Genomic DNA, 120,470 nt, shown 5'->3' on the forward strand with positions numbered 1-120,470 from the left:
GTCACTTGACCCCCATTGCCTAGCCCTTACCACTCTTCTGCCTTGGAGCCAATACACAGTATTGACTCCAAGACGGAAGGTAAGGGTTTTAAAAAAAAAATAAAAAAAAGAAAAAAAAAGAAAATGGAGCAAGTTGATGAGTTAGAATTTTAACCTCACTCCTGTAACTCCAAAACCATTGCTTCAAATACATATTAGATCAATTAACAACTCATGATAACTCATAAGCTCCTTAAAAAAAAACTACTGGTAATCAATTTTATTAGATTACTTTTTCCAAACACCCCGAGAAAATAAGGGACTTCAAATTTTGATAGGGATAAATAGGGTGTAGATGGAGATAGAAGAGTCTGGGAGGGAGGGCTCTTTCGTGGTAGTGCCATCTTGGATAGATTATCTCCACTGGGAGTTTTCAGCAGGCAGAAGGCAAGGTAAGGATTCCTGGGGTGGGAAGCAGGAAGAGCATCTCAAGAAGCCCAAAAACAATATACACATACCTTGTAATTGCTAGAATGCTGGTTGTAATAGCTACTTTTGGGTTCCATCTTTGGTCTTTCCATAGAGTACAAATGCCCATATTATAAAGTCAAGTTGCCTCAACTTATAAAAAATTAGAGAAGCACAAGTGAATTCCTAGGACCATGGATACATTTTAAAATATTTAGGTTGATCATTTTAGCTCTAGAAGACATATTTGGTAATACATCACCATTCTTTTGGTAGAAAGGTAGTGGACACTGGCTGTAGTGTTCCACATGCTGCCAGATATGGTCAACTGTATTGACTGGTTTTGCTTAAATATATTTCTTTGTTAAAATGAAAGTCTCTGAAATATGGGAGAATATCAGTAAATAACTATTGTGAAAAAAAAAAAAGGCTCTAATACATTTTTTTAAATATGAGTGGAGGGTTCCAGGGTAGGCAATTCAGTAGTACAATGGATAGAGCTCTGGACCTGGAGCCTTAGGAAAACTGTCTCAGTTTCCTTATCTATAACATTAGTATAATAATAGCACCTAACTTACAGGTTTATTGTGAGAATAAAATGAAATAGCATTTGTAAAGTGATTATAAACTTTAAAACACTATATAAATAAATGTTAGCTAGAGGAAGCCTCTTATTCTCCTACTGAACTCCACCAGACCTAGCCAACCCCATTGAAGAAAGATGACAAAAAGCCTTTGGAGCTAAGCTCCAAAAAGTTTGCCTGTTCCCATCTCTCCCTCCCTCATGCTTTTCCCTAGGCTTCCTTCTTTGCTTTAAAGCTCAATGCCTATTGTGTACAGGTCATTATATTAGTCTCATGCCTGGAATATCCTCTTCTCCTCCCCTGAACCTGATAGAATCCCTCTCTTCCTTCAAAGCTCAGCTCAGTATCACTTTCTACTAGAAGTCTTTCCTGATCTCCCATTCTACTCTTCCAAATGACCTTGTATTTAACTAGTTGGTTTTTATTTCTCTTTATATGTACTCTCTCTCTCTTTCTCTCTGTCTCTCTCTGTCTCTCTCTTTCTCTTTCTCTCTGTCTCCCTCTGTCTCTTTATCTCTCTCTCTGTGTCTTTGTCTCTGTCTCTCTCTGTGTGTCTTTGGCTCTGTCTCTCTCTCTGTCTCTCTCTGTCTGTGTCTCTCTCTGTCTCTCTCTGTCTGTGTCTCTCTCTGTGTCTCTGTGTCTCTGTCTCTGTCTCTGTCTCTGTCTCTCTCTCTCTCTCTCTCTCTCTCTCTCTATATATATATATATATATATATATATATGCTTTTAGCCTGAGACATAGTAGGCACTTATGACTGATGATACAGGTTTTAATTAATGTACAATTCCTGGCTCTTACAAACTAGTGGGGGGGGGGGGAGAGATACAATCCAGATACAAATAAAAATCATATACCATGGCATGTGACAAGCACATTAGAAATGTGGGAAACCATGAGATCCATTGATGCTATCCAAGAGTTGAATATTGTCATCAACAATGCGAATTTCAGAAGGCTTGTGGAGAAGGTAACCTCCAAACCAGCTTTAAAAGAAGGGTAGGAATAGAATAAACAAAGAGATAATCTGGGAAGGTATCCCAGGCAGGATAGACATATATAGCAATGCTCCTACACAAGTCACAAGACTACAAATAAATTCAGCAATAATTAAATTTAATAACAATTAAAATAAATAATTTATAAAAGTGAGATCAAGAAGAAAATTAACAAAACGCCCCAGTCTCCCAAACCCATGCCAGTACACTTTAAATTCTTGAAATAAAACCAACCATATCACATTCCTCATTATGTGTACAACACAGTAAAACTATTAATTCAAAAAGCAAGAGAGAAGGAGGGGGAGGGGGAAACACAGTCTTTGAATTAACCAGGTTTAGATTACCTATATTTTTTTAATTAAAGAAGAATAGAGAGCCTCATCATAGGGGACATATCAATTGCTGTAGACGAAGCAATGCTTAGATTAAAGGAACTGGATCATAGTATCAGAGATTTGTAACCAGAATGGACCTTAGATATCTATAAAATACTTGAGTGTTATTATTATCCCCATTTTACAGATTAGGAAACTTGGGCAAACAGGTGAAGGGATGCTTGTTGACCCAAGATGGAGTCCTTTTGTGAGAGCTTTAAATGAGTTACATTTTTTAAGGTCAGCTATCAAATCCTCATAGCTATTATATCAATGTCAAGCAGAAAACAATATTTTGTGTTCTTATTAAAGGAAATATGATGTAGCATTCTAGGATTAGCCTTGCCTCTCCCACATATTAGATTTATCCTCAGAGAAAGTCACCTAAGCTTTCATTGCCATAGGCAACTATTTAAGACTGTAAATTACATTTACAATACACATCCTCTTTGGTAGAAGGAACTCCCACTCTGTGGCAATTTTCCCACAGCAATGACATCCCAAGTCTATAACAAAATTATTTGTCAGCTCAGATAAGTCCCTGGTCTTGGGCTAGCCATCTAATATAAGGCAATTGCCTCACCCTGGAGATAAAAAATTATGCCTCACCCACAGGAGTCACTTGGTTGTTCTCATGGTTCTGGATGCATCCCAGTTCCTTCACCATCCCCATTTATCCTGGCCTTGACACTGCCATTCCAAATTACATCATCATGAAGTATGTTGGTCTAATATTAAGATTTTGAGGATAAATCCTCTTAAAATCTTTTTGTCTTTTTTCTACAAATCCTAAAAGTGTAAAAATGCAGAACAAATGATGAGAGCTACAATCATTTTTCTTCATGCCTGGTGCCAAATCTTGTACAGCTTAATTCTGTGGTTTAGCCATGCTCATTATCTTCACATGAAAATGATGTTGTGGCCATGTGCTCTCATTTGAAATCTTACTGAATATTTATATCATAATTCTGCATCTCCTCCTTCATATTTCAAGGACATTGGTTCACCCTGTTCATTAAAACAGTAAAAAACCACTGAGCTAAGATTAAATTAGCTACACAAAAATAACACCTCCCAAAATATTTGAGTGTAAGTATTGAGTACTTACTGAATGTCAAAAGGTTCCATCCCATTTAAGGATATAGTTAACCAGGAAAAATTTACCATCATTATTTAATAGATAAGTCCAAAGGGTGAGAGGACACAAGGAACATAAAGATGAATTCATTTCCCCATGCTATTCAAAATGAGTGGCAGAGTCTGGGTCCCAGAGGAGTCTATGGTCACCCTTTTCCAGAACTTATTTAGGAGTTATAGAAAACTCTAATATGCTTAAGGTATCAACCGTACCCTGTTCTCATTAGAAATGTCTGCTGAAACTCTGCAGCAAATTGATATGGCAAATTTATAATTGCACCTTCCTCATTTTGAGTTGGCCCCTCTGGTAAATTTTTAGAAATCATACCTTTTGCTACCACCCCATGCCCCTTGACCCCCTACCCCAAATAGTGACATAACAGCTGCCATAGCAGACCATTTGCCTGAAAATCTAAGCCCAAGCCCCACCTGCTCTATGCCTTCAACCAGAGAGCAGGTCCCACTATTCATCCAGGACATCTACAGCATATTGTCTCATGATACAAGAAGGGTAAGTGTTGGTATTTTTGTTCTGTCATTTCAGTCATATCCAACTCTTTGTGACTCCCTTGGGGTTTTCTTGGCCAAGATACTGGAGTGGTTTACCATTTGCAAATAGGGTTAAGTGACTTGCCCAGACCACATAGTACCTGAGGATGGATTTGAACTCAAGAAGAGTAGTCTTCCTGACTCTAGGTCTAGTGCTCTATCCACTCTACTACCTAAAGGTAAGAGTGGCTACACACAACTCTTTCACTGACTGAATTAATTTATCTTGTGCTAAACATGCAGGCATATGCTGATAAATGTTGAATAACCAGCTCTCTGGGACTGGGATAAGGAGGGAAGGGATGGGGATAAGGGAAATATATTTAGGAAACACTTTTGAATTTAATTCACATTGTTAAAATTTTCTCCATCATTTTCTTAAATATTGGACAATCAATCCAACAGTAAATCAAACCCTAATTTTTTTTTTTTTATTTGAGGCATGGTGAAAATTCAACAATTAGCCCTTGCAACCTGGTTTGAACTAGTTCCAGCACAACCCTATTCCTTGCCTGAGTACCAAAAAAAAATGTAATTTGTCCCAGCTTCATGGCATTCACCAGAATTCAGCCTTAAATTTGTACGGCACAGGTAACTACGCAGTTGTTCATCTCTGCCTTGTAGAAACTTTGTCCTCCCTCAGTGATCATCTCAGATGTTTCCTCCTTGGTGAAGCCTTCCTGTTTCCTCCCAGTTACTAGTACTCTCTCCCTTCTCAGTTTACCTGCTTATTTTTAAGTAGGCTAGAGAGAGAAAGAGGAATGGCTGCCAATGATGGGGAGTCGGGGATATAGACCAGGAAATGAGTAACTCACAGATGTTTCATGCTTTAATCTTCTACTTGCAAGCTTGGGTTACATTTCAAGTCTTTGTGGGTCTAATTCTGTTCCCTGTACACTGTGCCTAATGCCCATTCTCTGCTTATACAGCTGTCAAAACCCTTCAGTGGCATTGTGGTACATCAGAACGGGCATTAGCTTTAGGGTGAGAAGACCTGGGTACAAAGCCTCTGACATATGACTTTAGACAAGGAAATAACCTTCCCAGGTTTCAGTTTCCTTGGCTGTTAAAAATGAGACACTGGTTTTAGATGACCTCTTAAGTGTTTTTATGATCTTAAATATGAAACAAATAATGAGGCTAGAAGGAACATTATGGATATTTCCATAGGAAGAGCTAAGAATAATTCTCAGTAGGAGGAAGTCCTAAGCTGGAATGAAATAAAAGCTTATATTCAGGGTTCAACAGGACCTAAGAAACTTTGGAACCCATCTAATTCAATCCTTTCATTTTAGAGAGGATAAATGGTTTGTCTTAGGACATACAAGTAGCAAATAGCAGAGCCAGGATTTAAACCCAGGTCTTTAGACTCTAAATAATCAATCTATGTATTACAATCTCTTCAACATCCCTCTTCCAGGTCCTTCTTTATTTTTCCTATATACCAAGTCTTATAGTTCTTCACACAACCCAGTACCCAATTCCATCTAATAATGACCTTTTTGTTGTTACTCAATTGTGCCCAACTCTTCATGATCCAGTGGACCATAGCACACCAATACTATCCATAGGATTTTAATGACAAAGAGAATGGAGTGATGTGCCATTTTCATGTCCAGTGGATTAAGGCAAATAGAGGTTAAGTGATTTACCAGAGTCACACAGCTAGCAAGTGTCTGAGGCCAGATATGAACTTGGGTCTTCCTGACTCCCCCCGGTTCAGCCCTCTATCCACTGAGCTACCTGATTGCTTCAATAATGACCTTACTAGATAGCAATGAAGGTCCCATATTTTCTAATCCTCTGAAAGTTATGTATCATGTATCCATTCCTTTAATGCCTTAATTTTTTCACCCAACAACTAGCATTTATTAAGCAATCTCTGTACTAGATATAGAGGATACAAAGGCAAAAATTAAAATCTCTACTCAGAAGTTTATAGTCTATCCATGGAGACAAGTTCCTAAAGAAATATGTATAGAATACATAGAAAATAAATACATGACAAAAAATTGGGGGCAGTGGAGGAAGCATTACCTGCTGGGCAGATCGGGAAAGCCTTTATGCCAAATGAAGTACAAGAGTAGATTTGATAGAAATGAGGGATTATAAAAGACAGAAGTAAGGGTGGACTGTCTCTAGGAATGGAGGATAGATTGAAAGGCTCACCTGATCAATTAACTCACTAAGGTTTTAAAGGTAAAAAAGCATTCATGATTCAGTAGTGATTCAAGGGGTATGAAATAGAGAGGAGACCTTAGAGGTCTTCTTGTCCAACCCTCTTATTCCGTAAATTAGAAAATGGAGACATGTGGAAATTAAGAGACTTGTCTGAGGTTATTATTAAAAACAAGACTCACCTCCATTCTGACAGATTTTTCTCCTCTCTTTAGGAGTGTGGTTTGGTAGCAGAAAGAGTATTGGAATGGACATCAGACTGGAAGCCCAGATATGATGATAACTAAAGAGATGTGACTAGGAGCAAAGCTTTGAACTGCTCTGAGAATCACCTTTCTCATTTCCAGAATGGGAACAGTAAAAATTGTAACACCTACTTCAAAGAGTGATTTTTTAAAAAATTAGTTTATAAACCATAAAGGATCATAGAACTAGATTTCAGTATTTACCATTGTTAGTATCTATTCTAACACTAGTTGTGTGACTCTGGGCAAGTCATTTAACCTCTGTTAGCCTCAGTTTATTCATCTGCAAAATGAGTAAATAGCACCTTTCTCCTAGGGTTGATATGAGGACCAAAAGAAAAAATATATCTATATAGTATTTTGGCAACCTTAAAGTGTCATAAAAATGCTATCTACTATTATTATGGAAAGCAAAAAGTCACTAAATTGTGTATACCCTTTGACTTTTAACATTTTTAGCACTATTAGGTTTAAAGACCCATGGGATTAAAGAGAAGAAAAGATCAAATTGCAAAAATATTCATAGCAGCTCTTTTTGTAATGTTAAGATTAAAATTCTCTGGAGAACGTATCTTAATTCATAATTATTTATTAAGTGAAAGTGGGTTAGAGAAAGAAAAGACACATAATCATATGGCTGGTGTTATAATTAATTGTGGTTGGATTCTGAATATATAATATATGTGGTCACCAGGGATTTAATTTCTAAATCCCAAAATGAATTACTAAAGTAAATGGAATTTATGGTAGTTTATTTACAATATTTACAATAGAAGGAAGATATTAAGGAATGAGGGAGAGAGAGAAAAAAACTGGCTTCTTTTGATATTAGTTAGAAATTCCCCAGCCAGGGGAAGAGAAAAGCAGGGTCACTAAGTAAGCCTTTCACTCACCAATGGTGACAGTCTAAATGGAAAGAAGTCTGGGTGTCTGTCTTCTGGTCTCCTCAAGTGTCTGTCTCCAGTAGTTCCTGGGAGTCCAACTCTTGAATCGAATATATATCTTCTTCTGGCTTTTTGTCAACTTTTTAAAGAATCTTTTTCTCTTGTGTCACCTCCCCTAAATTTCATGTCTACCAATCACAGTAGAGGGTTTTCTCCAGGACTGCCCACTCTTTAGTTCTCACTTTCTTTGGTTAGATTATATCTTTTTGGGTTACTTAACACCTTTTTTTGGTATGTTCACCTTTTGTAGTTACTTAACACCTTTTTGTGGTTAAAATGGGTAGATGTACTTAAAATACTGAGTTATCATCTAAAAATCATTTAGATTAAAATCTAAAAATAGATTGTGGATTAAAATTCTAGCTTTACTATAAAGGAAGAGCTAAGTGCCTTCATTGTTACAATCTGGAGATTACAATTTTATCTTTACAATACAGGAAGAGCTAAGTATCTTCATTGTTATAATCAGGAGACAGCTAAATCCCATCTTCACACTGGTCACCTCAGTAATCTGAGTGCTGCCCATTGAATGTCCCATTCACTCCTGCTGAGTGAGCTGATTCCCAGATCCAAGACTTATATCCTCGGTGATATCACTTTTAGGGGGTCTCTCTGGTTGGCCAGACTTGACCTCAATTTGGGTCAGAGACCAGTCTTCCATATGCCAGGAGTCATGTGAGATGAGAGGCAAGTATCTTCCAAACACCAGGGAGTCAGAGGCTTCTCCTTATACAGATAAACCTCAGACCTCATTCCAACCCAATCAAAGGGTAGAGGTATGATCAAAATGGATTTTCAAGACTTCCTTTTAGAAAGGAAAAAAGAAAAAGGGGTATAGATTCATCTTAAATTCATGTGATAGTGGCAAAGAATAAGGAACTAAGGTAGAAATCATCATCGGCGATTGGCTGTACAAATTATAGTCCATGAATATCTTGTACTATAAGAAATGACAAATGGGACTATTTCAGAGAAACTTGAGAAGACTTGTATGAACTGAAGAAGTGAGAAGAGACTAGGGAACAATTTATAACTTTGAAAAACAAGAATTCTGGTCAATACAATCAATGACAACCATAATTCCAGAGGACCAATGCTGAAACATATAGCCTAACTCCTAACAAAGAACAGAGAGGTGATGCATTTCTCATATAAATAAATGTGTATGTGTATACATATATCTATGCATATACACATATATTTATTATATAAATATCTATATATAAATACATATAAACTTACATATATAAGAATTAAAAGGGTCAGGTTAATATGCTTAATAGGGTCCCTTCCAACTCTGACATCCTGATCTTTTTTTTTGGTTCATTCAGTTACATATTTCATACAATACCATGTAACTTCCTTTAAAAGAAATACTATTCATTCATAGAATTTTCCCCTCTGATAAGTACCAGAATAGAAATTATATTAGACAATATTAAAAGAATTATTCCCATTATTAGTATTCTTCTACCTTATCAGTCTAAATCATGCCTACTATTAAAGTAGCAAAGTTGGGTAGGGAAAGAGGGAAAATTGCATTTATTTATCTCATTATGTGGTTTTCTGTGCTAAATCCTTAAGAAACACTTAAGTAAGTAATTATGTATAAATATATACATATATATATACAAGTATTATAACATAAAACTTATATGCACATATGGCCTTCTTTGTGAAATTTTATTTTTATATATTTATTACCAGGGTTGTTTTTCTTTGTTTTAATGGGGGAGAGAAGAGGGTTGGAGAAATAGAAAACCAATTTGTGATCATTAAAAAAAAAAACAAATCTCTAAAAGCTAGGGAAGTACTCTAAAAATATAAAGTACAGTAGTATTATTATCTCATCTATTTTAGACAGAAGTCCTATTCCTTCCTAGTAGATTTACTTGTTCCAAGCAAAGCTTTAAAAGCCCCTTTTCTCCTTTTCACTTTATCTCGTGCAGTCCTTCAGTCTTGCTGAACCATTCTTATAAGCTCTTGCCACCATTTTCAATCCACCCTTAGTTACTCACCCCTCCTTCCATCTTTTGTGCATGTCCTAACAAAATGCAAATTCATCAAAAGACTCTTTGTGTGGTCACATTGAGTCTTTAGATATCATCCCATTTCTAGCTTGCTTTGTAATTATATATTTAGAACACCTTTTATTAAGGGCTTCCTATCCCTCTTTAGTCCCTTCTCAAGGTCATACAATTCTTTTCTTTGAACTTATTGAAATATGCTTTCCTGAAGACCTTCCTTAATGTTAAGCCTGACTGACTACCCTTACCTTCTTTCCTCTTATGAATTCCAAAAATAAAAGCATGATCCTCCTCTCCCAATATTTCTATAACTTCCACATAATCAAATACTTTATCCTTAGTGGTCAAAAATAAATCCATAAGGGCAATGATTCTCAGGGTTTTTCCAATATTCTGGAAACTTGCTTGTTAGCAAGTCAAGAATTAATCAGACAACTATGCCCAAAAGGCACTAAAAGACTGCCTGCCCTTTGATCCAGCCATAGCACTACTAAGTTTGTACCCCAAAGAGATAATAAGGGAAAAGACTTGTACAAGAATATTCATAGCTGCGCTCTGTGGTGGCAAAAAATTGGAAAAGGATGGGATGCCCTTCAATTGGGGAACGGCTGAACAAATTGTGGTATATGTTGGTGATGGAATATTATTGTGCTCAAAGGAATAATAAAGTGGAGGAATTCCATGGAGACTGGAACAACCTCTAGGAGTTGACGTAGAGTGAAAGGAGGAGAACCAGGAAAACATTGTACACAGAGACTGATACACTGTGGTATAATCGAATGTAATGGACTTCTCCATTAGTGCCATTGCAGTGACCCTGAACAACCTGGAGGGATCTATGAGAAAGAACACTATCCACATTCAGAGAAAAAATTGTGGGAGTGAAAACACAGAAGAGAAACAACTGCTTGATTACATGGGTCAAGGGGATTATGATTGGGGATATAGCCTCTGAATGAACATCCTAGTGCAAACATCAACAACATGGAAATAGGTTTTGATCAAGGACACGTGTAAAACCCAGTGGAATTGAGCATTATGGGAAGGGGTAGGAGGAGGGGAAGGAAAGACTATGATTCTTGTAACCAAGGAAAAATGTTCTAAATTGACTAATTAAATAAAATTTTCACAAAAAAAGGATTACTCAGACTTCTGTCTTGATCACAATGAAATTTCTAACATGCCTAAATTTTGCTACAATTATTAAGTCTTGTTTCTATGACAACTTCCCTCTAATATAAATTAGTGAAGATGAATATAAGTATAACCTGCAGCCCAGAATCCCAAGGTTTGGGTTTATATGGCTAACTCTTGGAGAACAATCTTTCTAAAATCATGTCTTTGGGGTTCATTTTGCTCCCACCAACATTTCCTTCTGAGAAAAAATAACTTGAATCTAACTCATGTTTTAAATCTACAAAGATGTGGGTAAAAGAGTTCCCATACATTCTATGTAACAAACCATAGCAAGTACAAGATCATTTTTAGATCACCCCAGAGAAAATGTCAGAAACATCTAACAGACTCATCGAGGCCCATAAACAGTGAATATAATCCTTTTCCTCTCCAGTGAGTCCCACTTTCCCTCCAAAGTCCTACACTCAAGTTGCCATTTAATAGTTTGGAACACTCACAAGAGAAATTAATTTACAATTGCTAAAGCTGTAACCCTTCAGTATTCTGATGAGTCCCACTTTCACCCCAGAAATGGGTTCCTCCAACCTCATAGTATTATACTTAATGTTTAGATTACATACCGAAGGCAAACTGACCTATGCAATCTCCTTTCTATTGGATCTATACTACCTACGAGGGTCACAGGAGAAACAAAAGATAAAGTCTAGGTATTTGTATTTTGCTTTGTATTTTGGCTGAGTCCCATAATAGTCCTCCATTTTCAAAAACCACATTCATAATCATCATCGTTCTCAAGAGATTGAGACTGCCTTTATTCTTCTCTCCAAGACTCTTCTACCCAGGCACCTCTATCCTTTTTTCTCAAGAAGAGAGGTTTTTAATCTAGGGTTCATCTCAAGTGGTTAATAGGTAGATTTCTAAGAAGTCCATAAACATGGATTGGAAAGGGTATATTTTTCTCACCATAATTGATTTATTTTGTAAATATATGTATGTTACATTTTTTAAAAGTATCAATAGACTTCACCAGAGCCAGAGTCCATAATATACACATACATATACAGCAGATTAAGAGCCCTGGTCCTCAAACTCTCCAGGAATTTACTAATGATCCAAAAAACTCCTATGCAAAAAAATGACTGTCTTCTCACCCAAGAATGAAGCCTACTTGTTGGCCACCTGGTAATGTTTATTTTATTATTATGTTTGCATTCCTTTTAAAATGAAAAAAAAAAAAACATCCTGACCAAAGCCTGTCCTGGATGATATAAATATACTAGATGGTAGTAGTCTAATAAAAATGTTTGTTGTTCAATTGCTTCAGTTGGGTCCTACTCTTTGTGTCCTCATTTTGGGGTTTTCTTAGCAAAAATATTAAAGTAGTTTGCCATTTCCTTCTCCAGTTCATTTTACAGATGAGGAAACAAACAAGATTAAGAGACTTTCCCAGGATCACACGGCTGGTGTAAAAGTTAAAATTAAATCTCAATAATAATATTATATTTTAAGAGATTTATTAATGATCATTAGAAATCAAGGAATAAAAGAAGATACAAAATAAAGACCACGTGCCCATGGCTGGTTAGCCTTTTTTTTAGTCAACCCCACTCACCACCATCAATGCTGATTCTACATCAGAGAGAGTGAGCTTCCAAAGCCCACTCCCTTTATCCTCTGTCTACAAGAAGTACATAATGACAGGGAAGTCAGTGGGCTCTTGGGATATGTGGTTCTTTTTTGGGTAACAGATTTTCAATCATACACTGATAAGTGTCTGAGGCCAGATTTGAGCTCAGATCTTCCTGATGCTAGGCTCAGTGCTCTATCCATTGTACCACCTAATTGGAAAATGTGAATGTACCCAGAATTATTTGGTTATATTTTCCCTAAAAGTGACTATCAGGAGCAGAAATGAATAGAAGACAGCATGGTTAGTAATTACAGGACTTAGATGCAAAAATGGAAGTCAAAATCCTCAGTTCAGCCTGTCTCTGACAATCAATGTCAGTTATTATTATGTGAAATAAGGTATATTTTGATGGGCTTCACAGACTTAGGGAGAGAACAGAAAGTTTTCAGGTGCTCAGTGGATGAGAGTGTTTAGGAAAGAAACTGAATGGAGAATGTGATATGGGATTAAGTAGGCATGCAGCTTCCTGAATGGCAGGTCTTAATATGTTGACACTTCCTAGATTAGAAGGGAGTTCCAGAGAAGAACAACAAAGATAGGAATGAACTCAAGAGCTATGGAAATTTCACTGTGTGGTTCTATTGTCCTTTTTCCACATTGTGGTTCCTATTCTCTACCAAAGTTGATGATAGGGATGGAAATGGAAATTTAGAAGGGCAACCAGAGGAAGGGATGAGCTAGTTAGTATCTCATCAAATCTTAGACCTTTCATCTGGCTAGTGTTTATATCTCAGCATCAGAATAGACCTGGGGAGAGGAAAGCTCTTCCTAAAACCAATAAACCATGGAAATGGATAGGAGTTAAAATGTCCTCTTTGGGTAATGGGGGGAGAGGGGGTAGACAGTGGAGCAGAAAGTTGGAACAACTGAAATTCTCCAGAGGTGGTATTTCTTAATTTTGAAATAACTTATCATGTGACCAGTCAAGACATCCTAATTGTGGTCTAAAGATTCTCTAAAGACCCTGAAAACTCCTAGCTCAAGTATCTATATGCATTTTGAGGAGCTCATTATTCACCTCCTCCTTTGAACATCCCAATGGGAGATCTAATTAGTAAATCTAATTAGGCATCCTTAATTAGGAGGTGAACAGGAAAAATAATCATTGTAAAATTGTCCTTTTAGCCAGAAACTGTGAAAAGAACACATTCCTAAGAACAAAAAGGATGCAAAATTCTGTAGATGGTGCCTGTCATCCACAGAAAAACATTCTCTAATATATAGGAACTGATTTGGACCTTTCTAGTATAGTGTCCTGATATAAGAATGAATACAGAATAGGAAAAATAAATATAAATTTCTCACAAAATTCAGGGTTAGTTAGCAACAGAAAACCATTATCTGTTTCCCTGGAGACAGGAAGGGACAACCCATATAAAGATAGATAGAGAAGTCCTCTGGGTGGAATTCAGAAATCACAGAGAAGAGACTAAACATGTCTCTACTAACATTTAGGATCTCTCTATAAAAACAAAATATTCACCTATATAGAAGTCAGTTGTCTGCCCAGTGGGCCTATCTATTAAATGACCAAGAACATTTTGTTCTGTTTGATATAACATGACATATAAATAAAGCAACAGAGACAGTCAACATCATGGACTGAAAAGAGTACCAATTTGAGAGTCACTAGATCTGAGTGTGAATTGTGGATCTGCCACTTGCCTTAGGAAAGTCACTGTACCTTTTGAGATCTAGTTTGCTTCATATACAAATGGAAAACTTCAAAGAGAATGGTCCATAAAACATCCTTCAGTTTTAAAGTTCTAAGATTATCTTTTTAATAAGTTTATGAATAGATTTTGTTTTCAAATAATACTAATAACAATAACAAATATTTATATAGAGTTTATCCATGTTTCAGAAACTATGCTAAACACTATAATTATTTCATTTGATCCTCAAAATAATCCTGAGAGTTGTTATAATTGTCTTCATTTTACAGATGAGGAAACTGAGGCAAACAGATTAAGTGATTTACTCAAGATCACACAGTTAGTCACTGAGACTGGATTTGAACTCAAGTTTTCCTAGGCCAAGCCTTGATCCACTTAGCTGCCTCCATATAATGCTTTTTACTCCCTTGTATTCGACGCTTCCCCCTCTCCTAGAGTCATCTCTCATAATAAATAATTTCTGAAGGAAAAAAGAAAAAAAGAACTTTTTAATTCTCATAGACTCACTTAGCTGGCTCTACAAAAACTTTATGGCAATAATCTACAAGTACACCAATATAAACCTTGTGGAAGGTTTGATAAGGGAATAAGCAGACTTTTTCAAATTATATTCTATATGAAACCACATTTTTATAGTCACCCAATTGGCTGAGAGATTTAGAGACTTCAAGATTCCATTGGGATTACAGTTTGTCGATTATCAAAAATATTTTATTTCATAGAGCACTATATTCCTAATGAAATCTATTGGAAAGTATGTACTATCCCAGATACCATATCATTTTCTTGTCTCAACTTAAAAATTGGCTTTTGTTTTCACAAACTGCTCTAGTATTGTATCCATGATCAACAGATGAAAGATAATAGAATAGAGAATATATGCTGCCACACTAAATCCAAAATTCAGGACTTCCTGAATATAGTGTGGAGGAGATAATTTACAATGCATGCAAAGGACATCATCTCTCAGTCAAAATGAAGATTCCATTTGGAATGTGATTGGGGGACAGTTGGAGTCAATGAACTGGGCTGAACTGGGCTTTTGGCTTTTGACTTCTGGCTGAGGTGGAGAAAGAAGGAAGCTAGTTATATCTCTGAGACTTGAATTAATCAAAGTTGGAGGTGATCTGGCCAATTGGAAAGAAGAAGAAAGACAGTTGTCCTCATATCTCTCTGACTGACTGTTTCACAAGAGTAACAGGATTGCCATTTCTCCCAATATTCTCCTAACACTCATTTTAGAGAATAGGGAAACCCTATCCCTCTTACCTTATCCTCCATCCTTTCCTGTCTTATCCAATAAACCCTTACATGAGTTAAAGAAGAAAGTATTTTCTCTAAAGCATCATAGTTCACACTGAGTGAAACTGAAGAAAGGGGGAGTGGGGAAACTGAAAGGCTTCTGAAAAGGGGAGGAAGGAAGATTGAAAGGGGGAGGAAGGAAGACATAAAGGGAGGAGGGTAGGCAAACTTGATCCATTAGTTATTTAGTATCAATCAAATATACCCTCAAATTATCTATCTATTACAACAGACTCTTTTGACAATTCTAGGAGTTTAGAAATTTTGGTTTTTTGTACCCCCAGACTTCAAGATTTGTCCTCTTAATATCAGAGGTGGTGTTAGCTCATTACTTCTTACACCGATCCTGCATTTGCACTAGGATAAGAACAAAATAACTTGCGTCATGAAGCAACGTACTCACGAGAAAAATCAAAGACGTTTCCTTGTACTATGTTTTATCAAAACTATTTGCCTCAAGATTAGAAAGATAAATCAAAAGAAGAAACTTCTAGTAAGTGGTCCTTTGTTTATGGATATTCTTTCTGTGTGGCCAGGGTAGAATTACTTGGATTAAAGTACTCATACTTGTTTCTGGGTCCCAAATAGGAATAAATGCCCAAATTTTCTATGGGCATTTTATGTGACTTTCCTCCCCAAATAGTGTTCACCTAGGTGGTTTGGGGGTTCTTTTGGCGTTCTGTGTCATGTCAGTTTCTTTGCAATGTTTTTACAATTTGCAGGTGCATTCTTTATACTACTATGACCATATTATTGTAATGTAATGCAAATTATAATGTAATACTGGCTTAATTATCAAATTCACACAGTATGCGTGAGAAGTTATCTAATAAAAATGTTTGTAGTGTATCAAAATAAAAAAAAAGGCCTGGCCTCCTTTAAAGATGATTCTTAAAAAAATGCTAGGCACATTTCATATAAGATGGTACAAATCTTCTTGAAAAAAAAGGCAAATAAACATTTGATAATCCTTTAGGAATCCCAAGCCAGGCATAAAGCAGTGAGGTATTTGGTCATCAGAAATGTTTTCCAGTCTCATGGAAGATGTCCAGCAAATAGTCAAAAACATTTATTAAGCACCCACTATGTACCAGGCATTGTGCTAATCTTTAGGTATTAAAATAATACCTTTTTATTATATTATTTGTTATTAGGCATTATCATAATAATAAATAATTTTTAAAAGACAGACCTTGCTCTGAAGGATCCACAGTCTAATGGGAAAGATGACCCTTTGGTTTTATTGATATAGGGAATGTCCAATTATATCAACAAAAGAGAACCTACAAGATACACATAGTCCATTAACCTTCCCCAAAACATGTATTCACCCTGGTTGGTGGAAATTGGGCTGGCTACCTTAAACAACACCATGGAAGTCTATACTTGATTCAGATGGGCAAAGACTGGTAAGCTAATAGAGACCAGAAAAGAAATTAACAGTTGATTTTAATCTAACTTTTCCTTTATTTCCCCCAAAACTGAATAAATTACTGTTTGAACTCAGTAACTTAAAGAAAAGGGTTTCTAGGCACTAAAACTCAAAACTGCCCCTCTCCTGTTGTAGGAAGTCTAGGTGAGAAAAAAGGAGTCTGACTTTTGACAGATTTCTCTCAGGGGCAGTTTTTATTTGATATGCTAACAAATTCCCCCCTGAATATACCTTTATGTTCAAGAGTATAATTAATATCTATGCAGAGGAGTATTTTTGGAGCTGAGGGGGGTGGGGAAAGAGTGGGTGGAAGGACAGCTGGTGCTGGTGTGATGTGGCAGGTATCTCTCTTTGTTGCTATGTGGACAGCTCTCTGGGCACTCAGATCTCACAGGAAATGGGAACTATACTAAATAGCAGATCTAAATGTACTTTTTAAGCCCTGTTTGTGACTACTGTATTTCTTGGAACCCAGTGTTCTTCTAGATTCTCACCCCACCCACACTCCTATTTGACTGCATAAAACAATTCTTTCAGTCTTTGCCCTGGGCATACATTAGGCAATCAAACTCCTACAGCCAAGGAAAAACTGTGGCAAAAAGAGAGGGAGGAGAGGGAGAGAGGGAGAGAGAGAGAGAGAGAGAGAGAGAGAGAGAGAGAGAGAGAGAGAGAGAGAGAGAGAGAGAGAGAGAGAGAGAGAGAGAGAGAGAGAGAGAATAGAACAAACAAAAGAGGTGAACTCCCAAGAATGTCACTTGTGTGACTGGTCAAACAATGATGGCACAGCAGAGATTTTTTCCTCAGGACATCAACATCTAACCAATCTCCCAACTAAAAAATGTTCAATTTTGAGGAGTATAGATGTCTGTCTTTGCTTTGCCAATGAAACAGGCTATGATAAAGCTCTTCAATAGGATTTAGTTTTCAATTTACAGAGTCATTAAATATTTTGGAGGGCAACTATTTTGATTAGTATGTTTCAAAAAATCCTATTTCCAGAAAGCTGTACAATTGTCTGGAGCTCAATCTGTCAGTAAGTGAAACCTTAGTTACTTCATTCTTATTAGGGAAATGGAGTTAGGGGCAGACAGAATGACAGCTGGCTCATTTCTTGCTTCCCCATGAATATCCAGTTTAAAATAGTATTAGCATAACTGGCATTGGCCCTAGCTTTCAGAGTGATGGGTCTACCTAGCAGTGATCCTAATTGGATAAACATATAGAATATTTCCATAATAGCATAGTATTAGACCAAGTCTTACAAGATTTCCTGAAGTATTATGGTTGAAAGAGTGCTGGAAAGGAAATAAGACAAATCTGATTATATTTCCAGCTCCATTACTTTCTGTTTTGGGGACTCCAAGCAAGTTTTTAAATCTCTTTGTTTCTGTTTCCCCATCTGGAAAATAATATCAGCCTGCCTACCCCGCTCTGTGCCTATTCTTTTCACAGGTAGGTATGAAAATCAGTAAGTATGTATGAAGGTGAATTTTGTGAGGGTGAAGACTGGACTAAATGACACCAGAGTCCTTTTGGGAAGTGCCCAAGTTCTCTATAGCCCATGCCACTCAATGGCTACCTGCCTTTGAAACCAGGCTGGGTCTGTGGTTTCTGAAAGGCTAAAGCTGGCTTTCAGCTTTGTGCAAGAAAAGGCCTAGAGCACCCCTCAAAAGTACAGAGACAGGGCTTTGGAGATACCTGGAGTTGTGCCTGGGACGCCAGAGCATCCTCCTCCATGGAGCTTCCTCCATTTACTGAGCTATTCCCTAGGATATCATCAGGATGCTGCTTCCCCTTTTTGTCTGCACCCTTCAGAGACTACCTTTGAAATCAATGATTAAGCATTTACTGTTTGCTTTTTAAACTTAGCACTGAGTGAAGTAGGGGATAGAGCATAGAGTCAGGAAGACTCAAGTCCAAATCTGGTCTGACCCTAGCTGTGTGACCCTGGGCAAGTCACTTAACCCTGTTTGCCTCAATTTGCTCCTCTATAAATACACTTGAGAAGGAAATGGCAAATCACCCCAGTATCTTTGCTGAGAAAACTCCAGATGGGGTCAGGGTCATAAAGAGTCAAGTATAACTGAACAAAAACCTGTAGGACTTTGAACAAATCACTTCTTTTTAGGTCTGTTTTTTCATCTATAAAATTAAGTAGATTGGATTAGTTGACCTGTAAAATCCTTTCTGCCTCTAAATGTATGATCCCTATCCATTGCAAGTTTTTGTTTTTCATTTTCTCTTAGAACTGGTGGACCTAGCCTGCTAAAACTGGCAATTACAATACTATATTATTAAATCAAAACAATTCCAGAGGAATTTCAACCATACACATGCACACCATTGGCCTTTTCTCTGTTTTAGCAGCTTGGTCTTTATCCAAGACAGATAACCTTGAAAGTTTCTTCCAGCTTTATATCCATGATTTATATGAGACCCTGGAAATAAGCAAACTTTGCTCCCATTCTCCTTCAAATGCCTCATCCTTTCATTAGATTTTCTTTCTTTTTTTTTTCAAAAACAATTTTTATTGATATCATGTGTTCTACAACATTTAAATTTTCCCCTGCATCTCTCCTTTTCTCTTCTTCCAGGGAGCCATCCTATTAAACAAAAATTCTTAAAAGAAAAAGAGAAAGAGGAGAAAAAAATAAGCAAGCAAAGCTAATCACTACATCCCAAAAGAAAAGAATCCATATCTAATGTTCCACTCTCATGGACCTACCACCTCTGCATAGAGTAGGAAGAAGTTTATAAAGCATTTCCAGTCAAGTTCAGAGAGAATTTGGAGTAAGGGAGGAAGAAGAGAGGAGCCACAGTCTCCTCACCAACTTCCTTGACCAGAAGAGGACCTTATGAACTTTAGACAATCAGGTCTAGGATTTTTCCTGGGTATCCTAACAGTATCTTTGAATCAGAAGTGATTAATGGTAATGCCCATCTATAGTGGGAGTCAATATAAGGCAGATCCCAACTCCAGAATAGTTCAGGTGTTTAGACTAAGATCTGGTCCCTTGATCTTCAAAGCCAGCAAGCATCTCTACTACTGTTCTATTAGGAATAATACACTACGTTACGGCACCAATAGAAATTATGTTTGATATCCCCCAAAATAATTTTAAGGGTTCATTTGATCCAGTTATTAGGCAACTTTAATAACTTTATACCTACGTATTGACTAGGAGGTATGAAATGGTTGTATGGTTTTCTCAAAGTGATCCAGCAAATCAGAAGAGATGCTTAGGTTAGAATTCAGAAGCCCTGAGATTCCATTAGCAATACTTGTCAACCTCTGATATCATCTGACAGTTACATTTTCCATTCCAAACTGTTCATTTGTCTTTACCAATCTACTTCTGTCCTCTTTTCTTAAGAGTTCTTAATCTCTCATGATCCATAAGTCCTAAGAGAATCCTACTAGAACCCTATTATAAGATAAGAAAACCTCAGGTATAAATCTCGGCATCTAGAAAAACTAGAGAGCAAGAAGAATGAACTCTTAATATCTAATTATAACCATTCCAGCAGCATTTGAGACCACAATATAGCCTTCCTCAAATATAGAGACAGAAACTAGAATTGAAGCTTTCAGAGGAAGAAGAATGAAAGGAAATGGAAAAAATTTCCAGACTGTTCCTCCAAGCAGATTGGGTCCCACCCAATATTTCTTTGTGTAAGTCTGGGTGATGTGGGAAGGGGGATGACGAGGGTAGCAGAGAGGAAACTGCCAAATGCTCAAACCTTATGCCGGGGAAATCGGTTGGTCTTTAAAATAACTAGTATTTGAAGAGGGGGGAAAAAAACTTCTTTTGAAGATATAGTCCAAGTTTTTCAAATTCAAAAAGCAGCTGAGTACACAAAGTACACTATTTTGATAACTTAAACAGCCAGCACAGTCCACAGTATGTGCTACACAGAATAAAGTGGATACCTTTCAAAATTCCTTTGATTCCAGGGAAAATTCCTGGTCAAAGTGCTTTAACACTCCATTGGACTTGTTGGACAAAAGTGAAAGTATCAAGTGATTAGATTACAATGGGGAACGATTTTTGAAAACTTCACCAGTCCCAAAACAATACTGGGGGAAGGGTGGGCTCATTCCACTGCTAACAATGAAGAGAAAGCAAGGACAAAAATGGTTTGATTCAAAACAAGCACCTTCCCGCTGGGGTCCAGCCCATCCTCTTCTGATTGCTCTAGATCCAGCTGTAAAGAAGTTATCAGAATGGCAGATTTGGGGAAATATGAGAAGTTAATTGATTTAAGAAACCTGCTGAGCTGAATTGGACTCCTGGAAGGCTCGCCACTGCAAAGAAAGCTGGACCTGCAAACCTTCAAACAACATTCATCTCTGTCCTGTCTTAGCACAACATTAATCCTTTAATGATGGTGGCCATATACATTTTCATTCATTTCCTACAGGAGCAGCCCCTAAATTACCTTACCTAGACAGCTCTGAGATGGAAACTAAATGAAAGGGACCCATTCCCAGGAAGTAGTCCACCTGATAAAAGCTCACTTTTCTTTTCTTTTCTGTTTGGGTCCTGGATTTCACTGACTTAGAGAATTGCTATTAAAGAAACTCTCCCAAGAGATACTCGTGTATGCCTGCCTATTCTATAACTTAAGGTATTAGAGAATTGTCTGAGACATAAAGAGGTACGAGATTTGCCAAGAGTCCTAGAGCTAGAGATTTTGAACCTAGGTCTTTCTGATTCTAACTCTGTACACTTGGCTCCATATTGCAACATCTTTCATATAACTATTCATTAAAGTTGTCTAGATGAGGCTCTCTGCCACTATGTGACAAGTCAAGTGGTTTAACCATTCAGCACTAGCAAACAATTCTCTTAAGACTAAATAACAGGAGCCAGCTAGGAGGCTTAGTGGATTGAGAGTTGGGTCTAGAGATGGGAGGTTGTTGGTTCAAATCTGACCTCAGACATTTCCTAGCTGTGTGACCCTGGGCAAGTCACTTAACCCCCCATTGCCTAGCCCTTACCACTCTTCTGCCTTGGAGCCAATACACAGTAATGATTCTAGTGTGGAAGGTAAAGGTTTTGGTTTGTTTTTTTTTTTAATAAAAATAAAAGATTAAATTATAGCAGTAGTTAGGTACAAAGTAGATGGTGCTCCAGACCTGGAATAAGGAGCATCTGGGTTCAAATCTGTCCTCAGGAATTTCCCAGCTGTGTAACTCTGAACAAATCACTTAAGCCCAATTGCCTAACCATTATAGCTTTTGTCTTAGAATTGATACTGAGAGACAGTTTTTTTTTTAAAAAGACTAAATTATAACCAAATGGACAATCTATATTTAATAGGAGTTTCCATAGTAGGAGATCCCTTGCCAAAAATAATCCTTCCTAGCCTCACATTACTGAGCCTATACTTGCATTATATCATAGTATAAATTGAAAAATAAGAAAATGAAATAGTTCTGACTGTGTATATATATATATGCATTGTCAATAATATCAATCAATAAACATTCATTATGTATCTACTGTGTACAAGGTACTACACTGGGATACAAAAAGAAGCATTCAAATAAGGGAGATGACATGCAGGCAAATGTATATATAAATTTTGTTTAGTATTCATATTATTATTTTCTTTTTATTATTTTATTAATTATATTAATTCTCTTTGTAAATAGAAAAAAATCAAAAGACAGAATGAACAAAAATTAGATTGGGAAAGACTTTCTGTAAAAAATGGGATTTTAGTTGGGGCTTAAAGAAAGTCAGAGAAGTCAGTAGGTAGATTTGTATTATTTACTTGGTATTTTCCCCTACAAAACTAGCAAGTTAATTTGAAATGACTAGTTGCTTAAGCATCCTGAAGACAGTCCAGTGTTTGTTTTGATCTTCAAAAAACATTCCACATGGTTGACACCATACACTGGAAAAAAACTAGAGAAAATTAACAAAAGCCTTTTACTTCAATTGTCTCATTTGATCTTGACAGGAGCCCTGCAGAATAAGTACTAGAGGTATTATTGTCTTCATTTTATAGATGAGGAAAATGAAATTCAAGATAAGTTAAGGAACTTGCCCAGAGTCACACAGACAGTAAATGTTAGAGTTATAATTCAAACCCAAAATTTGCCTGACTCCAAGCCCAGTGCTCTTATTATATAATATTACAAATGCTTCCTGGTACTAGTAGACCTTTATGGCTTTTTTTTCATTTTTGTTCAGAGACTTTAAACCATTGTAAGAGAAAATGCAATTTTAAACAAGTTCCCAAAAAGGGTGATTATAGACTACTTCCAATCTTATTTTCAAACTATCTTTTTTTGTTTTTTAGTTCAAATCTGTGATTTCATCCTTACTGTATTTCCCAGTAAGAAGACTCCCTTGGCCAACAAGAATTAACTTGTCCAGAGTTCCATAACCAATATATGTCAGAGATAAGGCATGACCCAAAGTGTTCTGACTCTGAGGCCAGTCTACTACCTAACACACTACACTTTGTATAATTGAAAATCTGTTACCCTAAAAAAAGAACTACATATCCCAAGAGCCCACTGACTTCCTGTCATTACGTACTTCCTGTAGGCAGAGAATAAAGGGAGTGGGCTTTGAGGCTCCTCCTCTCTCTTTGGCCATGATACAGCAATCATCAGTGATGATAGTGAGTGGGGATTTTGAGAAATGGCTAACCAGTCATGGGTCTGTGGTTTTTATTTTGTATCCTCTTTATTCCTCGATTTCTAATGAACATTTAATAAACCTCCTAAAATAAAATATTTTTATTATTTTAAATCTAATTTTAAATTTTACAACTTGCCTCTTATTAAACTAATTATAAACTATTACTTAGTAATCACATACAATGATTTGACTAGACCCTTTAATTACATCACGTTAAAAAAATAAAAAATAAATACATCATGTTTAGCAAGAACTAAAAGGGACCCTGGAATCCCTGTAGTTCAACACCTTCATTTTACATAGGAGGAAAATGAAGCCCAGTGAAACTGTCATCCCATGTCACAAGTGGGAATTGAACCCACATTTCTGACCCAAAGTTCTTTCCATGATCAGAAAAAGCTGCAGGCCACAATCTAAACACTGCAAATTAGTACCCAGACATGTCAAGTGTCCATGATTTAATCAATATGAGGGATTCTTCCACCAACATAGACTGAGACTCTCTCAACAACTTATTCTACTTTGGCTCAACTGGTCCAATGAACTGGTCCTCCCATGACAAATCAGGAGGCTGACAATAAGGCTCTCTACTCATTGCCTTCTCAGCTTGTTTGGGCTTGCCAGAGCTTGCACTTAACTGGCATGGCCTTAGAGAACCCAATCACCTTTACCCCACAATGACGCATCAGGCTAAGACCTGGGTCAAGTTTTATTTGGAGCATGGTAGATTTTATTCATTTATTGAAGCAGACTTTAGTAGGGTGGGAAGCTTTAGTTATGAATAAATAATGCATATTAAATTTCATTGCCAAAACATGCTTCCATAAAATGCTGAGCATGGTGGAACCTCTGAATTTGAATTTTCTCTCTACCTCTTCCTTCCATAGTTCATGAAGTTGTTTTCTTTTTTATTCTACTTTTATTTTCTAGATATTAACCATCCTTTTGTGATTTTGGGCAAGTAATTTAAGTTTCCCTAAGCCTTTCCTGGATGAGTTTGAATACCTATAATGACTTACAATGCATATTTAAAATATAAAAAGTACTTCCCTCACAAGAAACAAGGTAGATAATGCAATTATTGTCACCTTCATGTTAGAGGTACAAAAACTAAGTTTCTGCACATAGTCAAAGTCCTAGTAACAATCAGAGCCAATATCTACAAGCAATTAACATACATGAAAACATCCATATCTTGATATTGGAATGGTTTGGGGTTCCCAGCAGGCAGGTAGATGGCTCAGGAGACAAAACCTTGTGCTAAAGTCAGAAAGAGAGGAATTCATATCCAGCCTCAGACATTTACTAGATGGTGACTCTGGGTAAGTGGCTTAACCAGCCTGCCTCGGATTCCTAACTATAAAATGGCACTAATAATAGCACTTACCTCCCTGGATTTTTGTGGGTATCAAATTAGAATATTTGTTAAAGCATTTAGCACAATGCTTGGCACATAGTAAGAACTTAATAAATTCTTGCTCCTTTTCTACTCTCTCCCCTTCCCCATTAAAAAAAATATTTATACCATTGGAAAGCAAGCTCTGGAAAGAGTTATTGAGCTAAAAAGTCTCTGAAGTATGGGCCCAGTGAGAAATTGTATAAATTCTATATGAGGACCAGCCTTAGTGAAGGGCAGAACAGTTACTCAACAGTGAAGGCCACAAAATAATGAATTTTTTTATCACAGCAATATGCAAAGACTGTCTACTAAATCCATAAAAGGATTTCCTACGTGTATTAGAAGAGGATGTATCTGGATCGATGGGGATATGATTGGGAATGTAGACTCTAAGCAATTGTCCTAATTCAAATATTAATAATATGGAAATAGGTATTGATCAATGACACATGCAAAATCCAGTGAAATTGTTCATTGGCTATGGGAAGGAGGTTGGAAGAGGGGAGGGAAAGAACATGAATCATGTAACCATGGAAATATATTCTAAATTAATTAATTTTTTCAAATCACAAAAAGAGCTCTACATTTAATAAAATAAAAGAATATCTCTTAATATCTCTTTAAAAAGAAAAAAGAAGAGGATGTATCCACAAGATTACACATCTTTGAAGTATAAAGGGAAAACATAGTAGAGTACCTGATACTAGTGAGTAAATTGTAGATTTCTCAACACTGGCAAATTTCTAGTGTTAATGCTTATTAATCCAACCAAAAAAAAAAAACCCATGGAGTTCTAGATTGGATGTTATTGGTTTCTAGACAATAGATGAAAGGGAAGAAAAAAAACAAGATACATTTCCTTTTACCACTACATTTCCATCCACCATTCACATCATGAAAATCTCTGAGATGTGTTGACTACAAAAATATAAATGGAGAGAACAAGTAAAATGAAATGGAATATAATTTAATTATGGCCAAGTCTGGCCACAGAAAACAGCTGAGAAAATATACCTCCCTTCCACTCTTTGTAAGACTAGAGGCATGGATTGATAAACATACATACATACACACATACACATATGCTGATTTGTTGGTTTGTGAAAATGCTTTTTTTTTTCATCTTTGTTATTAGGGATGATCCACTAGGTAGAATATGGGAGATATTTTTTAAATGAAGCTGATATTTTAAAAAGAAAATATAGCAATAAAAATATTATGGCAGGGGTGGGGGGAAGTATGATGTGAAGATCATTGGAATGGAACTTAACAAGATCTAGATTCCACTCCATTATTCACCAATAAGTAGTTCTTTAATTTGAAGAAATAAATTATCTATGGGTCTCAGTTTCCTCACCTCTCTAAAGACAAAGCTAGAACAAATTCTTTCCAAGATACCTTCCAGATCTAAAATACTATGAAATGCTTGAAGATCTCTGGTCAAGAAGAATCAGAGGTCCAGTGGAACCATCTGAAATGGACTCACAAGATTATATAGTTTAATTTTCAATGTGAGCATTTACACCTTGGAAATGGCAACTGTTACAAATCAGAGCTTGATGTATTGTTTTGTTGGTTGTCTAAACTTAAGAGATGAAGATAATGTTATTAATGTAAATCAAGCCTTTTTAAAAACCCTTACTTTCTGTCTTAATATCGGTTATTTTGACCTCCTGGATATCCTTTTCCTAATTTGTCAAATTAAAAGTTTGAAAAAGATGGTCAATCAAAAAAAATGCTATGAAACTTTATAGTCATAATTCAATCATAGTATTGTATCACATGCAAATGTAGGATAAAGGGAAAAACTATTATTCAAAGTCCTAAGCCATTATGGATAATGTTCTATATGATATGCTAAAGTGAATGGAACAGATTTGAAAGTGATTTACATTTTTATATTCAAAGTGGGAGTCCCATAAAGATTAACTATAATTATGATAACATCTGAGGCCCAGGCAAAAAGCAAAGGAAATAATAATTTATAAATTTTATGCTATTCTTATAGAAAAGTTGCAGAGGTATAGTCAAAATGATAGTATAATTATCCATTAATGATTCATTGTCAAGGATGTCTCTAGTTAAATGCCACAGGGATCTATGCATGGCTAATCCTATTCTGTTTAACTTTTTTATCATTGTTTTAGAAAAAATAAAAGTAGTAGCTACCCTACACATAGTACTTTAAGGTTCAAAGAGTTTTAAATATGTTATCTCACTTGGTAAACAAAGGCATAGATTGCATGTTTAATAAATTTGCAGTTGGAGGTTTCTAGCACAGAACCTCAGGATTCTAAGACGTTGGGTCAAATAGAATAAAAAGGAATTTAATAAAGATAAATGAAAAGTCTTGCCCTTAGTTCAAAAAATCAGCTTCAAAAGTACAAAATTGGGAAGATATGTCTAGAAAAGGTTGTCTGAAAACAGCTTGCAAATTTAATGGGTTGTGAGTAAATGTCTATAGTTCTTTGAAAAAATATGCATGATTAACATTCTCTTTATCACTTTTTAAAGTCTAGATAATCAAAAAAGCACAAAACCAAGCCCTAATTTGTAGCTTTTGCTGATCTCTGAGGTGTAAATGCTCACACTGAAAATTTAACAATGAGCTCCCACTAAACAGTTCTGACTCCAATGCTCTCATGCCTGCAAGCTCAATTTTTAAAAGCTAATTCAACCTTGGACTTCAATAAGAGATTCATATTATCCAAGACTAAGGACTGTCCTTGATAGTTTGAGTGGAACACAGCATTTGTATCAGTGGAAATTTTGTACCTTTGAAGTACATTTTCCCAGAATTCCTTTAGTATTTCCCAGAATTCCTCTCTCTCTACCACTTTTTTTTGTGTAGTCACATTTTGTATATAAATTTCCATAACTCCACCCATTCTCTCTCTTCTCTCGCCACTGACTTTGGCTGAATTAGTGCCCTTTTTACTCTAGCTTTTTATTTTAGTTATTTTAATAAATCTTATCAAATATAATACTTGAAATATTTTGGATATGAATTTTAAAATCTATACACTCTTAGTTGTTGTTCAGATGAGCGCTTTATACTGTGCCACCAAGATATTTGTCTCTGTTTCCTCATCTATAAAATGGGCTGAAGGAGTAGCTAAATGGAGGGGTAGATAGAGCCTGGAGTCAGGAAGACTCCTCTTCCTCAGTTCAAATCTTGTCTCAGGCACTTACTAGCTATGCCACCCTGTGCAAGTTGCTATACCCTGTTTGCCTCCATTTTCCCATCTGCAAAATGAGCTAGAGAGGAAAATGGCAAACCACTCCAGTATATCTGCCAAGAAAATCCAAATGAGGTCATGAAGAATTGGGCATGACTGAACAACAACATTAAACAACACTAACAGTAAGTTCTTAATATTTTCTAATCAGGGCAATCAACACAAGCATTTATTAAGTGCTTATTAATAGAAAGACAAAAATGAGAAAAACAAGTTGCCCCTAAAGAGCTTACATTTTCCTTGATGGGGGAAACAACATTTAAACAAAATTAAGACCAAGGTAATTTTTGTCTGTGTTAGTAATGGTGAAGAGATATGGGCTTGAGTGCTATGGCAAGGCAACTAATTAAATCCACAGGTTGAAGATGAGAAAGAGTAGAGAATGAGTAAAGCTTGAAGTTGAGTAGGTGGAAGGGGAAAAATATCCTCAATAGAGGAGAGCTGTGTTTAAAAGGGAGAAAAATTTGTTCCTTCTTGGACTCATTAACTTGGAAATATTAATTGACCATCCAGATGAACTTGTCTAGCACACAACTGGTAATTCAAAATTAGAGCTAAGAAAGAGAATAAGATTGGATATGTAGATTTGGAATTCATCTGCATAGAGAAAATAATTGAGCCCATGGGCCCTAAACAGAATACAGAGAAAAGGGCCCAAATATGAAATGAGCTGCCATATTTCTCTTCATGGATGTCAAGACCAAGCAAAAGTTGGATGGTCCTTTGTCAAGCATGTTGTAAATGTGAGCATTCTCAGGAATGATTATATTAGAAGACCTCTAAAATCCCTTACAATTCTGAGATTATGTAAACTATAGAACATGGGGGGAAATGTTTACTAAAATCCACCAGAATCTCAAAGTTGGAGGATACCTTCCATCTCTGATCCTTATGATATCAGCATCTAGGTGGTCCAGCTCATACCTAAGCAAGAATCTCCTTTCCAACAAAGAGCCATCCTGGACTCAAGTTGAAAACGGGGAGGGAGAGGAGAACCCATTAACTAGCTCCAGATAAATAGAATTAGGAAGACCCAAGTTCAAAAATAACCTCAGATATTTAACAGTTGTGTGACCCTGGGGAAGTCACTTAGCCACTGTGATAACAACAGTACTATTCCCAGGGTTGTTGTAAGATTAAAATAAGGTAATATTTGCCAGGTACATAGTAAATCATTTTCATCCTCATCATTACATTCCAGAGTTGTTGTGAGAATCAAATGACATAATACTTGTAAAATGCTTTGCACAGTGCCTGACACATAGTAGGCATTAAAAAATTGCCTATTTCCTTTTTCCATTATTAATTCCCTCTATTTGCAGTAGCTCCTATTTTCCACATTCTATTTCCCTTAAAACTAGATCTACATCAATCAATACTCCTATTCTTCTGCAGCCATTCAGCCTCTACCTTTGACATATCAACCTCCTCCTCTACCTATGTTATAAGACTCTAGATAGTTTCTAAGAGGAGTGATCACATTTGAAAGGGAACTGTTTTCCCCAGGAAGAAGTCCAGCCCAGGCATTGGGTATCAGCCCATCTGTTCCTGGCAGTAATTATTCAGATCTGAGTCAGACATTGTCAGTAGCAGACCTCTAATATTTTATTTGAGCCAAGATTTAGAGATAAGGAAATTCAACATTTTTGCAGGGATTTTTAAAAAGTAAAAGGGCATCCCCAAAATAATCAAATTAAACCTAACACTGCTGACCAACCTACTCCAGAATTCCTTCTTTCCTAATCTCTAAACACAAATAGCTTGTCATTTCAAAAACATTTCACCTCTGTCCAATACAAAGGGAAGCAAAAATTCCAAATGGAACAAATAATCTTAGCACGGTGCCTGGCACATAGTAAGACCTTAATAAATGTTTGTTGATTTGACTTGAATAACAAGAATTATTGTCCTTTTCACCTTGTACACTGATCCTGGGTATCGTTGAACCAAACATATAATGATGAGGTAGATAATTAGGGTTTACTTCACCTAAAAGTAATTAAGGAGGTGTAGGAAAATGAAAACAGATGTAAGCCTACTTTAAAGTTCTCAGGCTCTACTTTAACCCAAGAGAGTTTCAGCACACCTACTTTATTTTCTTTTCCTTAGAGAGAAAGGATTCTGACTGGAGACAGTTGTAAACTTTCTCAATCACCTTCTGGAAGCTCATCCCTTTGTCATGCATGACTGGAGTGGTTCAAATGGAAACTATCCCTAGAGCTGAGAATGTCCCTCTTGAGGTAGTTTCGGGATAGAAATAGAACTCTGTAAAATCTGAAAAATAGTCAGACTTGGCCCCAGAAGTTCAACCCACACTGAACAATGATGAGAAACCAGCTCCTGAATAGTGTCCCACTAACTCCTCAGACTTCTCTCAGTGACTCAGACCAAGGTTCATACCAACCATCTAAAAACAAAATAAAACAACAACAACAAAACTACTTCAAAGTGACCATCCTAATAGAATGTTCTGAGTTATTAGCACATACACTACAACAAGGTACTGGATGAGTTTCTTTCAAACCCCATCTCTGATGCTAACAACTGGTATGACCCTAGACAAGTCCCTTTATCCCTTTGGTCCTCAGTTTTCTCCCCCATAAATGAAGGAGGGGTTCTGAGATCCCTTCAGCCCTAACTCTATGCTCACTGAAGCAATGTTCAAATCCTTCCTCTCAGATCAGTTTGTGTGACCCTGAGCCACTTAAATGCTATTATTAGCATATCCATTTTACAGATGAGCAAATCAAGTCCAAGAAAAGTTAAGTGCCTCGCTCAGGATCACACCGCTAGGAAAAGCCTGGGAGAGTCTTCAGGATTCTGGGAGCACCCTCCATTCACTCATTCAAGGACAACCTTAGGGAGAAAGGACAGGTTTCTGCAAACTGCATTAATATGGGGAACCCCCCCCCCAGTAGGGTGTATGGAAGAGAAAATGCTTCAACAAGCTTCTGTGTGCCATTCTAGGGAGGAAAAAAATCAGTGGTTGGGTAAGGAATAGTTAATAAGAAATGTGCCTCTCTCACTGCACATTACAACAAAGGGCTGGCAGCTCCCTGAAGGAAAAGGGCTTGTGTTCTGCCGTTCAAACTTGTCAGTCAACTCGTGCCAGCACCCCGTGCGTCTGCCTCCCCAGCACACCCTCATTACATGTGTCTGTCTGGCCCCGCTCTGTTCATCTGCTCAGAGACGCTCCTGACAACTCGGGATTTGTCCCCCTTTTTCTCTTGCAGTGGAATTAAGAGGCGATCCATTACAGCTAATTCTCTGGCAGCCTCCCCCCTTACTGCCACCACCACACCCCATCAGAGGAGGAGGAGGAGGAGGGGGAAGAGCAGAAGAGGAAGGGGGGCTTCTTGCTTTATGGTAGCCTCACATTCATTCCCTTTACGGTTTCCCCAACCTCGACCTCTAGAATGGAAGAGACTGAACTGGTGAAGGAGAGACTCCAGGCCATTACAGTAAGTGCTTTCAGTTAGAACTCGTTACGCGATCGCTTAGAGGAAAAGCGAGAAAACTGTCGTGGCTTTGCCCTAAGTGCCGACCTGGGGGGAAGGAGATGATCAGAACTGTCAGAGGTAACTGGCTGACAGTTGGGGGCTCTGTCCGGGCTCTCTCTCTCTCTCTCACTCCTGCTATCCTGGAGCTTCAGGACCCACAGGCACAGGATAAAAGGGGGCTCCCCCCAATTCTGACATGGGTTGTGCCTTTAAGTAAATGTTTTTAAAGCAGGTTGCTTAGCTATCATTTTTCTCCTTCCAGGTTAAAAAAATATATATGTATTCCCTTCCTAAACTATGTTTCAAGGGCATTGGGTCAAAAAAATTCTACAATTAGGAGATTTCATTAGACAACTAATAGAGGGTGTGTGTTGGGGGGAGGGAAAGAGTCATAATTTTTTTTAAATTTTAAATGAAACAAAAATACACAGGAGACCTGTAGATTCTACAATTAGGAAAGTTCTTTAGGCAACTAATAGAGGGGGAAGAAAAAGAGAGAGACAGAGACACAGAGAATGTAGGAGGGAGTCAAAATAATTTTAATTTTAAATGAAATAAAAATACATAGGAGACCTGTAGATTCCACAATTAGGAAAGTCCTTTAGATAACTAATGGGGAGTTTGTGTGTGTGTATGTCTGTGGGGTGGGGTCTTGGGATGAGGAGAGAGAGAGAGAGAGAGAGAGAGAGAGAGAGAGAGAGAGAGAGAGAGAGAGAGAGAGAGAGAGGAAGTTAATTTTAAATGAAACAAAAATATACAGGAGTTCTGTAGATTCTACAATTAGGAAAGTTCTTTAGAAAACTAATAGGGTGTGGGATGGGGGTAGAGAGACAGAGACAGAGATAAAGACACAGAATGTAGGAGGGAGCCAAAATAATTTTAATTTTAAATGAAATAAAAATACACAAGAGAATTGTAAGTTCTACAATTAGGAAAGTTCTTTAGACAACTAATAGGGATGGGTATGTGTGGTTTGTATGTATCTGTATGTGTGTAGGGGAGGAAGTCAAAAAATTTTTCATTTTAAATGAAACAAATACACAAGTGATCTGTAGATTCTACAGTTGGGAAATTTCTTTAGACTAAAGGATATGGGTGTATATCAAAAAAATTTAATTTTTAATGAAACAAATACACAGGAGACTTGTAACTTTTTCTTCTCTGATATAATAGACTTTGGAGAAAACCCTATGAATTTAACACCAATTTTACCATCCCATATGCCTGGCATTAAACAAGAGAAAAGGAAAGTTAAAAAAAAATGTATCAAGTGAATTCCAAGCTATCAGTTTCCAGTAGTGGCTGGAAGTTGAATAAGAATTCTAATAAAGGAATGCAAGTCCATGCAATGGATTTTGGAAAATATTTTCATTATTACCAGGAAAGAAATGAGTTTGCATTTTAAATTTTATTTTTAAGGAAGGGTCATCCCAAGAAGTGTGACCCTTAAGTGAGTCAACTTAATTTAGTTTATTAAACTTTACATTTGGCACTAATCTTGGGAAAACGCAGAGGAATCATTTATCATTAGCTACAGTCTATTATTTAATAAGGAGGTGTATGGAGGGTGGGGTGAGGGAAGAATGAGAATTGTATCCCAAATGCTTTAGTGATTCAGTTTGCTGAAATTAGCTATTAAAAAAAGTGTACATTTTTAAAAGATATTAATGCTAAGCACCTCCTGAGGAGAAGAATACTTTCTTTTGGTCTCTGAGTTTCCATTTGGATATTCAGATTCTTAAGTTAGTTCTAATTTAAGATTTTCATTAAGTGGTTACAATAAACTAAGCCACCCTTGAGAGTATGCTATGAATTCAAATTGTTAAAGCAACAGGACTCCATAGACCAGGTTAACATATTCCAATTAGACAATACTTCTTATTTGATTTGGTAGTGGCTATTGGTTGCATACATTGGTCATTTACCTCTCTTCAGAAATGCTCTTTGGAATTTGGGTTGTTTAGTTTTGCTTTGGTGGAGTTTTGTTATTGTTTTGTCTTGTTTGAAACTAGTGACAGTTTCAGCTGTCCCATTTTAAGGGACTCAGCTTTGCTCCTGTTGTTTTTGGCCCAAGTCTCATGGATTTCAACTGCTAACTAAAGGTTATTTCATTCACCCTTGTTTGATTTGGGGGGTGGGGGGCAAGCAGGGGGAGGACACAAACCTCCTCTTTTCCCAAGGTTTCTTTCTCTTATTCTGATTAAATCTTTTATCTACTGAAATAGACAGGCATCTCTTTTATTTAACTTTTTTTTTTAGCTAAAGCTTACTCAAACCTAGATTTGCTCCATTGGCTTCTACTGCACTTCACATTGTAAAGTGCCAATCTTAAAAACTATAACTTGAAACACAATAATTCAGGAAAAGGGAGAAGAGATTAGAAGTTTCTAGTGGAACATTAAGTGTGAAACTAGAAAAAAAGAAGCATACTACCTGAAGAACAAAGAAGAAAGTTAAATAGGTAACTGAATATACAGATGATATATTAGTCAGATGGTTTAGGGGAGGTACTGAACATATTTTTAGGATATCAGTCCACTAGTTTGACTCTATCCCTTCAGAGAGTACTTAGCTCATGCCCAACGTACAATCTATAGGTAATTCTGTATGTCTTGGAAAGATTGTGTTGATCTTAATTGTAAGACAAACATGGTGTTCTCCCATAAGTCACCCACACTACCAGTAAGGATGGGACTGAGTCATATTGGTCACCCTCAACCTTCAAATGCCCCTCATTCAATTCCTTCTCCACCCCCAAGAAAGATGGCGGCAGTAATGTATCCATCATGCATCCAATATCCATATCTCTCCTCATCCCCATGGGAGAAAGACCTACTTAACTCCATTCCTTTCTCTTTCCAAGTAATAACCTCAGCTTTTGCCCAACCCCATAAAGGAAATAAAATCATAGATTTAGAACTATAAGAGGCCTCTGAGCTTACTAATTCCAACTCCCCTCATCTTCCAGGTGAGACCTGGAAGTCCAGAAAGGTTAAATGACTTACTGGCAAAAGTGTCTGATAGAAGATTTGAACCCAGGTCTTCAGAACCCAAGCCCTGTATTCTATTCATTATTCTATAAAGCCTCTCAAAAGAGAACAAATAGGAGATAGGTATCACCATTTGATGAATAGACCTCAATTTCCTCATCAGGAAATTAGGTGATTGATATCTAAAGTACTTTCCAGTTCTAAATTCCACAATACCTTGCTTTGTATGGTACAGTGCCACAGGTTACAAGAATCTTTTTTGAAACTCCAAGCCTGACCATAACTGAATAGAAAAATAATATGAATTTTGAAGAGTTTATCCTTGTTTTCCTTTTCTAGAATCCTCCTTCCTATCCTCTATGATACTTATTAGATTACAGGGCAATTTGACCATTTGGAACATAAATATAAACATCTTAATTTAGCACATACATACAATCTCTGTTACACCGCACATTCATATTCAAATCATTGTATTAAAACCTGTTCTTCCTGTTATTGGCAAGAAACAAACTTGATTATTGTTCTACTTGGTTTAGAAAAATCTGAAATATCACAATTTTCATCACAAAAAAAAATTCTGGAAGGACTCTTGCCAGTGAATACAGTTAACTTCTAATCACTTGGATCCCCAAAGCTATCCTTGATTATGTCATTGAACAATGGCACTAAATTATTGTAATATAATAAGCTTCTCTTTGCTTTGGATAAGGTTAAAATGAAGGTAAACTTAATTTTATGTAAAGTTACCCAAAGAATCAATGAGAACAAAGAGCATTGGAAAGAATGCTGTTCTGAAGTCACAGTGGGCATATTTTAAGACAATGCTTAGCTTTTTAAAGATAAGACATAGATTCAAGTACTGTATGGCTTAAGAACAGTGGGTTTGAATTCAAAACTTGAAATTGAATTCCAGATCTATCACTTAATATCTGTATACCTTGAACAAGCCACTTAATCCCTCAGAGCCTCATTTTCTACATCAGTGAGCTTCTGTTCACATTTTCCCAACCAAAACATGAAGACTGAACTAAGCCTCTAAAATTCTTGCCAACTGAAAAAAAAAATCTATTAATTCTTAATAATTCATTCTCTAATTAAGCAAACCCATGGCAAAGTTGCTTTTAAAATGGAAATTCCTAAGAGGTGGGGGATCTATTTTAATGAACTTTACATAAAACTAGCAATGTTTTAAAGGGGAGAATTTAACATAATCAGTAATTTATATGTTCTTGCCTTAGCTATCCACTCCATGGATTAACTCCAGACATTTTCTGAATTAACTGGAATATGATTTCCCACTGCATTGAGCTCTGTTAAAACTATTAAACAGGAAGAAAAACTCTTAAGGATGCTTCATGTTAATATTAGCCTTTACAAGTGAAAGATTACATGCCATTTTACAAGAAGGGAAAGAAAATAGTCAGAATATGTCATTTCCATTTCATCACTGTTTAAAAAGATGACTAGGGGGCAACAGGGTGACTCAGTGGATTGAGAGCCAGGCCCAGAGATGGGAGTCCTGGGTTCACACTTCCCAGCTGTGTGACCCTGGGCAAGTCACTTAACCCCCATTGCCTAGCCCTTACTACTCTTCTGCCTTGGAACCAATATTTATTTATCTTGATTCCAAGAAGGTAAATTATTTTAGTGGTTTTTGAGATAGTGTTTGTGAAATACTTTGAAAACAAAGTGGCATGTAGCCGTTCAGTGATTATTACAAGGTTTCCCAGGACCACAGCTTCATCCTATAAAGTGGAAGTGTTGTGTCCACCAGTGATGGTTTCTCCAGTAGAGTTACTCTCTAAAAGCCAGTATGGTCCAAGATAGAGAACAGTGAAAAGGATCAGATGGATTCCTCTTAGAAATACTAACCTTCCCTTAGGATGAGTGGGAATTCAGAAGTTCCAGCTCTTGATGTTCCTCTCTACAATGAGCACATTGTTTTAGGACAGTCACCATAGTGACATTAGGAAATACAGTTATTAACAAAAACGGGAAAGTTCAAAGCTGGGAGACGCCCAGGCTTTAAACTGGCTAGAGATCACAGACGCAACACCTTTTTGGAGTGAACTCAGGAAGGAGTCAGGAGCCTGGAGTCAACTTGGGGAGACAAGAGGGTCCAGCTGGCTAGGACAAGGAAAACAGACAACTGATGCTTCTGTTCTCATTTCTCTGTACCTTTTAATCCCAGAGATATGTGTGGTCAAAGCTGAAAATAGTAGAAGGGTGGAAATGACTAGAAGGAAGGATAGCAAGGAGGATAGCAAGCCTTTCCTCTCCCATCATCATTTGGATCACATACTTCCTAGCTGTGTGACCCTGGGCAAGTCACTTACCTCATTTGCCTAGCCCTTACCCTTCCAGTTTAGAGTTGCTACTAAAGAAAGTTTTTTTTTAAAGAATACATTGGTGACTTTAATTAAATAAAATTTAGAATAAATAAATTATATTCTCAGATTTTTTCCTTTAAATATTTTCTTCATATGAACTACTAATTAAGTTATTTATCCAAAGTATTTATCCAGGTATTTATTATGAACTCAGCATTTAATGCTGCAGGCAGAATTTCTTAATCTGGGGTCCATAAATTATTTTCAATTATTTTTATAATTATTTCAACACACGGATTCAATATATATAATTGGTTTCCTTTATAATTCTATATTTTTAATTTCATGCACTTAACATTCTACAAAGGGGTCCACCAGCATTGTCAGATTTCCAAAGAGGTCCATGACACAAATAAGTTAAGACTTCTTGCTTTATTTAAAGTGATTCAGTAATGCCCTTTATCTTCTGACCAAACTGGTCTACTTGCTCTTCCCAGAGCGTGACATTCCTATTCTCATGCTAGAAATATTTTCACTCCTCACCTTTACTCTTGTAATCTCTTGCTTTCTTCAAGGTACAGTATAAGTTCTCTCTCTTCCATAGTTTTTCTGATAGTTCCAATTGTTAGGACTTCCTCCATATTTCTTTGTGTATATTCTATATTTACTATTTATATCCATGTTGTTCTCCTTCCACTCACTGCTACATTCTAACCTACATGACAGCAGGAAAAGGACTAAGGAACTGGGAATAGACCTATAATTTAAATTTAATATAAGGAACTCGTAGAACAGGAAACTCCCTCTACCAATACAGGTCAACCCTTTCTCTATTAATTTAGTCTTTTAAAATTAACTCCTTATTGATATCTTATTTTTATATCATCATGGTTTTCAAAGTATCTCTACCCCTTCCTCCTCCAGAGAGTCATCTCATATGACAAATAATATTTTTAAAGTTAAAAAGAAAGAAAGAAAAGAGGAAAATCAACACAAGCAATCAATGCATTAAAAAAGTCTGAAAACATGTATAATATGCAACACCCATGGCCCTTCCCACCTTGAAAAAGGATGAGCTAGAGAATCTTCTCATATCTCCTCATCTGAGTCACAGCACACTTTTATAATTTCATTACCTTCACTTTTGATTTTGGAGCTTGTGGTTATTCTTTTCATTTACACTGTTGTAGTCATTTTCTTTGTTGTTTTCTTTACTCTCTTTATTATACTCTGCATCAGTTCAAGCAAGTCTTTTCTGTACTTCTCTTTATTATCTCTATTCATTACCTTCAACATTTCTTACAGCACAGTAGTATTCCATTACATTTTTGTCTAGCACAATTTGTTTAGTTATTCCCCAATTGAAGGTATGTGCTTTGTTTCTAAATCCTTGTTCTCACAAAGTAATATACTATAAATGTCACTACTATATTTTTATTTATATAGCCAAGTAATAAAGTCTAATTCAAAGGGTTTAGACATTTTAGTCACTTTATTTTTATAATTATAAGTGGCTTTCCAAAATGTTAATATCATTTCATATCTCTACCAACAATGTATTAGTGTACCTATCATTCTATAATTTCTCCAACGTTAACTATTGTCACTTTTTTGTCATCTTTGCCAATTTGTAAGGTATGAGATAAAAACTCTGGTACCACTTGTAATCTAAAGATTTGCCTAAAGCATCGAGAGGCTAAGTAATTTTGCCCAGGTGTACACCGTCAATATATATCAGAAGCAGGACTTAAACTCTGGTTTTCCTAACTTTAAGATTGGCTCATTATTTACCATGCAATATATGCTTACTCTTGAAAATTACAACTTTCTCTTCTGTCATTGGAACCTTAGTTTGTTTTAGAGCATCCATTTATAACTGAACACAGTGCCAGGCAAATAATGGCACTAAATAAATGCTTATTGATTTGAATCAATTTTAATATAGTCCTTGTTCTGAAGAAACTTACATTCTGAATTGGGAGACTGAACTAACACTCAAAGAATCAAAACCCTAAAAATCATACAGACCAAAGTTCTCAATTTACAAATAAGTAAACTAAGATCCAGAGAGATAAAGTGATTTGTCCATGTTTAGGCAGCTAACAGGTGGCAGAGATAGGTGTTGAACCCAGGTCTTCTGATCCTAAGCCCTGTGAACTTTATACTATATCTTATTTTAAAACAAAATATAATTAGCTAATAAAATATATAGAAGCCCTAAGAGCTCTAGAGTTTCAAAGGACAGGAATGTAAAGTAAGGACTGGATTGAGAGAAAGCTTTATAAATGAGGATGGAATTGTTCTGGGATGTTAAAGATGATTAGAAATTGGATGACCCTAGGCAGGGGTGGTAGGAAGAGGAGGTTGTAGAGAAAGATTTGTTTTAGGCAGTAGTGAAAATATGTTTGTATAATGGGTCTGACCAGAACTAAGAGTACACATTGAAGAACAGTGGACAATAAGATTAGGACAGATTTTAGATTCATTAAAAAAATGAATGAATGAATAAAAAAAAGTATTTATTACTTAATAGGATGCCTTGGTGATGCAATGGATGAATCTCCAAACCTGGAAGACATTTTCCTGAGTTCAAGTACTACCTTACTTGCTATGTGACCCTAGACAACTCACTTAACCCTATTTGCCTCAGTTTCTCATCAGTAGAATGAACTAGAGAAGGAAATGGAAAACTATTCCAGTATCTTTGCCAAAAAAACTCCAAAGGGAATCATGAAGAATCAGACATAACTGAAAAACAAGAACAAATATTTACTATGTGCCAAGTACCATGCTAAACAGTGAGGATAAAAACATAAAAATTATTTAGTCCCGGCTCTCAAAGAACCATTCTAATTGGGAGAGACAACACATATAGGAGGGTTCAGTGGAAGGGAAGATGGAAAGGCCCAGTGGTCCATTGGGTATAACAGCAGTGGAATTTCAAGACTTAGAGGTCCTTGAGATACACCATATACCATAGCAGTGCCTTGATGTGGGAATGCCTCAGGGATGTATGTAATGATTTAGGTGTGGTTTTCTACCATTAGAATATGAGTTCTTTAAGTACTGATTTCACTTTTTATTTGTGTCCCCAGCATATTTCCTGGCACATAAGAAAACACGTAATACTTGTTGATTGACTGCTTGATGAATTTGACTATACCAAAGGGGCAAATGGCTGGGTCCATCAGAAAACCAGGCAAAGGGGCTTAGATTTGATTCCCTGTGTGTAACACAATTAAAACCCTCTCAGAGAAAGACTCATAATGTTATGTAGGATACATTAAAAGGAGCTGAACATGGAACTCTGAGGTCATCTGAAGAGAAAGCTCTTACAGTAATCCTGGCATGATGTAATTAAGTCCTAAACTAGAGTGGTGTCAAATGGAAATGGAAAGGATAGACACAAGAGACACTGCAAAGGAAAACACAATAAGAGAACTTGGAAAATGGGGAAGGGAGTAGATAAAGGAGAGGGATAAGTCCAAAATGGTTAGTTCCTTCCTTGGTAACTGGATTTATGGGAAGAAGAAGGATGGTGGAAGTTCTCATTTCCATACAATAAGAAAAAAAGCTGAAGAAACTTGATATATTTATAACCTAAACAGAAAATAGACAGGGAGGACAAGTATTTGAACACCCATATGGGCGAAAAAAGCATAAGACGTGTTCTGCATAGCCCCAGAAAAGCAAGAGGTGAAAGTTTTAAAGAGATTAATTTAGGCTTGAAGTAAAGGGAATAAAACTTCCTAACAATTAATTAGAACAATCTAAAAGTGCAATGGACTACCTTGGAAAATGGTAGACTCCTCCTTCCTGCAAGTCTTGCAGCACAATCTATGGCTATGTGTTGTATATATTGTAGAGGAGATTTGTTTTCAGATTCTAGATGATCTTTGAGGTCTTTTCCAACTCTGTATCCAATTCTTTGAAAGTGACTCCCATCTGGGGCTGCAATAAAAATAACTACAATTCATAGCAACAGAAAAGTGTGGAGAGGGATGGGTATGAAGTCCAGGGAGGACACAGGGACATATTATGGGCTTCATTTGAACCATGATGAATTTGAATAGAAATGTAATAAGTGAAAGGAGAGAAGTAGAGATTTATATTGGGAGTCAACAAAAAGGTGAAAGTTGAAAATATGAGAATGAAGAGAAGAAACAATGAAGAGAAATTGCCTTGTTTTTAATCTCTCTCTTCTTCAATCCATCCCACACAACATAGATTATGTTATTCCATTGCTTAAAATTGTACACTGGCTCCCTATTACCTGGAGAATAAAATACAAATAGAACAGCCTAGATTTAAAGCCCGGTAAAACCTGATTGCCAATCTTTCCAAACATTTATTCCTCTTTTTCATGCATTCTCTTCTTCAACTAAACCACTCTACTTACTATCTCCTGAACTTGGCATTGCATCTCCTATCTTCCTGCCTTTTCCCAGTCTGTCTCCCACCCCTGAAATATACCCACTTATCATTTCTACCTCTTTACTTCCTTTAAGGTTCAAGATAGGTTCCAGCTCCTCTTTGAAGGTTTTCCTAGCCATCTTGGTTGTTGTTGATTACTCTGCCTTCATATTTCCTTGTAATTACTTCTCTGTGCACATGTTATATCATTCCAATTTTATCCCCAGTGCCTAGCACAGTGTCTTCAACATACTAGGCACTTAGTCGCATTTTAATAAATTGAATTCAAAGAATCTTAAACTTGGAAAGAACATTAGAGATCAACTCATCCAATTGCTCACCCAACACAAGAATTCCTTTTACAAAACCTCTAATTCCTTCCAGTAAGGTTTTTGCCAGTTAGAGCCAAATAGCCAGATTAGTCACTGCCAACAAGAATCCACCCTTTAACCCACCTCCCCATTCCAGCCAATGGATTTCACTTGGAATCTCTGTAAAAGATTGTAAGGTGTTTGTAGTAAAATAACAAAGATTATGCCTTTCCTCCCAAAAAAAGTACAGAATTTCTCTGCCAAACATCCCAAGTATATATTTCTAAGTGTACATAAGTACATATTTCCCTGTATCCCCAGTGCTTAGCCCATTGCTCGGGACATAATTACTTAATAAAATGCTTTTTCATTCATCCATTCTTCCCTTCCTTCTCCCACCTAGGTACTCATCCACCTGTTTTAATGGATCACACCCATTTATGTGACTACTCTCTCCATCAGTGCTATTGTTAATCCCTCTAAGCCTTCTCACCCTTTGTAATTTCCAGATTTGCAGAATTTTAGAGGGACCTCAGTGGCCATCTGGTCCCAATCCATTCCAGAAAAAGAAGATGTTCTCCAACACACCTCACAAACAGACATACAGAGTTTGACTAAAGATCTTTAATGAAGGTTGGGGAGGAGGGGGGAGAGGAAAACCACAAGCTCCAAAGGCAGCACAAGCTTAAATGGTTTCTTCACAGCTTACACTCACTCCTTCCTTTTTCTTACCTCTGAGGCCAAACAGAACAAATCTAAACCTTCTTCCATATGTGAGGCTTCCAAATACTTCAAGATAGTTTTTTTGTTCCCTTTGAGTCATCTCATCTCCAGGCTAACCATCCCCAATCCTAGACCATGTCTTTCCATAAATACTCCATAGACAATCCAATCAACACACTAGAGACCTTCTTGCTTTAAATACTTTCTTTTAAATATTTTGTGAGGGGGCAGCTGGGTAGCTCAGTGGATTGAGAGCCAGGCCTAGAGACGGGAGGTCCATGGTTCAAATCTGGCCTCAGACACTTCCCAGCTGTATGACCCTGAGCAAGTCACTTGACCCCCATTGCCTAGTCCTTACCACTCTTCTGCCTTGGAGCCAATACACAGTATTGATTCCAAGAGAGAAAGTAAGGGTTTAAAAATAAATGAATGAATGAATGAATGAATACATAAATATATAAATACATAAATAAATGAATGAATGAACATATATATAAATATAAATATTGTGTGAATTCCACAAACTTCATGAGTCTTGAGGATAACATAAATTACAGAAGCAAGTTGCAATCTTTCATGAGCCCATAGGGATAGTCACATAAAGATGGCACATTGAGATATAAGAGTCATCTAAACAAGGAAAGCATTTTTCTACCAATCAAGCCATCATCCTCTGCTGGATTTTCCATCATGCTGTACTGAGATTAAGCTTTTTCCTTTGGAAAAGGAACAGCTTCTTCAGACAAGCATTATCTGCTACATTTCTTTGCCAAACACAATAGCCTGCCCAGAAATGGGACTGTTACTGAATCACAGTCATTAATTTTTGATGGTTCATTAAGGAAATGAGCTCTTGGATTATGAAGGATGTTTTTCCAGTATGATACACAGTGATAATATAGCTTTGTAAAGCCATCAACAGTCAAGGATCGCTATGTTCTTGATTAATATTAGTTCATAGGACCAAAAGGTGATGTAGTCTAACCTCTGTATTCTCTAGATGAGGAAACTGAGGCCCAAAGAGATTAAGTTACATAGAAAACAAATAGCAAAACCAGGATTCAAACCAAAATTAAAGTCAGAGAGAAGAGGCTCTACACTAGGAGTTATGATAATAGCACAAGGAGATAATGTGTCTGACCTGGAAATATTTATATACAGAGGAATTGAGAGCTCAACTCTGGAAGAATACCTGTATTTGTTATTTATCTCTTGATATTCTAAAAAATCCGTAGTTTGCATTGGTGTGTGTATTCTCTCCAACAGGGCAAACCATAACTCTCCGACTTTCTCATCCTGTTTGATTCCCAAAAATGTCATTCTGTAACTCCTCCATTGAGGATTGGCCCAAGATGCTAGAGGTCTTCTTTGGGTTCTTTAAATATAGCCAACAAAACTATTGAGGTATTCACCTGTTGTCTCTCATTCTTACTATTGGACCAGCCTCCTCCTTTTCTGGACATGCCTGCCTGCCCTTGATAGTTTCTTTGCTACTTATTATGCTCATGTCACTCTTGCTGGGGTTATATACTTATACCCTCATGTCTCTTTACTTTCTCTTTGGGTTCCTAACAAATTGGATCAATCTGAGACCATTTTGGTCCAAGATTCACAACCATGTAACTACACAGAGAGAATGCCAGATTTAAAGAGTTAGGCTTTTGTGGTAGAGAGCAATTTCAGAATATTAAAATAACTGTAAAATTTTAAAACATGTGGGAGGTACTTCATTTCAAAATGTACAACATATTATTGCTGACTTCAAGGTCCCACCCTCAAGCCACTTTGCCACCTTAAGAAACATTTCAGTAAATTAAGAAAGAAGACTCTTTGCAGACAGTGGTATAAGTTTAAATTCATTAATTAATTTAAGTCAATATCTCATTAAGGCATTTTCAAATCCCAAGTTGACTTTTCCCAGAAATGTCCTGATGAAGATAAGAAATACCCTCAGAGAGCATTGGCTTTTCCTGACACTTGGGCACCAGATAGGGCTGTTTGGTTGTTGTTAAACCTATGCTTGTCAGAAAAATGGTCAAGTATTAATGGCCCAAGTCAGCCATTTAAGACCTAAAACTAAGTTGTCCTTTTAAACAGAGGATATAATTCAAAACTATCCTCTGTCCTGAGCTCCCAGATTTCAAAAGGCAGCTGTAACAGTGATCATTATTCTACAGAGGCTAAGCATAGCTTCATAAAACACATTAAAGTGAGTTATTGGAGCCATATAAAATTAGCCTACATGCAATTCCTAGCTCTACTACTTACTAGCTTTGTGACCTTGGACAATTCACTTTATTTCTCTGGGGCTCAAGTTGTCCCTAAAATGAGTGGATCTGTAAAATGTTTCCTATTACTTTATGATTCAGTTGAATTCAGCAAGAATTTACTAAGCACCTGCTTTTGGCACTATGCAAAGATGTAGAGATGCAGAGACAAAAACTATGCAGTCCCTGTCCTAAAGGGGCTTAAATTCTATGACAGGGAAAGGAAGGTTCTTTTTACATAAAAACAGCAAAGTATAATACAAGAGAGGGAAGGAATAATACAATCAAAGGAAAGGCCCAGAACAAAAATATAGGATAATGTCCAGGCCAAAGAGGACATATGCAAAGAGGAAGCATGGATTTGGAATGAAAGAAAAGACGATATTGTAACCATGCTTGTCAAGTTTTTTTGAATTTTAATCAAATGATCACATGAGGACCAGAATGTGCTATGATTTTAAGCAACATTCAAGATATGAAATGATTTTTTCTAAAGATAAAGAAAATTGATCTTTTCAGAAAATGAAATATTATTAAAACACTAAAAATTTATATAAGCAACTCACTTTATTTATTAGCTATTTAGATCTAATTTCAAAAGAAAATTTCATGTAGCACATTTCCATTCCTTTCTCTAAGTCTCATTAAGCAATCAACCATCAATAAACATGGACTAAACACATACTATATGCCAAGGCTCTATGAGTGCATAACACTACAGATAATGTTGGACTTTTTCAATATATTGTTTACTTTTCCTGAAGAGTTTTGGTTCTTTTTTTCCTTCATTATGAAGGATGATTTTCTGGACAAGACATTGCAAAATACATAGATAACATAAAAATAAGAGAAATTAATAAAATATGACTTTAACAATAGATACAGGATAAGTGGAAGTAAGAGGGGCACCAGCAGCCAGGAGTATAATAAAAGTATTAATATAGAAGGTGTGGGTTGATAATAATAGTAGCTCTCCTTGCAGGGTACTTTAAAATTACCTCATTTTATCCTAACAACTCTGGAAAGTAGGTGCCAATATTATCCCCATTTTACAATGAGAAACCTGAGACAGAAAGAAGTTGAGTGACTTCTCTAAGGTCACACAGCTGGTAAGTGTTTGAGACTACCTTCAGCCCCAAGTCTTCTTGACTCTAGAGCCCATATTCTATCCATTGTACCAACTAACTGTCTATTTTTCTCTGTAACAGTTACCATTGTGTAGATTGTTCTTCTAATTCTGCTCACCCACTCTGTATCAATGCATAGATAATTTCTTGGAGCACAATAATATTTCATTGCATACATATTTACAAAAAAAAAGGATACCTGTTGTTATTCAGTAGTTTCAATTGTTTGACTCTTTGTGGCCCCTTTAGGGTTTTCTTGGCAAAGATACTGGAGTGGTTTGCCATTTCCTTCTCCAGCTCATTTTACAGAAAACTAAGACAAACGGGGTTAAATAACTTGCCCAGGACCACAGAGCTAAGTGTGTGAGATCAGATTTTTGAATTTAGCTCTTCCTGACTCCAACACTAGTGATCTGTCCATCATACCACCTGACTACCACAAAAAGAACTCTCCAAATACTTTGGAACATAACGATTCTCTTAGTCTTACTTTGATGTTTATAGGATTGACCTATCAGTGGTATATATAGCTGGATCAAAAGTTAAAGACAGTTTGGTAACTTTCGGAGCAAGTTCCAAATTGTTTTCCTGAATGTCAGGGCAGATACAAAGCTATACAGTTTATGGATGTGCCTGTTTCCTACAACTCCTCCCACCTTTGTCCGTCCTTCTTAAGAAATACTTTAGCAGCTATGGAGAATGGATTGCAATGGGGAGAGACTAGAGGCAAAGAGACCAATTAGAAGACTGTTGCAAAAATCCAGGAAGATTCTTTGTCTGTTCACCCTTCCTTTCCTTTTGCTCATGATCACATTTACTGTGTGCTCCATTCTTCTGGTTATCTTTTTTTCAGCTGGTATCATTTCACAGAAATCTGTACAAATTTCACTGTATTCCTATTACTTATTCATCTTAATTACATTAGAGAGCTACAATTTATATAGCCTGTCCCCCATTGCTGGACAGTTAAATAACGTCCAGTTTGGTGTTTTGGTTTTTGGTTCTTTTCAGTAAACACCAAAACCACAATGCACAATGCAAGTGTTGAATTTCCTCCAGTTACTGTTGCTCACTCTCATGACTCCCATGACTAGAAGAGAAAAACCAATAACTATAATGGCTCTCTAGCCGGCTCTCACCACATTCTCCCCAGATCTAACCACAAAGTCGTAAAAACTTCGATTTGGAAGAGACCTCAGAGGCAGTCTCAAGCAACTTCCCATTCAAAGCCAGAATTCCCTTAATAATACCTCTCCTTTACTCTCTAGCCAAAACCCCCAAGGCTGAAGATCTAGGGAGAGGTGAGAAAAGAAGAAAAAGCCAAAGTCAAAGGAAGGCAGAAGTGATGTTCACTCTAAGTTTCTCCTTCCCTGAATCAAAGGAACAATATTAAAAGTAGCTAGAAGGACAGGCAGAATATCATCAGGTAGCACTGTGGATAGAATGCTGCACCTGGGGTCAAGATCTGAGTTCAAAACCAACCTCAGACACTGTGTGAACCTGGACAAGCCATCTTGGCTTGCTTTGCCTCTGTTTCTTCAACTGTCAAATGGACATAATAATAGCATATGACTGTTGTGAGAATTAAATCAGATATTTGTAAGGTGCTTAATACAGTGCCTGGCAAATAGCAGGTACTTAATAAATGTTTGTTCCATCAATTCATCCATCCAATACTGGTTTCCTACCTTTCATTCATCTTGATCCCTACTCATGAGACAAATAAGAACAATAAATATGTTTTAACATAGTTTTTAATCTCTTATAGTATCCAGCAAAGTCTTATACATTGTAGGTATTCCATAAATATTGAATGAATGAATAAAGAAAAGAAAATATCCCTTTAAATAAAGGAAAAATCAGTCAACATTTTTCAGGCTAAAAGTTATATTCCATTTAAACCACTGAATCAGTGCAAGCCTATGCCAAGCGGTCATAATAAATAATAAATAATAAATGCTTATTCCCTCAGCTTTCTCCACTCCAGTCAGTCAGTCAACAAGCATTTTTAAACCTTTACCTTCTGGCTTAGAATCAACTCTAAGTATTGGTTCCAAGGCAGAAGAGCAGTAAAGGCCAGATATTTGGGGTTAAGTGATTGCCCAGGATCACATAGCGAAATGTCTGAGGTCTTTTTTGAACCCAGGACTACCCATCTCCAAGCCTGGCCTCTCTATCCACTGAACCACTTACCTGGCCCTTAACAAGCATTTATTAAACACTTAACATGTGGCAGGTCCTGTGATGACATCTGGAGACACAAAGACCTATGTCATTGCAGTTGTCTCTTAATTATCAATGGACTAAGGATTCCTATTGTTCAACCTCTTTGTCATTTCATGTCATGATCTTTTGGTCAGTTGCCTGCTTCCTGAGTCTTCCAATAAAGAAAAGGTCAGTAAATAAAAGGAACTGAAATTCAAAATAGTCAGTGTTTGCTAGTAATAGCACCTAATACTATTTTGAGAGGAAGGGAGAATAAAATGATATTCTGAGATGTAGTTTGAATAATAAATACTAGTTAATTATTCATTCTGTTTCCTACTCCATGGATAACAGAAATTTGGGATGTTGCAAAATCTGACGCAAGTAAGATCAGAGAATTAGAAATTACTTTTGTGGTTTCTTTCAAGTCTAGTTTTCTATGTCCCTGACTTTCTCATCAGATATTTCTTTTGAAAAAAGTCATTCTTGTCCTATTGCCATCTTCCAGTCCTAAGTCCTTTCCAATCACATCTATCATTATAGGAATGGCATATTACACTGGCTCATTTGTTTGTCTTGTCATCCCATGTACTATTGACACTCGAGCTGTGTATGCTTCAAAACCGTCTTGCTATTAATATTCAGCATTTTTAAAAATACTTACATAAGGACCCTAAAAGTTACCACTATAAATGCTGACTTGTAATAAAGCAGGTGATTGGTCCATAGGATGGTATCTCTGATACAGAATGTACTAATAATATGACTTGTATCATCTCTGGTGTGTTAACGACTTTATAAGGTTAGAATCACATTGATATTAGCTGCTCTTAATTTTTAAAGAAAAAAGGAGGCATCCCTTTAGATAAGTGGATCCCTGGAGTACTGATTAGTAGCCTAAACAGAGCCAGAAATTATTATATTATATATTATATTTAATAATATTGTTAACTATTAATTAAATAATTATTATTAATATATCACATAATATATATAATTGTGCAAAATGCCTTTGAAGGAATAATAGTGATTTGACTTATTCCTAGTGGACAACATTGACAAAAGCATTCATTGGATACATAAATGACAGTCAATGTGATGTTATGGAAAGATCCCTGGCTTTTGAACTGACTAACCACGCGTGACCTTGGGCAATCATTTAATCTCTTGAACCTTCCACTTCCTCATCTAAAAAATAAGGACAATAAGATGTTCACTACTTATCTCACAGATCTGTTGTAAAGAGCAAATGAGATACCATGTAAAGTACTTAGTAAACTAGGGCACTTCAATAAGTGCCAACCCTCATTGTTAATGTTATTTGTAATACTAATAATATAACTAGGTTAGTGGCTCATTGGGGTCAGTAGAAGCACTCTATCTCCTAAAGACATCTTGAGGATGGAGATAATTAAATATATTGAAGTCTGTGTTTCAGCCCTGTTGTTTTATGTCCGGCTGCCTGTTCTACAATATCCTTTGAAGGAATTGAATGATTTCATTAAATTTTGTACCCTACTAAAGAGAATGAACATATATTTTAAATATTTTTGGTGCTCATTCTTCCACTGGAAAAAAAAGTGGAGGACAGTGGTTTTCAAACAAGCACATCTTTTATAATTTTAACAGATTTCAGTGACTTTTTATTTTAATTTTACTAATAGCCTTGTTTTTATATACCTTCATTTTGAGTACATTTTGAATACATCCCTTCCCCTTCCCCGCTCTTTAAATTCTATTGCAGTCTTTTCCCCACTGCAATAAAGATTTTAAAAGAAAGACAAAAAACCGCTCAATAAAACTAACCAACTCGTCGGCTAAGTCTAATAGTAGATGCAGCTTTCTACACACAATCACCCACCTGTGTAAATAAGGGAGAAAGGACCATTTTCTGACTTCTGTGAAATTTGATCCATTACTGGAGATTACAGAAAGAAATAGCTCATGATGAAAATGAATCTGAAAAGAAAATTTCCCCTTCTCCAAACATTCATCATATACTTTGGGGGCTGGAATTGAGCACCATGCCCATTTTACTTGATGTGTAATTTTTACCACTTTAGCCTTTAGTTGCTAGATGTATAATAGCATCAGGATTAGCCTATTGGTTCCAAAATGTCTCCAATCCCTGCTCCCACCTCTATCTACAGCCATCAGCAGTTATAAGACTTTACTGACTCCAATCTGCAGCTCTACAAGCAATCCCATTTGCTGCTCCATCTTATGGATCACTTCACCTGTTTGTCACATGTGGTCATTTATTTTTATGGCATTCAGGGTCCTTGTTGTATAAAAGGAAGAATAGAGAAAATATCATAAAATCATGAATATGAAACTGAAGATACTCAAGAGGCTAGTTAGTTGAACCCCCTCATCTTATAGATAAGAAAACAGAGACCCAGAGAAGTTAAATATTTTATCCAAGTTTCCATGGGTGCTATCAGAAGTAGAACTTGAACCCAAACCCTCAAAGTCCAGAACTAGGACTCAATTTCAGGCCCCCTCTCACTCTCTAGGGTTAGAGATTCTATATAGCTTGAAGGATGTCCTAAAGTTCAAGCAGGGAATTGACTTTGTATGGTTTTCGGAGTAGCCTCCATGTTCTTTGACCTAGTCTCAGAAAGTATAATTGTAGAGAAAAGATGCCATATATAAGTGCTTTAGAATAGAAGCAGAGCTCCTCCTATAAGTAATACTGCTCAAATCATATTGTCTTCTTACACAGTGAGGCTACTGCTTAAAAGTGAAGCATAACCTTTCACATAGTTATCTTGGAAGGTCCTTCTTTCAATATGCTGCCCCGTCTCAAGATGTCATTGGATTGGCCTTCCGTAGAAGGCACACAAAACTGATCTTACTTCTTTGAAGTTATAGCAAAGTTAAATAATTGGAAACAAAATGCCATATTTCTCATCTTGGTCTTCTATTTTATTTGCAGTTCTTTGATCAAGACCACTTCTGACTGGCCACAAAAATCAAATTCCTCCTCAAAAACTGAAAATGTTCCTTTGGGAAGGCAGTACATATTGGCAAGAATGTTGGGCTTAGACTCAGAAATACCTAAATTGCCCTCCCTCTCAGATACAAATTTCCTGTATGGCTTTAGGCAAGTCATTCAGTCAAGTTCACTCTGTCCCCTCAGTCTCTGATTTGTAAAACAGGGTTAATCATAGCACCCATGTCAAAGGGTTCTGATGGATAATCGACCTCAGTAATCTCCATAAAGTGGTTTGTAGACCTTAAAATGCCATATACTTCAAAAAGATAATTCCCTACTCCACCCTCCTTGGATAATTTAGAGTCCTTCGAGGCAAGTACCATTTCCCATCTCTTTTTATATCCAAGGTGTCTACCAAAATCCCTTATGTGGAATCATGTAATCACGGAAAAAATATTCTAAATTAACTAAATAAAAATTTTAGATTAAAAAAAAAGAAAAAAACCCTTATGTATAGTATAAATACTCACTGAATTGAACTGAACTGAATGGACTCTGAAGGCAGTTCCCAAAAAGGTTGTATGAGAATGAAGGGAACAGTTGTAGCATTACTGTAATAAGTGAAGATTGTATCATAATAAACACTTTGAAGAAGATTTGATATTCTTGTTGAAATTTTATCTCTGTACTTTACAGTCACATCTCAGTCATTGATGCTATTGATATAAATGTGATCTAAAGCAATATAGTACTATTACTGAATCCATTCCACTTCACCTTTACCTAGAAACAAATCATTTTATTCTTACTGTACCTCATCTCTGCCCTTTTTTCCTATTAGCAATGTAATCATACCAGGAAGGAAATTTACCAAGTTTCTAAGTTTCTTCCCTAGCTAAACCTCAGAAGGATCTCCTTCCTATTCCCAATCTCCCAGGAGGCCCCTCCCCTAAGAGCTTCCTTGTTCTCTTCTGTCTACTCATAATTCCATGTAATTTCTCCTGCTAGAAAAAGACTTTTCTCATTTGATGTTACCATCCCAATTTCAAAATTGTCTCCTTAAAAGGCTTTCATTCTGTTGGTCATTCAATTCCATATACTCATAGTTAAAGATTCTGCACATTAAATTAAAAGAGAACAAAAAAGGAAGGGAATATTGACTAGAGAGAGAAATAACAGGTTTATTTAAATGAATTTTTAATGGAATTATGTTTCTCTCAAGAGTTTTTCTGAATCTCATTTTACTTTCTTTCATCTTAAAATATGCATCCCCTGAGCACCCTGTGACATTTTGGCCCATGCCAAGAGCATGCACTTGTCTATCTATTCTTATGACATCAACAGCAGGATGAGATATTTAAGTTAATTGTAAAAATAAATTCTGGATTTTTTCCATTGCAGGACAAAAGGAAATTGCAAGAAGAAATCTCACAAAAGCGTCTGAAAGTAGAGGAAGAAAAGCTAAAACACCAGCATTTGAAGGTAAGTTGGACTTTGATTTCTTTTCAATGAGATCATATTTGTCTTTTCTAATGGTACTCACAATTCAATATAAAATCTCCTTTGGGGAAAGGAAAAAACCCATGTTGCTCTATTAACTCTCTCATAAACATAAGGAATGTCTATCTACTAGAAAATTTACATATGAGGTTAATGCCTTCTAGACAAAGGGAGTTGAACTAAGAATATGTTCTCTTCTATTATTTCTGAATTTTTGAAATTTGTTGAGTAACCTTGAGAACCTGGCCTCAAGGATTTTTCCCTTGACATAGTCTTGGCCAAACCCCATAAGGATCTGATTGTGGCAAGAAGTTCCTTTTGAAATCTATGGGAGCTCAGAGGTGTGGAACAGGCAAGCATTTATCCTACTTAAGAATGGGTGTATTTCAAAACTTAGTATGCTGTTGTCTGAGCATGGTTTGAGTTTTTTGAGGGTTATTCTATTTTGATCAAACATGAGATCATAGTCAGAAATAAACTGCAGTTCAAAAATCAGACTCTACATCTTCCACTGGGTGTGTTCCCTTAATAATTGGAGCACACTAGTTTCAACATTTCATTATGTAGCTTGGTAACAGGATGCAACCAAATGACAAACAATAGCTCCTTGTGAACAGCCTCAAGCAGGAGACTGTATTTATCTGGCAAGACTTCTATCAATTAACTTAATGGAGCCACAAAATAAAGTCATAAGCCAGTTTTGCAGCATAAAGGAAGCATGTCTTTAAATTTTGGTTAAGTTTGGCATGGTCTGTTGAATCCATATCATTGATGGGCGAAATAGCCCACACTCAAAAAGCAAGTTAATTGAGTCTTCTTTCCTCCTGATCTGTTGCTTCCCATTGACCCCATTTGAGCAGATATTCTATATTGTACAAATAGAGTACTTCCAAGGATGATTAATGTCTTATTCAGGGATGGCGAATTAAACCTAGATGAGTGTGGAAAAGGACCAGGAAATATCCAGAAAAAGAAGTATGTGCTTTAGGCAAACTGTTGAAATATCAACAGGTCATTGGATCACTATATCAACATGGACGTCATTACATAGAAAAGGGATTAAATTTGTTTTGTGTGGTTCCACAAGATTAGCAATTTATAAAAAGAGGCAAATTTGGTATTGCTATAAGAAAAGGCTTCCTCACAACTAGAGATCTTTAAAAGAGGTCTGGGCAGTGTCAGTAGGAAGCGGCTTCACCCATCACTGGAAGTCTTCAAGGCTAACATTGGAAGATCACTTAGTGAAGATGAGATGAAGTAAACTTAGTTTTCAGATCTAGGTTAGACTACATGTTTACTGAGGTCCTTCCCAACTCTGAAATTCTATCCTAGTATGATATGACTAGAACTCAAACTATATTGCATAGGCAGGCATGCCCATTCAATCCTTTCTGTTCTAAAGATTCCATTATTTCAGTAGCACTACTGCATTCTCTCAGGGATTGGATCCCTGCCCAGGAATAAATTGGTGACTTTGGAATGTTTTCCATGTCCTCATGTACCATCATTAGGCAAATGGGCATCCTAATGCCAAAAGCTGCAACCAACATATTCTTGAGCTGTGTTCCAAAAGTGTGTCTGTGAAGCAATTGTTTGGAATTCAGGATTTTCCTATAAAAACACTTCTCCATGGTACTTCTTTTCCTAGTCAGCTCACAGAAACCTACTTAACTCTAAACCTGGAGCAGAATTCTACACTAATACTAACCACCAATAATAGAACTTAATTACCATGTGTAATGACACTTCTATGGGAAATGTCTTCAGAGTTCCAACTTGGAATGCCAGAAATGGGAGCAGGGATCTTCCCTTACTTGACTCCAGACCAAAGATGCAAGTGCCATCACTGATCTCTGCCAAGGGCTCCAACAAAACCAGGGTGAGATATGGAGGTGATCAGTCTTAGGCCATGTACATTTGCTGCTAACAAAAAACACCCAGGAAGAAACTGTAGAAGACTTGCTATTCACCACCACCTTTTGTTCCACAGTCTGCTTGTTTTCATTTCTACCCAGGGTTTCACTCCCTCCCACATACTTCTTTAAAGGTTTTCTGAGGAATTTTTGCTGCTAAGAAACAAAGGAGAAATCACCCAGGATGTGCCTCCATGCCTTGATCCCCTCCTTTTCAGCCCCCTTACACACACACACACACACACACATACACACACACACACACACACACACCTCTCTCTCTCTCTCTCTCTCTCTCTCTCTCTCTCTCTCCTTCTCCCTTCTCCCTTTCCCTTTATCCTTTCCTCATTTGAAGTCCTTTTCTTCAACTTATACCCTGAAAGGAAAGAGAAAGTTACACATATATACATTATATTTTTTAAACCAAAAAGCAGCACATATAGTCTAACAAAGGATATTTCCTTTGAATAGTCTAATTGAGTACAAGTTCTATTCTTGAAATATGGATGCTCTTGTTATATTCTAGATGAGTGAATAACCAAGTGTCTTATATACTGAATTGTGAGCCAGTATCTACAACAGAGTGATTAATATTCATCTTAATTTCTTAAAGTCATACTTGGACTAGCTTGGGCATTCTGTCACAGGAGGAAGACAGGAGTACAGGCTGTAGGTAGTAAAAACAATGGGTCCTCTGGGTGAAAAATAAGGGAAAAGGAATATGTACCTGGATGGAGGAAGTGGATAAATAAACCTGTTTCATATTTCTCTCATCTGTCAGTCATTAAACGCACATTTATTAGATATTTATCAGATACCAAGCATTGTTCTCAAGGATGGGGATATAAAGTAAGTAAAAATTCAGTCCTACTTTTAAAGGGGTACAATCTTATTGGGAAGACAACATGTAAGTAACTAGGTACAAACAAAATACAGAGAAAATAAAAAGAAATTTGAAAAGGCAAGTCATTAGTAGCTAGGGGTCTAGGAGAGACTCCTGAAGCAGGTAGGATTTTAGCTATATTTTAAAAGTCAAGGAGAGTAAGAGGCAGAGGTAAGGGGACAGAACATCCCAAGCATAGGAGACAGCCAGTGCAAAGTCTTCCTATCGTAGATATATGGAGGAGTGGAGAATTTAAGAAGAATGAACAGGAAGTAAGAATCCAGATTTTTAAAAGCTCTATAAGCCAAACAGAACATTTTATATTTGATCCCAGGGGTGATAGGGAGCCACTGGAGCTCATTGAGTTGGGGGAAGGGTCAGAATAGGGAAAGAAGCCAAAAGACTGAATAAAAGGCTATTGCAATAGTCCAGGCAAGAGGCAATAAGAGCCTTAATGAGAGTGATAGTTATGTAAGCAGAGAGAAGGGGATGTTGTGAAAGGTGTTGTAAAGATAGAAGTTGAGAAAGGGAAGGAATTGGAGAAAAAGATAATGCCTCCAGTATGGGACATGTTGGATTCAGATACTTATAAGCCATTTAGTTCAAGATATCCAAAAGGAAGCTGATGATGTAAGACTGGAGCTCAACAGGAAGACTAAGGCTGGACACATAAATATGGGAGTCATATACATAGAGATGTTAACTAAACCCTCTGCTTTGCTCCCACTACCGCCATTCTAATACCAAGTTTCATTACCACCTACATGGTCAGTTATACTTGCCTCAAAGCTACACAGTTTATTCCTGCCTCTATTCTCTCTCTTCCAATCTATCATTTCCACCATGGCTCATTTTCCTTGTGCCCAGATCTAGTCCTGTCACTCCACTGCCCTAAAGTCTCAAGTGATTCCATATTGCCTACTAAGTAAAATTCAAACCTGAAATTCAAAGTTAGGTGCATTTTATGTTTGTTGAATTGAATCAACTTGAATCAGATCAGTAATTCTTGAGGTGAAAGATTGAGATCATTTAGTAATTTTCAGGAGGCATCTTAATATTTCTTCATCTTTTTTCCTTAAAGATCCTTTATCTAGTTTATATTTATGTCTAATTAGAATATGAGCTGGTGATAGAATCCAAAAATTCCTTTAAAACAGAGCTGAGGTGCCAAGTCCTAGAAACAAGACCTTTGATGATCCCCCCACATGTCAATGGATTCTCCCTCTCGAAATTGCTGCATTTATATTTTGTGTTTACTTATCTTTGCATATGTTGTAACTCCTCAATATATGATACTTGAAGGTAGAAACAATATTTCACCTCAAGAATTACTGATCTGATTCAACTTGATTCAAAACAAACATAAAATGCACCTAACTTTGAATTTCAGGTTTGAATTTTACTTAGTAGGCAATATGGAATCACTTAAGACTTTTTGTCTTTGTATGTATATATTAGGCAATTAACAAGTATCTGTCAAAGTTAGAGAGAAATAGAATGGTACAGTGGATAGAACACTGGATTTAGAGCAGAGGATCTAGGTTTGAATGAACATTACTTCAATTAATTTAAAATTAATTAAATTAACTCTATAGTTACCAAAAGCAAAGTACTTCTTAATGTACTGCTCTGTGATTCCTAGTCTATCACTTACTTCCTGTGCAACCATGGTCAAGTCACCTTATCTCTCTGGGTTTTATTTTCCTCCTTTGTAAAGTCAGAAGGTTGGACTTCAGGAGCTCCAAATTCCTATCCAACTTTAAATCTATGATCCAATGAATTTAATTAAATTGGAAGGAAATTATGAAGTCATCCAGTCTAATCTGTGCTGAAGTGGAAATTCCTTCCACAAATAATCAAGGATAATTAGTATTTGAAACCCATTAAATCACATAAAGTTATCCCCTTCCCATTTCCCAGTAGTTAGTGTGTCTGGCACTTGGCATTTTTTGTTGCTAAGACCCAATTCCCCTGGAATAATGTATTTCCTAATATACAGATAACATCTGTAGCACATTAGTGGAAGCTTCACATGTGGGAGGGAAAGATTTAGTGTCTCAGGGAACAAAAGCTTCATCCTGTGGTGAAATGGAAAAAATGTCAGATGGGACATCAGAAATCTGGATTCTGGTCTTAGATCTACTTCTACCCATGTGACTTTGAACAAATCCCTTAGCCTCCCTGGACCTCAATTTCTTTATCTATAAAGTGGTATAAGCAGGTTGGGGTGTCCACAAGGACTGCTCTAACTCTAAGTTCTATTTCTAGTCTAAGATTCTATGTTCTGTATTATTATCCCTGGGTAAGAGAAAGGCAGAAGAACAGTCAAGAGTTCTTGCTTGTACCACTTCTTACTCATTGGTGAATGTATTCTCTACTCAATATTAGTTGTTATTATTTAGTCCTTTAGGTTGTATATGACTCTTCATGATGCCATTTAGGATTTTCTGGGCAAAGATAATGGAGTGGATTGCCATTTCCTCATCCAGCTCATTCTCTAGATGAGGAATTGAGCCAAACAGGGTGAAGGGACTTGCTCAGGGTCACAGAGATAGTATGTGTCTGAGGCCAGATTTGAACCTGGGGAAAATGAGTCTGTTTCCACAACACTTGCCAACTCATAGACTATTATCATGACCTCATTCACATTTCCAGGTCTTCTTGTCATCTAGTCTTTCAACTCTCCTCCTTTCTCTTAGTCCACCAACTCTTGCCTTTACTGCCTCCGCAGGTTGCCACACATTTCAGTAGGCTGAAGCAACACAAACACCAGCCTAAAAAGTTGTCTTCCCCAACCGAAAGCAAAACAAAAATGACATCATGAAAGAGTTTTGGAACAGGGAAGTATAGCATATGAAATTGTCCATAAATTTATTGATTGATATTTTTTGATCACCAGACACAAGATAATTTATACATATGGCATAAAGGAAAAGGATCTTCCAGAAAGGTTAACTGCACTGAACTGTGATAAGAGACTTATATAAATTATATTTATATATATATATATATAATATATGATATATAATATATATAATATAACACAAAATAATATATAATAAATATATAAAACATATTTATATTATAAAGCTCATATTATTAACCCCAAATAGTAACTGATATGGTAATATGATCACAAATTCAGACAAACATAAATACTAAATCAAGACTGTGAGTGTGATCATGAATCATGTAATCATGAAAAAATATTCTAAATTTGAAAAAAATTATTAAAAGACTGTTAGTACTTTCTTAAAGTCCTTTCAATTCATCATGCTAAAGAACATCTAATACCTGAAATCTATTCTTGCTACAACTTTAAATTAATTACTTAAGTGGTTCAGTTACATTTTTAAAGCATCTTTTATTTTTTAAAAAAAGTTTTTTTACATTTATTTTAATTTTGTATGTTGTTTCAAACTTTCCAGCAACACAGTGAATGTCTTGAAAAAAATATTATCATCCTAAATTATTCCAAGTTAATCCATTTATATGCTGGTCCATAAGCAACGTGAAAGCAAAAGGAAATTGTTTTGATTCCATAAAATGTATATTAATTTTTTTTTTGCAAACTGTCAGGCATTCTGTAAAAACAAATGATTATTATAGTTTTCTACCTAACCCAAACTTTCATCATGATCTCCTTAGGATCAAATGAGAAAATATATGAAAGCAGTTTACAAACCTTAAGTCCTCTATGTAAATATGAGTCATTATTATCTAATTGGATAAGCATAATGCAAGAACAACCCTTGTGGTATTTTTATTTATCAGGTCGCCATATTGTAGGTTCATAGGATCATTGATTTAGAACAGAACAGGAACTTAGGTGCCATCTTGTCCAACCTCTTCATCTTACATTTAAGGATACCAAGGCCCAGAGAGGTTATGTTACTTGCCGAAGGTCAAATAGATAATCAATGGCAGATCCACAGTTCAAATCCATATCAATCAATCAATACCTTATCTGCACCAGACACCATTTTAAGATGCTGAGGATTCAAAAACTATAGTAAACTCAAACAAGTTACATTCTGTTGGTGGGAATGCATGCATACACACTCACATTTGTAAAATAAATGCAATGTAAATACAAATTAAAGGGAGAGGGGAATCCCCAGATGTTGTCATCGTAAAGAACATGGCATTCCCAAGTTGGGGGAGCTGAGTTTGAATAGCAGCTCTGTCCCCAGATAGTATAGTGAACTAGTATTTTGATTGTGCCATACAAGTGGATTTATTTTACATTCATAAAGCTCAGGAGATTTTTTTCCTCCACAAAAAGTTTGCTCACTTCTATCTTATGAGTCAGCATCACCAAGCAGAGTCAACTCACCGCCTGAGTCTTAGTGATATTTACATGGACATAATTGGCTGAAATTGCCCTTATAAGTTGTTTGGGAGGACGATAATTTCTTTTGACAACATCATCTACTCTCATTTCACAGTTACATACTTACATGTCCCATCAAATGAAAATTAACAGGTCAACCAGGAGGGAGAGTCCTTCAATTATTGGTATATTTATTTATTCACAATCTCTCACAGAGAGCTCAATTTTGGCCTCTCCAAGCACACATTTACCAGGCCTGTGGAAAGCATTCTTGCAAACAGCAAAGCCGTTATATTAGGGGATTGAGATAACCCTGGGGACAATAATCTCCTAACTATCCACAAGTCATCTGTAGTACAAATGGCTTCATTGGTGTGTCAGGACACTGGTGTGTGGGGCTGCACATCCATCCTCTGTATTGACACAAGCAAGATGCCCCCATTTCCAAAATGTTAAGTATAGCCATGGTGGCCTTGGAGTCAGGAAGACTGGTTTAAAGCCCTGATTCTGATAGACATTAGCTCTGTGACAAAGGTCATTGAACCTCTTAGTTCCCAGGCAGCAATAAGACTTTATTTTACTGATGAGCTGTTGATTGGCATCAGTGGAGGGAGTTTCCATGCTGGGAATTCCCCACACAAAGGACGTCACGGGTCTAGACCAAAAAGGGGGAAAAAAAGATTTAGGTAAAGTTCAAAATATTATGGTGTCCAAGAAGAAACAATTAATCTGCCTGGTTCCATCACTTAGTCATTATGGACAAAACACTAAACATCTGTGAACCTAAGCTTCCTGATCTAAAAAAGATCCATAATGAGATTCTTACAACCTACTTCATATGGTTGTTGTCAAAATCAAATGTGATAATATGTGAATAATGCTTTACAAAACATAAAATGCTATTTTTTTCTTGGTTACCATCTGGCCCAAATTGCTCTCTCTTTGGTTACTATGAAATACTAACCACCTTAATTAGGTTTGATGTAAAGACCTAAATGCAAGTTTTCATAAATGTTATTCCTTGCATATTTTTTATTTTAAAAAATAGAGCTATTACTACTTGCTTCTATTCTTAATCTTTGCATATGAGAGGCATGGCATACTGGATAGTGAGCTGACCTGGAAGCCAAGAAGCCCTGGATGCAAATTCTGCCTCTGAAACATACTGGAGGTGTAAACCTGCTCAAATTATTTAACCTCTTAGTTCTCTAGACAAATCTCTTTGACAATAATTTGAAGCTAATTTGCTAACTTGCCAGTGGTAGGAGTTTCCTCAACAGGCTGTTCCCTGTGAAATCACATACCTCACCTTTATCTCCTGTGGAAGAGAAATTCTTGAGGAAAAAAGAAAAAGTGTCTGCTTCCTTGTTATAATTTCAGTCATTAATTATCTAGATAGGGAGAACTGCCAAACAAAAGCACTTTTCTATAGAAGTATCATGAACTAGGTTTTTGTCAAAATGATCTTCCTAATCAATCCATGTCACTCCTCTGCCCAGAAATATTCAGGGGCTATTTCTCTATAGGAAAAATACAAATTTTTCTGCTTGGCATTTGATACCCTTAACAATTTGGCTCTGACCTACCTTTCCAGACTTATTTCATGCTTCAGGAACTCTGTGTTTTGGTTAAACTGAACTACAAGCTATTCTCCACATTCAACATCTCCCATCTCAGTTCACTAACCTTGCCTATCACTCATGCCTGGAATGTCCACCTTCCTCATAAATCAATCAATAAGCATTTATTATGTGCCACACACTGGAGTTAGCACAGGTGGTGCAAATACAATAGATGTAACAATCCCTACTCCTAGGAAACATATTCTAATGAGAGAAGACAAAAAAAATACATCCAAAAGTATGTAGATTGTTCAATTCTACTTTTCAAATGCCTTCTCTATCTTCAAGATTCCATTTAAATTCTTGGTTAAGTCTTCTCTAATCAAAGCCCCCCACCTATTACTCACACCCCAAGTAGGCAAAAGCATTCTCTTTATTCTCAAATATTCCTAGAGCCCTCTGTCTTAGATCTCTTCTTTATCCCATCACTCTCTACCTTTTATTTCACTAATCCAGGTATATAATATCCCTGCTTTAGTTGACTGTAAGATCCTAAAGGTTAGAAACTATGGCTTTTTTTTTCATTTATGTATTCCCAGAATCCAGAATAGAATGGGCTCTATTTTACTGAAATTAACCAGATATTAGCATCAGTGTGATTATTATTTTTATGGAATCATAGATCTAGAATTGGAGGAAATATGAGAAGTGCTCCAATCTAACCTCCTCATTTTACTAATGAAAAATCTGAGACCGTGGAAAGTTAAATGACTTGCCTAGTGGCCTTACAGGCAGTATCAAAAGTAGACTTTGAACTTAGGTCCTCTGACTCTTGAGAAATCATTCTTACTATACTATACGACATCATCTACTATCATAACTATATATTCTACTAAAGAGTGTTCAAAGTTGCCCTAGATCCTCACATTAAAACTTATCTATTTCTTTCATTTACAAATCACCCTAATTGTTAATATTCTCCTCTTTGAATTTATAAATATATGTGATTTATAAATTTGAAATTATTTGTTTTTTGGCTTAATAACCCAGAACATATCACTTTGCCACATGTAAAATATAGATACTTAACAAATTTCCTGTTGCATTTGATTTGTTTGGGTAAAAGATGAAAAATATGATGATATAAGAGAAGTTTTGAAGGTTGAAATCCCAATATACCCTTTGGTCCAGGTCTCACATACAATTTTATCTACCATTCTACTCTATTTAATCTAATAGATATCTACCAATCGTCTATTGTATGCTAAATGATATAGTAGGTATTGTGGAGGAGACAAAAGAGGCATAAGGTAAGATCCTTGCCCCTTGAAGAATTTGCAGTCTTCCCAGGGAGACAAGATATATATGAACAAAGATATGATTAAGAGCTAATGGGAATGAACTCAAGGGCTGCCTCCAGTTTTCAATCCAATAAACTCACCAACGATTCTGACCTCCAATGACCTGCTATTCCAAAGCGTCACCCCTATATGGAAGTGGTTGAGAGTTCTCAAAGGCTTTGCCAATGGAATATAATCTACACAAAGCCATATCATAGCAAAGTGACTGTCTGAAGACCAGACGAGCTAATCAATTGAACAAGTAATTATCAAATGTCTTTCTGTGTGCCAGGCAATGTGGTAAGCACTGTGGATTCAAGGGGTAAAACACTTCTTGCTGTCAAGGAATTTTAAGTCTAACAGGGGGACAGGTGTGAGGGTGTGGGTAGGTCCATCCACTGGCCCTGGAATCAAAAAGACCTTTGTTCAAATCCAGCCTCAGACACTTAGTAGTTATGGAAATTGGACTATTATTATTATTACATAACAGAGCCAGCTAGGATTTGAACTCAGATAGTTTTACTCCAAATCTAAGGCTCTTTCTGCTGCACTATTATGAAATTTTAATTTTGGTAAAGGGAATTTCTGATTAATCTGAAAGCTCAAATCTTTGTCTTTCTTCTCTGGTATCAGAAAAAAGCCTTGAGGGAGAAATGGCTTCTCGATGGAATAAACAATGGAAAAGAACAAGAGGAAATGCAAAAGCAAAATCAACAAGACCAACACCAGACCAAGATCCTAGAGCAAAGCATCTTAAGGTATGACATATTTTTATTATACTCTGCATATTCATAGAAAGAAAATAGAAACAAGCTCAACAAGTTCCTTCTGTGTGTAAGGAACTGTGTGTAAGGATTGTAAAGAGCTTCCTGAGGGCAAGGACTGTCTTTTGTCCCTTTTTGCATCCCTAACACTTAGCACAGTTCCTGGGATGTATCGAGTGCTTAATAAATGTTTACTGAATTGAATTTAAAATATTACTTCATTTGACCTCACAACAACCCTGAGAGGTAAGTGCCCTCATCATCCTAATTTTATAGTTGAGGAAACTGAGACTGATATGCTCAATAACATGAAATCATAGATTTCATTGCTATGAGTTCTCCTTTCATGGATGCAGACTGCAATCTCTCTGTGAAATCTCTGTGAATGGTCTCTGACAGGTGACATGTTCAAAAAATTAAAGGTTGAGGGAAAAGGAGTGACACTCTCATATAACTCAAGGAAAAGAAGTAGCAGAGTGAAAAAGCATTCAATCCCTTTGTGGCAAAGGAGCCAACATAGAGGCAGGATCCACTCATAGATGTGTCTTCCCAAGTCCATAGTTAATTTTTGTATTATTGCCATCTGGTTTCTTCACTGCTTATAACTTCACATCTTGAAAGCAGAGAAGGAGATTGCAAGGCTATACCTCCCCAATGCCAATTTTGGTAAGGATTATATAAAAGCTGTAAAAGTGAATATACAAAGGAAGATATCAAAGAAGAAGACTATCTTCTGCATTTTAAGTACATCTGACAGAAACAAATTTTTATTAAGTGAACATTATTTTAAATCCAGTCATTTCTAGCTTAAAGAGAAAAAGGTACAAACTGGCAGTCTAATCATAACCTTAGCTCTCACACAAGACAATTTTTGTTAACATTTATAGAAATCTTGAACAAGGAAAAGATCACAAAATGATAAAACACAATTTGGGGTTGATTCTATTTCAACTAATAGAGTAATAGTCACTTAATCTTTCTGAAAACTCCTGGAGTACAATCCTTTGAAAACCCCTCTCTCTTTGACCATGCCTCTGAAAGTGGCTGACCTGAAGTGATCAAAGGGACTTCCTCCCTTTGGTCAATATTGCACCCTAATCCTTTCTGAATGGAACACAAGTCACAGCCCCTTGGTATTTTATAGAGTCATTCTAGGGGAAGGTAGCAATCCTAACTAAATAAGAGGTACCCTTTGCCCTAATTCCGTTATCACCTTTAAATCCCTCTTCCTTAGGGAAAGATCTGAAAAGGGCTTTTAAGCAAGAAAAGTAATATTTCTTGAAATCCTCGGAGGTTTTTTATGTTCCCTCAAAGGCTACCAGGTCATGAAGAGTCTTAAGTGAATCCTATTTGAAGGTGAGTTTGAAGGAACTAAAAATGCTTAGCCTGGAGAAGAAAAAACTCAAGGGAGACAAGATAATAACCATCTTCAGTTAGGTGAAAATTTGTCATTTAGAAGAAAGATTAGCTTCATCCTATTTGAATGCAGAGGACTGGACCAGAAACAGTGGGAGAATGGTACAGAAAAGCAAATTTAGGCTTGATTGTAGGGAAAGCTTCCTAACAATTAGAACTGTCCAAAAGTGGGGTAGTGTGCCTTGGGAGGCAGTGATTTCCTTTCATTGAGGTCTTTGAGCAAAAGCTAACGGACCACTTGTCTGGTAGGTTGAAATGAGAATCCTTTTAGGGAACAGAGAGGGCTAGATGGTCAGCAAGGTCCCTTCCAGCTCTAAAATGTCATGATTCTGAGATATAAAACAGCTACTTAAGTCATCTAAGAATCTGGGCAGTATGTAGTAGATAAAGTAGTGACCTTCTAAGTCAGTAAGACCCAAGTTCAAGTCCTTTCTAAGACACATTACCTCTGTGATCATAGACAAGTCATTTAACTTCTCTATGCCTCAGTTTCCTCATCTGTAAAATTGAGATAACAGTAGCACCCACCTTACATAGTTGTTGTTGAATATCAAATGAGATAATATATAAAGCACTTTGCAAATCTTATAGTGCCATGTAAATTTTAATTATTATCTTTACACATCTAGAATAAAAATGTTTTTCTTCAGAAACATTTAAAAATCTATGATTACATTGGTGTTCTGCTGGTGCAGATAGTGAGTGTTCCATGCCTCAGGAGACATATATTTGTGAACTGGAGCCTCACAAAAATCACTATTTGGTGACCAATCTTGTGGCAAAAGACCTCTCTAATCTGCTAGCCTGGTCCTCAGCAGATAGAAGCAATCACCAGACTAACAGTTAAAGCTTTTCTAGCTGGGCAGAACCTACCAAATCTTATGTTCCATTCCCATGGCTTTTGAGAACCCACAATTATCTCTAGCTAGAATCAATTAATCAATGATTATTTATGTGCCTACTATGTGCCAGGCACTATACTAAGTACTAGGCATACAAAAAGAGACAAAAGACAAAGAAATACATTTGAACCTATTACTTAAATATTAAAATTGGTTCAATTCTCTTTAAAAATAGTTCTACAAAGTTTTAAAAATGCATTTGTAATTGTAATTTCTAGAGAACTTACTATCATTTTAATGTTTTCCAGTTCAACCATTCCTAAGACATCCATTCTACTATATGAATAAAAGCAAACAATATCTACCCATTTTTCGTTTTGGTCAAAAAAATTGAACAGTTAGAAATAAGTGCAATTCTGTGGCTGCTGAACCACTCAATATTAATACTAATAGTATTAATAATAACAGCTAGCATTTATAAAATTCTTTAAGGTCTGTAGAGTATTTTACAGTTATCCCATTTGATTCTCACAATCATTCTGTCCTGTAGGTGTTAGTAATATAATTTTACAGATAAGAAAACTGTGGCTAAAAAAGAATAAAAGCTTGCCTAATTCACACAGCCACTGAAGCAGGTTTCAACCTCAGGTATCCTGGCTCCTTGTCCAACACTCTAGCCATTGGACCATCTGGCTCCCTACCACATTCCCTATTCATTGTCATTCTGGCCAAGAGATTTCTCTTCTCTCCTGCTCCAGACCAGAGCCCAAATCATTGAATTGAGCCTAAATTGAATGCTTCAGCATGCTCCCAAAAGTAAAGGCAGTCTCAGCCTTCCTCTTAGAACCTTCCTTGTCTTTTCGTGATGGCTTCCTCTGGATTCATCTTTTTTTTTCCCCCAAAGCTGCTGTAATTCACTAAACCACATTAGCAGGTTTGGACAAGGCTGGGAATAAGCCTAGTGCTTTTTACTCAGACCTGAGACTGCTTTTAGCATTTGCCTAAATACTCCAGCACTTGCTTGTTTCAAATTTCATTGCTAATGGCTTAGAACACCTATTTGCCCCCAAGGGTGGGGCTCACATCAGAATAAACAGCAACTTCTCTGGAGCCAAACAGGGTTTTCCTGTGTAGAAGACCTTTGAAGTACTGTCTGCTTCCCTACCCCTTAGAGACCAAGTCACAACCATTACCAGAAGTGTTCCTCCCCATCTATTTTGCTAAGTTTTCAGCAGGGACTTACTTCCCTGCAGTTATTTTGCTCACTGCCTTTCCTGCTCTTCATTTTAGATTTAGTGTCCTTTTAGTGGAAGATGAAATTTTCCATCTCCAACACTTTAACCAAGGCAGAGGGTTTAAAAATCCATCCCTACAATGCCTTATGCCTAAACCTAACCAGATTGAGTTTCTTGAGGGAAAGACCTAGGGTTTATTTGGTTTGAGTTTTGGGGATTTTTTTTTGTTTTGGATCCTTAGTGCCTAGCACAGTGCCTTCTGTGTAGTAGGCACTTAAATAAATGCTTGTAGAGTTAAGTGGACTCCAGTCAGATATTTATTAAGCACTGCCAGTTATTACATCAGATCCAGAAGCTAGGAAGACCAAAAAGAGAAGTCCTCTTCTAAAGAGTCTAAAATTATATCTAGAGAGACAGCAGCTATGTGATAAAAATATTTTTACACATAAGTATATGTATATTTATAGAGAAAGAGATAATGACTTGAAGGAAGGAAAGTTGAGAAATTAGGAGGATCCACCATGTGGAAGCTGAGATTTGCAAGAAGCTCGGAATTCTAAGAATTAGAGATAGGGAAATATGTTCTAGGCAAAGGAGAACAACCTGGGCAAAATCATAGGGATGGGAGATGAACTAAATGTCATGAATGTGGAACAAGAGGGTCATTTTGACTGGACTGAAAATTGCATTAAAGAAAGTGATTTCTAATATAGCAGAAAAGGTTAGTTGGTATTAGGTAGTAAAGACCTTTGATAGCCAAATGGAGAAGTTTGTATTGACAGTAGGAGAGATGGGAATGATTGGAGTTTATTGAATAGCAGAAGAATGGGATCAGACATGTGCTTTAGAAAAATCCCTTTGGCAGCTGGGTAGAGAGGATGGATTTCAGAGTGAAGAGATTTGAGTCAGTGAGAGCTATTAGGAGGCTATTGCAATATTGGAGGGGACTTGAATTGGTAAAATGACTGGTCATCAAAGGCCTCATAAGTAGATTTTCTCCAGCTAAGCTCTGTCCTGGGAACGGAACGTGCAGCATAACAATCAAAAGTGCCTTTGCGTAGGACCTCTAAGCAGCTCTTGTGTTACTCAGTAGGGTAGGAGTCACCTTGCCAAAGCAGCTTTTCCTAATAATTGAACTTATTCTTCTCAGATAATATTTCTAAAACTACTAAAGAATGAAGTTTCTTCTGGGCATCAACCCACCCTGCTTAAAAAAAGAAAAGATTTTTATTACAACCTCAATGAAGTATAATTTCTTTTAGCCTCTGAATAGCAATGGGCTAATTAAAGAAAAGAGACACTGCTCCCCATCTTGAACAGAAACCCCCAAACACAACCATCTCCTGACTTGGGTGCCTACTTGAGTGTGGCATTTGTACTCTGCCAGGGCTCTCAGCTAAGAGATAAGTCTCAAAATAGCACCTTTGATATTACCTCAGAATCTATAGCAGTTTTAAATTTCCACCCACCTGACTTTTAAATGCTTGAACTCATTTTTATCTTGATGGGCAAAATATGTACCTAGCTTCAAGAAGACCTGAGTTCTAATTCCACCTCTGACACCAGAAGCATGACCATGAGCAAGTCAATAAATTGTATTCATATATGTGTGTATATGTATCTGTGCATAATATGTGGGAAATTGAGGGATTTGTAATAACTTTAAAATAAGAGGGAAAGTACTGGCATTGAGGGGGAGAAAAAGGATTCTTTCAGAAGGTATGCGATGGCTCACTTGGGGGGATGTCATGAGATGGAGATGAGGAAGAAGAGTATTCTGGGGTACCAACTAACATAGGGGGTACAGCCAGCGAAAATACATAGCCCCAAGATAGAATGTCCTGTTTGAGGGACAGGAAGGACACCAGTATTGCTGGATTTTCGAGGATGTAGAAGGCAATAAAATATAAGACTATGAATAGGAAAGGTGCAACTTGTGAAGAACTTTCAAAGAACTTTTATATTTGATCTTGGAGATAATAGGGAGTCAATGGAGTTTATAGACTAGGATATGATTTAGAACTGAGCTTTAGGAAGATCAATTTTAAAGGAGAGTGCAAGATCAGCTAGAGGGAGGAGAGATTTGAAGCAGAAAAGCCAACAAACTGGTTATTAGAATAGTCCAGATGTAAGATGATGAGAGCCTACATCAGGGTGGTAGCAGTTTTAATGAAAGAAGGGGGCATATAAAGAGATGTTACAAAGGAAGAATTCATAGGAACTGACAACTGGTTGAATATGAGGAGCTTAAGTGAGTAAAGAAGAAAAGATGACATGGGTTTCAAGTAGGGTGACTGAAAGATTTTGAAGGATTTTGATTTAATGACAAAATAAATGAATCTGTCTAGAACACTACTTACCAACCTAGAGGTCATGGACTCCTCAGATCAGAAAGTGGCAATTTATTTTAAGGGATCTACAAATTTATATGTAATTGTTGCAAAGGAAAAAAAATTATGTGAAAATAGATTTCAGGTTTTCTAACCTGCAACCAGATTTTCCATCTCTGAAATATACAAAACTGTATCAGGAATCTCATTGAGTAATTCAGCATAATAAGCCAACCATTCTCTTATAGACTGAATTAATCTCTCATATTACTATTTTCAAATGAATGCAGATGCTGCTGTGATTAATAAAATACAAATTCATTTTAAATGCCATTGAATCCACAATAGTCTTTGGTCAATTATGTTTTTTATTAATAGATAATAGCAGCACCTTAGAGATGAGGGGAGGTGACATATTCTGAAATTAAAACAGGACTCTTCTACTAAAAGGCTGGGAACCATTGATCTAGAATTCTATAAGTACTATGTAAACTGTGGAAAGTAAGGGATTATAGTAGATAGAGGTCACTTCTAGCACTATAGGCCTATGATTATAGGACATAGGAGTGTGAGGACTAATGAGTTAACCCTATAATGTAATTCAAATTTTTGTTAAATGAACAAATCTCAAAGTATAATAGCTAATCTAAATTAAATAATAGAGCTATAAGAAAATGACTGTGCTATATAACTCATAGAGAAAGCTTTTATGAAAGTAGCTGCCTTAAACCCTGCCCTTTATTGAGGTATCTGTGTTCCAAACCATGACACAGTTCCATTTTTATTTGCGTCACTTCTTGCACGCATTCGCATGAAATTTCAGCATGGTAAATGTATTAACAGGGACTCCTGACTCACACATAACCTTTTTTAAAAAAGCCATTCTGTTTACTCATCCTCTCCTCTCTTTCAAGGACACATTACTTCAGAGAGTGGGTTTCCATGGTTCCCAGAGTTCAATTCTTGTCCCTGGGATATTATTATTTTGTTAGATATGTTGATTAACATATTAAATATAAAAATCCCTACATGGAAATTTTTACTGAAAATACCCTCTGAATCAATATCTTTTAACAGTGTTTATAACCTCCCAGGTGTACCCTTAGGTTCACAAGTATTGGTTATTCATTCAACAAGTATTTATTAAACAACTCTGTGCCATGTACAGTGCTAGATATACCAACATTCAAGACTTATACCCAAATGACCTAATCCAGTGTTTTGTACATGGTTCACAGATGCCAATTAAATTAGCAGATTAAGTAAATAAATTAACAAATGCATACTCTATGCATACCCACATACAAAAAAAAAAGAAAACAATTTGCCCCCAAGGAACTTTCATTCCTATGAGAAAAAAAAATGTTTGTAGATTTTAAAAAACACAAAATATGCATGACATGAATAAAAGGTCATTTATGATGGCCAGAAGTAATAATGAGACAGCTAGGTGGCACAGTGGATAGAAGGCAGAAAAATTTGTATTCCTGAGTTCAAATCTGACCTCAGATACTTACTAGTTGTGTAACCCTGGGCAAGTCACATAAATATATTTGCCTCATTTTCTTCTTCTGTTAGATGAATTGGGGAAGGAAGTGGCAAACGGAGCCAGTATCTTTGCCAAGAAAACCCCAAATGGGATCACAAAGAGTCACACAAGACTCAAACAACTAAACAACAACAACAAAAAAGAAGTACCAATAATTTCAATAATAACAATTATGAAGAGACAATATCGATAAAGAGCTGATCACAGTGCCTGGTACATAGTAGGCATTTAATAAATGCTTATTCCCATCCTTCCCCAATAACTCAGGAAATCAGGAAAAGCATAGGTCAGGTAGCAATTGGGTCACTTATATTACATTCCTTTATTGTGTACACAGATACAAACCTGCTTTGCCTATTCAATTCAGTTCTAAAGGTTGGCTTTGAAATTGGGCTTTAAAAATGACCCTTGCAATTATTCATCAGTCAAATAAGACAAAGCATCTCAATGGGTTCCATCCAATGACCTGGAGACCTCCAAAGACTCATGCTTACAGCTGTTTGCTGCTTCTGCCCATGGTTCCTACGAGTGTCCCAGCTGCATTTTTGTTCATTCTGACCTTCCCCTGACAAACTGTCCTGCATCAAACTCTCTCCCTGCTCTAGACACTTCCCTTCTTGAAATACATCCAAAGACCTCTGGCTCTAATTGGAGCTCAGAGAGTGCCTGACATAAATGTCATGGGCATAAAATGTGAAAGGTTAGCTGCCAAGGAGAATGATGTAAATACACTGTATTCCTTTTTAGAAGGATAATCTACTTATGATTAAGTGTTCTCAAGTAAGAATTTCTTTTTTCTTACCTATGCCAAAGTACCTTTCAGCTACTTTGTCTCGCTTTCAGAAAGCTTCCATTTGCCCAAGATGAAAAGGGCTTTCCACAGACACTTCTATTAAATAAAGATTTAAATATGAATTGATACTACAAAGGCATGCAAGCCCCAAAGTGAGAGAGATAGTGAGCTAGTCAGCCCTATCACTCAGAATTCTGGGAATATTCTTCCTTCAAATAGTGAGATGGGAATATTTCAAAAAGGAATTTAGCACAAAGAGCATGGGGAAACATTTTTTTTCTCCTTGACCTGCAAAGATAGCAGAAGAGTTTTATGTCAAAAAGATATCCAAAAACATTGACGTAAAAATCTAGGGAAGTTAAGTAGTATTTGTTGCTGTTTTACAAAGTTGAATTTATTACAATTTTCTATCAAAATATAGCCCCTGTCTCATAAACCAAGCCACCACTTTGGGTCAGAATTATGCCTTAAATGAACAACAAACTCACATAAAGCACATTCCTTGAAAAATATCAGGTTCCAAGTATGGACTTCCTGTTCCTCCTTGACCTATCCAAGCAGCTTTGTAGCCATAATATGATAGGAATTGGCTTATTCAGCCTTTGGTGATTTTTTTTTTTAACTCTTACTTTCCAGACAGAAAGGCAGGGGCTAGGCAAACAGGATTAAGTGACTTGCCCAGGGTAGCACTGCTAAGAAGTGTCAGAGGCCACATATGAACCAATGTCCTCCCAACTCCAGACCAAGTATTATATCCACTCTGTCACCTAGCTGCCCCCTGTGAGTTTATTAAATCCATAAATAGCATTTTATCTTTCTTCTTTAGTATCTAGAGACAGAAAGCACACAGTTGGGAGCATGGAGCTGCACAACTTACTATGGAAGCAGGAAATTTATTTAACTTGCCTGGATCTCAGTTTTCCCATCTACAAAATAAGTGTGTAGTTAGAATGTTGTACCCCAGGACTTTGTTCCCCATAATTCCTTTCCTCTCTCCATCATGTAGTATGCTCATATTTTGTAAATAGTTGGATGTTTTTCCCACCTTCTTGCTCTCTTTTTCCCATGACTACAACTGTGTTGACTCCTTCTTTGCTTTAGCTTTTATTTTCCTTTAATTTATTATTATTAATACATCTTATTAAATATAATACTTGGGGTACTTGGATATTAAATTTTAATCTTACATGAGGAAGGTGGCCTAGATGGCTCCTGAGTTTCCTTAGAGATCCATGTCTATGGTTCCATATATATCATGTTCATTTTTTTTCACCATCCACACTTTGTTAGTTGATTTATCAAATTTTAAACATTTTCTCATTGGTACGTTTTTAGTTGGTTGTCTTTTTTGCCCTGTCCAAAGACACCCAGAAGATTTCTAGTCCTAGCAGCATCTTTAAAAGCACTATTCTTCAAAGGCCCGTTCCCTCCTTTTAAAAATTCTGTATATTCTATTTATTTTGTTATTGTTGTGATTTGTTTTTAGAATCAAGGATTATTTTTTAAATATTTAGCAAAATGAACTAAATGCATAAACCTTCTGATTAACATAGTATGAAAAGTATGGATAAAAATAACAAAAGTCAATCTAAAAATACCTTTTAACAAGATTCTAACAAATAGAAAAAAAGCTAACTTATAAGTGTATACTTGCATAAAGATTTTAAGGCAATTAACAAAGAAGGAACATTGGATATCCTAAAAAATAGAATGGTCATCCATCTAGCTGAGATTCTTATAGGTATCCAGGTTTATACAGAAATATCTTCCATGGATCCCCAGAACACATCTCTCTCTCTTTCTCTCTCTTTCCTTTTTCACCTCCTTCTTTTCCTTCTCCTCTTTCCTGCTTTTTCCATGTTTTTTCTATCTTTTTTTTCCTTTCCCATGCCTATCAATAATACCTCAGGCACGTTTTAATAACCCCATAAAAGGATGAGGTCATCTAGTACAAGTACAATCTTGTAGTAGGTGAGAATATGGATTCCTCACCTCTGGTCTATAGAGAGAAATGGGGAATTCTAGAATCAGGGACACTGAAATAAATATATTTTATCTGGTTTTATATTTGTAAAATCATTCTTACTGCTTTTTGTAGCTGGGAAAGGGGTCACTGTAATTGTCTGACTTTATATCTGGCCTTTTGAAATACAAATCATTGGACCATCTGAAAAACAGCTCCAGCTATGCTTAACTGATATTACCAAATCAAATGAGAGGTCACCAACTCCTTTGTATTTGGGTGGATGGCAAGATAGCCAAGCAAAGGGACTAAGCTTCCCAAGAGTCGTTATCTTAGAAGTTAATCATATTAGATGTGTCTCTGTACTGTAGTCATACCCAGGTTACCCAGGGAAACCCTCTGATGTTAACTTTACCCTCTGCCAAAAGAAATTCTACTGCTGGATATTTTCTTCATCTACCCTATTCCAAATTGAATAGTTGGTTACATCATAAAAGTTTCCATCTGGACCCCTTAAGATCAACTGGTTGGTGGCCCCATACCAACCTGGGGATAGACTTGTATTTGTTTGTCATTAAATAATTGAGCTCTGTTCTTCATAATAGAACTAAGCAATTAACATAATATAAGAGATCAGAATCACCATTCTTTGCCACTATTTTACAAATTAGGCATAAATGCTATAGGTTTCAGGGCATCATTTCTCAACTAAGAGTCAATGCTCTTAACTGCCTTTATTTGCCATTTAGTATGCTTTGCCATTTAACTACATAATTATAGATATTTGTTCACTATGGAATTCTTTACTCCAAAACTAATTTAAAATGAGCAAAACACATCTCAAATCCCTAGTTAATCACATGTCTTGTTAATTTCCCATATTTTTTCTTCTATAATATTTGAAGGTCCCATGAGAATTGTATGCCACTTAGGTAGAGGTAAAATTAAATTATTACAACTATTTAATATTTTATTAAGTTCTCAGCATATACTAACATAATCAAGAGCATAATTTTCAAACACATGTACACCCTCTGTCCAGTCAGAACACAAAGACATCCATCACCAATCAATTTGCTCTGTCTTCTGCTAGTTTTCAGAGTGAACCTCCCAGAAATTTATTTAAATGTAAATCTAAATGTATAAAGGACAGAAAAATGGTTCCATAAAGATTAATCTGGTTTTGAGTATTTAATTCAAAATAAAATGCTAGGAGACTTTTTAACCATACAATTATCTATGTTAAAAGAATGAAGAGATTTTGATCTAAGACATTTTTTAAGTGTCTCTCTCAACCTAACATGTTGATTTTATAGTTCATAATCATCATGGGATACTTTACATTCAAGATGGAAATTATTATCTCCTTGGTTACCATGCATTAGGAGATAAATCCAAGGAAAAACAGGTTTTGTTCATACCACAAATAGATATGTATATATTGAGTTACACAAATATTTGTCATATTTCCCAATTAGCAAGCAAGCTGACACCTGTTTCTGATATCACTGTTGGCTGACTTTCTACCTTTAGGTGTTTTAAAGCTACATTTTATTGCTCTCCCTATTCACCCATGGCATGCTTCATTGTCAACCACTGTCTAGAACAAATTACTAGACAGTTCAGAAATGGTATGACTCAAATACTGACTTTCTCTTTTTCTGCCATTCCACTGCCATCAATGCAGAAACAGAAGTGGACTTACAGGAAACATTTCACACACAGCTGAACAGCTCCTCATATCAAGTGACCAACCTACTAATGATAAACCTCTCCATACTTGGCTAGTTTCATCCAAAGAAAGAGCTCGTGTGTTGCTAGGACCATATTTGAAGCTTTTCTTGATATAGTATAGTGTATGTTTGTGAGTGTGTGTAGGTGTATCTGGTATAAAATTTCAGAGCTTATATGCAAATAAATATGGCCTTTGACAAAAATAATGGTAATACAATAGCTAATTTACATAGTATGTTAAGGTTTAAAAATTTACAAATATTATTAAATTTTAGATAACCAAAAATCACTTCCACGTTATGAGAGATCAGAAGAGGACTCTGTAGAATCATGTAGAAAGAAGAGATTGTATTCCCTGCACTTTTTGCCTCCCAAGAATGTCATGAAGGTCATATTAATGTATGTGAAATAATTTATAAACTTTACAATTCTATATCAATGACATCTGTTATCATTTCCAAACACTCATCACTAGAGGGTTGGTCATTTGCTATGGAATTATTTTAAACACAGCAACTCACAGAAACATTCTGTGAAAGCATAGAGAGAGAAGTTGCTGTTCAACATCAGTTGAGAGAGTAACCACATTGAGAAAACTAAATAGCCCTTAAGTTTTGAAGTATCATTTTCACTGAATTGATCAAAATACTAATCTAATACTAGACTTTTTAAAAGACAATTTTTAATACTGGTCCCTACCACTATCACCACCAACCACATGATTTATATGTTATAGAATAAATATGGTCTTTACTCTTGGTCAATACTAAATTATTACTAGCTAAAGTTTACAGAGAAGTCTGACTATAAAGGCTTTTTATATGTGTGTGTGTGTGTATATATATATATATATGTCTTATGGTAATATTTGACATGTAATTAGCATAATATGGGTCCTCCACTAAATTAACATTCTAGTGCCTTATTGTGGCGTGCAAGTATATCTGGGATCTCAAAAGTAAACCTTCAAAGCACAAGTCCTGACTGGTCCCACCAAGCTGGAAAGACCATGAGTATAGATTTAATGACATATTGTACATCCGTCTTCTAAGGACCAGTCTAACTAAATTAATGTTATGAGGGACAACGAAGGTCCACTAGTTAGTGGATAGGTTTTATTAATCTCTGATAAGCTGTTTCTTCATCTGTAAAAAAAAAGATGATATTAGTATCTCTCTTCCAGTTATTGTAAGAATCAGGTGAGAGTGTGCTTTAGAAAAGCACTTTCCAAACCTTAAAGTGCTAAATAAATGTTAGGTATTATTCTTATTCATTTTGATCATTAGTCATTCATTTTGAGCAGTTCAAGATTAGCTAGATAATGCCAATATTAACCAGTTATAAATTTAACTGTCAGTTTGAAACAAAAAAAAGCTCAACAAAATCACAATTAAGAACCTTAATTTTACAAACTTTGATAAATTAATTTTAATTATTCTTCTTATTTTCCTCTACTTAAGTAGTACTCTTGTGCTTCCTCCCGGAGTAAGAGGAACCAATTTTTTTTGTCAGGTATCACCTAAAATACATGTGAGATCCAACATAATCCAATCCAGCAAACATTCTTAAGCCTCTACAATGTGCAAGGCACTGTGCTAGATTCAAGGGAATCAAAAAAACAAAACAAAAAATAGTTCTCACCCTCAAGGACTTTCCATTCTATTGATGGCATACTTTTTATCTAAAGACCAGACTAGCTAACTTTGAAGAACTCATCATGGAAAAGTTAGCAACCCAAGTGAAAAATTTTTCGCCCACAGAAATTCTCAAAGTTCTGCTAAATTATGTATAATGGAGAAATAACCCATGCCAATTAAATAGTAGATCCTTAAAGCTCTGAGATTACCTCAGACGTCGAGATAGGTAAATTAAACTCAAAATAGTTATACATATAGATATATAGAGATATCTACATGCATGTATGTATATGTGCGTGTATATATAAAGACAAATCTACATAAATCCTTTATGCTAATTTTCTTTGCCAAAAAATAAAATAAAGGTCACAGGAATATACTAGCTGGGGAGAAGTCATGCATTCAACAAATACATACTTAGTACAATATTCTCATATAATATTTGTATCTAGATTTTATATAATATATATGCGGTATCATATATATGTGTATGTGCTTATACATCCTACATTTAACTTAATGGCCACTCCAAAGATAATGTAATGTTATCACTGTCTTCTAAGGTCTTATCTCAATAAATACAATATTTTCTAAAACAAGTATGGATTCCCCATAACAATATTCCAACTATATTCTAACAACCACCACTGAAGTTGGAGATCAGAATTCCTATGAGGATCTTCATCTAGGTGAAATAAATTGTAGGTTCCATTACCCATTTTTCTGACTGATACCACCTGTCACAAGGATGAGAGAGCAATTCCAAGTATTTGCATTCCAGGAGCACCATCTTTACACAGAAAGAGTAGCACTTGTACAAATTTGCTACCTGCGTTTACCATTCCAAAATCTTTTTTCAAATCAAGGAATAAAATCCCCAGGTATCCTGATGAACAAAACAAATGCTATGTTTTTTAAGACATCCATATTGTTTTATCCATACTTAATTTCCCATAGCACCTACCTAGAACAGGAGACCACTGGATCACAGAACTGATGAGCTTATAAATTATGAGGTTATAAAGCTTTTAGAACTAGAAGTGATCTTAAAGGTCATCAAATCCATCACTTTCATTTGAAAGATGAAATGAGGCTTCAAGAGCCAAGAAAGCTTAAGCAACTCACCTTGTGTCAGGGTCACACAAGAAGTAAGTAGGAAAGTCAGGACTCAAAATCAAGTCTTCAGGCTCCAAATCCAAGATTCTTCCCACTATGCAACATTGCCTCAAAGAAAGACCTCAGAGACCATCTAATCCAAATACATAACTAACCAAATAATCTCTTCTGTAACATCTCTAACAAGTGGTCTCTGCTTAAAGTCCTCCAGGGTGAAGGAACCAACTCCTGCCTGAGGCAACCCATTCCAGTTTCCAATAGTTCTAATTATTAGATGTTTCCTTCTAGAAATGTCCCCTTTATAAAGCCACATATATGTCCCCATTGAAAAGAAAGCTCATCTTTATCAAAATGCTTGACAAGTGCTCAGTGCTTTCAAAGACAGATGTGGCTTTTCCTTATCAATTAGGCAACAGTTGGAGTAGGAGCTAGCAAATAAAGCTGTTGAGTTGGGAAGGGGGAGAATTACACCTCTTCTGGATTCTAATCTGTTTGATAAATTCCACCTGGCCATGATTTCTTCTTAATACTACCAAACCCTGAAAGAGACAAATGGATGCTCAGCAGCCAAAAAATTGCTTTTTGAAATAGCCACTACTTAAGACACCTGAAGTTTATGTTCAGTCCTTTTTGCAAGACAATAAATTGCTGGTTGGGATTGGATTCAGGGCATTATCCCTTGATGATGAAGGAGGTTATTACTGGAACTCTGGAAGAACTGAAAGATACCTGCTTTTACCTAGCTAGCTCTAGAAAATCGCCCTCCCCCAGCCCTTTCCCCAGTGAAACGAGCAAGCAGAAGAAAGATTCAGATAATGGATAACATTTACAACTCCTCTTTCATGTACTCTGCTTATCTAAATTGGCACTCCAGTACCTGCCCACCAACTACCAGTAACTCTAAAAGGCATTAGCATCCATCAGGCCCTCTGTCACAGCCAGGGAGGCTCCAAAAAGGGCATTTGTCATGCTGCAAAGGCTGTTCCTTTCATACCGAGTCAGCATTTCCAAGATTTCTGTGCCTTTTTTGAAAGGCAATACCTACCAGAGAAGGAAATGGCAGTACTTATGGAAATGCTGAACCATCAGGGTGAGAAATACAGCAGTTAAGAAAGTGAGAGGGATTTTAAAAAGAATCTCCAAAGAGCTTTCAGGATGGGGTGGGCAGGGGCAAGAAAGTATTCTCTTTTCTCCCACTTCAACTTCATAGCTCATTCTTAGTACTACTGAGAGCCCTCTCCCAAAAAAGGTGCCAAGGAGGTACCAAGTAAGCCCTAGATCTGCATAGTTTTAAATCATGGATGGCAAAGCATTTTATATACTCAGGGTCAAGTGGATTGGCAGAGTCAGGGGAGGATGTGGATATAGGTCAAATAAATGAAACCGTAAATTGGAGCTTTTCTTGATATTAAAAATCCAGGAACAAAATTGTCTTTGATAAATGAAACAAATAATGCATATGTGCATTTATTGTTCTAAATCATAACCAGGTAAGACAAAGCAATAGATAGGAAAAAGATAGAAGAAAATAAAGTAGAGAGAAAAAGAATAGAAAATACTCTTATAAAGAGATGGAAACATTGAGGAAAAGCTGCAAAGACCCATACATATTGAGAGGAATAGTGCCAGAAAGAGAACAAAGCACCCATAGACACCGAGAAATAGCATGACTTTCTTGAAGCAATACCCCCATCTTGTGTTTTAAAGCTATGTTGCCTTTTTTGTCACTATGGGTATAAATTGAAATAATAACCATCTGCATTTGTCCCACAGGCTAAATGAAATTAAATCCAGAGCCTGATCATCCCAAAGACCAGAAATTCCCCACCCCTGTTTTAAATGAAATTCCTAAAAGGATACAACAAGCTTTTTATAAAGTTGAATCACTATTTCTCTAATTTGACAACCTATTCAACATCTAACACTACTATTCTTCATTATTCACTGCATTGTGGCCATGAACAGAGCCCTAGGCTTGGAACCAGAAATACTTGGGTTTGAATCCTACCTCAGGCACTTACTGGAAGTACAAATAGTCTTTTTAACCTTCTTGAGACTCAATCTCTTCAACTGCAAAATGGGGCTTAGTAATACCAACTACATCAAAAAACTGTTCTGAGAATCAAATGAGTTGTCTATAAAGTATGTTGCAAAGCTTAATATACCATATAAATGTAAGATATTATTAAATCTCCCAAACTCTAAGGTATAGTTATCTAGTTAGAAGATTATTAAGGCTTCCTTCTCCATCCATGAAAATCCCTTTTCTTGCTATTTAATACCAAAGTTAGTTATCTACTATCCAATTCAGCACTTTCAAATATAGATTCCTAAATCTCACATCAGTTTAAATGCCATTCTGATTTAGCAAACATTTTTGCTAACTCCTTAAAATAACAGAATCCCTGCTATTTATTTATCAGTGATCCTTCTACTGTCTTAGAGGCAATATGGCATAGAACAGTGATGGCGAACCTTTTAGAGGGGCAAGTGATATGAGAAATGTCCTTGGGCTCTCATAGAGAGGACGAGTAAAGTCCAGCTCTGCATCCCTCTGGCTTTCTAGTAACAAACTCTGGCAAACTCTATGCTGGGGCAATGGCATGCATGCCCAAAGAGAGGGCTCTTAGTGCCCCATAGGTTCACCACCATGGACACAGGGAATAGAGTGCTGGATTTGAAGCTATGAAGACCTAATCAAGTAAACCTGATCAAGTCACCTAAAGTAGTTTTTATTTACCCTCAGATTTACTCACTAAGTCATAGATAGGTTGTTCACTGTCATGACATTGAATGCCCAGTATTGAAAGTTTCCTTACCCTGAGGAAATCACAGATCCTTCAAATATTTACATATTTTCCATATTCCTGTTATCCATATTGGTGGTATTTTCTGTGGGACAGTATCTATTTGTAGATATTGCAAGTATCCATTTCTATATGTTTAAGTTTAAAGTAAATATTTAATTATTTCAAGAGAAATTTTAATGAATGCTATGAATGAACTAGTAGCCAGTCAACAGTCTGTGATTTTGAATAATTCATACCAAAAAAAATTTCCAAGTGAATAATGACCAATATTTATGTAGTTTTTAAGGTTGGCAAAGTGTTCTATACATATTTTTTAATTTGATTCTCACAACAATTGTATATAGTAAGTACTACAGATAGTTTTATCCTCCATTTTATAGATAAGGAAGATAAGTGACTCACCAAGGTCTCAAAGCTAGAAAATGTCAAAAATGGGATTTGAACCCAGGTCTTCCTGATTATATGTCTAGTGGTCTTTCAGTTACTTCATATTTCCCAAATCACTGAATACTTCCGGAATATTTTTTTATTCAATAGTTTCAGTTGCCCAACTTTTTGTGACTCCATTGGTGATTTTCTTGGCAAAGAAACTGAAGTAGTTTGCCATTTCCTTTTGCATTTCATTTTTACAGATGAGAAAACTTAATTAAACGAAGTTACATCTTGGCTATGGTCACACAGCTAGTAAGTGTCAGAAGTAAGATTTGAAATCAGGTCCTCCTGACTCCAGGCTTGGTGCTCTATGCACTGCAACACATAGATGCCCCTCAGAATATTTTAGTATCATATCTCTATGTCCTAATATATAACTTTCTTCTGGGGATATGAGAGAGCCTTAGAAACATAATCAGAACTCTTTGTGAGGTTATAGCATATTCATCATCAGGTTCCTTGGCTATTATTTTTTATTGATTTATTTATGTACATGTCCTATCCCCTCATGGGGTAGCTGGGTGGTGCAGTCAATAGTGTACCAAGCTGGAAGTCAGAAAGATTGATCTTCATGAGTTCAAATCCAACCTGAGACTCTTACTCTATGACCCTAGGCAAATAATTTAACCTAGTTCACTTCAGTTTCCTCATCCATAAAATGAACTGTAGAAAAGAATATATTCATACTCAAAATCTTCCTGCATCTTAAGAGTTATAACAACAGCTTGTCCTTGAGAGTCTTTGAGAAAAAAAGTCTTTGAAGGTTCATTTTTCTACCACAAAGAGACATCCAGAAAAAGAGATACATAGTGAACAAATGGCCCCCATTCCAAGTAAATTGCTCGGTCCTTTCCTTTAAGTAAAAATACTCTTAGTAGATATTTGGCAACCAATATGCTATAGGATCAGCTCTTATCAACTCTGTAATTTTTTCTTCTCAGACTTGAGAAAGAGATTGAAGAACTTGAAAAAGCAGAATTACAAATCTCAGCTCATGAAGAGGCAATTTTAAAGAAACTAAAATCAGTTGAGAGAACAGCAGAAGATATCATAAAGGTAGGTACTGAGGATTTTTAAAATGATTCCTTCACAGACCTAATCTTCTAAGTAGTATCCAAAACTACTAGATTTAGTCTGTATTTTGAACTAATTTTCAAAAACTGCAATAATTATAAAAATATTTTTTCTTTATAGTCTGTGAAGGTGGAAAAGACAGAAAAACCAGAAGGTATGTATAGTTTGAGGCAGTCTCATTCTTAGAAAATAAAGTCTTTATAAGCCTACTTATAATTTTATCATTGTTTTAATATATTCTAACCTTATTTGTCTCTCTCTCCCACATACCCAGAGACCATTGAAGACATCTATGCCAATATCCCTGACCTTCCAAAATCCTACATACCATCTAGGTTAAGGAAAGAAAGAGATGAAGGAATAGAAGAGGATGAACAAAATAGAAAAGGTATCCCAATAGCTCATCATATTGGCAGATTTCGAATTTGGGCTTTGAAATTTTCAAAATTTGCTGTCCCAATCTGTACTCTGGCTACAACCAGAGTTCTTTCTTAGTCCTTATAGATGTTAGGGGTGAGGGAGGTATGTTCTATTAATTTTTCTAGTGATCTGCCTAGATTCCAATAAAACATTCCTCTAGGGGTGTCAATCTCTTAAAGTAGGAATGGATTTGGAGTGTTCATCTAGACCAAGGACAGGTATCTAGTGTTTCTTGACCTTAAGAAATGTCTATTATATCAGCTCTGACAATTTGGAAAGTTAAAAAAAATCTGATTTATACCAAATCAATGTAAATCAGATTTTTTTTAACTTTCTAAATTAAGAGAAACCATACTGGATGGGGGCACCAAACTCAAGAAAAAGGATCCTGTGGTCTTGTGATCTCAGGAACCAGGACCTAGATTCTAGTATAAGGCAACAGATGGAAGAGGTAGTTTTACCAGTAAAAGAACAATAGCTAACTGTCTCAATCATGCTAGGGCTAGAGCCTCAAAATCTCTAGAAGGATGCATAAAAATCTAAAGTATGGACAGATAATCTGAAGCCCTGGGAGAGAACGTTTGGTGGCCAGAAGAATTTCAGCCATAGAGTAAAAGCCTTATTTCCCTGTGTCAATCAACAAGCATTTATTATGTACCAGAAAATATATTGATTATCAGAGATACAATTACAAAAAATGAAGTGGTTCCTGCCCTCAAAAACCTTTACCTTCTGTCAGAATCCTTCTCCTTGGTATATAGAAATACAATAGAGTCCCACTGTAAATCTTTATTTAGGAGGAGAACAATACACTATTTTCTGTGAACAAAGTCTATCAGCAAACTTTTATTAAGCACCTATTAAGACATGAAGGCAGCTGCATGGCATGGTGGATGGTGTCAGGTCTGAAGTTAAGAATATTCATCTTCATGAGTTCAAATCTGGCCTCAGATACTATTTGTATGACCTTGGGCAAGTCATTCCTGTTTGCCTTAGTTTCCTTGTCTGTAAAATGAGCTAGAAAAGGAAATGGTAAACCATCCTAGTATCTTTAAGAAAATCCCAAATGAGACAAAGAGTCAGACACAATTGAAAATCACTGAACCACAACAAAAATGTATTATACACTGTACTAAGTTCTACAGATACAAAGAAATGTAAAAGTTAAATTCTATTCTCAAGTAGCTCACAATCTAAATGAGTAGACCACGTAAAATAATCGTGTACAAACAAGATATATACAAAGCAAGTGTCAAAAGGACAAAAGTCAGTGTTCATTCCTACAGGTTAACCTTGCCTACTAGGAAACAGTCCAGAGGGGAGACAGAATGATTAAAAATCTGTAGAAGGGCAACAGTAAACCAAGACCAGAGTCCATCTACTGGGGGTGAAATGTGATAGATTGTGAAGCTCTAGAGTCATGGTGTCATATTTTGCCTTTTATTACAGTATATTTTTCTTATTCTCTATCCTGAATTTTAGGGGGTTTTGTGTCCCCATTAAGTCGAAATATGATTTTACATATAACAGATACAATAAATGTTTGTTGAATTAATGTTCAATTAAAAATAAACTTTCTCTCTCAATAGCTTTGTACACCATGGAAATTAAAGTTGAAAAAGACATGAAGACTGGAGAGAGCACAGTACTGTCTTCAATACCTGTCCCATCAGATGACTTTAAAGGTACAGGTATAAAAGTTTATGATGATGGCCGAAAATCAATCTATGCAGTCAGCTCCAATCACCATGTTGCCCTTAATGGCACTGATGACCTGGCACCCGTTGAGGTGGAAGAACTTTTAAGACAAGCCTCAGAGAGAAACTCTAAATCTCCAACTGAATATCATGAGCCTGTTTATGCCAACCAGTTTTGCAGACCTTTAACCCCACAGAAAGAAGGTATAACCTCTGGACCAAATCTTCAAGAAAAGATGCACATTCAAGCTAATGGACTAGGCAATAGTTTAAATGGTTCTTCACACAACTTGGGAAATGGATTACAGAAGGACAATCATCTTAGTACCACACGACCAGTACCTCGTCCCAGATCAGTTGTTCAGCAGACAGAAGATAGTGTTCATACCCATCCAAAGATAGTGCCATCTTGGGAAGAAACAAATATGATTCAAGAGGAATGTGTGCCCTTGTCCAAGGCAAGAGAGAATCCCCAACAGTCATCCAATAGGAAGTCAGTACACCAGTGTTCTTCACCAACTGCCCAGGAGGATGAAGAAGATATCAAATACAATGTTGTTCAGTCCCTGCCTTCTAATATAGATGACTCGAAACCTGTTACCATGATTTTTATGGGGTATCAGCAAGCAGAGGATGCTGATGAAGAAGAAAAAAAGCTCCTAACAGGGTATGATGGAATCATCCATGCAGAGCTGGTGGTGATTGATGATGATGAAGAGGAGGAAGTTGAAGCTGAAAAACCATCTTATCATCCCGTTGGCCACTATAGTAAGGTTTACCAACCTGCTAAGCCAACACCACTCCCCAGAAAGAGATCAGAAATCAATCCACATGAAAACTCAAGCCATCAGTCACCTCACAAAAAATCCATACAGCTGAATGAACAAAAGGAAAGTTTAAACCAACCCATCCACCATCCTAACCTTGATGGCCAGAGAGCGGGAGATGGGACAGAGGATCCTTCCCTCACAGGTAATAACAAAGACAAGGCATGCCAGTGCTGTTCACTCATGTGATGAGCTGCTTCCTTAAGCTTCTTTCTCTGATTAACAAACTTCCTTGCTTAGCACCTCTGGGACCATCAGATAGACTAACATGGAATGACTTTTTCATAATTGTCCATCTGAATTGTTATCACTATGCAGTCAGGTTATTAATTCATGTTTCTTCTTAGCACTGAGTTAAATCTGACATATCTGAACTCAAGGTACATAATCTTGCAAGATCAAACCTAAAAAACATGGCTCTGATGGTCAGGAAAGTAGAAGAAAGGATGGACCAAGATTGTATATGACATTATTTTATCCTAGTTAATTAAAAGTCCTCTTTAAGACATGTTATGCTTTGTATTATGAATAGAGTTAGACTCCTTTTTATATTAAGTAACTGACAACATTATTTTTTCTCTACATACCAGACACTTCAAGCTTATTTGTGTATCATTTAATATATGCCTTAACTTTCAGGAAAAGCCAAGCAGCAAATTTAATTTTCCTGATTTTTCTCTACCTTGCCTTCACCATTATTTTTTTAATATTTTAATAACTTTGTTACCTGTTTCCTTATTTTTTAATATATCTTTTATTTTAAATGGGAGAAATGCCAATTTTCCTAATGCTTGTATATATCTTTTTACTCTTCATTCCCTTTTCAAGCTCAGCAAATTTATTTTTCCATGGATTTGTTATATAACAATATACATTTCTCATGTTACCAATTTTTATAACAGAACATGAATGAGAAAAATATCCTTGACATTTTCCTATAAAAATAACTCATTTTTTAGATTTATTACATCTTAGTTGCCAGGACACAAGCAATGTATTTATTGATTTCTGCTTCATATTTGTAAAGAACAAAAGGCGGCATGTCATAATAAGTTAGAATGACTATATTAACTATAAAGGGAGCCATGGCATAGGACATAGAATGCTGGGCTTGGAGTCAAAAAGATAAGTTCAAATACCTCCTGATACATTTATTAAATGGATGGTCTTAGGCAAGTCACTTAACCTATCTGTGCATCACGCAACTCTGTAGGAGAATTATGGACTGAATAATAGACAAACTGTAATCTGTGTTGGTAGAAGGAGTTCCCATACCAGGAGTTTCCCATAACCCTTCCCTAACTTTGTTGAGAGGTAAGAATCAAAGAGGCACTGAGGATTATAGAAAATAAAATAATTTCTAAAGCTTATATTCCAGAAATTTTCTTTTTTATTATTATTTTATTTTCCCCCAAATACATGTAAAAACAATTTTTAACATCCATTTTCCCAAACGTATTTTTCCAAATTCTCTCCCTCCTTCCTACTATCACTCTCCCCTACTCCTATTCCCTCCCTTAGATGGTAAGCAATCTATTACAGACATTTTCATTGAAAAGCAATGACTATCAAATTCTAAAGAATCCAAAACATTTCAAAACTATTATTCTACCTGCTTTCTCCAAAAAGTATCTTCCTAAGCTATTTATCAGCCGTAAGGACTGTAGCCAGCATGCTGGACAGCTGAACTCCATTCTCTTCATTTAGCTAATTAAATTAAATGTGCCATTTCCAAACCAGGTTTGGTTTTTTGGAGAAACCTTTGGCTTCCTGGAGAGTACCCTTAAATTCGCTTCTTAGATCAGAACTGGAATGATGGGACTTCACAAAAGCCAGCCGGAGCCACCAGCAGCTTTCCTTTCTGTTGCAACAACGAGCTTTGTTTAAACTTTAAACCTTTCAGCCTAATTTCAGCTAAGAAAACAGTTTGGAAGGCTTTGGAAAGTCAACAATGACTCCGTTAGCTAGCTTAAAGCCTCCCCCTTCTTGAACTTGGAAAGTAACCAACTCCCCTCAGCACCCTCATTTCTTCTGCTCTAGCAGCCGTTTCAACACATTTGCAAAGTGGATAAAGGCAGGAAGTGACTAACTTTTTCAGACAACGCTAATCATGCCACGGAGCTAAAAGAATCAAAACAGGAAAACCTTTTCCAGACAAAGTAACAATTCAAAAGGTTGTACTATCACTGAAAGTTACTTATGAGATAAAATAGTCTAAATCCACTACCTCTCCCATTAAATTGTTTCAGAGCTCCGTTTTCTTATTGGGGCCATGAATTTCAGATCTGAGATTAAACCTTAGTGAGGAAAATGGTCTAACACGTTATCTGCAGGCTCAGCCTTGTACACAGGTGGAGTCAGTAACTACCCAGGGAAGCTGGTTCCAAAGGCATCCCGAAGCTCCCTTGTTCTCCCCCAGCCCAGCCCAAAGGAAAAATTGCTACTCGCATCTCTTCAGCGATTTCTACCATTGCTTTCAGGTACATTCCTTTGTCTGGATTCCTTAAGAGTTCGGCTAAAATGTTCATGATCCTATGAGAGGTAATATTTAAAACCTTATCAGCAATTTGCACATTAGAGTGAATGAGTTTAACAGAGTATTTCCTGATATCTGGTTTTCAGAGGAGGGAGGATGAAGGGAACATGAGAACCTTAGATGACAGGGGAAAGAGGGATAGCTTGGAAGAAGGTTGCCTTAAAGGAAAATTGGATACACTAAAGCCAAAATATGCCACCTTCACAAATCTGTGAAGCAGCATCAAGCACACCAATCACGATTTTAGACTGATTTTGATACGGGCCCAAAGATACTTCATAGATATTTATTGGCACTGTTAATTCTCTATTTAATGACAAAATTTCTGTATGAAAAGCAAACACAAAGGTCTTTTAGTCAAGACCATACATAAACAGGAATCTCCCCTTTCATCTCTCTCTCTGTCTCTGTCTCTTCCCCTCCCCTCTCCAGCTCTCTCTTCTGCTCCCACTCTGTCTGTCTGTCTGTCTCTGTCTGTCTCTGTCTGTCTCTTCCCCTCCCCTCTCCAGCTCTCTCTTCTGCTCCCTCTCTGTCTGTCTCTGTCTCTGTGTCTCTGTCTCTCTCTCCCTCTCTCTCTCCCTCTCTCTCTCTCTCCCCTCTCCAGCTCTCTCTTCTGCTCCCTCTCTGTCTGCCTCTGTCTCTGTGTCTCTGTCTCTCTCTCTGCCTCTCTCTCTGTCTCTCTCTGTCTCTCTCTGTTTGTCTGTCTCTCTCTCTGTCTCTGTCTCTCTCTGTCTCTGTCTCTCTCTGTCTCTGTCTCTCTGCCTCTCTCTCTCTCTCTCTCTCTCTCTCTCTCTCTCTCTCTCTCTCTCTCTCTCTCTCTCTCTCTCTCTCTCTCTCTCTCTCTCTCTCCCCTCTCCAGCTCTCTCTTCTGCTCCCTCTCTGTCTGTCTGTCTCTATCTCCCCCCACCCCCCACTTCTTTCTCCACCTTCTACCTTTAATGGGAGTTAAAGCAGCCAAAAAAAGGTAAAGGTAATGTTGAAAATTGCCACTGGGAGACTAAATAACTAGTCCTGGTGTGAAAGAAAGGAATTGGGAAAGCATGCAAAAGGAAGAAGCAGTGGCTTTCACACTGGGTCACCCAGACCAACAACTTTTATTCCAAGGAAGGGGAAAAAATGCATATACAGTTGCTTCTTGTAGAGATCTTTCTGCCCCTGAGTGTTCTTTAACCCCAAGGAGCTGCCCTTCCTCTTGTGTGTTGTGAGCCTGCTAAATAGAAACTTCTCATCTTTTTTTTCTTTTTTTAAGAACTAGACAGTTGTATTGGGGAGCCCATTAAAATGTGGTAAAACAAGAAATTGGACACTTGTGACCTTACCCCTCAGGCCCAAAGTGCCATTTAAAAAACTTGAATAAACATCTCTCTGCACTGCCCACAGCATGAACAAAGACATTTCCCCTGCTTTCAAAGAGAGAAATCACAAAATATAATGTGAGAAGATAAAAATAGTTAGAGAAAAACTCAAAATACAATTCTTTCTTCCAATCTACATTTTGCCTCTGCTTTGACATTGTTTATTAATTCTGTAGTGTAATCCCTGGAGGGGGGGGGGGGTAGTCTCCCATCCAGGCTTCACATAGACCAAATCTAGAGCTGTGGTGCTCTTCCTATAACTAGAAAAAAATAAGAATAATTTCCCTTAGCATTCAAAGGGAAAAGTAGTTTTGAAAGTCTTTAAAATGAAAACATTCTATTTAAATATGTTCTGAAGTTTTTGCAGCATATCATTAAGCCAAAGAATGACTAGTTTTCTCTATGGAAAATCTCTCCACTCTATATGGAAGATCCTTTGGCTTGGTGCTGGAATTACAAAGATAAAACAAAACAACAGCAACAACAACAACAACAAAAAATTAAAAAAAAAAAAAAAACAGTCCCTGCCCCCTGCTGTTCCTAAGAGTATACCAATGGCTTGAATTCAAAAGATGAAATCTGTTTAGCTCAATCTAAAGGATCTTAATTATTGGTTCAAATCCTAAATGATCACAAGAGTCTGACTTAAATATTTGAAATTTTATCATGTAGAGATAGATTCAGCTTCTGCTAAGACTTAGAAGGAAGAACTCTGAACACTGTCTGGAAGGCACAGGAAGGAAAATTTGGTTCAATATGATAAAGAACAGCCTAAGTAGGTGGGATTGCTTCATGAGATGGAAAGTTCCCTGTCCTTGGAAATAAAATTTAAGAAGTCAGGTGACCTCTTCTTAGAAATATCATATATAGAAGGAAACCATACTTCAAGTAAAAGTGAAAATGCAAATGTTCATAGATCAACAGACAGATGTAGACCCTAGGAGTCATCTAGTCTAAATGCTTCGTTTTATTTTTTTTATTTTATTTTTATTATCATGCAAAACACACTTCCATATTGGTCATTGTTATAAGAGCACACTAATACAGAACCAAAACCCCAAAATAAAACTGTAAATACACTGATGAGAAAGATAGTATGATTTGACCCTCATCCATCCAACTCCAACAGATCGTTCTCTGGAGGTGGATAGCATTTCCCCATCATAAATCTTTGAGTATTGCCTCAGATCATTGTAACACTGAGAGTACCAAATGCCTCATTTTACAGTTGAAGAAAATGAAATCCAGAGAGGCTGACCGATTGGGCAAAGGTTGAGACCTCTTCCCTATAAAGCTATAGGCTCCTGGAGGACATGAATTGTCTCCTGTGTCTAACAAAATGCCTTGCATACAGTGGGCACATAATAAAAACATTTGCTGAATTAAACAAGCCCTTTATCTTGCAACTATGAGCTATGATTCTATGAAATAAATTTTGTTCCATCTGTATCAGGATCACACAGTAAGCCCAGAGTTCATATAGATTCAAGAGAGGGAAAAAAAGCTTTTCAAACTCAGTTCTTATATAGCAACTGCTTAAGTATCTTCTGTAAGATAATTCAGAAATATGCAAAGCTACTAATTTGACTGTACCTAACTACCTGCTTCAATATTTTCTTTACTGTACTGATTGGATATGTGCTATACAAATACAACACTCATTTTTCTAATCACTATGATAATAGACTCCTTCTGTTTCTAAACCCACTTCTGTTCTAAGTTAACAACCGCTTATTTCTACTATCTTTTCGTGCATAAATCAATGCTTACAATGTTGGACCAAACCATTGGAGGTATGTTGTTCATCTTCCATTTTTTCTACTCAAAAAATATTTGGAGTTAAAATAAGGAAATTTGTCATCAATTACATTTTTTCCTCTCTCTTTCTAATTCACAGCGCTAAGGATGAGAATGGCAAAACTGGGGAAAAAAGTGATCTGACAGATGCTCGCTTGTGTAACCAAACATTTCTGAAAGAAGAAATTGAAGAAAGTTTTCACATTCTCTCTGGATGGTTTTTCTTTTATTCCTCTCCTGAATTCCATCCCCAAAGTGGCATAATGTGTGTATAAAAACATATACATGTTATGCTTTTAGGTGTAATACATGCATATGCCATGCATTCGTGGTAGTCATTATTTGTGAAAAATATGAAAATACCTAGGAAAAACAAATGTTTGCCTTTTGCAGTTAAATAATATGCTTTAAGTGGGAAAATTCCAACATATTTTTATTGAATTGATACCAAAGCATTTCTAATAAGAGCTTGTTAAAGTTAAGAATAAAGTTATTTAAAATAGAAATTCAATTGAGTAACTATATGTTACTAACTGGTACTGTCATTTTTTGATTGGTGGATATATCATCCATTCCCCTGTGGTTTCATTAATCTCGAGATCTCCTTGAGTGGAAATTCCCTTCCCCTACATAGCTCAATCACTAATCTGCAACTTAGCTTTAGAGGATTGCCTGGAGACATTGAGAGGTTAAGTGACTTTCTCAGGGTCACAAAACTAGTAGATGTCAGAAGTAGAAGTTGAACTCCACATTCAGTCCATTTCCAACACAGAACTCTCATTTTGCTAATGTGAAAATGGAAGTTCTTTGTTCTTTTTAAAGAAATATACATGTTTAGTCTCTTGAAATAAGGAAATTACCTTGAATTAGTAAAATCATAAGGAAACTAGATCTGCTTCCAGAGGATTCAGTGGCTCAATGCGACAGAGATAGACAAGACCTGTCCCAGAGATGGTTTAGATCCATGTGGAACTTAGGCATGCATTTTTACTAATCATAATTTGACACTTCTTCTAACTTGGGCCATCATCCTTTCATACACACTTTCAAGAAAATGTCCAAGCAAAGATGAAATGATTGTTTCTGTTCCAAGAACTAGTCTCAAAGTCCCATCTCCAAATAATGAAGAACACAACAAAAAGCTGTCTAACTATTTAGTGTTGGACCAATTCAAATGAACAAGTTTTAAACAGCCAAAGCTATGAAAAATCAAAGCAAGCATGGCAATAGTATGACATGCCAATGCCAAGACTACTGGATTGCAGTATAGCAGAATTGCACAAATGAAGTAAACTCTTTCCTGGGACCACTTCACAGAAGCAATTGGCACATGTGCCTTAGTACAGTCATTACAAATTCTTTCAGTATTTTCATATAAAATATAAAGCAAAGATAAAAGCAAAGATTCAAGATAAAGCAGCAAAGTATTCACCAAGTGGAGTGGCAAGTATTAGGAAGCTTCTGGTTAATATAAACATATATAATTATATGTATATATATATATTATACATGTATAAATATATATGTATATTGTGTATCAATAAACAGGCTTGATAATTAAGTTTATTGATATAGATGGATACTATGTGTATGTATATAGAGCTATGTTTTTATAAGTTTTCTGCTCTATCTATAGGTAAATGAAGAGGCAAATTTGCATAGAGAACATAAAGATCTCAGATGGGAAGACTTAGATTAATGTCCCCTCTCTGACTCTTACTGCCTGTATGACTCAGAGAAATTTTTGTGTAGTGGATAGAGCTGTAGACTTGGAAAAACATAGATTTGAATTCAAATTCTGCCTTGAATACTTCTTAGCTGAGTGGCCATGGGCAAGTCACTTTTTCTCTCTTAGCTTCCCCTTCTATAAAGTAAGGGAATTAGTCTCTAAGGATCCTTTCAGCTTTGATTCTATAATCAGTGCCCCCATTTAGCTCTCTAGGACTATCTCCCTTCATCTGCATTGATAGAAGGAGTTTCCTCACAAGGAGTTCTCTGTGCCATGAAATAAAAGATCTAGTCCAAAACAAACAAACCAAAAAAAAAAAATTAAAGTTGGGCAAAACACAGATGGCATCTCTCCTAAACCACTATTGTGTGCAGGGTTGTGTAAATGAAGGGTAATATAAATAGAGTTGGCACAAATTCAAGATTCTGTGCTTGATTCTGTGCAATGAATTTGTTCATCCACTGGTTTCTGTATAGCAGCAGATTTGCCCTCCCTCCCCTCTTCTTAGGTCTCTGCCCCTCCCTTCCCTTCACCAAAAGCTTCCTGTTGTAACCTGAACAAGAAAAACAAAACATACTTCTGGTTTAAGAAGACTAATAGCCCTCCTTGGGGAAACCAGTTACGCTGAAATGTCATGGTACCACCTGCCAGGGACCCACCCCTTTACGACAAATCCTAGCTGATGGTGGACAGCAGCTGTTTCTATGATATAGCCAAGAGGTCTCCTCTGGTCTATTCCCTGGAGCCCAAGTGTTTTTTCCTGATTAAAACTCAAAATCACATCCAAGGCACGGAGGAGTCATGACATTTTAGCCCCTAACAGCATCTCTTTTAAAGAGACAGTCACAAAAAGAATCATGACACTAACTGGTGACTTTGAAGAGTAGATGAGGAGGGACATCTGAACCTACAACTTTTGGCATTCATTTGGTCCTTAGTCCCCTCCCACACTCCCTCCATCATTCCTGAAATACACTCCCTTCTCTCTAAGCCCATGAGAAATACTTGTCTTCCTTTAAGCCTCAGCTGAGGTGCCATATGGAAAGAATCCTAAATTAAAAATCGAAGACCTGACTTTCTCATTTACTAACTGTGTAATCTTGGCAAATCATTTATCCTCTCTAGGCCCCTACTTCCTCATATATAAAAAGAGAAGACTGGACTAGATGATCCCAATAGTCACTTTCAGTCCTAGTTCTATGATCCTATTGTTCCCCAAACTGAAAGGTTTCTTTCCCTTGTCAAATTTCCAGAAACTGTCTCTACTCTGCCCCATCCCATCCTGCCTTGCAATTGTATTTTAATGCATAAGTATCATATCTCCAATATTTGAACCATAAGCTCCTTTAAAACAAGACCTGATAAATGTCATCTTTGATTCTGTAGTGTCTTGAAACTGCCATCTCCTTTTTCTCCTCCTCCTCGTCTTCCTCTTATTTCTCCTTCTTTTCTTTCTTCTTCTTAGGAAGGGGAGATAAATGGGAACTGAAACAATGATTTCCTCATGAGGAGATTTCCTTTGCCAGTACAGATCAATAAACATTTATTACATGCCTATTGTGTACCAGGCACCAGCCCTGCAACTTAGAGCCTCAGAAAGATGCCTGGAGTACTGATCAATAAAGTGGCTTTCACAGGACTCCCTAATCTTTCTCAGGTCAAATGCAGGACTAGGACCCAAGTCTCCCTGGGGTTGCCTCTTCACCTTACTAAAGGACTCTCACTTTATACTTAATAAAAGTCTGTTGGGTTACTGAATTCCTGTACCAGGCATTGTAGTAGATGCTTCTAAGAATACAAGTACAAAGAATGGGACAATCCCTACCTAGCAATGTGCTTACATTCTAGTAGAGGGAATAAGTACATATAAACATTTATGTCACTTAAAGGTAATAAAGTATACCTACTTTGGAAGGGAGTATACTAACAGTTGGAGGGGAATATCCAGAGTGGCTTCAGCCACTCCTTAAAGGAGAGAGACTCTGAGGATGAGAGATAAAGACAGAATCTATTCCAGGGATGAAAGACAACCATGGCAAAGACAAAAAGATAGAAGATGGAGTGTTATGAGTAAGGAACAAAAAGAAAGCCATCTTGGCAGATTACAAATGTAGAAAAGAGAATAACGCCCAATGAGGCTGAGAAGGCTGAGATTGGAAACATGATGTAGGGCTGTAAAAACTAACAAAGAAGTGTATGTTTTATTCTAAAGCAAAGGTTCATAATCCTTTTGTGTCATAGGTCCCTTTGGCATTCTAGAGAAGCCTATGGAGGCACAGAATAATGCTTTAAATTTATGCAATAAAATACAAGAATCACAAAACCAGTTACATTGAAATAGTTATTGAATTTTTAAACCAAATTCCCAGACTCCAGATTAATAATCTCTGCAATCTAGCAATAATAATAGGAGTTGTTGGTTGAGAAAAGTCAGATATGCACTTAAGGAAAATTTCTTTGGTTGCTGCATGTAGAATGGAGTAGAACGGGGATAGAATTGAAACAGGGAAGCCCATTGGAAAGCTGTTGCAATAATTTAGGAAAGAGATAATAAGACTGAACTAAGTTGGTATCTGTATGAGGAAAAAAGGAGTCAGGTGTGAGAAATGTTGTGAAGGTAGAAATGTCAAATGTCGAAATCTGGCAACTGACTAGGCATGTAGGGTGAGAGAGAGCAGAGTTGATAAAACTATGTCTGTGTGACTGAGAATGAGTAGCTGAGGGACAGACTTCCAATGCGATTGCTTTCCTATCCAGTTTGGGGTCATATGCAAATTTGAATTTCAAATGACAAAATGCTTGTCTTTTCTGACAAAATTAAGATGTTAAAAGGTCTCAACATTTTGGAATGATGGACCCAAACTAAGAATTTACTAAGTTGGTTCATAATAAAGCTTTATTTTAATTGATGTAGGTCCACTCTCTACAGGTGCAGGTCATAATTCCTACCACATATTCCCATTTTGGGCAACTCATTTCCCCATAAATAATAAAACCTACATTTGTAAAGTACTTTAAGATTTGTAAAGCATATTACAAAGTTTATCTTGTTTTATCCTCTCAACAGGCAGTGACTTGCCCAGAGTCACACTGAGAGTAAGTATCAGAGGTAGGATTTGAACTCAAATCTCCCTGATTCCAAGTTCAGTGCTCTACACACTAAACAACCTAATTACTTCCTCCACAGAATTGTTCCCAATGTTCTTGAGGGACCTTCTTGCAAATGAGTTGACTCTGAAACGGGGGTCTGTGTCCATTGCAAGACTGTGGTATAACCCCGATGGGTTCATGATCCACCAATCAGGCAGGAACATGAGTCTCATCTCCCACTTGATAACTTGATAACCAATCACAAAACTTTTCTCTATCACAAGTACATTATTCCCATGACCTATTATAAGAACAATAATTCCCCACTTTGCATTCCCCTCCCCTCTGCTGTGCAATCTGCCAAAGTCTCCCTTTCTATTCCAGAGTAGGTCCCTCAGAGTTTTTATAACCTAACCTCAAACCAAGCATCCAGAGTAACAGCTGTGCAAAAGTTGGAAAAATCCACTCTCAGTGGACTTTCACCCATCCTTCAGATCACCACCTGTCTGAAGTAGGAACCCCTAGCTAACTCTCTGCAGAACTCAGAGACTGGTTCTGGGACTTCTCTTCTTCCTCTATCTTCTTCCACTTGGCAACCTCATCAGTTCCCACAGATTTAATTACCATCTCCGAGGCAACTATTCTCAAATCTACCTATCCTGCCCAGGTCCAATCTCAAATCTCTTGCAGCTTAATTGGGCTCCATTATTCTAACTGCCTTTCAGGTATCTTGAACTAGATAACCAGTAGACATCTTAAATTCAGCATGCCCAAAATTGAACTCATTATCTTCCCCTCTACCCCCAAATCCTCCCTACCACCTACCTACCTTCCATATTACTGTAGAGGTCAACACCATCCTCCCAGTTTCTTAGACAACTTAGGTGTCATCTTTAATGCTTCACTGTCACCCACCAATCTATTGACAAGGCCTTTCAATTTCACCTTTGTAAAATCTCTGAATAAGTATCCCCTCTCCTCCAACACTACTACCTCCCTGGTGTAATCCCTCATCACTTTACACTTGGACTGTTTCAATAGCCTACTAGTGAATCTGCCTGCCTCATCTTTCCCCACCTCAATCTATCATCAGTTCAGACACTAAAATAATATACACATATACTGAATAAACTCCAGTGGCTCCCTATCACCAGTAGAATCCAATACAAAATCTTCTATGGCATTCAATGCCTTTCTCCTACCTTTCCAGTCTTCTTACTCCCATCACTACTCTTTGATCCAGTGATACTGATCTCCTTGCTGTTCTTTGACCAAGACATTCCATCTCTTAGGTCCCAACATTTTCTTTGGCTATCCCCTTTGCTTGATATGTTCACCCTTCTCATCTTCACCTATTAACTTCACTGGCTCCCTATTTAAGTCCCAAATAAAATTCCACCTTTTACCAGAAGTCTTTCCCAATCCCTCTTAATTCTAGTACTTTTCTTCCCTTAATCATTTTCTATTAATCTGGTATATAGCTTGTTTGAACACATTTATTTGTTTATTGTCTTTCCCATTCGATTGCAAACTCCTTGAGGGCAAGGACTATCTTTTGCCTCATTCTGTACTCCCAAAACAACACAATGCCTAGAATATAGTCGATACATAATAAATGTCTATTAATTAACTGGCTGACTAATTGTATGGTTCTGCAACCAGAATTCAAGTTCTGTTCTCTGAGGCAATGGCTAGGATCAACACCACTTCCCTGAGCTCATATACCCCTACACACACATGTATACTTTCTTTTTCATTTTCAGTGGGACAGAATAAGTCATACAGAATTAACAGGAATAAGTGAGCTGCAACCTGCACAACAGATTTCATCTTTTCCCCAAACCCACCTTTTTCAAAATTCCCTTTTACTATCTAGAGCTTCACCATCTTTCTCTACCCCCAAGCCTCCCAAATTTGGCATCATCCTCAACTCTTCACTCTCACTGCCCCCATATAGCCAGTCTATCATCAAATTTTGTCAGTATTAATAGCTCACATCCATGCATTATCTTTATTCACATCACAACCTTGGTTCAGATTCTCATCACCACACATCCAGACTATTGTGAACCCCTCAAACTGATCTCCCTGAACTCATCCCTTCTCATTCCATTCTATTTCCCTTATAGCTGACAAAATGACTTTCCAAAAGCATAGACAGGTCTGACCATATCAATCTCCTACTCAACAAACAAGTGTTTTCTAATAACTACAGGTTCTTCCCCACCCCCTTATTCTTTTTTAATAGGAGTATGTAATTAAAAGACCACTACTCTAAACTTCTTGACATTGCTTGGAGAGGATAATAGGGACGTATATATAGGTAAACAATTATTTATCTATTTTGCCACTTGACCAGCCTTTCAGCTATCTTTCTAATAATGTTCTTTTATGCTAAATCTCCAAATCCCCAATAGCATCATTGCAACTGTCTCACTCCCACTATGTACCTCTCCAAAGTTCTTTGGATACCACTCAGTTTTCATTCTTCAGAAATGGGGGTACCCCATGAATCATGATCATACAGCACTACCAGAAGAATATTGATGTTAAAAAATATGGATCTTTATTTCTTGTAGAAACTTGAGGTCATCAAAGGCACTGTACAATTTTTCAAAGGCAATTCAGCCTACTCTCCTCCTTCTAGGTTCAATTCTGATACAAGCTCATTATTTTTGCATGGTATCTGTCCACAATCTATGTACTACTAATGGACAAGCTTTATGATTTGTCCATCTACATGAATATCATAGACTAGACTATAGGTATCCCTCGTCTACTTGGTTTTCTGTATATGAATAGTTAGGCCAAAAGTTTTTGAGTCCTTATGGAACTCCGTTAAAAGTCTTCTTTGTGTTCCAGAGTTGAATGCAAAGAGTTCAGTAAGATACAAACAACTATATATGGGGACCTCATATTTGTGAGAACTCTCTTCCTTTTGGATTCTGCTGGACATTCTCCATTACGATGACAAACAACTTCATTTAACAACATAACAAAATTGATGACATTAGGATTTGACAGTCATAAATGTGAAGTCCTTTATTTGACTTTTAATCTGCACAATTAAGCATAGGATAGAGTGAATCTAGTTGGTGTGAAAAGATATTCAAGAGTTTTGGTTAACTACAAGCTCAGCATGAACCAAAAATGTGGCAAAGGTGCTTTAAAAAACCATTAATAGAATCATGGTGTCCAGTACAAGGGAGAAAGAAGTCCTATTCTATCTTACCCTAGTCAGATCTCAATGAATAATATGTTCATTCTTAGGTGCCATATTTTAAGAGAGACAATGATGCATCAGAGTGAATTCATAGAAAAGCAATAAAAATAGTGAATGCTTTGAAAAATGATGACATGTAGAGATCACTTGAAGAAATCTAGACACTTTTAGCCTGGAGAATACATTTATTTTAATGGTTGGGAGTTACAGGGAGGGAAATTTTGGCACAATATAAGGAAGATATTTTTATGATTAGAGCTGTCCAGCAAATGAATGAGCTACTTAAAAATAATAATAATAATAATAATAATAGCAATTATAGTATTATTCCTGTTTTACAGATGAGGACACTGAGACTAAGATAGGTTAAGTGACTTGCCCAGGATTATATAGCTAGTGCCCAAGGCAGGATTTGAACTCATCTTCCTGATTCAAAATTAAATATTCTATCCACCATGTCATTTAGTTTCCTTTAAGGTGATGAGAATGTTATTACTGGAACTGTACAAGAGATGGGCAAAAAAATATATATTTTTTTATCATACAAAAGGTTCTGTTGGAAACTTGGCTGTTTAGTTGTCCTGGGCAAGATTATCACTTACAACTATTACCAGATTACCTTTTATCTATTTAGAATGAGGAGTGTCATCATAATCTCCCTCTCTCTGATTCTGCTTTAGCCAAAATAATAAGCCTCTGGAAAGTGAACCCCAAGAGCCACATGACTAGTTTAGAGGCCTTCAAAGAAAAAGTAAGTGATCTTGTCAATAGCTTAAATAGATGACTCCTAAGGTAACTTCTATCTCTAAAATTCTATTTAAAAAAAGCATTCTTAGTAACAGTTCCTTGATAAAGTAAGTAGCAGACCTTTTTAAAGTATGATTGTGTCTAAATCCTACTGTCACTGAAATCAATGTGAATTAAAATGGGTCAGTTATGATACTACATTCAAATAATTTTTTGCTATCTAGACACCATCTCCAAGAGACACTCTATCTCCTACCCTGGAGCCCAGGCTTTTGGTTGATAAGAATTCAGCATATTGAGCCCAACCCAAACTCACCAATCTACCTCTCACCCATATTCATGCCAGTGTGATCCTTCACAGACAATGACCACCTCTTCCTCTGGGGGCAGTAATCATATCAACACTAATATCCTAGATAGAATATGTCAACAACTCTCTCTGACTCCACTCACCATTCCTGTCATTCTTTTAGCCAAAACACCCCTCCGTGCCTGCCAGTCCCCTATAGAAATTATCTCCTCAGATTAGAATGTAAGCTCCTAGAGAGCAAAGATTGTCTTTCTTTTTGTATTTGCATCCCCAGCTCTTAGCACAGTTCCAGGTTCATAGTAAGTACTCAACAATACTTCCTCTCCCCATTCATTCTGCTCTTCTTTAAGAATAGGTATGTAATCTGGAGTACTTAATCTAATTCTCAGTTCATTTGACATTCAAAAAGTTGGGATGTGTGTTTTTGTGTTTCCATGACTCAAGACCAAAATTTTCTATCATTTTGATTTACAGGGGCTCTTCTCTATATAAAAGCTACCAAGCCAGGACCTGGAGGCGATAGTCCCATGGTATTTTCAAAGAACTAACAATTGATCAGAGCAGAGGAATTTGATAGTCTCACTTTGAGTTATGTCTTCAGACTTCTGACCTATGAAGATCAGACAGTTGAGACCACGGATGTGAACATATACAGCCATTTCTAATAAAAAGCAGGGCAATTTCTGAAAACCAGAAAGAAGACAAACTTCAAAAACCAATGCCATTCAGGAAATGAGAAATTTTATGCTCTTGTAAAAGTGATGCTGTCCAACCAACAAAGTGGCAAAGATTGTAAAAGACAAAATGACTAATGATGGTAGGGTTGTGAGAAGACAGGCAGATGAATGAACTCTTGGTGGAGCTGTCATAGTCAACTTCTAGCAAACAAATTTGAAGTTATTCTTTACAAATGCCCAAACTATAAATACCCCGGACACAGTGATACTACTACTAGGATATACTACAAGGAGACCAAAGACAGATGAAAAGTTCTCATATATTTAAAAATACTATAATAGCACTTTTATAATAGCAAAGCACTGGGAAGAAAAAAAATGCAAATCAATGAGGAAAGATTGAACAAATAGCTATATATGAATATAATAGAATATGATGAGACTATTAAGAAATGATAAATATGAAAGACAAATGTGAGAAGTCTTGTGCAAAATGATGTGGAGCAAAGTAAGCAAATGCAAGAGAACACTTTACAAGATGTCTATAGTGAAGGAAAAGAAAGGAACATTGACGAACTTTGGAACTCTAATTATTACAGTTATGAATCATGACTTCAGAAGACTTGGTGAAACATACTTCCCACTGATCGTCAAAGAGGTGATAACAACAGGTGCAGAATGAAGTGTGCATTTTCTGGCATTACAAATGTGTTGGTCTGCTTTGTTTGGCTGTATTTATTTATTATAGGAAAGGAGTGGAGTGGAATGAAGGGCAGAAGTAGTCATTATGAAGAGATAATTTTTTAAGAAAGATGGGTATCAAGTAAACCTACCAAAGAAAGAAAGAACAGTGATGCTGTCTCCATGGAGTGAGGTGAGTCAGGTTCCTCTGACTATTGGCAGTTGCCATTTAGGGACAAGCAAGATTAGTAGGATTAGTTAAAGCTCAAATGCCAAATCATAGCAGCAATTGGCATATGGTTTTAATTAGAATGGAATCAACAGGATAGAACAGGAGCTAAGTATTAGCAGAGGACCAGACAGACTGACTCTTGCTGAACCACTTTAGGCTATGAAAACAGTGGCTAATCCTGGGGCTCATGGGCACGATCATACAGGATAACAGGAAAACCAAGGTACAGGAATAATATGCCGCATGGAATGGAAGAAAGAACAATATAAGGCAGAGATAAGGAGTCATATTTCTATCAAGAACACAAATCCATGGTAGGTGACGACAGGATGGAATCACAGTACTGCAGATTTTCAAAGTTGGAAAGGACCTCAGCAACCATCCAGTCCAACCTATATTCAAAAAGGAATCCCCATTATATCATACCCCAAAACACATCTTTGCTTAAAGACCTCTAGTGAGATGGAACCCACTATCTCCAATGCATCCTATTACATTTCTGCCTGGCTCCAATTGTTGGGAAATTTTTCCTGATATAAAACCCAAATCTGCCTTTTTACAACACAGAGCACCAAATAGGTTTTCTGGGGCTAAACAACACATTCAACCCTTTTTTCCTTATGACAGTCCCTCAAGTACTTGAAGACACACATTCAGTCTTTTTCCTTATGACAGTCCCTCAAGTACTTGAAGACACACATTCAGTCTTTTTCCTTATGACAGTCCCTCAAGTACTTGAAGACACACATTCAGTCTTTTTCCTTATGACAGTCCCTCAAGTACTTGAAGACACACATTCAGTCTTTTTTCCTTATGACAGTCCCTCAAGTACTTGAAGAAACACTTCAGTCTTTTTTCTTTATGACAGTCCCTCAAGTACTTAAAGACAGGTAACATTAGAACGTAACCTCTTCAGAGCAGGGATTATTTCAAGCTTTGCATTTTTAATCTATCTTCAGCTCCTAGCACAGTGTCTGGCATATAGTAGGTATTTAATAAATATGTAATGACTTGATGGATAATGTCCCCTCTGAGTTTTCTTCAGTCAGACAGCCAGCATGTAGTAAGCACCTACTATGTACCAGGCACTAGCTTTTCTCATATGATACTACATTCCTAGTCATCCTCTCCAGCACTGACTATAAATTTATTGATCTCCTCTGTCCCAACACACTGGTCCTAGGGACACCAGAATGCTCTTTGCTTCCCATTGACACTTTTAGATTCTCCTTTAGTTATCTTTGCTCAGCAACTTTTTCATCTTCTTTGAAGTTCACAAGACCAAATTTCCCCACTCCATTCAAATCATATTGGCTGTTGTCACCTTCCCTTAAATTCTCCTTTTCTCTAGGAGCTCAGTTCCTTACTCACTAACTTCATCTCATCTCCAAATCCTGTCCTTATATGATGGGACTTCAACATACATATGGATGCTCCCTCAAACTCTCTAACCAACCAATTCTTCAGTCTCAAATATCTTGACCTACTACTTCTATCCAAATCAATCACACACAGGGATGGTCACACCCTGGATCACCCACAAGTGTTCTACTTCCTTAATCAAAAACTCTGACATTCCTCCATCTGATCAAGAATTCATCATTCCATTTTTTCTTATACTTCACCCCCCTGGACCTACTTTTCACCATCTTGACCTTCAATACCTTCACTTATCACACTTTCTCACCTATCATAATTGTTCTGTCTTCATTTTCCTACCTTTCCGATATTAACGGTAGAGTTAACCAGTTTAGCACCATCCACTCATCAACTTTTGAATCCCTTGTCACTTTGTTCTATCACCTCTTATCCTAGGCAAACCAGTCCTTGGTTACTCCTGCCATGTTCCTCCTAGCTACTGAACAGAGGAAAAGGAAATCATAGCCTTGCTGAACAGATGAAAAATTCATTATATCCTGCCTCTTTCCTGACTACAGCAAGAGAGTCATTTGAATCCTCCTTGAATGATTCCCAATTTCACTCTCCTCTATTCTCTGTATACCTCCCTCTTTTCCCATACTCTCAGTGGCAAAAAAAAAAACTTACTTTACTGATTCCTGGTGATCTCCCTCTTCTCTTCTTCTCTTGATTTCAAAAATCTCTATCTCCTACTCTCTTCTTTTCCCACAGGTTCTAATGATGATGTGACCCTGCCAAGGCTATTTTCTCTATACATACCATGACTCTTTCCCCTTCCATCTTCTCCAGTCAATTTTCCCCTGAGTCATTCTTTGTCTCACTAACCATCATTCTCTCCCTAATCAATGGTTCCTTCTCTACTGATTTCATCTCCTTTATCTTAAAAAAAGAAAAGAAAAGAAGAGATATTTTTCACCATTGTCCTACCCCATACCTTTGCAGAGGCAGTAAATATATGAAGGAGCTACATTGCATATATTTTCAGAATTTTAAATTTTTATTAATAAGCTTTTCTTATTTTGTTTCTTCCTCTTTTTTCTTTTTTAAAACTGTTATTTGACATGTGAATGGCTCTCTAAAAGGGAAGAGAAGAAATATTAGGATGTTTTGGTGATATTAAAAAACAATAAAATTTATTGAAAAAAATATTATCTAAACCTTACTATCCTCTCAACCTGTCATACTATATCTCTACTCCTTTAGCAATCAAACTCCTTTTTCAAAGCTGTCTAGGGGGCAGCTGGGTGGTTCAGAAGATTGAGAGTCAGACCGAGAGATGGAAGGTCCTACATTCAAATCTGGATTCAGGCACTTCCTAGCTGTGTGACCCGGGGCAAGTTACTTAACCCCCATTGCCTAGCCCTTGCTGCTCTTCTTCCTTAGAACCAATAGAAAGTATTGATTTTAATACAGAAGGTAGGGTATTAAAAAAAGCAGTCTATACTCAGCTTCCTCTTCATCACTCAAAAAACCTTTGCAATATGGATTCCAATCTCATCATTCGACTATAACTGCTCAACCCAAAGCTACTAATGATCTCTCAATCACCAAATCTGAAGGTATTTTCTCAATCTCTATCCTTTCTGACCTCAATAATGTGTTTGACACTGACACTGTCAACCACTACAAAAGGCTTGGAGAATCAGGGAATGAATTATGGAGAAGGTAGAACCTTCATTAAGACATAAGACAAAGACAGGATAGGATAGGGTAAGAGAATATCAATGAGTAGTAAACTCTCTAACTAGAATGTGTATAAGTTGTATGAAATGAAATAGTGTGAAATTAAGATGGATAGGAAACTTGGTTCTAGATTTTGAATGGTCTTGAATACTAAGATTTGCCTTTTAGTCTGGTAGGCAATGGAGAGCCTTTGGAAGATTTTTATTAGAAATATGATATGATCAAACCTGTAGGTACCTTCAGACTTAAATCTATTTTTTTACAAGTATTTCCTGGTCACTAGTCTCAGACTGATTTAGAATTAGAAAGTCCACATAATATCCAGTCTAATTTCAACCTTTTAGAAGCTACTCTTCAAGAAGACTTCTATTGGAACCTGGAGTTTCTCATTTCCAAAACTCTTTTATTCTTCCGGTTGGAAGTGGAGGTAAAGACAAAGAAACAAACCCAATCCATGAAACAAGGTCGTATGCTCCCTGTTATATATGAGTCCTAAGCAGAATTCTTTCATTTTTGTCTTTATATCTCCAACATCTGCCACTGTGCCAACATATAGTCAAAATTTAATAAATACTTGTTAACTAATTCCTACTTTGTAGCTATGTTCCTGGACTTTCATGTAGATATGGTCAGCTAATAATTCTAAGTTTTGATCCCACAAAATAAATCCATGTAAACAAGAGAAAAACAAGGACAAGTAGTAGGGGATAGATACAAAGGAGTACCATGGTCCCATAAGAAGCATACAATAGGCTTAAAGTTTAGAATGAATCAAAGTGCAGGAAGAGAAGAAATTGAGGAATTCTCCAAACAATAAAAAGAGTGTTTTTTTTTCCTCTTGTTAGCCTTTATAATCAAGAAAAATTCCAGAGGAAGCAAAAAGAATGACAAAGAACTTCTCTTCTACATTATGCCATATGGGGATTACTTGGAAAGCTTAGGTATATTTATCCTAGAGAAGACTTAAAAGGGATGTGATAATTATCTTCAAGTATTTAAAGGGATGTGTTGTAGAAGAGAAATTGGATTTCATAGCATCATCGATTTATGTCTAGAAGAGACTTCTAAGCCCATTAAAGTTAACCTCCTCCCTTTAAAGATGAGATTCTATATTTCTGTAAAATGGAAAGGAAGAAAAAAACTAAAATGTTGCAGAGGAAAAAATTGGCAGAATTTGCCAATTTATTGGATTGAGAAGTCATGGAGAAGGAAAAGTCAATAATGAATTTTTTAACCAAAGTGTGACCCATAAGATGATGCTGCTATCAATACAAGTTAAGAAGGACAAGGCAGAATCACAGGATTGGGGGCAAGGCAAATTCAGTTTCTGATAGGTAGATTTTATGGTGTTGATACATAATCTAGTTGGAAATATTCAATAGGAAATTAGAAATATGGGTCTAAAACTCTGGGGAGTTGTTGGAAACTGGAATTTCAGATTTGGAAACCATTTACATAGTAATGATCATAAAAGTGAAGAGAGTGAAATCTTCTTAAGAAAGAGAAACTGTTAAAACAGAAGATAATATCAAAGATAGATCCTTGAGAGACATCCATGTTTAAAGAATTGAAGAGGTGGCAGCTGAGTGGTTCAGTGGATTGAGAGCCAGGCCTAGAGTCCTCAGTTCAAATGTGGCCTCAGTCACTTCCTAGCTGTGTGACTCCTGGGAAAGTCACTTAACTTCCATTACCTAGCTCTTATTGCTCTTCTGTCTTAGAACCAGTACAAAGTATTAATTCTAAGAAGGTGAGGGTTTAAAAAAATTTTTTTAATAATAATAATAGAAGAATTGAAGGAGGCAGCCAAGGAGGCTGAGAAATTAAAATAAAAAATATCGGAGTAGAGCCAGGCCTAGAGATCCTACGTTCAAATCTGTATTCAGTCACTTCCTAGCTGTGTGACCCTGGGCAAGTCACTTGACCCCCATTGCCTAGCCCTTACCACTCTTCTGCCTTGGAACCAATACACAGTATTGACTCCAAGACGGAAGGTAAGGGTTTAAAAAAAAATATTGGAGTACCATGAGAGTGAAAAGTCACAGAAGTGAAGGGATGAAAGCCAGTAGTGTTATATTCTGCAGAGAGTTGAAGAAAAATGATAACTGGAAAGTGGCCATTGGATTTAGCCATAAAATCATCATCCTTCAGAAGTAGTTTTAGTAGGGTGATAAGAATGGAACCCAGACTATGAAGAGTTGAGGAGAAGTGAAATCTCAGAATCCTTTTCATTTCTATTTTTCTAGTGATAATTTAGGACATTTTTAGGTAGTTATAAATCCTCTGAGATTCTTCCCTTGAGAACTGGCTGATCAAATTCTGAAACCATTTATCAACTACAGAATAACTTTGAGACCTTTTATCAGAGAGACTTGCTACAAAGATTTTCTTCACTTGGCTATTTCTCTTTAAAACAGCTTTGTTGAATTTGTACAAAAACTTTTAAATTTTATGTAATAAGAATTATTGACTTTTTTCTTCTATGATCTCTCTCTTGAGTTTGTTTATAATTTTTCTCTTATCCATAGGTCTAATAGGCAATTTTTCAATGTTTTCCTAAGTAGTAATTATGTGACTATGTGACCTTTTATATCTAAGCTACATACTCATTTGAAGCTTATCTTGATATAAAAATAATTTCTTCCATATGCTATCGAATTTTCTCAGTATTTTTTGTCAAATAATTTTAAGCCCTTTCCACAAAAGATGGAATCTCTGTGTTTATCAAATACTAGGTTATTGAAAATAGTTGTGATATATATATATATTGTGTAGCTAATATGATACACTGATTGAATTCTGTTTTTTAACCATTAAAATTGTTTTGAGGTTTACTGTTTTGAAGTATAGTCTGAGATCTGACACTGTCATTCCTTCTTCTTTATAATAATTTCCTTGAGATTCTTGACCTTTTTTGTTTTCATATAAATTCCATGGTTATTTTTCTAGTTCTTTGAAACAATCCTTTGATAATTTGATTGAGAAGACATTGAATTAAGTATATTAATTTAGGTAATATTATCATTTTTCTTATATTGATCATACCCATGAGCAATTACTCTTTTTCTAATTATTAAGGTTTGTCTTTATGCAAACAGTGGTTTATAGTTGCATTTGTATAGACCTTGATTGTATCTTGGGAAGTAGACTCCAATATATTTTATACCTTCTATAGTAATTTTAAATGGAATTTCTCTTTCTTTCTCTTTCTACTGGCTTTTATTGGTATAATATAGAAGTGCTGATGATTTTGTGGACATACTTTGAATCCTACAAGTTTACTAAAGTCACATTATTTAGTTGATACTTAGGTTCTTCAGGTACATCATAACATCATCTGTGAAAAGTGATAATTTTGTTTCTTCTTTACCTATGGTTATGACCTAAATTATTTCTTCTTCTCTTATTGGCAATGGAAATATTTATTTCACACCTGATTTTACTAGAAAAATTCCTAGTTTATCTAGATTGTATTTGGAAGTTTTAGACATTCAATTTATAATTTTAAGAAAAGGTCTATTTATTCCTACTGTTCCTAATGTTTTATCAGAATTGGGTGTTTGCTGTCAAAACCTTTTCCTTCATCTACCAGTATATGATTTTTTATTTATTTTGTTATTGATATTGTTAATAAAGTTTATAATTTTTCTATCCAACTGTGTTTTCCTGGCATGAATACCACCTAGTTATGTAGCTCATAGTCCATAATTTTTCTTAAATTTTGTTTTAGCCTCTTTATTAATATTTCATTTAAAATTCTTGCCTCTATGTTAATTAGGAATATTGGACTATAGTTTTCTTTTCCTGTTTTGACTCTCCCAGTTTAAGAATCAATACCATATCTGTGTCATAGAAAGGATTTAGAACCATCCTTTCTTTTGTTATTTTTGCTAGTAATTTGTGTATTATTTGTCTTAATTGTTCTTTGAATATTTGATAGAATTCACTTATGAATTGTGGAAAGGAAACAAAACAAGTCCTGGACTTTCTGCCACTGTGTTGGAACAAGCAACAGTGGGAATATTAGAGAGAGTAGAAATTGACAAGACTGACAAATGATGGGGGAAGGGGCAACTGGGAGTGGCAGTTGGTCTTATGACTAGCACTTCCTTCCTGGCGTGGAAGTCTGTGGAGGAGTTTTTCTTCTTCACCTCTGGATAGAAGTGCCTCTATTTTCTTCAGCCTGAAGAGACAAGCCCAACCAGTTCTGAAAGTCAGAACGTTTCCTGTTGCTTGCTGTCTACTGCTAAGATTTTGAAATTAAGAAAACTAGCACAGATATAGCATAGACAGGAATAAGAGAAACCCTCCACAAGCCTGTGAGACTTGGCCTCAACTCCAAAGATGAGAAAGACTCAAACCTTATCTAAAGAAATCCCTCTTCCCTCTTCCCTAATATATCACCAATCCAAACTGGTTATTAAAATTTATCTTAGGAGGTAGAGTCAAGATGGCGGCCTAGAAGGAGCAGAAGTTCAGACCTCTGAATAACCTTCCTTACCAATTACAAACTGAATGTTCCTAAGGCACTGAAAATCAAACCTAACAACAAGACAGAGCCAAGGAACCCTCCTGCTGGACTCAATTCAAAAGGTATGCCCACCCCACCCCCAAAAGCCGAAATCCAAGAACACTCAGGTTTAATGGGAAGGCAGAAGGAAGGTCCCAAGACCTCTCCCCCAGCTGAGAATCCAGTAGCAGTGGGAACCTCTGGGCGGCAAACGTACTGGTCTGGAGGGTGTACCTTGCGGGCAAGGCTGTGCTAAATTCAGAGAGTCAAACACAGATGGCAGGGAAGGAGCTGGAGAGGCAGCATAGAGCTGGCAGCATGGCCAGAGCTGTGGAGATCCTTCATATTGTTCAAGCCTTCCAGGAGATTTTGGCCTCAGAGCACACCCAGCCCAACACAGTTGAACTTAATCCCATCAAAAGACTTAAGAAATCAGGGAAGCCCAGGCTCCACATCCCTCCCTCATTGACTGCTGGACTTTAGTCCAATTAAAAGCCTCCAGAGGACAGGGAAGCTCAAACCCCAACAACTCTCCCCCACAGACTGCACTGAGAGAGCTGACAAAGCTCCAAGAGGTAAGACTAACAGAAAGCCCCAAAACCAGAAAAATGAGAGGAGCAAGAGCACAGACAAATACAGGTAGCAAAGAAGGGGTGAATATGAGCAAACAACAGAAAAAGAAGAAAATTACAATAGACAGCTTCTATACAGAGAATGGAACAGAGGGGGAGGGATCAGCAAATGATAAATCAGAAATCCCAGCAAATTGAACACAGGCTTTGGAAGAACTCAAAATGCAATTCAAAGTATAATTAAGAGAGGCTGAAAACAATTGGGAAAAGAACTTAAAAACTAAGATAAGTCATCTGGAAACAGAGGCACTTGAACTAAAATGAGAAAATAGTGTCTTGAAAGCCAAAATCAACCGGCTTGAAAATGAGTCAAAGGAGATGAAAGATGAGGTAAAGAGGATGAAAGATGACCTCCACAGAAAATCAGACCAGAAAGAGAAGGATGACCAAAATGCCAGGGATGAAATCCAGTCTTTAAGAACCAGAATACAACAACTAGAATTAAGTGACCTCACAAGGCATCAGGACACTATAAAACAAAACCAAAAGAATGAAAAAATTGAGGAAAATATGAAGCATCTCATTCAAAAAACAGGGGATTTAGGAAATCGTTCGAGGAGAGACAATTTAAGAATCATTGGTCTACCAGAAGACCATGACAAAAGAAAAAGGCTGGACATACTACTACAGGAAATTATTCAAGAAAACTGCCCTGATATTCTAGAACAAGAGGGAAAAGTGGAGATTGAAAGATTCCACAAATCACCTCCTGTACTTAATCCCCAACTGACAACACCCAGGAATGTTATAACCAAATTCAAGAACTATCAGACCAATCAAAAGATATTACAAGCTTCAAAATGTCATTGAGATACCATGGAACCACAGTGAAGATAACGCAGGATCTGACTGCATCCATACTGAAGGACCAAAAGGCATGGAATATGATATTCTGGAAAGCAAGGGAACTAGGTCTACAACCAAGAATCAATTACCCAGCAAAACTGACTATATTCTTACAGGGGAAAGTATGGTCATTGAACAAAATAGAAAAATTCCAAGAATTTGTAAAGACCAGACCTGAACAGAAAATTCAATGCCCACGCACAGAACTCAAGAGAATCATCAAAATGTAATTTTAAAAAATGGGGAAAAGAAAAATAAAACAAAACAAAAAAACCCTTTTTTTAAGAGACTGAATAAGTTAAAATGTTATGTATCCCTATAAGAAAATAGGCCATTGGTAACTCTTAAAAATTGTTGTTATCACCTGGGCAGCTAGAAGAATAACATTTAGAGGGAATAGTGACAAACTGTATAGGATGAAAGGACAAGACATAAATAGGTATATAGATATATGCATGCATAAATACATATACGTGTGTGTGTATACAACTAGAGTTAAAAAGGAGGTTAATACTAAAAGAAATGGGAAAAGAAACAAATGGGGGTAAATTTATATGTCACAAAGAAGCTCATTGTGGGAGCAGGGAGAACATCAATACCCTGGAAGGGTAAAGAGGTTGGAGATAGGACATACTCAACTCTTATGTGCTTTGAAATTGACCCAAAGAGGGAAGAACAATCCAATCCATTGGGGCAGAGAATAGATTTGCACCGTATAGGTGAGTAGAAAGGTAACAAATGGACTAGTGGGGAGGGAAGCAGTAAAAGGGAGGGAGAGGGTGGGAGTAATTTTAGAAAGACTACAGGGAAAATAAGGGGGTAACAAGAAGGGAAGAGGGGTAGAAAGGTAAGTAAAATATGGGTGGGAACTAAGGGGACTGATTAAATACAAATATTGGTATAGAAGGAAATAGTGAAAGAAGAAAAGGTAGGGCGAGGAATAGAAATCAAAATGCTGGGAAATACACAGCAAGTAATCATAACTCTGAATGTGAATGGAATGAACTCGCCCATAAAATACAAGCAAGTAGCAGAGTGGATTAGAATCCAAAACCTTACCATATGCTGTCTACAAGAAACACACATGAGGAAGGTAGATACATATAGGGTGAAAGTAAGAGGATGGAGCCAAATCTATTGGGCATCAACTGATAAAAAGAAGGCAGGAGTTGCAATCAAGATATTTGACAAAACCAAAGTAAAAATAAATCTAGTTAAAAGAGATAGGAAAGGTAATTGCATCCTGATAAAAGGCAGTATAGACAATGAGGAAATATCAGTACTCAACATATATGCACCAAATGGCATAGCTTCCAAATTTCTAAAGGAGAAACTTGTGGATCTCAACAATGAAATAGATAGAAAAACTCTACTAGTTGGAGGCCTGAACCTTCCTCTATCCAAACTAGATAAATCAAACCAAAAAATAAATAAGAAAGAGGTAAGAGAAGTGAATGAAATCTTAGAAAAATTAGAGTTAGTAGACATGTGGAGAAAAATAAATAGGGACAAAAAAGGAATATACCTTCTTTTCAGCAGCACATGGTACATTCACAAAAATTGACCATGTATTAGGACATAAAAACATTGTAAACAAGTGCAAAAGAGCAGAAATAATAAATGCAACTTTCTCAGATCACAATGCAATGAAAATAAAATTAGTAAGGGCACATGGAGAGGTAAATAAAAAATTAATTGGAAATTAAACAATAAGATTCTCCAAAACCAGTTAAAGAACAAATCGTAGAAACAATCAATAACTTCATTGAAGAAAACGACAATGGTGAGACATCGTTTCAAAACCTATGGGATGCAGCCAAAGCAGTACAAAGGGGAAATTTATATCCTTGAGTTCATATATTAACAAATTAAGTAGGGCAGAGGTCAATGAATAGAGCATGCAAATTAAAAAACTAGAATGTAAACAAATTAAAAATCCTCAGATGAAGACTAAATTAGAGATCCTAAAACTCAAAGGAGAAATTAATAAAATTGAAAGTCAAAATGGGTGAATGACTTAAACATAAAGAAGGAAACCATAAGTAAATTGGGTAAACACAGAAAGTATACATATCAGACCTTTGGGAGGGGAAAGACTTTAAAACCAAGCAAGACATAGAAAGAATCACAAAATGTAAAATAAATAATTTTGACTACATCAAATTAAAAAGCTTTTGTACAAACAAAACCAATGTAACTAAAATCAGAAGGGAAACAACAAATTGGGAAAAAATCTTCATAAAAACCTCTGACAGGATTAATTACCCAAATTTATAAAGAGCTAAATCAATTGTACAAAAAATCAAGCCATTCTCCAATTGATAAATGGGCAAGGGACATGAATAGGCAATTTTCAGTTAAAGTAATCAAAACTATTAATAAGCATATGAAGAAGTGTTCTAAATCTCTTATAATCAGAGAGATGCAAATCAAAACAACTCTGAGGTATCACCTCATACCTAGCCGATTGGCTAACATGACAGCAGAGGAAAGCAGTGAATGCTGGAGGGGATGTGGCAAAGTTGGAACATTAATGCATTGCTGGTGGAGTTGTGAACTGATCCAACCATTCTGGAGGGAAATTTGGAACTATCCCCAAAGGGCAATAAAAGAATGCCTACCCTTTGATCCAGCCATAGCACTGCTGGGTTTGTACCCTAAAGAGATAATGGGGAAAAATACTTGTATAAGAATATTCATAGCTGCGCTCTTTGTGGTGGCCAAAAATTGGAAAATGAGGGGATGCCCATCAATTGGGGAATGGCTGAACAAATTGTGGTATATGTTGGTGATGGAATACTATTGTGCTAAAAGGAATAATACAGTGGAGGAATTCCATGGAGACTGGAATGACCTCCAGGAAGTGATGCAGAGCGAGAGGAGCAGAACCAGGAGAACATTGTACACAGAGACTAATACACTGTGGTATAATCGAACGTAATGGACTTCTCCATTAGTGGCGGTGTAATGTCCCTGAACAATCTGCAGGGATCTAGGAGAAAAACACTATCCATAAGCAGAGGACAAACTGGGAGTAGAAACACCGAGGAAAAGCAACTGCCTGACTACAGAGGTTGAGGGGACAGGTCAGAGGAGAGACTCTGAACGAACACTCTAATGCAAATACTAACAACATGGCAATGGGTTCAAATCAAGAACACATGTGATACCCAGTGGAATCACACATCGGCTATGGGGGATTGGAGAGAGGAAAAGAAAATGATCTTTGTCTCTAATGAATAATGCTTGGAAATGATCAAATAAAACATTATTTAAAGAAAAAAATAAAATAAAATTGAAAGTCAAAGAACTATTGATTTAATAAATAAGAGTAGAAGCTGGTACTTTGAAAAAAACAAAACAAAATAGACAAAGTACTAGTCAGTCTAATTTAAAAAAGGAAAGAAGAAAACCAAATTGACAGTATCCAAGATGAAAAGGGAGATCTCACCTCTAATGAAGAGGAAATTAAGGCAATCTTAAAAATGACTATGCCCAATTATATGGCAACAAATATGGCAATCTAGGTGATTCATATGAATACTTACAAAAATATAAATTGCCTAGACTAACCGAGGAAGAAATGAATTACCTTAACAACCCCATATCAGAAAGAAAAAAAAAATTGAATAAGCCATCAAAGAACTCCCTAAGAAAAAAAATCCCCCAGTCCAGATGGATTCACAAATGAATTCTATCAAACATTCAAAGAACAACTAATCCCAATATTATACAAACTATTTGACAGAATAAGCAAAGAAGGAGTTCTACCAAATTCATTTTATGACACAAATATGGTGCTGATCCCCAAGCCAGGCAGGTCAAAAATAGAGAAAGAAAACTATAGACCAATCTCCGTAATGAACATAGATGCAAAAATCTTAAATAGGATACTAGCAAAAAAGACTCCTGCAAGTCATCACAAGGGTTATTCACTATGACCAGGTAGAATTCATACCAGGAATGCAAGGATGGTTCAATATTAGGAAAACCATCCACATAATTGACCATATTAACAAGCAAACCGACAAAAATCACATGATTATCTCAATAGATGCAGAAAAAGCCTTTGATAAAATATAACACCCATACCTATTGAAAACACTAGAAAGTATAGGAATAGAAGGGCCTTTCCTAAAAATAATAAACAGTATATATTTAAAACCATCAATAAACATCATCTGCAATGGGGATAAACTAGAAGCCTTACCAATAAGATCAGGACTGAAACAAGGATTCCCATTATCACCTCTATTATTTAACATTGTACTAGAAAAACTAGAAGTAGCAATTAGAGAAGAAAAAGAAATTGAAGGTATTAAAATTGGCAATGAGGAGACCACACTATCACTCTTTGCGGATAATATGATTGTAAAAATGGAGACTAGAATCCAGGACTTCAATCCCCAGAAGTCCTTGCTCCACTTCCCCAGAATGCTTTGTAATATCACCGAATTCTCACCTGAGCCGAGATCGATATGGGGTATTTAACCTGATTGGAAAGGCTTTTGGCTCTCTTCTCATCCTGTCTCTGCTGGCAAGCAGACGTCTCTCATGATGTGAGTGAAATTGAATTGGGCCTTTCAGCCCACCTAGCACGTGCCTTTCTTACTTGTATTTTCTTTAAATTCTCAACCTTAAATAAACCTCTAAAAATATAATACTCCTTGCAGAGAGAAACAAATTTCTACCTTCCTCAGCTTCCCCCCCAAATTTTAATCTTTACATGATGATGTACTTATAGAATCTTAGAGAATCAACCAAAAAGCTAGTCTAAACAATCACCAATTTTAGCAAAGTTGTAGGATACAAAATAAACATGCATAAGTCATCAGCATTTCTACATATCTCCAACCCATTTCAGCAGCAAAAATTAGAAAGAGAAATTCCATTTAAAATCACCCTAGACAATATCAAATACTTAGGAATCTATCTTCCAAGACAAATACAGGAACTATATGAACACAACTACAAAACACTCTCCACACAATTAAAACTAGATCTAAACAGTTGGAAACCATTGATTGCTCATGGGTGGGATGAGCTAACATAATAAAAATTACAATCCTACCCAAATTAATTTACTTATTTAGTGCCATACCCACTGAACTACCAAAAAACTTTTTTACTTAATTAGAAAAAAAACATAACAAAGTTCATTTGGAAGAACAAAAGATCAAGGATATCCAGGGAAATAATGGAAAAAAAATGCAAAGGAAGGAGGATCTGTAGTCCCAGATCTCAAACTATACTATAAAGCAGTGGTTATCAAAACAATTTGGTACTGGCTACGAGATAGAAAGGAGGATCAGTGGAATAGATTTGGGGTAAATGACCTCAACAAGACAGTCCATGATAAACCCAAAGATCCCAGTTTTGGGAACCAACACCCACTATTTGATAAAAACTGCTGGGTAAATTGGAAGACAGTATGGGAGAAATTAGATTTGTATCAACACCTCACACCCTACCCCAAGATAAACTCAGAAAGGGTGAATGACCTGAATATAAAGAAGGAAACTATAAGCAAATTAGGGGAACACAGAATAGTATACTTGTCAAATCTTTGGGAAAGGAAAAACTTTAAAACCAAGCAAGAGCTAGAAAAAAACCACAAAATGTAGAATCAATAATTTTGATTACATCAAATTGAAAAGTTTTTGTACAAACAAAACTAATGCATCCAAAATTAGAAGGGAAATAACAAATTGGGAAGCAATCTTCATTACAAAAACCTCTGACAAAGGTCTAATTACTCAAATTTATAAAGAGCTAAACCAGTTGTACAAAAAAATCAAACCATTCTCCAATTGAAATTTGGGCAAGGGACATGAATAGGCAATTTTCAGTTAAAGAAATCAAAACTATTAATAAGCATATGAAGAAGTGTTCTAAATATCTTATAATCAGAGAAATGCCCATCAAAACAACTCTGAGGTATCACCTCACACCTAGCAGATTGGCTAACATGATAGCAATGGGAAGTAATGAATGCTGGAGGGAATGTGGCAAAGTTGGAACATTAATGCATTGCTGGTGGAGTTGTGAATTGATCCAACCATTCTGGAGGGCAATTTGGAACTATGCCCAAAGGGTGATAAAAGACTGTCTGCTCTTTGATCCAGTCATAGCACTGCTGGGTTTGTAACCCAAAGAGATAATAAGGAAAAAGACTTGTACAAAAATATTCATAGTTGCGCTCTTTGTGGTGGCAAAAAATTGGAAAAGGATGGGATGCCCTTCAATTGGAGAATGGCTGAACAACTTATGGTATATGTTGGTGATGCAATACTATCATGCTCAAAGGAATAATAAAGTGGAGGAATTCCATGGGGACTGGAACAACCTCCAGGAATTGATAGAGCGAGAGGAGCAGAACCAGGAAAACATACACAGAGACTGATACACTGTGGTATAATCGAATGTAATGGACTTCTCCATTAGTGGCAATGCAATGACCCTGAACAACTTGGAGGAACCTACAAGAAGAACCACTATCCACATCCAGAGGAAACACAGTGGAAGTAAAAACACTAAAGAAAAACAACTGCTTGAAATCATGGGTGAAAGGGATATGGTTGGGGATGTAGACTCTAAATGAACATCCTAGTGCAAACATCAACAACATGAAAAGAGGTTCTGATCAAGGACACATGTAATACCCAATGAAATTGCCCACTGGCTGTGGGAAGAGTAGGTGGAGGGAAGGGAGGGAAATAATGTGATTATTGTGACCAAGGAATAATGTTCTAAATTTACTAAATAAACTTATTCAAATGGAAAAAAAATAAAATAAAATTTATCTTATTTGAATATCACAGTCAAATAAGAGGACTATCTTTTCAAGGGGCATAGAGGGAGCTGAACCTCAGGACAGTCATTCAACTACAAAAGGTCCTTATCAGACCCCTGCTGGGTGACCAAAGTCTGGAGAAAGGCTTCTCCCTCAGGAGGGTCTGTGTTTACCCGCTCTGGGGCATCTTTGGCATCAATCCATAGAAAAGACATCCCGCAGACTTCATCATAAGGGGCCCATTTCTCAGACACCCCATTTTGTTCAAAAATAGCCTCTCAGCAGGGGACATCTCTCTCCTTTTGCCTCACTGGCAGCCACATTCCCTCTCTCCCTTCAACTCCTCCATTCCCTGCTATGAACCTTCCATATCCCCTTTTCTTCATATCCACCCATCTTTACCAATAAATATTACAGAATCTATCTGGTCCTGGGATTTTCTTTGGAAATTCCTATAGGGTTTGTTCAATTTCTCCTTCAGAAATTGGATTATTTACATTCACTATTATTTGTTTTGTTAACATGAGTATTTTTATTCTTACAAATATTCATATCTATCATAATTATTTAGTTATCTCACTTGTTTGTTTTATTGTTTGAAATTTCTCATATCTGTTATTTCATCTTCATTTGTTATTCTCCTTTTTTACTTTTTTATGATGGTAATTTAATTTACCTCTTATTTTTAAATCAAAGTGAGGAACTTTTTCCACAGCTAGGAAGTACCTGAAGCCAGATCTGATATAACTTTCATGCATTCCCTCCTTTAAATTTGCTACAAGATGGGGCAGCTGAGTGGCTCAGTGTATTGAGAGCCAGGCTCAGAGATGGGAGGTCCTGACTTCAAATATGGCCTCAGACACTTCCTAACTGTGTGACACTGGGGAAGTCACTTTACCTCTATTGCCTAGCCCTTACCACTCTTCTGCTTTAGAACCAATACTTGGTTCTAATACAGAAAGTAAGTGTTTAAAAAAAAAGTAATGACCCCAAAGAGTCAATCTATTCCATATTTGCACAGTTCTAATTGTTGGGAATTTTTTTTAACCCATTACCTTCCATCTTAGAATGCCATATCTTTTTTAAAATTCTATTAGGTCTCTCATTTTTTCTAATGTTTTATCTGGGATTGATGGAGTAAATGGAAGTTAGTTCCCACACATATATTTACTATCTATTTCTCCTGGTAATTAATTTAATTTTTCCTTTTAGTATTTAGGAGTTATACCAGTGAGTGCCTATATGTGAAGTTCTAAAGATTAATTCATTGTTTATATTGACATTCAGCAGTCATTTTTAACTTTTTCTCTTTTCATTAAGCCTATTTTAGTTACCTTGTCTAAAGTCACCTGCTTTTCTGAGTTCAACACAAGAATAAAGTATTTTGTTCATATTCCTTATTTTAACTCTGTGTTTGTGTTTCAAATGTTTCTTATAAATAACATATCACTGGATTTTGCTTTCAAAACCTGTTTGCTTACCTCTTTACTTTTATGGGTGAGGACATACCATTCCATATTCACATTTATGAAAATTATTTATTTTCTTCCATAATATCCTTAGAACTTTTTTCTCTATGCTATTTGTTCACTATTTATTTTAAATCATTGGTCTTTCTTTTTTTACCTTTTAGCCTTCTCTTCACTATCTTCCCTTTAAGCTTAGGGTTTGTTTTGTTTATGACTAATTCCTCCCCAATTCTCCCCTTCTTTTTGTTCTCCTGTTTCCTTTCTACCTAGTCCTATCTGTATCCAAAATTTAGGAAACTGAAGCTGAGGCATGTAGAAATTAGTTTCTCTCTGCAAGGAGTATTATATTTTTAGAGATTTATTAAAGATTAAGGATTAAAGAAAATACAGGATAAGAAACACGTGCCTAGGCCAGAGAGGCCTAGACAAGACCTCACCTACATTATGAAAAGAGCCATGTCTGCTGCAAAACGGAAGTCCAAAAGACACAAAGGCCTTTGCAATCAGATTAAATCCCTTCTCGATCTCGGTCCAACTGAGAATTCAGTGAGATTACAAGGCATTTTGGGGAAGTGGAGCAAGGGCTTGTGGGGATTGAAGTCCAGAGTTCAAGTTCATTTTTTACACCCTTTTATGTTTAATATATTCCAACACCAAACGCTGAGTATGTGTATGTTTTGTCCTTTTTGAACCAGTTTAAATGAAACACTTACTCCAAAAAAACTCCCTTCCATGTTGGTACATAGTTATAATTGTACAAACTAATTGTGTAAATTAACAATTCCCCCCACTTTCCCTGTCATAAAGCTTTCAACCCCTTTTGCTTTTTTTTCACATTGTACTTTTGAAACATTACAAAATTAGAGATCTTTCATCTCAATTGACCACCTCTACGACCCTTTGTGACTTTATGATTCTGAGGGAAAAAATCCCTTTTAACATACCCTTTCTGTTAAAATGTAAATAGTTAATCTTTATAAAACATCTCTTCTGATTATTTACTTGTACTTAACTTTTAAAAAATTTTTCTCTTAACTTCCATATTTGTATTTCAAGATCTCTTTTTTGCTTTTTTGTTGTTATTCATCAGGAATATTTAGAAGTCCTCTATTTCACCAAAAATCTATTTTTTCTTCTTAGGATTATACTGTTTTGTTTGGGTAAGTTATTATTGGTTATAGATCTTTACCTTTTACTTTTTGTAATAACAAATTCAATGTCCTCCACTCATTTATTGTAATAGCTTCTAATTCTAGGGTATTCCTGAATATGGCTCCTTGATAACTGATGTTGTATTTTATCTTTTTCCACATACTTACAATATTTTTATTATTGGCAAACTCTGAATTTGGACAATAACATTTGAGTGTTTTCTTTAGGAGGTTTCTTTTGAGAGGTAATCAGTGAGTTCTTCCTACTTGCACAATGACCTCTTGTTTTAGGAGAAGTAGAAAGGAACAAGCATTTACTGAACACCTACTATGTGCCAGGAACTGTGCTAAATACTTTAAAAATATTATTTCATTTGATCCTCCCCACAATTTTGCTAAGCGCTGTTATTATTGCCATTTATAGTTAAAGAAACTGAGATATAAGTTGAGTAACTATTTCCCAAGCACCTCCCTTATTCTCATTCCTTTTATAATTTTTTTAATTACATTACATTTTTTTACATTATTTTTTTACATTAATTACATTATGGTTTTTTTATGTTTTTATGTTTTTATTTATTTTTTTTATTTATTTTTA

General features: G+C 36.5%; 1 protein-coding gene across 2 annotated transcripts; it reads left to right on the plus strand.

Annotated features, from left to right (window-relative positions):
* The first annotated feature begins 31,094 nt into the window (after nucleotides 1-31,094).
* On the plus strand, nucleotides 31,095-91,189 carry PALMD (palmdelphin). Of its 2 annotated transcripts, XM_007485016.2 has the most exons (9): nucleotides 31,095-31,479; nucleotides 52,227-52,307; nucleotides 62,990-63,114; nucleotides 81,919-82,033; nucleotides 82,172-82,205; nucleotides 82,326-82,439; nucleotides 84,061-85,140; nucleotides 87,476-87,536; nucleotides 90,784-91,189. In XM_007485016.2, the coding sequence occupies exons 1-8, from the start codon at nucleotides 31,435-31,437 to the stop codon at nucleotides 87,523-87,525; spliced, it is 1,644 nt and encodes a 547-aa protein (XP_007485078.1). In that variant the 5' UTR covers nucleotides 31,095-31,434; the 3' UTR covers nucleotides 87,526-87,536; nucleotides 90,784-91,189. The 2 variants fall into 2 exon arrangements, with proteins under 2 accessions (XP_007485078.1, XP_007485079.1); XM_007485017.3 differs by lacking the exon at nucleotides 87,476-87,536 and having other exon boundaries at nucleotides 31,099-31,479.
* The last annotated feature ends 29,281 nt before the right edge of the window (nucleotides 91,190-120,470 follow it).

Source organism: Monodelphis domestica, chromosome 2, assembly GCF_027887165.1.
Source record: "Monodelphis domestica isolate mMonDom1 chromosome 2, mMonDom1.pri, whole genome shotgun sequence".
NCBI classification, from domain to species: Eukaryota; Metazoa; Chordata; class Mammalia; order Didelphimorphia; family Didelphidae; genus Monodelphis; species Monodelphis domestica.

What these genes read in the sequence shown, in the direction of transcription:
- PALMD (XM_007485016.2), top strand. Translation starts at nt 31,435, where the DNA reads ATGGAAGAGACTGAACTGGTGAAGGAGAGACTCCAGGCCATTACA. An exon ending in TAAAACACCAGCATTTGAAG is followed by an intron (nt 52,308 to 62,989) that starts GTAAGTTGGACT and finishes CTCTGGTATCAG; the next exon opens with AAAAAAGCCTTGAGGGAGAA. An exon ending in GGATGAACAAAATAGAAAAG is followed by an intron (nt 82,440 to 84,060) that starts GTATCCCAATAG and finishes CTCTCTCAATAG; the next exon opens with CTTTGTACACCATGGAAATT.